At 38.7% G+C, this 121,896-nt stretch overlaps 7 protein-coding genes across 9 annotated transcripts; 5 read left to right on the top strand and 2 right to left on the bottom strand.

Annotated features, from left to right (window-relative positions):
- Positions 1–362: 362 nt before the first annotated feature.
- Positions 363–9,187, top strand: clcc1 (chloride channel CLIC-like 1). Its single transcript, XM_017702383.2, has 10 exons — positions 363–694; positions 785–904; positions 2,248–2,358; positions 2,453–2,677; positions 2,845–2,985; positions 3,462–3,561; positions 6,575–6,672; positions 6,764–6,910; positions 7,599–8,168; positions 8,938–9,187. The coding sequence occupies exons 1-10, from the start codon at positions 533–535 to the stop codon at positions 9,025–9,027; spliced, it is 1,764 nt and encodes a 587-aa protein (XP_017557872.2). The 5' UTR covers positions 363–532; the 3' UTR covers positions 9,028–9,187.
- A 924-nt stretch (positions 9,188–10,111) lies between these two features.
- mcoln2 (mucolipin 2) lies at positions 10,112–24,625 on the top strand. The gene is made up of 14 exons (XM_017702382.2): positions 10,112–10,198; positions 11,535–11,694; positions 11,955–12,128; positions 12,286–12,439; positions 12,733–12,811; positions 12,897–12,993; positions 13,089–13,188; positions 14,362–14,474; positions 14,645–14,794; positions 16,638–16,739; positions 17,214–17,336; positions 18,653–18,859; positions 19,957–20,090; positions 23,174–24,625. The coding sequence occupies exons 1-14, from the start codon at positions 10,164–10,166 to the stop codon at positions 23,208–23,210; spliced, it is 1,665 nt and encodes a 554-aa protein (XP_017557871.1). The 5' UTR covers positions 10,112–10,163; the 3' UTR covers positions 23,211–24,625.
- A 1,517-nt stretch (positions 24,626–26,142) lies between these two features.
- On the top strand, positions 26,143–36,477 carry lpar3 (lysophosphatidic acid receptor 3). 2 transcript variants are annotated; one of them, XM_017702380.2, is made up of 3 exons: positions 26,143–26,296; positions 27,022–27,781; positions 31,876–36,477. In XM_017702380.2, exons 2-3 carry the CDS (start codon positions 27,040–27,042, stop codon positions 32,202–32,204), a joined length of 1,071 nt encoding a protein of 356 aa, XP_017557869.1. In that variant the 5' UTR covers positions 26,143–26,296; positions 27,022–27,039; the 3' UTR covers positions 32,205–36,477. The 2 variants fall into 2 exon arrangements, with proteins under 2 accessions (XP_017557869.1, XP_017557870.1); XM_017702381.2 differs by having other exon boundaries at positions 26,174–26,296; positions 27,025–27,781.
- A 3,500-nt stretch (positions 36,478–39,977) lies between these two features.
- LOC108430069 (atrial natriuretic peptide receptor 2-like) lies at positions 39,978–66,884 on the top strand. The gene is made up of 23 exons (XM_037545579.1): positions 39,978–40,062; positions 40,761–40,869; positions 43,835–43,967; positions 46,912–47,035; positions 52,098–52,202; positions 52,733–52,835; positions 52,940–53,085; positions 53,585–53,657; positions 54,103–54,247; positions 54,322–54,408; positions 54,716–54,859; positions 55,815–55,936; positions 56,052–56,196; positions 58,938–58,986; positions 59,073–59,180; positions 60,386–60,505; positions 60,690–60,783; positions 61,680–61,767; positions 62,689–62,828; positions 62,960–63,112; positions 63,870–63,968; positions 64,703–64,794; positions 66,375–66,884. Exons 1-23 carry the CDS (start codon positions 40,024–40,026, stop codon positions 66,480–66,482), a joined length of 2,526 nt encoding a protein of 841 aa, XP_037401476.1. The 5' UTR covers positions 39,978–40,023; the 3' UTR covers positions 66,483–66,884.
- A 1,651-nt stretch (positions 66,885–68,535) lies between these two features.
- LOC108430086 (afadin- and alpha-actinin-binding protein) lies at positions 68,536–81,638 on the top strand. Of its 2 annotated transcripts, XM_017702260.2 has the most exons (13): positions 68,536–68,747; positions 69,582–69,677; positions 71,245–71,396; positions 72,551–72,754; positions 72,942–73,052; positions 73,305–73,440; positions 76,283–76,358; positions 76,447–76,627; positions 76,782–76,908; positions 78,126–78,262; positions 78,359–78,532; positions 79,509–79,614; positions 79,693–81,638. In XM_017702260.2, exons 2-13 carry the CDS (start codon positions 69,659–69,661, stop codon positions 79,740–79,742), a joined length of 1,473 nt encoding a protein of 490 aa, XP_017557749.1. In that variant the 5' UTR covers positions 68,536–68,747; positions 69,582–69,658; the 3' UTR covers positions 79,743–81,638. The 2 variants fall into 2 exon arrangements, with proteins under 2 accessions (XP_017557749.1, XP_017557753.1); XM_017702264.2 differs by lacking the exons at positions 68,536–68,747; positions 69,582–69,677 and adding an exon at positions 70,251–70,268.
- Positions 81,639–82,562: 924 nt separating this feature from the next.
- On the bottom strand, positions 82,563–94,611 carry LOC108430068 (vitellogenin-like). The gene is made up of 28 exons (XM_037545409.1): positions 94,563–94,611; positions 94,420–94,440; positions 94,174–94,325; positions 93,807–94,058; positions 93,554–93,715; positions 93,316–93,464; positions 93,079–93,229; positions 91,988–92,145; positions 91,746–91,911; positions 91,528–91,653; positions 91,080–91,298; positions 90,786–91,003; positions 90,607–90,704; positions 90,377–90,501; positions 90,193–90,294; positions 89,970–90,092; positions 89,643–89,826; positions 89,456–89,558; positions 89,191–89,376; positions 88,790–89,043; positions 88,434–88,699; positions 87,814–87,858; positions 87,580–87,642; positions 87,253–87,456; positions 87,005–87,156; positions 86,767–86,911; positions 86,546–86,623; positions 82,563–82,838 (listed from the first exon to the last, which is right to left on the bottom strand). The coding sequence occupies exons 1-28, from the start codon at positions 94,600–94,602 to the stop codon at positions 82,785–82,787; spliced, it is 3,996 nt and encodes a 1,331-aa protein (XP_037401306.1). The 5' UTR covers positions 94,603–94,611; the 3' UTR covers positions 82,563–82,784.
- Positions 94,612–104,962: 10,351 nt separating this feature from the next.
- LOC108417544 (vitellogenin-like) lies at positions 104,963–112,671 on the bottom strand. Its single transcript, XM_037545586.1, has 27 exons — positions 112,626–112,671; positions 112,473–112,493; positions 112,238–112,389; positions 111,854–112,105; positions 111,387–111,548; positions 111,145–111,293; positions 110,903–111,053; positions 110,621–110,778; positions 110,379–110,544; positions 110,162–110,287; positions 109,712–109,930; positions 109,414–109,631; positions 109,230–109,327; positions 108,792–108,916; positions 108,596–108,697; positions 108,380–108,511; positions 108,102–108,285; positions 107,907–108,009; positions 107,633–107,818; positions 107,212–107,465; positions 106,792–107,120; positions 106,366–106,410; positions 106,139–106,204; positions 105,799–105,999; positions 105,551–105,702; positions 105,313–105,457; positions 104,963–105,228 (listed from the first exon to the last, which is right to left on the bottom strand). Exons 1-27 carry the CDS (start codon positions 112,663–112,665, stop codon positions 105,001–105,003), a joined length of 4,164 nt encoding a protein of 1,387 aa, XP_037401483.1. The 5' UTR covers positions 112,666–112,671; the 3' UTR covers positions 104,963–105,000.
- Between the last annotated feature and the right edge of the window lie 9,225 nt (positions 112,672–121,896).

Below are 121,896 nucleotides of genomic sequence, written 5' to 3'. Positions count from 1 at the left end.
GACAAGTCAAGGAAAGCTTATAAGAAAGATAACTCGACTCTTCGGATGCGCCCATGTGTAAATCCGCTGAAATAAACTTTGAACTGGTGTGAGACGCGCGCTGCCCTGTCTGACCGCGCCGTGTGTGACTTAAAGACTTAAAAGTCCGCTTAGGCGGACGGTAAACCAGCAAATAACGGCGTGAAGAAATTGTGCTGTAATAAAAAACCAGGAGCGTATTTTTGCTGTAATCGAGAAAGTAAAGAGTTCGTTACTGAAATACATTTGCACAAAGAGCAATATGTTTTAATTCTCCACTCTGAGCCACATATGCGTAAAAGACTAGCTGGGAAATCCGTGCACGTTAAAAGTCGCCGATTTCCGGTAGTGTTTACATCGTGCTTCCTCAAATGACAACCACTGGAAGATTTTATAGAAAGTTGGATTTACTGACGTTTGTTTTTAATTAAGATATCGTTACGACAATAACAGTGCTTTAACGTTAGACAAACGTTAGCTATTATAATTATTTGTTGTTATACAAGTAATCATCATGCGGTTACCGGGCGTTTTGCTTTTGTCGGGGTCTGGGGTTCTTCTTGTAGGAAGCTTTTTTGTTATTGCTTATGGAAACTCCCACGACGATGAGTGGATTGATCCGTACGACATGCTGAACTACGATGCGTCATCGAAAAGCATGAAGAAGCCTGCTGAGGTAAAAGGTGACGTGCTGTCAGCTTGAACCTTGTACAGGTTGCTGGAACATCATGCAGCACATCAACATTTATGTTGTCGTGTTTTACAGGCCAGCAGCTATAGTAATGTGCCCACTAAAAGAAGAGAGTACACTCCGGATTCTAGCTCAGGGACCCAGTGTCCAGACATCACTGAGTGCACCAACAAGGTGAACACGTTACAGAGAGAGGTACGTCTGATAGGCAGTGCAGATAACCACACCCACTTCAAGCATTTTATTGTGCTTTCATTCACCTGATCCAGATCCATCTAGGCCACTTGTTACCAACCCTCTTCCTGGAGATCTACATTCCTGTGGTGTTTAGTTCAAACCTGCGTCTGAAGTTCTGAAAGCATGAAGTTCTGAAAGCAGAACCTGTCACCCCATAAGATCCATCTACGCCACTTGTTACCAACCCTCTTCCTGGAGATCTACATTCCTGTGGTGTTTAGTTCAAACCTGCATCTGAAGTTCTATCCTCCTTACCTAACACTAATACCAGCCAATAAAGGACTTCTAGAGCAGGTGTGGAACAATACAATATTGGTTTTACAATATTTAATGGAACGTTGCTTTGAGGATTTGATGACACGTAGCCACAAGAGCATTAGTGAGGTCAAGTACTGATGCTGGATATTGAGTTCTGGAATACAAACCACCCTCCTACTCATCCCAAAAGTACAAGATAGTGCTCCATCACTTCAGTGGACAACTCCACTGACCCACAACCCAATGCTGGGGAGCTTTAGCCAGTTCTCAACTTTGGACAAGCTTTCCAGAGCATCTCATTCTATTGGGTTTTAAATAATGATCATCTGACTCTAGTGACACTGCCTCATGACTGCATTAGACCAATCAGTGGTTTGTACCATTGTTAGCTCCACCTTTCTGGCTTCACTTTGTATTTATAACCCAACTGTACCACACTGCACTGCACACCACCAAGGTGGACCCACAAGGTAGGGCTTTCTAATGAAGTGGCTGATGAATGTATCTAATGATTTCAGCTCAGTTTTATTGTTATTGAGAAGACTCTGAATTGTAAAACTACTCAGTATTACAGAAAATTAATATGCAAAGCAAAAAATGTACAAAACTAGGATAAATCCTAATAAACTAAATAAACTATCTCTCCGGAAAGTGAAATGCCTTTATGCCTTGTGGAACTGCTGTTTTCCTCACACTGCCAGACCACTTTCAAGTGCAACTGCAGAAGGGCTCACCAGTAACAAATAAGAGAGATTTTAGAGAGAATAGAAAGTAATTTTAAGTTGGAGGCAGAAAAGGATATAAATGATGTGACCATTATCGGTGGTCAGTATAATGGACAATAAACTCTCGATCTTGCAGGACATCTTATGCTATTGTGTTGATGTGTTAATCATAATGAGAATCAAATATGTTTACTTTTGGGGAGTTTTCTTGTTAGGTCTAGATATAGAGTAGATCATATGGTATTACTGAGGATCAGTTTTGTTCGTCACAAAGATTTTTGAATATTCTCATAATTATAGCTTTTTTATGCCTCACAGATTGAAGAACACAAAAGGAGGGTTTCCTCTTCCTCACATCAGCCAACATGTAATCCAGTTTTCAAGCGCTTTCTCTCAAAGCTTCTGAAGGAAATTGAGAAACTTGGATTGGTATGCTTTTTTCATAGTAGCTATGAAAGTCATTTATACATATATATATAAAATATTTCGATGTTGTTTACCTTTGGCTTGGTTGTACTTCCAGCCCACTGCTGTTAACACTGACATGCACTATGATGCTGAGGTGAAGCTGTCCAAACAGATGGTGGCAGAGATCCAGAATCTTCTGAATGATGAAAGCAGTTGGAGAACTGGGGCTCTGGATGATGCTCTTAGTCAAATACTTGTCAACTTTAAACTCCATGATTATGAGGCCTGGAAGTGGCGCTTTGAAGACACATTCAGTGTGGAGCCTGAAACGGTCATTAAGGTGAAACAGAATGCTCAGTGCTCAGAAATGAAAAGGCCTTTTGTTCAGCAGTTAATTTGCCAGAAATAAGTGGTAGCAGAATCATAATTTAACTGTTGCTGAACATTTGGACGGTCATATTTTGATATGTGTACTCTTTGTAATATATCCCACTGTTTCTCATGCAGGTCTTCATCTTGATCCTGATCATTGTGGCCATTATTTGCACAGAGATGTGGTCCACAGTGTCCTGGTTTGTGCAGTTTAGAAGGATGTTTGCCATATGCTTCTTCATCAGTATAGTGTGGAACTGGTTCTATCTCTATAAGGTATTGTCCATCTCAGTAGTGCTCAGCATTCACATAACCGCTACCAGGCTTTTTTACCAAGTTTGTTTTTGTGTACTTGTAATGATGTCAGTGGCCTGGACACATCACCAAGACAGTTTAAGACGTTACATTTCAAAAGAGACATTGCAAGAGATTAATAAACACGTACACTTACCTTGATATATATAATGTAATATAATATAATATAATATAATATAATATAATATATAAGCCTTAAAGGTGAATCATTAAAACAGTGTATTAAGGTATATAAAAGGTTGAAAAAAAAAATTTCATTATTACTTGTTTTGGGTACATAAAATCACATTACTTATTTGTCTGAAATGTATGAATGAACAGTAGTCAGCAGTTCTTAGGATCTTTTTGTAGTTTTATTTATTTATTTCTTTATTTTTATTAAACTCTTTCACAGTAGTGTACCTCAGTGATTAAAGTGCTGATTTACCATTTGCCAGATTGCCTTTGCTGAACACCAGGCAAACATTGTAAAGATGGAAAACATAAATGAAAAATGCACTGGGGTGAAGAAAATTGACTGGAAGGATAATCTGAGGGGTGAGTTTTCTGCTACTGCATTCAAATTTGTTGTTTGAATGGAGAGTCCCTTTGCCATCAATGGCTGTGCAGCTATGCGTTGGGAAGTGTTTCAGGGGTCATTTTTGCTCACTGAGTCAGTCTCACGTTTTCTGAGAGGATGAACATGTTTTTACATGCCCTCATCCACGTTGACTCACTGTTGCTCCACAAGGGGAGTCCCTGACACTGTAATAATGGCTGTTCCATTACTTTTTTCAGAAACTGAAAAAATGGTGGACAGAGTTGTTTATAAGACATAACAAGAAAGCACTTTAAAATACTTAACACTGAGAAACCATAACATTAGATATCTCTGTTGTTGGAACAAAACCTCGTATCTCCAACATGGTAACTTTACAGGAGAAGTAAAATGCCTACTCAACTTTCAATGTACATCAATGGAACCAGACTTTTTCCAACTAATTTTGGGTCTTTTCTGTTGGTCCATTCTTCATGTAATGTACACAGACAATGTAGAACCTTAGGTACTTTCAAATTATGCCAAAAACTGAAAAACCAAAATGGAGATGCAAGGTTTTGTTCCGGCAGCAGCGATATGCTGGGATTTAGACTGCAAACTAAACTCCCTTCTCTCTGCTAGCTTGCTGGTTAGCATGATAAAGGCTACACATGGCTAACAGCAGCTAAAAGAAAGTCTGTACACCAACTTTACCACTAAACAAAGCTATTATTCACCAAGCTTTTTTTAAATAAAACAAATAAAAAAAAGAAGCAAATGGCTGCTTCAGCAGCAACAGCTAAGCTAATCAGTTCGAATGTTTTAAAACAGGTAAAGCTCTGAAATGATTCAACGCTGGCGTACGACTCTATGAGGGAACGACAATTTATACCCATGTGTAGTAATAAATTTAAATGGATGCTCTACAAAGAAAAGCCAGGGATGTTTTGTGTTACAGGAATTCCAATTATCTAAGAAGTAAGCAGTACCTCATGTTAATTTCCCTAGTAACCTTAAAACCCCACAGCTTGCTCAAGTTAATATAAATGTGCTTTGTTTGATAACATTCATTTCAATTAGATTTTAAGACCAGGACTCGGTTAATACTGGCTAATTAATGGTTTTAATTTGATGGCATTTATGTCAAACTCTAAATATGTCGTTGTTCAGGGAGTTAATCTCCACCCCTGTTAGATTACATGGACAGAGGTTACCAATTGGCCTCATTCACCAATATCTTCTGATGTGTTTTCATAAATTTGTTCTTGAGAAAGGTTCTAAGGAAAGGTCCACGTCAAATTCTAAAATGTGAGTGAATTCTGTTTTTCCCTAAGAATAAATCCCAAATAAGAAAACATTGGTGAATGTCGAAATCTAAGTGAGTTTTAAGAAAAAATTCTTAGGAATGGTTGGTGAATAAGGCTCAATTAGTTCTGTCCTCAAGCATGTAGAGCCAATTTGTGATGCTGTTTATCCCTGGTATGAGCTGTTAATTAACCTGCTTCAGAATCAGAATCAGAAGAAGTTTTATTGCCATTGTCAATGAACAGGATTCACAGACTAGGAATTTGCTTCGGCATGAAGGTGCAACATAAAAACAAGTAGTAATAGGCATGCAAAATTAAGTCCAAATAAATAAATACTCTATGCAAATATATAGATAGAATGAATAAAAATAAAAATACAAAAGGCATGTACAACAGTACTATATACAACAGTGCAGGTGGAGTAGTGCAATCCAAGTAAAGTAACCAGGGCAGGGTTATAAAGAGGTAAGTGACGTGATTATATATTGTTCTTGAGTCCAATGGCAGAGGGGAAGAAACTGTTCCTGTGGCAGGAGGTTCTGGTCCGAATGGACTGAAGCCTCCTGCCTGAGGGGAGTGGATCAAATAGTCCGTGTGCGGGGTGAGAAGGGTCTGCTATAATACGATCCGCTCTCCCCACAGTCCTGGAGATGTACAGGTCTTGGAGAGATCACCTTCTCAGCGGAGCGCACAATGCGCTGCAGCCTTTGTCTCTCCCTGGCAGTGGCCCCAGTATACCACACTGTGATGGAGGAGCTGAGGATGGACTCGATGATGGCCGTGTAGAACTGTACCATCAGCTGGGCCGGCAGTTTGGCTTTCCTCAGCTGCCGCAGAAAGTACATCCTCTGCTGAGCCTTCTTGATGAGGGAGCTCATGTTCAGCTCCCACTTGAGGTCCTGGGTGATGGTGGTGCCAAGGAACCGGTAACAGTCCACAGTGGTGATGGGGGTGTCGGTAAGGATAAGGGGGGGCAGGGGGCTTGTGGCTTTCCTGAAGTCCACAGTCATCTCCACTGTCTTCTAGGCATTGAGCACCAAGTTGCTGTTGCTGCACCAGGTCACCAGCCGGTCCACCTCCTTCCTGTAGGCAGACTCATCACCGTCTGAGATGAGTCCAATGAGGGTGGTGTCGTCCGCAAACTTAATCAGTTTGACAGAGTCATGGATGGAGGTGCAGCAGTTGGTGTACAGGGAGAAGAGCAGGGGGGAAAGTACACAGCCCTGAGGAGATCCTGTGCTTAAAGTCCGCGTGTCCGAGACAATCTACGGTCCGTGAGGAAGTCTGTGATCCACCTGCAGGTGGAGTCGGGCACATGGAGCAGAGAGAGCTTGTCCTGGAGCAGAGTGGGAAGGATAGTATTGAATGCAGAGCTGAAGTCCACAAACAGGATCCTAGCATAGGTTCTTGGGGAGTCCAGATGCTGCAGGATGAAGTGGAGGGCCAGGTTTATGGCATCAGCTACAGACCTGTTGGCTCTTTTATTGCTTAACCAATAAAATAACTAAAATCACAAATGGGAACAAATGACAAAACATTCTGGCTTTTCTAACAGTGTGAATCAAAGATATGGTGATTGACTTCATGTGAGCAGGATGAGGGTTTGAGTTTAGCTGGTATGTTATCCCAGGATTGGTAAATGGAGCAGCAGCAAATGAGAAAATGTCATTAAACAAAGCAAAACATAAATGTTTAATATGTATGTATAATATAAATGTTGTTTCAGAGTGGTTTAGGACCACATGGACTCTGCAGGATGATCCTTGTAAGCAATATTACGAGGTCCTCATTGTTAATCCCATTTTGCTAGTGCCTCCAACGAAGGTTAGTACCTTTTTTTTTTTTTCGTTTTAAACCATGATCATCAACTGAATCTCGTTTTAAACCATGATCATCATCTGTTTGTTGATCACAGGCCATCACGATCACCATCACCACATTTATTACAGACCCTCTGAAGCAGTTTGGACAAGGCATTAGTGAGTTTCTCAGAGCTTTACTCAAAGACCTGCCTGTGACCCTCCAAATACCTGTGCTTCTTACTATCGTGCTCTCTATTCTGGTAAGAGATGTCAAAAAATGCTGAATAGTTATGTGGCCACTGGCTGTTGTTTCTAGCGCTTATTTATTTATTTATTTGTTTATTTACTTATTTATTTATTTAACAATCCCCGTCTAACTGTCCAAATCCAACTGTCATGGGCTGAATAAGAATAACAAAATTTTTGACTACAGGTTTTTTTGTGTTTTTGTTTTTTTGGGAAGTAAAAACAATTCAGTTCAATTTTTGTCACATCACAAAAACAGTAAATTCAAATTCAAAATGGACTGTTTTTGCAGTTTAGTTTCCATATATTTATATCATATGGACTGGGGAGAAAACAGTACATGTTACAACATTATCAGAGTTTAAGTGCTGCATAGAATATTTTTGATTACAAAAAGAGGCACATTGGGTTTTCTGTGATTATATAAATTTTAAAGAGACATTAGTTGTACTTTTGTTTTGTTCTAACTTCAGAGGAAGGTGTGGCACAAAAAATACTGTTTCTGTTCAGGCATTTTGGTTTCCATCCCTGAACCTCTAAAAAATTAAGCACATCTGTGTACAATATTTTCAACTTTTTAACTACATTTTAAATTAGCCCATTTCCACACTTTATTCTGAAAAATATAGTTTTTTTTATTTGTTATTCCCTTAATGTTTCTAATTTCCACTAAAAACTAAATGACCTTCTTTCCCTCCTCAGGTGTTTATGTATGGTAGTGCCCAAGCAGCCATCCAGCACGTTGCCCTTAGGCCTCTGCGTGGGGGGCGCAGAGACCCTCCACCTGCTGTGCAGCAGTCGAACGCTCCTCCACTGAGGGAGCCAGACAGAGAGGAGCAAAGGGACCAGTGGGCAGGAGGTGACGCTGGTCATGACCCGCCCCTTAGACTTAGACATCGTGCAGGTCAGGAGGGCAACCGAGTCAACCAGATGGGCAACAGAGCTAATGAGGACTGTGACAGGCCAGAAATTAGCCAGAGGAGACGCAATGGGCCCAGAGAAGAGCGGCGAAAGGTGTACGTGGAAACCTTACGGAATGCTGACCTTTACAGCGGCGATGACACAGACAATCTTCAGGGAGCCGCAGCTGACGACTCAGGAGTTCAGCAGGGAACAGAGGCTGAACCTCCAGCAGATGTGAACAAAGAGGAAAAAAAGACACCTGCACACAGCAACACGGAGCAGAAACCCGCTCAACCTGTGCCCAAGGGGCAAAGTGCTGAATGTAACAACTCAGATAACACAACATCAAGAGATAATCAAAGGAATGATGTAAGTATTGTGCTTGTCTCTATGCTGCTTGAATGATGAGTTGGACCAGGAACAAAAAATTTTCTGTACACTGGCTCTCAAAAAAATAATGCATATGATTAATCAGCTGATTGTAGTAGAAGGTTGACAGTGGTACTGGTTCATTATATCTCCAAGTACAGTCTGCTGATTTACTAAAGCCATGTTCAGTGTGGGATGCTGGATCATAAACTGCTCTTCAACAGATCAGGGAGAACATCTGACCAGTCAGGGATAACCTTCTGTTTCTTTTAGAACGAATTAGTTCAGAACTAATCTTTTTGATTTTAAACCTTTTTATTGCTCGGTTTTGTTCATTGCTGAGTCACGAGTAAAGAGCATCACAAAAAAGACAGAAATGGAGAGAGATTTTGTTTTGACAGTGACTGTTTTGAAGCATTGAGAAAAACAGAAGAGACTTTGGTCCAGGCAGACTAACAAGAACTAGCACACCAGGAATGTTCCCATACTTTTTGGGGCTCATGGGTTTGTCGGTGTATCATGGGTGGGTGGGTGTGTTTTATAAATGTTACTGTTGATTCAAAATGTTGATAGACACAGTATTAGGGCCAGCATTAATGTTTCAGTGGTGTTTTTTTTTCTCTTATGTTGGTGCTTTTTTGTTTAGTGTTGCTTTCTTTATTTTGCTGTTTCTCAAACATGATCTCTTGCATCATTATTTTGCCAATTTATCCAGTTGCCATTCTACTTTAAATGTTTACATGCTTAGCTTTTTTTGTCTTGTTTGTAGTTGGAGCTGTCAGCAGGCGTTTTGGACCCGTCCAGCAAAGAGGAACACGTCGAAACTATTGGGACTCCAGTTCAAGAATCATTGCAATAATGCTCATGACTTAGAAATTCCTGTCTTTATTTCTTTGTTGCTTTGTAATTGTGTATATAATTTGACTTTTTTTCTTTTTATGAGTAAGTGTGAAGCTATATAATAATGATATTTCAATAGCGGAAGCACTTGAATAAAGATTTTTGCATTATTTTCAAAACTCCATGTGTGTGAAAATCATTACTTTCTGAGAAAAAGTTGCATTTTTTAAATAGACAATAATAATAATAATAGTACTTATTATTCTTATTCTTCTTATTATTAGCAGTAGTAGTAGTAGTAGTAGTAGTAGATGATGTAATATTAGTGTAGTAGTCCTAGTAATGTTGTTGTTATTATTATTATTATTATTATTATTATCAGTAGTAGTAGATGTAATATTAGTTGTAGTATTCCTAGTAATATTATTATTATTGTTATCAGTAGTAGTAATAGATGTAATATTAGTTGTAGTAGTGCTAGTAATAATAATATTATTATTATTATTATTAGTAGTAGTAGTAGTAGTAGTAGTAATAGATGTGATATTAGTTGTAGTAGTCCTAGTAATATTATTATTATTATTAGTAGTAGTAGTAGTAGTAATAGATGTGATATTAGTTGTAGTAGTCCTAGTAATATTATTATTATTATTATTAGTAGTAGTAGTAGTAGTAGTAATAGATGTGATATTAGTTGTAGTAGTCCTAGTAATATTATTATTATTATTATTAGTAGTAGTAGTAGTAGTAGTAATAGATGTGATATTAGTTGTAGTAGTCCTAGTAATATTATTATTATTATTAGTAGTAGTAGTAGTAGTAGTAGTAATAGATGTGATATTAGTTGTAGTAGTCCTAGTAATATTATTATTATTATTATTATTAGTCGTAGTATTAATAGTATTAGTGTTAGTAATGTAAGTATTATTTTTAGTAGTAGTAGTTTGTCAGTTAGGTTTCCAGGAATCCCTCAGGGCCTGTAAGAACGCTCGATTCGATTTAGTGCGTACACGCCTAGTGGTGAATTTCTGAGCCTGTGATTGGTCTAAGAGCTACGAAGGGGCGGGGCTTCGTTCTCCATCGGAATGAAACACTGACTGACAGTCACTGAACATGTGAAAGTTGAACCGCTGCACAGCCGCCAGCGCAGTCGTTATGGAGTTGTTGGACAGAAAATCAGATTCGACGAGGTAAGTAACTAAACGTTATCATAGACTAGCGTTTCCCTCCGACAGTCCAGCAGCCCACCTGCTCAACTTCGACTTTTCTTTCATTCCTTACTCCGCTTAGCGAAGGTTGGAGCGTTCGCTGCTTCTTCTGTGTGTTGATAAAGTGATGGTGCGGGAAACAGGAGAGTGCGCAGTGCACGAGCTCTACAGGACCTGCTGCAGATAGAAAAGTGTCACTCACCCCATGAACATCTAAAAAAAACGTTTTAGGGCTTGACTGGGTTTCAAGTAGTTTAGGTTCAGCACTTTAACTGCTGCTCACACCTCTCACTGCGGACCTTAGCGTTTTATTTTAGCAAAAAAAGAGAAAAATAGCACATAAACTTCACTTCCTCTGCTGACAGATAGTAAGAGGTTCTTTACAGTTCTTTAGGGAACATTTAGGGTACATTTAAATCTTTGTAGCCTTGATTTTTCTTATTTCATATTATATTATTAATTCATTAGATTAAAAGAAATTGGAAATAAAATGGAAAATCTTATGCATGAGTTCAAAATTGAGTTGTGTCAGGATTTTAAAAATGCTGCCAGTATTTTGATTGCTCATGCTTAACCTTGGACTTTCCCCGTATGAACCCTGTCAATGTTCTCTGGGCAGTTTTGGAAATGTTTGATAGGACAAACAGAAACCTCACACTTGGCTAGAACACTTCCTTCACTGTATGATGAACGATGTATCACCTTCCTCATTTCGAGAATAGATGTCACATGGAAATAACTTATATATATCTTATATCGCTTGTTTTGATATTTAATAAACTGAATTTACAGCTCTGATGCGAATTTTGCATATTAGCCAGAACAGTCTGGCTTTTGATCAAAAACATGCTCCTCTAGCAAGCTCAGTGTTCCTTTAAAGGGTCCTCACTGTCCGTAAGGCGTTCTTTAACATTTTTTTTCAATTATGTACCTAAATAATTCATTTTTATATGATATAAGCATTTTCTAAGCTCTCCCCGGTTATGTTTGGGCCTCATTCTACTAGCAATCCTGGTGGAAACATGCCTAATAACTTCAACATGAATGGGTGGAGTGAAACTGCTGTAGGGTGAACGTATATAAATGTGTTGGTTTTTGTGACATCACAAAAAGTGTCATTTTAAAACAGGCTGTTTTTGCAACTTAGTTCATATATGTGGACTGTATTGACTGGATAGTGAATAGCATACTTTGACACTTCAACAATGTCTACATCAAAGTCTTTTAGATCAAAAAGTTCAGTTGACCCTCAAATGGGGCCTTTAAACCTCTCAGTGTTTACATTGCTGACAACTACTGGTCGTCTGTTTTGGTGTAGCATTGACATGCCTGTGACCCTTGAGCCTATGATGGAGGAAACCCTGAGAGAAGACCTGAGATACTACTTCATGAGTCCCTGTGAGAAATACAGAGCGAGACGACAACTACCGTGGAAGCTGGCCGTGCAGATTTTAAAAATAGTTATGATTACGACTCAGGTATCAAATTAACTTTCAAAATTAACTGCAGTGCCACCATAGGATGCAGTATATTGCTTTATGGCTTATGTGATGTTTTTCATTGAATATGCACCTTGGGGCTAATATTTATTCTTTAATTTCCATTCAAAGCTAATTGAATATGACCATTGTCACAATATTGCCAAGATAATATAGCTATAATCCTTTTCAAATGATCTTGTAGCTATAATGCTCTTGCTGTCAAACTCACATACCTATTCTTTACTCTGCTTTCAAAGCTTGTTCTCTTTGGCCTTAGCAACCAGCTTGTAGTGGCCTACAAGGAAGAGAACTTGATGGCTTTCAAGAATTTGTTCCTGAAGAGCTACAGCGGTGTAGATGAAGATGACTACAGTGTGGCTGTTTACACCAAACAGAGTGTCATTGATAATATATTCTATGTCTTAGATCAGGTTTGTATTTTTTCAGTCTCAGCTTCTTTGGGTGCAACCGCTGCTTGTTTCATTTTTTTTTATCTAAGCTGTGTCTTAACTTGGTTATTATGATGAAGATCCTAATTTGTGAAGAAACTGTAGTGTTCAGTGTAATTTCTCTTAATCTATATTGCAGTATTCTCAGTTAGACCAGCTGTCTGTCGGCCCTGTTAGCTATGCAGAGGAGAACAGGAGGCTACTGCCCTTGGTAATCTGTAAAGAGTCCTACAGACCGGGCAGGGTGGAGTCGTCAGATGAGTCCTATGATATTGATGCCCAAACTGAGAAAGGTATTGGCTTCACCCCACCCTGCATATTCCACTAGAGGTGGTGCCATTCCACTTTTGAGCCAGTATCAGCAGAACATCCTGGGAGTAATAAAAAAGGAATCTGATTTGATTCTTTAATAAATTTAACATGGGCTATCACACAGTCACTTGAAGTGCAAGGCAAAATAAGTCACAATTACAACAGTAGATTGATAGTTTGATAGTCTGTATCATCTTTCTCGCTGTGACATTTAACATAAGCAACGATTTGTGTTTATCGTGATTTGACCAAAAGTGTTCTTTCCCATTCTCAGTTTGCTTGACTTGGGATCCTAAGTCCATTGCAACATGGAGAACAAACAGTTCCACTTTCTTTGAGCTGGACTTTTACAGGTATGGATGCTTAAATGCTCGAATTTCTGTCTTCACTGTTTTCTATTAGGCTACTAAGACTGCTTGTATTTCTCGTTAATTACAGGCTTGTCAACGTTGAGATCTCTTTCACACTTAAAGGAATTAACCTACAAACCATAAGCTCACATGAGCCGCCTGACTGTTACATGTTTGCTGTGACGGTAAGATGTTTTAAAACAAGGCCTGGTACAATAATGAGAGTTTGATTATGTTGTCAGAGAGCGAATTATAAATGCCTCATCTGACTTTTCTCCAGATTACATTTGACAATCAATGCCATAGTGGAAAAGTGAAAATTACCCTGGATCTTGATGCTGTTAGTAGTGCATGCAAGAACTGGAAGATATCTGGAACTGGTATGAGACACTATACGCACATACACAGACTACACTGACACACTGAGTGCTGATTAATGAAACCACGCTTTCATTCACATGAACAAGCCATAGGAACATGGGAAATGTTATGTGGCAGTCATTAATAATTAATAAGAATTTCCTCAGACAAAGCCGAAATTGGTTACTGGCATATAATTACCATGTGTATTCACATGATGATGTAGTCAACATTAGCAGACCGTGCTATGAGCCGATATGCCATAAACATTCTTGCTTACTTGTTGGCTCTGTCACTAAGAACATTTCAGTGGTTTTTCGACCACAACTCTATCTGCCACATTTGTACCATGTGGTTGATTACAAAAGACAATCGTTTTGACACATTTTTCTTTGCTCAGGACAGAACAGTAATCTTCTTACTTGAAACACAGTAAGAGCAGCAGCCAGTGAGCAGTTAAATGTTGTTAGTTAATATTTATGTGAAATATATTTTTGCCAATTGCCTTCATGAAGTCTTTAATCAGATGTGTTTGTAAATGAAGCTTTTACATTTATGGCATTTGGCAGATGCTCTTATCCAGAGTGACTTCTTGATCATTTTACACAGGTAGGCAAAGACAATTTTAGGAGTCTTGCCCAAGGACTCTCATTTGTATAGTGCAGGGGATTAAACCCCAATCTACAGCATGGAAGATAGAGGTGTTACCCACTACACTATACCAACCATCAATAAGCACTGTATAATTCTTTCTTTTTTACTACTATTATATATTACTTTTATTCAGCAGATGCCCATTGACCTCATTGTGATTTTTAAGTACACAGGTTTTCAGGTCATTTCTAAATACATGGAACTGTGTTGTAATTGTCCATGGCTATCAACAGTATAATACAGATGTGGAATATCAGGATTAGGCTGACAATTCCAGAGATATTCCCTCAAAATATTGAGGTCGTTAGATTACTGTGAAGGTCTGGCAGTTGAGCATAATAAATGTTAGCAAAAATGTTGTGGTGTCAAATAATATGTATATCACACTTGCATTTATAGATGGTCATTACTTGTTCTTGTTAACTTTATACTGTCAGCACTATTGAGTGAACAGCTGAATTACAGCATCATTTTCTTTGGAAAACTCAACCATTAACATGAATAGCAATAATGTACAACACTATGGTTGTCTTTTTCAGCTCAGAAGAATACTCACTACCTCCTGATCTTTGATGGCTTCATTATTTTAGTGTGCCTCACTTCTGCTGTGCTGTGCATTCGCTCCATTGTTCTTGCAATTAAATTACTTCAGGTAGATCCCCATTCATGAGAAATAACTGCCCATATACAGTATTTTTCCAGATGTACAGTGTTTTGATAGCGCTCACTTTGTTTGGACCTTTTCCTATATAAACGGTTTTATGATTTACTATGTTTACTTATTATACAGTTATGATATATGATGTTTCCTCTTTTTTGCAGAGATTTTCCAAATTTTGTCTGAAAAAATACAACCGCAAAGTATGTGAGGATGACCAAAGAGAATTTTTAAATGGGTGGTATGTCTTGGTAATTATCAGTGATGTTATGGCAATCATAGGATCTGTATTGAAGATGGAAATACAGGCAAAGGTAATTGTGACTCACCACAAAAGGAACTCAAAACTAAATTGTTTTAAAATGAATTGTTTTCAGACAACATTCTAGTGAGTCCCATGCAGGAATAATGTACTTTTTTGCTTATAAACTAGGCAACATTTACACTGCACGTGCTAATTAATCCTATTTGTAATGCCTTTTATAACTAGCGTTCATTCCTTATATTTATACCCATTGTCCATTTTATCTGGTCCACTTACCATATAGGAGTATTTCGAAGTTGTTCAACTGTGCATGTAGTCCGTCTGTTCCTCTACATAATTTATTACTTCCTTAACCCTGTTTATCAATAGTCAGGACCCCCACAGGACCAGCTATTATTTGGGTAGTGTATCATTCTCAGCACAGACATAGTGGTGACATTAGTGTGTGTTGTGCTGGTACGAATGGATCAAAAACAGCAGTGCTGCTGGAGTTTTTAAACACAGTGTCCACTTCCTGTTTCCTCTATTAGACACACTTATCTTGTAGATCCATGTAGATGTAATGTTAGTGATACAGTATGTGTTAGTCATCCATATTCTCCCTTAGTGCTCGGTGTCCGTCCACGTCACACTGTTGGCTGGATATTTTTGTATAGTGGAGTGTTCTCAGTCTAGCAGTGACACTGAGGTGTTTAAAAACTCCAGTAACCCTACTGTGTCAGTACAACTGCAGCTCTAAGAATGATGCACCACTCAAATAATACCTGCTCTAGGGTGGTCCTGTGGGGGTCAATTCTATATATTCTATATATTGTCTTAAATTATTAGTAAAGTGTTTATTTTTTACATAAATGGCTGCAACTGTAACAACTGCAATATCCCCCTGGGATCAATAAAGGAATCTGAATCTGAATCTGAATCTGAATCTGAATCTGAATGACTATTGATGAACAAGGTAAAGAGAGGCATTTGAGAACTGGTTGGCCGGAGGATTCCTGATTCAACAGATAGGTACCAACGTGGCAGAAGCAAAATCCAGAACATGGGAGGAGTCTGGAGAGGCCATGGAAAAAAGAATTCGGTTGGCTTCAGCGAGGTTCTGGACAACTGTCCTGTGACTCAGGAACAGTCAGAAAGCCTTCACTCAAGTTGTACTCAACAGGGGTGGGGAAACCCTGACTTTGAACGAGGATGTTGTCGGTTGGTGGAAGGAGCACGTTGAGGATCTCCTAATCCCAAGAGTCATGTCTCTCTTATGGGAGTCACAGCTAGAGGCTTCTGGGATGTCAGACTAATTTCCCTGGTGGAAGTCAGTGAGGTAGTGCTACCATAATCCTAGCTGTATCAAGCAGTTTAGGAAGAAGAAGAAAGTAAAGGGAGGCTAACAAATTATGTGAGAAACAAACTAGTCTGTGACTGTAGAGCTATAAAATGCACATATATGGTACATGGATCTGATAAAATGGACAAAGAGTAAAGGTATGAAAGGTGTACCTTATAAAGTGGCCAGTGAATGTATACTATATTACACTATGGCCCAATTACATACAGATAAATGTAACCAGTAATTCAACAGGAGTATATATATATATATATATATATATATATATATATATATATATGTGTGTGTGTGTGTGTGTGTGTGTGTGTGTGTGTGTGTGTGCGTGTGTATATATATATATATATATATATATATATATATATATAAAGTAAATACTGTAGTACACCATTTGTTTTAGAAGGTCAAGGATAAGAACAAAATAGTCCAAGGTTATTCATACCAAGACTAAATATTTTTGAACTTAAGACATGATGATTTAAGAGAGAGCTATTACATGTATTTGACTGCCATAGTTCAGTGTTAACGTCTTTCCTTCTCTTTGTCTTCACAGAGCATGACTAGCTATGATGTGTGTAGCATCTTTCTGGGAACATCCACACTCATGGTGTGGGTTGGTGTCATCAGATATTTGGGATATTTTCAGAAATACAATGTGAGTCAACACTCATCACTCATGTGCTTGGGTACACGTGGATTTAACACACTTAACTGAGACCGGCATGTATCCCAATGCAGCTGATCAACAATAGATAATATTTTTATAGATTATTTTTTGTATTAGTTTGTTAAGTGTTAGAAACCACATAAAGTCTATTTGTGTAACAGTTTGAAGCAACTTCATAATTTACATTAATGGTATTTGGCAGATGCTTTTATCCAGAGCAACTTACAATTTGATTTGAATTTTTTTATACACAGGTACGGGAAGGTAGTGTTAACAGTCTTGGCCAATGTATAGTTGGTATAGTGTAGGGTGTTTGCCCAGGCAGGGGACTGAATCCCAGGCTGTTACCTGTTACACTATATTAAATTTGGAAACAGCAGGGAGATATTGTATCCATTTCATTTTTCACTGGACTGGTGTTGCAAGGACTACAGTAAGCTCAAACCATCTATTCTGGTGTAGGTTCTTATCCTCACTATGCAAGCAGCCCTGCCAAAGGTGCTACGCTTCTGCTGCTGTGCAGGAATGATCTATCTGGGCTACACATTTTGTGGGTGGATCGTCCTGGGGCCCTATCATGAAAAGGTAACAGTACTAGTGTAGGCCACAAAAAGTAAAGGCCACAGTTTTATTCACATGACCTGACCTTGAAGCATTGTTGATCAGGAAGAAATTAGGAAGCTAAAAATGTAAAATGCATTGATCAGAGGGTGGCAAATCAGCTGCTTTGATTTTAGTTTGATTTCATTTACATTTATGGCATTTGGCAGATGCTGTTATCCAGAGCATCTTTGATCATTATACAGCGGTAGGCAAAGGTAGTAGGAGTTAGGAGTTAGGTGTTAGGAGTCTTGCCCAAGGACTCATACTGGTATAATGTAGAGTGTTGCTCAGGCGAGGGATTGAACCCCAGTCTAAGGCATAAAAGACAAACATGTTACCCATCACATTACACTAATACTCTCATGCAGTCATCCATCCATCCATCCATCCATCCATTTTCTAAGCCACTTCTCCCTCAGGGTCTCATGCAGTCATCCATCTATCCATCCATTTTCTAAGCCGCTTCTCCCTCAGTGTCTCATGCAGTCATTCAGTCATCCATCCATTGTCTAAGCCACTTCTCCCTCAGGGTCTCATGCAGTCATCCATCCATGCATTTTCTAAGCCGCTTCTCCCTCAGGGTCTCATGCAGTCATCCATCCATCCATCCATTTTCTAAGCCACTTCTCCCTCAGGGTCTCATGCAGTCATCCATCCATGCATTTTCTAAGCCGCTTCTCCCTCAGTGTCTCATGCAGTCATCCATCCATCCATCCATTTTCTAAGCCGCTTCTCCCTCAGTGTCTCATGCAGTCATCCATCCATCCATCCATTTTCTAAGCCACTTCTCCCTCAGGGTCTCATGCAGTCATCCATCTATACATCCATTTTCTAAGCCACTTCTCCCTCAGGGTCTCATGCAGTCATCCATCCAATCCTTCCATTTTCTAAGCCGCTTCTCCCTCAGGGTCTCATATAGTCATATTATTTTTAAAAAAGCAGAATCATACCAAAATAATCAGTGAAATCTGAGATTTCTTGTGCATTTGGAAGAATCGACTAGAATAGCAACAAAAATCTATTTTTGTGAAATACTTGTGTACTGTGTACCATCCTATTATGACCACAAGATGGGAGCACAGTTATGTGTACAGTTATGTGTACAGTGTTTGTAAAGAGCTCAGTCATGGTGTGTGCCTTTATGTTTTGCTTAATCTTTTAATCATATTTAGTCTCCCATTTATTTTATACAGTGCACACAAAAATCCATATAAAGATAAACTCATGCATGCTAGTACCCAGTATGCTAATTTTACACTTTTGTCTCTCCTTGCTCTGGTTTGTTGTTTGGGGGTCAGTTTGAAGGTCTCAGCCGTGTGGCTGAGTGCCTCTTCTCTCTCGTGAATGGAGATGACATGTTCCCTACATTTGCGGAGTTCCAGCAGAAGAACACTCTGGTGTGGTTGTTCAGCAGAGTCTACCTCTACACCTTCATATCTCTCTTCGTCTACATGGTGCTTAGTCTCTTCATAGCCCTCATCACAGATGCTTACGAGACCATCAAGGTACCTACACAACATGCCTAACCACTGCAGCTCATAACATAAGCAAAGTGGCAGCAGACGTATCTTCCCAGGGTCAGCCTTCCATTAGCTCTTAGTTCTAAACCTCAACATTACAAAGGAAACCTCTGAGCAGGCTTCTAAGTGCTGTGGTAACCAAAGGTCATGCAAGGGACAAAGAATACGTTTTAATATGGATGCTTATGCCCTCAGCTAGGCTCGCCTCAGTGAGCTAAGCAAACTTTTTAAAAAACACATCTTTTTTTTTTTTTTTTTTTTTGGAGAAGTTGCAAAGTACCATACATACACAGCTTGGGGATAATGGTGCTGTTTCCCAGAAATTTCAGTCAGCACATAAAGAGCCATAGAAGCATAAGGATGGCCCCAGCAAAGTTACAATACAAGATATGGGCTTATTTCAGGATTGGGGTGGCATTTGGTCCATGCTCTCAATTAAAGAGTTTGGCAAAAGGAAAAATTATAACATTGACTTTTCAGTTTAATTTTATTGTTAACCTAAATGTAGCCCATCTGCAAAGGCGTTTTTAGTGTCTGAAGCTTCTTTCTTTACTTTTGGGCTGGAGCTTTGAGGCTAATGTAGCTAAAAAGAAGGCCTTATGGAAGCTTATACCTCACCAATTGGCCTTGTGCAAACTAGATGCATAAAACTGCATTAGTCTGCATCAGTTTATTAAGGAGTCTCAAACAGACTTACTTACACCTTTTCTGACATACTTTTGTCTAAATAAAAGTATTTTACATAGCTAAAGATAGTGGGAGCCTTATAAGTAAGTGTTTAGAATGTATGCAACATAACTTCTGTTTTTGTGGATACCACTGTATTATACAGTGCTAGAAACCACAGCTCTATTTGAGATAGCAGATACAGTTTTGAGGCCAATATGATAATTTAAGAATTCAGAAATATGCACAATGCTAATTGCGGGAGTAAAAGATTCCCTGACTCATTAGCAACATTAGCCGCATAGCTCCAGTGCCAAGCTATTGAAGCAAACTTCAGATACCAAGCATGTACTGGCTGACCAATCAAGTCAGCTACTGTTTTAACATCCCCTTTCCATGTGGACTTACGCTACCAGGAGACCAGATTCCCCTTGACCAAGCTGCAGCTGTTCCTGAGGACAGGGAAGGATTTCCCCCTGCTGGAGGGGGAGGATGATGGTGGGAGCAGAGAAAATGGTGGCCCCTCGGTCATGCTATGTTGCTGCACAAGGTACACAATCTCAGGCATAAGCCAGCAGGCTCCAGATTTCTCCCCAGCACTGAGGTTAGGCCGCTGTGGCATACAAAATGAAATTAGCGGTGGGAGAAAGAAGTGGACACACCCAGCTATGTGCTGATTACAGAGAAATGTAGGGCTAGACTGGAAAAAGAGCGAGAGAGAGAGAAAAGCACAAGAAAGCTTCCCCTTGGCTATGAGTAACTCTTGTGATAAGCAAGCAAATGTTGACACAAACAAAGCTTTCTCCTTGACCAATGCAAGTAGATATGTTGTGTCTCATATATCCACAGTCATTTTAAAACCTCTTAGCATTTGAGCTAACCACCTGCCACATTTACATTAGATATGAGGGTTTTATTTTCCTTTCACTTAAAAATTCCCAGCGATACCAAGTTTTGTTACAACAGCAACAGTATGCTTTAAAACTTCATTTATACAGTGGAAGGTACATTATACAGATGATTTCACCTCTAAAGACTGAAACAGTTGAGTCAGTCAAATATTTCACTGATGATGAGTTGTGGTTTTAAGGCAGTTGAGCAAAAGGGCAAAACGTTTTTGGAGCCCTGCAACACTATACTGAGGAACATACTCATCTGAACTGTACTATGGCCTGTCAGGCCTACATCTGTAGTATTTCTTAGCTGTTCAATCTTGCTGCAAAAGTAGCATTACCAAAATGTTACCTCCTATTGGCTTGCTGAATGAATGCTCCAGTGTTGTTCAGCCTGATCTCTGTCTGACTGTAGCACACCGGACAATAATTTCATGTTACCCTGTTCTTAGATAAGAACAGAAAATCTAAACCCTAAACTCACCTAAAACAGAACCCTTTGGAAAGTTGCTAATTTCCATAAATAAATGTGACAGTATAACACAATGTGGAAAAACTACAACAGTGCAAGTGATAGAATATGACAGACATGAGCTGCTTTTTGAAGTGTAATTCAATTTTATTTACTTGCACTTGCCCCATGTTAGTCTGATACCCATTTATAATCAAGAGGAGTCTGTGAAAACTCCACCACTACACTGGTAACAAATTACCACCAACTCCTCTTTCTGGGAAAACAAGTTCCATTTAACTGTACAGTTGACTTAAATACCTCAGACTAAAGAATTCATGAATGTTCTACAATAATTTTGGTCTTGCATAAACAATGACAGAATTCATCAACTGCCCAAAGCATTCTGTTATTACTGTGGTTTACCTTTTTTGGTAAGTACAGTGAAAACTATCTGAATTATAGTCTGTGGTAATCAGCTGTATAATACAGGTGGAGATTGTGGCTGAAACACACTGGAATACTTCTCTAAAACAGGAGACCATGCAGTTTTTGCCTTTTCTCCAAGCAGATGTGAGGGCCGGGCAGATACCGCTCTTTACATGTTTTGTTATTGTCCAGTTGGCAGCCTTTATCTGAAAGGAGTGTCCGAAAAATCCCAACCGTAATTTGATGTTGTATATAAATCCCAGATAAAAGCCACTTATCCACCCAGAGACAAGCTAACAAGACACTGAGTAGATTGGAGCAGAGCCAGCAAAGTGGTCTTTACCCCTAATTCAGGCATTCAGCAGATCTTTATCATCTTTCATTAGATCATTTATAGTACTTCTGTTACAGTTAGGCTTGAATCCCATCAATACTTTCAGCATTAGATTGATCCCATGAAATATATAGCTTGAGTAGCTAGAAGATAAAGGTCAATTTTCTCTGTTTTCAATGCCTGGTTCTTTTACTGGTCATCTGCCAGTTACTGTTGATGGAATTTTTGCTTTTAGTTATGGTACCATAGGCTGAGATGAAAAGGTTTGACTTAACTCACTGGTGGAGTTTGAAACTTTTATTTTACTATTCAATATTCAAAAACCACAGTAGGAAAAAGCTAGTTATTTCACAGTAAACTGAAATGACATCTACAACTGTGTAGAGTTATATTAGCAAATTTGATGCATTCAAAAATGAAATAGCGAACAAAGATTGTTTTGTTTACATTTAATACCAAACAAGGATTTCTAAAGTGTGTCAGAAGCACCCCGTTATTTATTGCATGTTATGCTGAGGATGTACAGTAATAAATTTGTTTTAGGGCATTAATATGTGCAGTATTGTTATTATACCCCAGAGATAAGGCGATGTCATGTATGAGGCTTTAAAATACATGTGACAGTAAAAAAATCTTTTCATGTGATCACAAAGGCCAATGGAAAACGAAACAAGTCAAAAGCTTTGTCAAATAGTGAAAAGTGTTGCTTTTCCTTGGAAAATGTTGCTTATTCTTAAAACTGTGTATCCTATTGTTAACAATAAGCCATTGAATATAATTCCTAAATATAGATGGGTTTGATTCTAAAGGCTGAGCATCCAGGGAAGCACAAACTGTTTCATTCCCCAAAAAATGTAGCAACATTTGTTGATAAAAAACATTGTACATTTCAGCTGAGCTGAGTTGTTGTATGCAAGCTCTGGTTTAGACATACAGTACTGGGCTAAAGTCTTACGTGTGTTTTTGCTTGTAAAATCCCCACATATCATTAGAATGAATGAACAGTACAGTAAAAAGTAAGAACTTTTATTTTCAAAAAAGTATTTGACATTGTCTTGAGCTAGTTTTAAGAACACAGGTTCAATTCCAGATTTCTCTGATGCCCCCAGCCTTCGCATGATTTGTTAAATTCCATTAGCAGCACTTAATATAATTAATAATATAATATAATATAATATAATATTATATATATATATATATATATATATATATGTATGTATGTATACATGCATACATATATAATATATAATATAATAAAGCACTGATCAGTCAAACCAGTTATTGAGAGAGAAATAACATTACTTCTTATTATATTAATGTTGTGTATTTCTACTCATATTGTTTTCTAAGCAAATAAACAATTACTGCCTAGATAAATAGCTTCTTGTATTGTAGGTATTATAGAGCTTGAGTCTGAGACATTGTAAAGTCTTGGTGTCACTACAAGTTATATTTTCTATATTTATTCAAGAGTTTATGAGAATCCAGTTTATATTCTTACATTTCCATATTGTCTGTTCTTCCAGAGTTCCCAAAGAGGATACCACTATGCTTATCAGCTAACAGCACGTGTAGAGACCACCTCAGGATGCAGAAATTAGCCAAGACAAGGCCATGTGCAGTGGCAAAAACTGTGAATGTGAACTGTTTTACAGAATACTTCCATCATGGTGTGCATACTATACACCATCCATCTAGTCCAGTGGAGGAAAGGAATACTGCCTAATTCACTTGAGTATGAGCGATGGGGAAAATAATGACTCACATTAGCCAAAGGAAAGAAGACTAAACATCACTAACAACCACTACAATATAATTAAGATGCAAGACAAAAAAAAATGTACCGTGTCAGATGACATGCAGAGGAAATATCTAATGCATCTTAATATGAAGTGCAATATTATCCCTTGCATGTGGATAATGGGAAATGCTGTATAATTGGGGGAAATGCAATGTGTTCAATGCAATTATTTATTAACACAGGTTATCTCCTTGTCTCGGAAAATGCATTAAGGCTGTAGTGCATCATTAATATTTAATGATGGTCTGTACAGTGGTGATGATTTGTCTGTGTTCTTAGCTTCCATTACATGCATTTGTTGAACAACAGGTGACAAATAGGTATCTTCATCTGTCATGTTTGCACTTTTCTAGAACATTTTCTCCATATTTGTGATCTTTCATCTCCTTGTCTATATTTTGACTCTGTATCTAATTGCTATTGGGTTGTTTTTTCAAAAAGTTTTATCTAATATCTCAAAACAATGTTTTTTTTTCCAGAATGTTGACATCTTAAAATAACTTTTTTTAAATAACTTTTTTTTTAATTTTGATATGGCAAAATAAATTTTGAGATGTCAAAATAATGTGTTATTACATATCAAAGAAATATGTAATACATTAAAGATATGTAGTCATTCTGAGAGTCAGAAATGAGAGAAAATAAGTTATTTTGACAAAATAGTTTTTTTTACATTACCAGTCAGAATGTTACATATTGCATACACCAGAAACTGTGTGTGAAAAGAGTTTCTTTTCATTTTCTTTGAACCTAGTATACTTCATAACATTTAAAATCCAATCAGATTAAAAATTTATGGGAAAGTGGACATGTCATAACATGACTGTTGCATGTTGTTGAGAGACATCTGGAAAGATATGGAGTGATAAGCTACCCAGCAACTAACCTTGGTCTACTGAAAACAGAATTCCAGAGAATAATGAAAGTGTAGGGACAGGTTTTATTTCAACATTTAAGTAGTCTAACAGCTCTCAGGATTTATTTGAACGTCCAGATAGTCTGATGGGATGTACAAACCCGTAACCAATCATGTCCAACAACTAATTCACACTAATATGACAAGGGAAAATGCTGCAGAAGTTCTTGGTGGTTGAATTTTGTGTGGTTATATGTTGAATGATCTATCAGTCAAAAATAAAATGTTATTAAAATAAAAGGTTCTGGTTCTAAAATCTGATTGGCTGAGCCGCCTTCGAAGCCCTTGTAAAATCCAGGATATAAGCACACTTATGACCACCTCACAACAACCGAATTGTATATTACTGCACCGCAGCACAAAAAACTTGTGCTGTTAGTGGATTAATCTTTGACTCTCATGCTGCTCGCATGGATCAACAGTGTACTGATGAAGTAAGAACCTGGTTTTTGTTTAAAGGGGCTGGTAATAAAAATGTGCTAGCTTTTAAAGTTTAAACATTCTAGTCTCTACAGCCAAGTAGTGCATCATTTATGAAGTATGGATGTGTCTGAATCCCAAATGACTATTTCTTAGCTATATTTGCACTATGCAGGGAGGAGGGAGCCGTTTGGGATTCAGCGTGAGAAGAGCAGTGTGGCTGGATTGGTGCTAAATAAGACTCATAATGGTAATTTGTTGACCAAAAAGTTCTTATACAGTAAAGGTTTTTGCTAATAGTGCTGTGTTATCATAAGAAAAAGAATGAGCACAATTTACAATGAGGGGTGACCAAACGTTCTTCTCATGCAGTGGTCCTTGGTTGCTTGGCAACCGTACCCTACTCTAAATTAACTTGTATGTCGATTATTATTAATCATAAATTACATTATTCTCTGAAAAATATTGTGTTTTATCACATTTTATGTTGGTCCTGTTTTATAAAAGCAATAAGCCACTTACTAAGATTTTATCACAGGGAGGGAATTTTAAGAACACCCTTCCTGAGATAAAACGGCAGTAACGCAGTATGTAAAGTATGTGCACTTTTCATAGTTGTATTCACAATCACGTGTGGATTTTCTGTTGTTTTTGTTTAAATATGCCTTACACCATGAGACCAGAAGACTGATTTAATATAAGTGATAAAGCCTCACTTTTTAGCCATACTGAAAAATGAGGCAAGCACAAATAACATAAGGACTGATAGAAATTTAAGATTGACATTGATGGGTTAAGTTTTCCCAGCTTACCTGGTGTGGCACCAGTTATGGTTGCATATCTACATATTTCAACAAAATCTATTTTCTTAAAAATCACTGCAGCCTGTGGTGCACCAAAAGGCCAGGTGCTTTCTGGGGCAAGTTTCACTTCATCAGAAAACTTGCGTTTAGAAGTGAAACTCGTCCTGTAAACGTTGCTGTAGCCTCCCTGTACAGTGGATCACTCCTCGTATGTTCGCAGCACTCTGCTTTAATGACTAAGGTCAGGTGTTACGCAAGAGTGTGATTCATAAACAGCATTTAATTTCCTTGAACCTTGTCAGGGAAGAAGAAGGCTGCGTGTGACGTCATCGACGCACTGCCAAACGAGGTGAACCCAAAATGGATGATTGAGCTGAATAGCTGCGCAGGGGAAAAGTCACCTGAGCTGAGCCGAACATTGTACTTGAGCTCAGAGACAGTACAGAGTGCACTCTGCAAAGCCCTGCTGACAATCCACACCCATCCCCCCCCACCCCTAACACCAGACTCATTCGTCCGCCCCAAACCTCCAAAGGCCCCACCTCAAACTCTAACCCAGCCCCTAAGCTACACTAGCTCACGTCCTTCAGCTCGGTGAGGAAAGCCGGCGAAGCCTGGCGATGGAAACTGTGTGGAGCGCCCTGTGTCGACGTTTGTGAATAAATGCAGCAAATCACTTGAATTCGCTTGAGTGTTTCCTTTCTTCTTGGTAAGTGAGCTCAGTTAAGCGAAAGTCTTTTCCACTTACTACTTATCGTTTATCCTGCTTTTGTGATTGTGTCCTGCGTTTGTTTATGTCTGTCAGGTTTGTGAGTTAAGGTGCAGCCTACCTGTAGACTGCTATGGAGTTTGCTCAGAACTTGTTCCCCCTTAAAGTGCCATTCTGCCCTAAAACTAGAATTTAATGTTATTTGTCGTGTTATGTAGTGTTCTATAGCACAGCTTTGTGTCCCTCAGCCTCAGCTGTTTGACAGAATCCCATTTTGGACATATTTCCTTTGCTTAAGGATGCTCGCTGATGGGAAAGCTTATAAATAGAGGTGTGATATTCAACTTCCTCATGGTTACACTTAGCTGGCTTCCTTTAGTAAGAAAAAAACCTCTTTAAGAAAATAAACCACAAGCTTCTTCCCACAGTGCTTGCAGTTTTTCAAACATTAGTCTTAGTCCTAGTGTTTAAACCCGGAAATCTCACTTTCAGGACTATTGTGGCACTGCTGTAGGTGGAGAGCAGATATTTTTAAATATAGATTAAAAATATGTTAAAAATCAGGTCTTATATCATAATATGCTTATTAGACTACAATTAATGTAGGTAAGCTATTGTGGTTACGCAATTCATACTGTCACATTATATGGTTTTTTCAAGGAATTCCCTCATGTCTGTTGAATAGTCACTGTAACAAAGATATTAAACACTTTTTCTTTTCATAGCAGTGTGATCTGTGCAAGATGGATAATCTGAGCGAATGCCACAGTAGCAAGTCTATGGGCTTCTTCTACAACAACAGCAACCAGACAAATGATGGCTGGGAGTCCAAACAGCTTATCGCGGTTCAGAGTGTTGGGTCTATCTTCTGCTGTTTCATCCTGGTGTCCAACGCCATGGTCATCGCCGCCGTCATCACAAACAAGAGGTTTCACTACCCGTTCTATTACCTCCTGGCCAACCTCGCAGCCTCAGACTTTCTTGCTGGAATCGCATATGTGTATCTCATGTTCAACACTGGTGAAGTGTCCCGGACTTTGACTGTGCATAGTTACTTCATTCGCCAGGGCTTGCTGGACACAAGCCTCTCAGCCTCCCTCACAAATCTCCTGGTGATTGCCCTGGAGCGCTACATTTCAGTCATGAACTGGAAAGTTCACAGTAACCTCACTAAGCAGCGGGTTACCCTCCTGATCGTGCTGGTGTGGACCATCTCCATATTTATGGGGACTGTGCCAAGTCTGGGGTGGAACTGTATCTGTAATCTAAAGCAGTGCTCCACACTAGCACCCATTTTCAGCAGAAGCTACCTGATCTTCTGGTCGGTGTCCAACCTGGTTATTTTCCTGATAATGGTGTCCATATATTTGAGGATATATCTCTATGTAAGGAAGAAAACGTCTGTTTTAAAAGCCCACACAAGTGGATCTATGAATCGCAAGAGGACACCAATCAAGCTCATTAAAACAGTGATGACTGTGCTGGGTAGGCTCCATTTATGTTCTCTTTGACTTCTCATTGACCTATATGAAGTACACGAAGCTATACTGTGCAAACCTATATCACAAGGAAAACATCCACTCCGTTTCTCCAAATATCCACCCCAGTTACTCAAACAGACACTCTAGTAACCTAAAGTTCAATGGCAATCACAAAATATATGATTGCCTACACTTTCTTGCAATAATATATAAAAAACATCTCACTGATGGTTGCTTATCAGCAAGTTTCAAGGTCCACACCTTCCTCAAGCGAGAGACTTCATATATGCCGAGTACAGCATTTTTATCTTTGTTTATTACCGAAACTTATCAGATGGTCTAATTAAAAGCAGAATGGATGGTGTTGGCTAGATTTAGGTGCAGCGAACCTTATTAATGTATACTTATCAAAAATGAACAAATAATGAGGTTGAAAGATTATCCCTTCGATTCTGTTGATGGTTAGAAGCATGTTATCAGTCAATGCTTATTGTCTTTCGTTTTTGCAGAGAAGTTTAAATAGCTAATATTGAACAATGTTAGCACTCTACTGTTGTGCTTATTGGGCAAATTAATAAGATGTGGCACAAGTCATGATTACTGTTAATTCGCAAGGGACTGCATTTGCTCACGCTGTACTCGCCAGACAAGATAAGCAACTTGTGCTCAACAGGATATTTACCTTGAGGTTTAGCACAGTGTCAGGTTCACTGGGACTTAGCCTGCATTACAACCCCTTGATTCTTATCTGCAGAGGTTTAAGGTTGATTTTTTTTTGTCTCTTTTGTTTGGCTTTGTCTGTCAGTGGGTGGAACCTGATTTTTTCCCTGTTTGTATAATTTGTAAAAGCCATCCAACTGCCAGGCTTTTTAAAGCATATGTGTTGGAAGTTAACGTTGATGAAAGAGATGAAAGCTTCAGGTCAAAAGATATCTGTCCAAAACAGAAACTGGTGGAGTCCTTCTGCACATGTCTACTCCGAGGCTGTATAATTATCTTTCACAGGGAGAGTCTTTGCGCTGCCTGGCATCTGAACAGAACCGCGAGTTTGAATGACTTGTGGCTTCCAAAGAGAAAGGCTTTAAAAGAACCTCATATTTGATGTCCTTTGAGGCAGTGTCCTCCTTTTGGGCCAATTACTCAAATATGAGAATGGCCTACTTTGGCCAATTATTGTCTTTTTTTTGTTGTTATTGTGAAGAGATTGTTCCAGCAAGGCACTGCATGATGATGATAGATTGTCGTGTGGTTAACCTACACTGGAGTAAGAAGATCCTCAGTTATGTGAGGTACGTCAGCTAGAGATAGAAGATGCCTGATTATGAGCACCATACTACATTCCGTCTTTGTTTTCTTGTGGTACACACAAGGACAAATATTACATTAATCTGTCGTGCGTCTCATCTTTTGAAAAGGGTCGAATTCTACTCGAATGTGTTGCGACAAAATAGCATGCCTGCCAAGCCAGCAGCAAGAAGCAGCTGGAAAGAAACTCTTTTGTGTTTTTTTGGTCCCTGAGCATGCCTGACATGCTCTAATGATAAACTTTTACAGTCCATGATAAAGCAAGGGCAAGGGAGGCTCCCATTCAGATAACCACTGAAAGTTATTTGAAAGGTCTACTCACTCCTGTACAGTTCTGTGTTTTTCAAGGGGAACCTTCACAAATGAAAGATGCTCGTTTTCTTTTGCTTATTTAGATATGTTTGTAATTGAACAAATTGTAACTGTACTGAGACAGATAATAAATAGGGTGCATGCAGTTTTGGCAGCGGGGGTTTCGTCATTCAGCATTATCATATTCTTGGAGCCATGAGAAAAAAAGCCTTATTTTTGGAGCATTCTGCAGTTTTCCATTTTCAGCACTGAGATGTTTTCAACACATGCCTAAATTTATATGTAGCTTATCTTTAAGCCTGTTGAGTTATGTGAGTTTTCAAGATGTGTATGATAATGTTTTAAATGTTTGTGGTCAGTTTGAACCTCTACTGTGCCACAGAAAACACTGAGTAGAATGAATGGATATGTGAAAAGCCTGTGCACTAAATGGCCACATGTGAAACAAACAAGCCCTGCTTCTTTCTCCAGATGTTTTCTAATATGATTAGAGGGGACGGCTGCACGCTTTATATGGGGTCACGCCTACCACAGAGGAATCCCCATTTGATGGGGTTTTGTTGTAAAATCTTTCTGGTTGTTTCTAGTGAATGGCACTGTGGCTAAGTAGGCACATATATCGCTCTTTCAGCTCTGTGTTCTTCTACACTTAGCTGCTGAAAACAGGATCACCATTGTCCTGCTCTAATACAGCCCCATGCATTAAAGAACACTGTTTTAAGCAACAAGCCCGTGCATGTTTTCTGCCTCAGTTCTCTTCTGTTTGTCTGAGCTTGTTCGGTGGCTGACTACAGACAGGATTTCAGGTCATTCTTAAAGCATTCAGGAAGGCTGCTCTTATGCTAGTGAAGTGTGCTTTGTGCCACTATTTTTTCATACTACCCGCACCTTTCCCAATGAGCACAGGCCCACTGAACATGTAGGAGCAGATTTTTTAGGAATTCTTCAGAAAAGTCAGAAACATGACCCACTGCTAGTATACAACAGAGGTACGGGTCTATAGCTCCAGGAGTTGTTTTGGGTTAAGCTAACATCTGTAGGCCTAAAATCTGTAGATCTTTCTAATCTGACTTTGGATAGAACACTAGATTATAGCTGCTCCCACTATGAGATTCTATGAGAAATTGCCAAATGTTGTGATTATTTTACTGATTAATCACGTAATCTGTCATCAAACAATAAAAATGGGCATAATTAAAATAACTAGCAGTAGTTGTTCATTTTCCACCCAAGGTTTAGTTCTACTTAGGCCAGCTCTGCTAAACAGACATTTGAAGCTGGTAAAGGACATTAAGGTGGCATATTTTTTACTTTATATGTAGCAGTTTTACAGAGAATCCTTTGATATAGCTTAACTGAAAGTTACTGGTGTACCTTGTTGGCCTGAGTGGCCTTTCTTCTGAGCTTTTTGGCCTAGACGTAGTTCAAGAAAACGTTTCCCTGCTCATTTTTGCAGTTCATAACAGCAAACATTTACTTTCACTTTTTTATGGTGAACTGCTAAACATGGCTTTATTATGACCAGTGTATGCCCTGTTTGTCACTCAGAATGTTAATAGTCTTGTTCTTTAAAATCAAGTTCAGTTTCAGTCAAGTAATTGTAAGAGCCCCAGTTTGGATGCAGTTTTGTTCAACACATATCTGACTTTCAGATGCCCTTGATAATTAGAACAGTTAGACTCTGGAGGCATCTTCTTCTTTACAAATGCCAAGCCTTGTATAGCATACCTGCATATCTGATTAATCCAGATGTGTAGATGCCAAGGTAAATGTTAACAAGGCTAGCAAAAGGAACATCATTCAGAGATGTGTTTACCAGTAAATCTCTGAAGTAAAATTAATCCATTTAAAGATTGCACCTAGTCAGTCAGCTAATTGCATTGAGATTACTGACAGAAAATTTGTTAATAAAATAATAAAAAATAAAAAACCTGAATATAATGTTCACTATCCTAAAGTGAACTTGCCAAATTGGAGGCTTTAATGGATTTTGGAATATACGTCTAAAGTGCCCTTTGTCCCTTAATGCACAGGTCTCAGCAGGAAGAACAGTAGGAAAGACTTGAAACTCCTGATTTGCATTTAGCCTATTGATGAACAAGGACCATGTTGAAAAACTATTATAAAATGTTCATGCACAAACCTACTTTACACCAACATTCCAAGTACTTTTGATGCCATCAGACATCTTGAATACTTCAAATGCTTCCCATGAATTTGCTTATGACAAGAATGTCCCAGTTTTATTTTGCTTAAAATCATAATGTATGAGAAAAATATATACACACATACAAAACTAGAATTCTCTCTTGGTAGTTTTGGCTGAATTTCTGTAAGCCATTTAATGTGATTGAGAAAAAACATCCGATTGTTTAGTTTGTAATGATTTTTGTCCCTGCCTAGTTCTGGAAACTGATCATTTGGCAATTTATAGAAAAAAAGTGAATGGATCTAAAATAGCTATGCTTATGCTTTTTGCAGGAGCATTTGTGATCTGCTGGACACCTGGCCTGGTGGTGCTGCTCCTGGATGGATTAGAATGTAAGAAATGCAACGTACTGAAGTTCAAGCGCTGGTTGCTTCTTCTGGCCGTCCTCAACTCGGTCATGAACCCCATCATCTACTCCTACAAGGATGAAGAGATGTGGACCACCTTTAAGAACCTGATGCGGTGCGTCTGCAATGGCACCCGCCGTCAGAGGTCATCCAGGGCTAACACCCGTACTAACAACTCAAGCCCAGAGACAAGTAATAGTCTGCGACTGTCAGAAGAGAAAAAGACGTCTACTCAGGATATGCTGAAGACTTAAGGACTTTGATTTGTTGCGTGGTTGCATATAAGAGCATGACTGATTCTTTATATATAACTTTCCTGAACATTGTAGCATGGTCAATGTAGTACAGTAATCCTACTGGATCTTCAGACTGATGTTTCATATTAACATGAAACTTATCATTCAGCCTTGTGGGATTTGTCTGAAAGTAGAGATCAGTGCATTTGTAGGGCTGTCCCGAATACAGTTTTGGGCTCTGGAGCTTCGGGGGTAATAAACAGCGAATATTCGATGGGGTGAGCGGGTTTGGGTGCAGAAAAGTCATTCAGAAAAACCGCATCCGAAGCTTGCTTTGAAAACACATCTGCAACTTCAACCACTATAAAATCTGAATCTCCACGCTACTTTCCCCACAGCACAGCTTGACATAGTTTACCAGGCCCGCCAACCTCTTTCAGCAGTGGGCATGCACAGGTTAACCAGAGCTTTACGGAGGTGGTCTAACTCGAGGGGGAATACATTGCAGCCCTAGTAAATGTACAGTACGGTGTGGCACTGTTTGTAGCCACCCTGGAATACATGCTGTTTAGCACCACGTTAGCATGATGTTCACTGCTGTGAGTGAGCAGGATGCCAGGTGCGTCAGCTGAGATGGTATATATTTCCACATATTAACAGTGCAATTAAAAAGTATAAACATTGTATAAGTGCTGACAGAATGTATTGTGGTGTTGCCATACGGTGTTGCAAGTAGTTCAGTTTTTTAAAAGAGAGTTAATGTTTCTGTTGGACTATTTTAGGCTAATTCAAACAAGGACTTTTATGTCAGTTATATCCACTGAATATGAGTAGAGTGGTGGGTTTTCTGGTTCCCAGAATAGAGCAGAGGGATGTTTTTTTGCTAGAAAGGCTGTGTTTCTTCTTGGTTGGTGCTGTTTTCAGCAAATTAAAAATAAAGCTGCGTTATGGACCATGATCTTGAGTCAACCAAGTTTCTCCACAGAACCGCGAACACTGTAGAACTTTACAGGTTGCCTTTATTGATAGCATATATTTAAAAAAAAAGAATATCTGAATATCAAAAATCCCAATAGACCAATATTTGAATAGTTGAAGATTTGGGTCCAGCCCTATGCATTTCTTTCTGTTTTACCTCAAATGTTTGTTGTTTTTGTTACTGTAACTATCAGATTTATTTTCACATTTTATTGAATATTTCTGCAATATAATGCAAGCATTTTGTGCGTGCCTGTTGATTGCTTTTATATCTGTACAGTACTGAATTTTGACAGAGTTTTAAATATTTTATATAGCAAGGCACTTTAAATCAGTCAATCCTGGTTTCCCAGAGGATTAAGTCTAGTCTTGTACTAAATTGTTGTTAGTCATCATTGGAAATGCTTTTAGTTTTGAGGCCTAATCTGAGCCTGGGAACCTGGCTCTCTGTAACATAATCTGATCTATATGTATTGTTCTTATTTTAGCAAAATAAGTCTAGCACTGTACATATATATGTGTGTGTGTGTGTGTGTGTGTAAGTATGTATGTATGTACATTGCTGAGCAAATCAACTCAGTGTTTAGAACCCAGAACTGTGGTTTTACAATTGTATTTTATTTTAATAATTTTCTATAATATAGATACAAAGTTACAATCATTTTCGCAGATGTTGCCTGAGTTCAGTGAGGGGCCTCCAGGAAAAAGCGATGCTGTACAAGTTACAGCACATTGTTGACTTAGTTAGGCCTGATTTTAAATGGATGTAAAGACAGTTCAGATGAAACTACAGAGCAAACACCAGACAGCCCCTACAGTGCTCTGCTCAGTGGATCAGATAAGGAGGAGCCGGACATGGCAGTTCAGAGGTGAAAATATGTTCCAGGAGAAAAGTATGTTAACTTATCCTTGTACAAAAAAAAGTATTCCCACATTACTATTGCAAATACTTAATATATTCAATCTTTCCAGAAATGGTTAAAATATTAAGGTATCATATAGGATCGATTTCCCCAACAGGGATTAAGTTTAAAACATCATTCTGAATGGAGATTCTCTATTGAAAGAAAAATGCAGTCCAGGATTAGGCATAATTCCCATAGAGTTATCTTTTTTGTTTAGTAGAAACTGATTTAGCTTATTTCTGCTAGTCTCATCAAGCCGCAGCCATTATGTCATGCTCTGGCATCTAGATTTGTGGTTTCACCACTGCCTAGAGAGAGTGTGAATTGTTGTGCAAACCGCATAAAAATGAAGAAGACAATTATTCCTGTTGTGACATTTCTTTACTAATAGTGTATTAGTTAAAAAACACTGGATTTTGCTGTAATCTGTCCAGTCTATGTAGATGTCCTGCAAATCATGTGGACATTACTGCTAACAAAGGAGACAACAACCCAGAGCAAAATGAAGCAGGCCTGTTGACTCATTTGCACACACCACTGTAAACCTGTTTCATCTCTCTCATTGTTGGACTGATCTCAAGCACATTACTTATTACCCCACTCTGAAGCAATACTGAGTGACGCATCAACACACCTGATAATTACAACAGGTACTGTAACCGGCTCATTCTAAGCATGCCTTTAAAACCTGCAATGACACAGTTAAATATCTGGTACCTGATGTAGAGATAGTTGTGGGAAACCACCTTTAGCTGGCTCTGCTTAGAAAGAGCCGATATGACACTTCCACAAGATCTTAAGCAACTGCTCATGTAAGGCGTGCTGGGCTGTTACTTACACCCCCATAAACAGGATGATTTACACTTCCGGTGAGGAGTAATTCCAGACAGATTACTCCTCACTGTAGCATGAAAGCCAAAGACTGGAAAGATCTGGCCTTGTCACGTCACCGCTATAAACAGGAAATGTATACAAACCGTGGTACACATGGACGAGTGCCTTGTTAGAGTAGCTGCGGTTCATCTGTTGGCTTGAATACATCTTGAGATTTCAAGGTGAACTGGTTCTTTTTGGCATCAAGTGGACTCAGGATTTCCTGCACTCAAGAGATTGTTAATTGACCACATTGAGGGCATAATTGAGGCAAAATTGCATCTGATTACTGCTGGGTATATAGATAGAATGACGACTGGAGAAGACGAGTGGATGGTGGAAATCTTCGAAAACAAAAACAAAAACAAAACAGCATTAACAAAAAAAGCCACAGACAGGGACCAACCAAAACAGTAGTTCCAATGCTTAATCTTCTGCACGATTAAAGTCCTGGAATCATGGTCTACTTTGAGAAAACATAGGCAGAGTCTAATATGAAAATTTGTGATTGTTATTGTTTATAAATACCAGAGTCTGCAACACTTTACTGGAACCTTACCACATAACGCTGCCATAACTATAAAAATGACATGGCAGAGTCATGACAGCTTTTGTTTAGTAATATAACAGTGCCACGTATAATTATTGGTAATGGTAACATGACACTATTATATTACTGGACATAATCTGTCATGACAACTCATAGCAACATATGACACATTTATGGCATGTTTATGTCAGTGTTGTTAGCAGGTTCAAGTAAAGCGTTACCAGATAGTTTTCCCCTGTTTTGCCTTATCATCAACCATCTGATGAATATGAATATGTTATTTACAAGGAGCCCTAGGTATTTTCTGTAGATCAGCTGTATAGTAGAGTTGGAAGTCCTTGATTTTGGCTTTAATGGTCCTTAACATTTAGACGGTCAAAGAAGTCAAATGTACATAGTAGCCTGAGTTTAACCTGCTGAACACCACTGTACTATCTCTATAATAATGGCTGAATATCTGGTAGGGATGGTTTCTAGGATATAGATTAAACCTAGTCTTAGATTAAACTGTAATGCCAGAGGTGTTCTACTATTAAAAATCCCATTTGGTCTAAGTTTAGGCTTAACCTAGGTCTTGGAAACAAACCCTGTAGTGTTTAAGTAGCATTACTGGTTTAATTCTTTCTACAGTTGTTTAAATTTGTTATTTTCATGCGTCACTTTAAGACCCATAACACTTTTTTCAGTGGGATTTGAAAGTTTGTGATTAGCACTGAATATTTAGCTTTTTTATTAAATATAACATTCTAATCTTTTGAATGAAAGAATCTATCAGCTGCTCAGTGTTTGTCTGTTGGCTTTCTTGTAGGCTTAATTCCGACTGTATCCCTGATGTATGGTTCCTTGATTATTGCTATTGCTATGTATAATTCTAGGCCTATGTGAGTAAAGAAAAAATAATAAAAGCATGCAAAACCTATAGGTTTGCAATATTGCCATACTCTGACCAAACTGTTTGAATTCTAATAAAAATTGTTCACACACATTTTGGATGAACACATTCTTTGCATTTTTACACAGAATGAGAAGTACAAGGAACAGGTAAAAAAAAACCAAAAAAAAAACCAATCAAAACACTCCTCCTGTCTCCAGGAACATATCTATAACATCTGTGTCAAAACCAAACGTGATTTTCTGTTTTAATTAGCTTCAAAGTGGAGTTCTACTGGGAAAGGTTTGCCAACCTGGTTTACAGTTATAGTTTAATCCCAGCTACAATTTGACTTTCTCCCTCCCTGCCTCCCTCCTTGCCGACATGCAATATTATCTCAGGGGCCACCCAACGTCAAACCTCTCATGTTCTCATGTGTGTCATATAAACATTGTGGGTGTGTTGCTTTGTGCAATCCGTACTGTAATTACAGTGTATTTCAAATTCCAATAAAACAACACAGCTGGGAGAAAGCATAGTGCTCATGGTTTATAGGAAGTTGGTTTTGTGTAATTGTGTGAAGCTTTTGTTACTGAGTTTTATGCAGAAGGAAATCTAGAACTTTAGCCTTGCACATAAATGCTGATTTTGAAATCCAAAGTGAGGCCTTGTATGAGGTGTTGTGTACAAGTAGGTAGTTTTTTAATGACAACTAGATTAGTGGACTTAATCCTGTAAATAACAAGCTTTTATCCAGTTACTAACATTAGGACTTGTTCTGTAACTGCAGTTGCTTGCTTGGTAATGTTAATTAATATTATTTAGCATTTTGCATACAAATAAGGGAGCCAGATTTTTGGGAGAGAGGGGCAAAGTCGAAGTTATCTTAACTAAATTAAGATATATTATTGCGAACTATTGGCCACATTGACCTCACTGCTTCCAGTGGTATCAGAGCTGGTTTATGAGGAGCCAGGCCTTTTCCTATTTCCCCTGTTATATTAAAACATGACTGCAAAATGCCAGAGAGCACCCGTCAGCGAGTCCTCAGTGAATGAGAATAAATGAAGCTAAACGGTTAAAAACTAAAAATTAAAATTGTTTCTAATCACTTGCTCAGAACTTTCCTCTAATTTTAAACAATACAAGGATGCATTTCACTAAAAAAAGAAAAGATAACTTATTTGTATTTTTCCTTTTTTCTACAGCACACAGATTTTGTGGAGTGGGAAGCTAGCATTACTGCTACAAAGTGCTGATTGGTTGGCGAGCGAAGCAGCTAATTGGTTATTTGTGTTCACTGACGACATATGGACGTACAGAATGTGCCATTTTACATTCCCATAACTCGAGTTCAAAAGCTCTAAGAAATGTAATCGTGTTGTTAAAATGTTTTATGCAGTTCTGTGTTCAGGAAATGAATGTAATTTCTTATATTAAAATTCTTATATTAAAATTTATGATTTTGCTCAGATGCTCCACCATAACCCATTCATTTTGGACTCTCTTGGGAGTGCACTCTAGCATCTGAGAAAACCCAGAAGACATTATGGAGTGGTAATTCTCCTCTCCACAAGTTCTCTTAGTGGTTCTGCTCCGTTTCATCTGTATCCATATGCCATGGAGTATGGACAGAAGGCTCCATCTGTATCCGTATTTAATGATGAGCATAAATGAGCCTTAACTCTACATTTTATTCATGATTAGGGTCACAATGAGCCATGATTAGAAGATGTACCAAGGAACGAAAACCAAAATCATTTTCATAGAATATTGTGGAAAACAGGACAAGGCTGAAGTTATTCTCACGATTTTTACCTTAAATGGTGTTGCAGTTGCTGTGCAAGACCTGACCACCAACTCTGTCTCCATCAGATAAACAGTACTTTCCTCTTTGAGAGAGAGGAGAAAATCAAGAAAATCATTTTGTCCCTTCAAAAAAAAAAAAAATCAGTCCGCCTTGGGAGCCATAACATTTTATGTCCATTAATTTAAGTAACGTTTTACCATCTTAGCCGTAGTGTCTTGTGTGCTAATGTACAAGGATAGGCTAAAAAACCATGAATGAAAACGAAGACTTACTTTGCTGTGCTTTAAGCTTTAGCTCAGCTATAGCTGCTTTTCTTGCATCTCCAGCAGGAAAAGTAGAACAATTTCTTGTAAAATGTCTCTAAGCATCTAAAAGTCTTCTGGTTGCAGATAAAATGTATCAGGAAACTAGCTGGAGTGATTATAAATGCAGATGAATCCATTCCTCTTCAAATTATCGATGTTCATCTTAAATCTTTCTGTTTGCCTTTTTGTTAACTACTAGCTAGGTGAGATTATTATCTGCATTACTGTGTGACTGCGTGAAACCTTCAGGGTTAAAGGATGAATTAGCACTTGTAGGCTACATTAACTCCAGTGTTTAAGACCATATATTGTTAAAAATGTGTTAGAACAATTAGCAGAACTTTATTGAAAAAAGAGCCACATGCGGCTCTGGTGGTTGGTTAGTGTAGTGGATAACACCTCTGCCTTCTATGCTGTAGACTGAGGTTCAATCCCCACCTGGGTAAACACCCTACTCTATACCAATAAGAGTCCTTGGGCAAGACTCCTAACACCACCTTCGCCTACCTGTATAAACTGATCAAATTGTAAGTCTCTCTGGATAAGAGCGTCAGCCAAATTCCATAAATGTAAATGGAGCCACATGTTGCTGCTCCTGCACTGTAAGAAGACAACACTCACTCTGAAAGAATGTGTAGCTGTCAGGAAGCTTTTACTGAGAAAGGGAGACAGACACAAAAAAGCATTGGCCAATTAAAACACAGAAGCTGCTGGTGTTCTCACCCCAGAGTCCAGACCTCAACATCACTGAATCTGTTTGGGATTACTTGGATTGTGAGAAGCAGATTTTTTTGAAAAAATGAAATTGAGCTTCCTGAAAAGAATGGAAGCTGTAAAAAAATGCAAAGGGTGGACACAGTAAATGCTGAAAAAAATGTTATACTATAGTTTGAGACCTCTCAAATTTCTATTATATATATTCTATTTAATTTTCTATTAAATATATGTTTTCTCCTTTTTCTGATGCTGAAAAAAAACAAAGAAAGAATAACTTAGCAGTTGCTTTGACCACAGATTCATGCATAAAACATATTTCTCATGGTATATCACAATTATATTGATAAACATCACATTAATCATTAATCCAAAAGGATGAAAATGGGGAATGGCAGTTTGTAAGGAGTAAGCGTTTTTATGTCCCCCTGGGCAGGTGCTCCAGCCTATGAAGCAAACTGTAGGACCACACTAAAAACATGATTTTATTAAAACAAAAAAGTAAACTACGCATAACTCTTCAGTGCATATGGGTCCCTTATGGTTTAAGGAGTTAAACAAACGCTTTCAGGTTGCTCTGAAAGATACCTTTTGCTTTTTTCAAGCATGGCCTGACACTAGATGAGCATCAGTGCTAGTGGAGGCTGAAGGTGAGTGGCCTCTCCTTGGGAAAGTGGCAGGAGTAGAGGTGATTGTGGATGTGATTGAAGAAGGCTCTTTGGCTGATTGAATAATTAGGGTGCTATCAAGGCACAAGGAAAGTGGACAGCAGTCAGCCCCTGTTTACCAAGTCAGTCTGCGCCAAACACCCACACCGACCAGCCGATTCTCATGGCTCTATGGTACAGCCTTGCTCTCTCATTCCTTCTGGTAAGTCTTGTTCCTCATATTTTACTGTTTTTATGTGACTAACACTGGTTACAATGCTTGAGAGGGAGTTATTCCTGACACTGGTCACCTCCTCTAGTTTCAATATGTCTTTAAAGGGAGGCTCCAGCATGTTTCATTAGCTGCATGTGTTGCGTGATTCAACTTTGGGATGTTTTCCTGTACTTGGAAAACTAATTTGTTGAAAACTCATTTATAATAGAAGCCAGTGGGCAGTTGTGATGATACACATGTGGCATATAAAGATGAGGTTGAAAAATCCTGGACTGTTCCATTAACACCAATAACATTCAGTGTTTAGGTGTGACCGAGCATTTCTGTCAGCAAGGGCCAGCATTTACTTTTAAATTGGTCAGATTCCTGCTTTGCTTTTGTTCCTGTGTCACGAACACTTGTGTGCCTTATTGGGTGAACGCGGCTTTTGTCTCCAGTATTCCGTCAGCGACAGATCCCTTCAGTTTTGTAGACAAGGATGTTTGAGATAGATCTTTAACAGCCAGTCTTGCCTTCTTTCCTGGTTTTTTGATCCTGTATGGACTTCACATTGTAAAAAAATGTATCATATGTATGGAAATGCTATGCATGTGATACTGTTGATTATTAAAGTGATGAACCAGGGTTCAGGGGCTGGCGTTCTTTTACATAACAAAGAAAGTGTCATGGGTTCATGATTTCATCAGGTTTCCATCCAGGTCCTGGAGGTTGAAGGTTGGCATGACTTGGATAATACTGAATATGACTGCTGGCCAATAACGGACCCAAACGATTACAACATGATCAGCTGTGGTGGTAAGTAGCCTTTAATGAATCATAATATGAGAAGCAATGAATCATATAATGGGAAACCAATAATAAGAAATGAGTCATACAGCTACAAAAAAATAATTAGTAATTTAAGGTAAAAGAATCAACTGAAATACTAATTATACACAAAACGTGGTGGTGCTGTTTTAGTGTGTGTTGTGCTGGTATGAGTGGATCAGACACAGCAGTGCTGCTGGGAGTTTTTAAACACCTCAGTGTCACTGCTGGACTGAGAATCGTCTACCAACCAAAAATATCAAGCAGCTGTAGGCAGCGTCCTACAAACTGATCAACACAAACTGTTAGAGCAAAAATATTTTCCAATATGTTCAAAAATGTGAAATATTCAGTTTTTTTCACAAATAAATATACAGCGTTTTGAAGTGAAACTCTTCAGTTGTAGAAGGAAGATGATCTAGATACTGCCAAGCCATGGTTGACTGGATGTGCCCCTTGGCAGACTGACAACTCTTTGTTTCGCTATAGACACATTTGCCTATTCAACGTTTCATCTACACATGGGAAAAATCAAGGAAGCTGAAAAGAATGAATCAGGATGCACATGCAGGCATGGATACTTATGTCTAGACACTTGTGCTTTGTATACAAAACCTAATATGAAACCTGGGTGTAATGTAATGCTCTTTTTACATGGCTTTCTAAGGAAACAACACGTCCTCTACAACTCATGCAGAAATGCAGCAGCACAGATTTTACTAACAAAAAAAAAGGGAACTTACATCATCCCTGTTTTAAAAAAACTGCTGTCTGTACTTGTTGGGTTAACTGTATAGTTAATGGCCTTAAAGCACCTGCATACCTCACAGAATATCTCTCTGTTTATGACCAGTATATGATCTTAGATCCGCCTTCTACAAACACCTGCGAAATACAGAGAATGTGGAGAGAATCTTTCTGTTATTCTGCTTCTAAACTGTGTAACTCAGTAGCTCAAGTTAGGCAGTCAAACTCAGTATACACTTTTAACAAACATTTTGGAATGTATATCTTTAATTCAGATTGTAATATTTTACTGGGATGGTGCAGTGGCGCAGTGGGTAGCCTCACAGCTAGAAGGGTCTGGGTTCGATTCCCAGGCAGGCGACCAGGGTCCTTTCTGTGTGGAGTTTGCATGTTCTCCCCATCTCCGGGTTCTCCGGTTTCCTCCCACAGTCTAAAGACATGCAGCCAGGCCAACTGGATATGCTAAATTGCCCCTAGGTGTGCGTGTGTGTGAATCTATATGTCTGTCTGTCTGCCCTGCGTGCGATAGACTGGCAACCTGTCGACTGTGTTTTTTGCCTTCTCCAGTTCCTGCAGGGATTGGCTCCAGCTCTCCTTGCGACCCAGAAGGATAAGTGTGTGTGTGTGTGTGTGTGTGTGTGTGTGTGTGTGTATTTTACCTCACTCCTTGTAGTTATTTCTTTAATTTGATCTGTGCTTTGCTTAATATTATTACTCTTTATTATTTACTTCTATTGTTGTTACTGAACTGTAACTGTAACAGAAGAAAATAAAACTCAAGTGTAATTTCTTATATTCTTCCACTTTATTACCTGCCTGTAAAGCACTTTGAGCTGCTCTATAAATGAAGCTACAGTTATTGTTTTTAGGGTGGCACAGTGGGTAGTGCTGTTGCCTCAGAGCAAGAAGGGCCTGGGTTTGATTGCCTGGCTGCACGTGAATGTGTATGTCTGTGTGTGTGCCCTATGACAGATTGGTGACCTGTCCAGGGTGTTTCCTGCCTTCACTCCAAAGATTGCTATGATAGGCTGCTGCAACCCAGGAGGATAAGCACCTTTTAAGATGAATGAATTATTGTTGTGATTAGTAGCACTTCTATTACTCAAGAAAAACTAAAGATGGCAATTTGTGTTCCATTTTGAATCTCAGGTCTAAAATCTCTTCACGTTCCTAGTGGTCCCTACAGGACCGCAGTGGGATTTGTGAATACATCCAATATCTGTCATGCCATATGCTTAATTATTCTATTTATTCTAATATTATTTATATTAAAAATGTGCATATAGTTAATCATTTAGTTTTATTAATTTTGCTGTGATGTTTTTTATATGAAGTATTTTAGGGTCTGTAGTTTTCTAAAAAGTAAATGCTTCATTCTTGAAAATGGCCCACTGAGCTGGCATTATGCTTCTGAACGTGAAATAACCAATTAAGTTAATGTTTTACTCATGTGCTGAAAGTCAGCAATAAGCTGTTTAGAGGCCTTAGTAGCTTTACTAAAAAGCCTAGTTAATAAAAAATGAAGCCTAATTAAATGAGCCTTTGACTTTTATTAAGAAAACATGAGAGCAAAAGGTGAGCTGAAACGGTAGTAAAACTGTCCAACTATTTCAAAATATAGTTTTTTTCAGGTTATAAGCTGGTATTCAGCTAGCGATTGCTAATGTTGACTAAAGTGAGCCAGCTTAATAGCAAGCTAGCTAAATTATTATCTCTACAAACAGAGACCCAACTAAAAGCTAAATTCAAGGGTCAAACATTCGTCAGCTAATGTGGACACCTTTCAAGGTTACTAGTTGCCTGTACATACTAAAGTTGGCTACCCGTCCTTATTTAGCTGGTGTTATAGTCACCTAGCTAATATCCAGCTTAAATAGCAAAAAAGCTAATATGTCTGATTACTCTGCTAGGAAGCTTCCTGCTTTTCAGATGAGGGAACAGCAGATCAGAGCAGGTGCTGAACCAACAGAATAGACTGAAATAAAACCCATAGTGTAAAAAGAGTAAAAAAGAAGTTAAGTAGATTACTTTCCTCACAAATATACTTAAGTAAACGTTTTATCATTTAAACATACTCAAAAGTATGCAAATCTGTCAAAATGAGGTACTTGTATCTTATTTAAATACATGTAACAGTAAATAAAACTAGTTGTTACCCAATTCTGCACACACATGCTAAAATGAGTATGTTTGGCTGTTGTCACAGGGTTGGAGATGGCCTGGGTGCAGCGTCCCCCAGAGAAAATCGCAGACGGGGAAGAGTTTAATGTTACCTATTCAGTCACAGCCTCAGACACCTTTTATGAATATGCAGTCAAGAACAGGATCCTCCAGTTCAGGTGAGTAATCTTTGTCCAGCTATGACAAAACATGTCAAAGTTATTGTTGAAGGCACTTTGATTATAGCAAGCTTAGACGATAACAAACACTCCAAGAACCTGAACTCAGTGAGAACTCACTTGCACTACAAGCCTGCATAACGATTGGATTAAATATTAAACAATTTTGAATTTACATCCTAATCTTATGGCAGATGTTTAATTTGGGGGAAGGATGTTGAACTAAAGCAGGAATTATGGATCAATACATGTAAAGTACTAATTATTTAATTCATTTTTATTATCATATAATTTCATATCAGTGATACAGCAGATACAGTGGGGGTTCTAGGAAATTTTTACCGGGGGGGGGGGGGGGGGGGGGGGTGAGGAGTTAAAGAGCTTGGTGGGGGGTGGGAGGAAGGATTGTGGAGAGAGTTGTTCTGCCTTTCCTCTTAAAGGCACAAGCTCCCCCACAGCGACATGGAAGACAATGATGTGGCAGAAATTATGAGGTGGCATCTGGGGTGGCCAATCAAATTTCAGGGAAGGCCACCTTGGCCACCCCTTTAAAACTCTGCATGAGTAGATTATGTGATCGCTTTGCACTGCTGTTGTTTCTCAGTATTATGAGCAGATTACACAGTGGGAAAATGGAATAATGGAATGTGATCTGCCCATAATATTTAAGCAATAGAACATGAGATGGAGTGTGTTATTGCAAAATAGCATCATTTGGATTTGGTCGCAGGCACGAGCCGGATGCGAGTGCCATAGATCATCACAGCCGTGACATTATACACGATAACACCTTGAGTATTCTATTGCTTTTACACAACAGTTAAATATATAAAGTGATAAATAAATAAATTGGTCCGTGAAAGTGTCATTTAATATGCTTTAATTCTGCCAAATTATAGTTCCTTAAGAAGCAGCTTGTTACTACGTCAGAGTAACGAGCTCTCCTCACTCACTGCACAGCCAGCAGGTGGTTCTCCAGCTCCATACACTAAATTCCGAAACTGTCGTAACCACTGAGCAAGCTTTTCAGTCAACACCTGTAACAGAAGAACAACTAAACAACCTGGAATTAGCCAGAAATTAACTGAATACCATTTACCACACATGTAGTCTCATCTTCTGCATAAAACTGCTGCAATATCAGGTTTAGCTCAGTTTTGTCCATTTTTGCTAGATCAGTATTAATGTTGTTTTGTTCTATCCAGTCTGTAAAGCATTTTACAGCCCATTTTGTTTGGCAAATTGTATTTGGTTCATTTCTGGCTAATTCCAGATTATTTAGGTGTTCTTCTGCCGACTGAAAAGCTTGCTCAATAGTAATGACAGTTTGGGAATTTAGTGTAGTCTCATCTTCAGAGTCTGACCAAATAGCTGTTGGCCAAATGTGATATTAAAAGTATTAAAACATTCAAATGGTTCGAGCGTCTCCTACAGCTGTCACAGTCTTTGCTTAGCAACAGTGTCTCAGCGGAGTGGTACAGTGATTGTGAAAAAATGTAACAGCACAGTTAGAACACTTCTCAACCAATCAGCTTGTGTGGCCGGAACACACTATTATATAATAAGTTATATCATTATTAAATGAAAATGTTTGTAAGTTAAAGCACTACCTCTTGTTCATGTCGGCACGTGCAAAGCTGCAATGAGGTTCATGGCATCTAAAGAATAGACAAGCAAAATACAGTGAAATAAGCCATACTTAAAACACACCAGAAGCTGATACTGACTAAAAAGGTGTCCAAACGTAAATGCCTAACAGTGTTTTTTTTAAAAAAAGCAAAATATTTATATGAATAATCATTTCATCAAGAAACCTTATGTCAACTCATGAAAGTTGTCCTTATAAAAACACTAATATAAGCGTCACCACTGAATGAGCCGCACTCTTTTTGTCTTTGGGTTGCCAGCTGTTCAACACCAGGACAGTTAGTTTCCATTTTCAAACTGGCCGCAGTTTACTTAGAAAGTTGTCCAAACAGAATTGTGTGGCTGTATAATTTCAACCCGCACTGCACTTTCAGACTAGCTGGATTTGTCAGGAAAAACGCAAATTTGGCAACCAGTTAGTAAAACACATGCAAGTGGAAAACAAGCAGGTTCCTCTGGTAACTGTAGCGACCCTGCATGGCTCCTACTGTTAACTGCAGATTCACTGTAGCAGCTGTTTTCAGACTGTTTCACTGCCATGGTTTTTATCCAGCTTTACGCTAGGATTGAGAGGGCATTGCCCCCCTCCTCCTTCTTTTGGGGGAACAATAAAAAAGTAATTGATAACTTGGTTAGGAAGATACAGGTAGAAGTATGCAGTTTTTGTTCTCACAGTGCTTCAGTCCTTGCACTGATTTGTTAAATCCCAATACCAGCACATCTGATTTAATCTAATGAAGGTCTAATTAGATAAAGGAGGTACTGGATAGTAACTGTAACTATTGGGCTTCCTGGAGGAGAGCTTTGCAAATGGTTAACATACACAGACACATCAAATAGCAATGCATCATTTATTTGTTCATTCGTATTCATTTCAATGTTAATTTTTAGTTTTGAACAGATTAATACTTACTGCTCAGGTAAATAGCTATATATATCATTTTGGACAGTAGTGTGCCTGACATGAGTCTGACATAAGTACTCATTAGATTTTTCTGTCACTTTGTGATTAGTCAGAGCTTTCAGTATGGCTCATGGCATGAAGTACTGCTGTTTCAATGACCAATAGAGGAAGAATCACTTTTGGTTCCCTATATACATCTTTTACCTGCTTAAATGCCCTACAGCTCATGTTAAACTTGCAGAGAAGCTGGGGGATTTGCCATGGTTGACTAAAGAAATTGCACCCCTCCTGTGACTGCTTTGATTGTGCACTCAAAAGCATTTTGCAGCAATCGTCTAAAGACGTTTGTCCTTTTTAATGCTAGCTGAAATATTCCTCATATTTCTTCTATAGTAATGCTTCAGAGGCTAAGAGATTCTGCTATGAACACGAGTGTCCCACCAACTGGAACAATGCCAACGAGCACAACTGCTGTGTATACCACGCCAACATCCACTCCTGTCCACTTGCGCTCATGGTCAGTGTAATACTGTAACAAACTTAACCTGAAATATCCACACTCGTGTTGTTCAATGTCATGTTGTATAGTTCTTGTGGGATAGCAGAGTGCTTTTGTGGTTTGAAGGGACATTCTGACCTAAAACCAGAGTTTAGTTTGTTGTATTTTGTGGTATTCTGTAGTGCAGCAGTTATTCCTCTGTCTCAGTTTGACAGAGATCATGATTTTATTTTGTTCTCATGTTTTCTTTCGTCCGTGTTTTCTCAGTACAATATCCAGCACGTGTTATGAAATACATCATACAACCATTGGGACTCTCTGTGGTGTTAACCAATCCTGACTGCTAGCCTAGCCACAGAGCTATAGGCTAATAAATGAAGCCAAGCTAGTCTTAGTGTAACTCTTATCCCTGTCAAGTTATACAAAATAGCAAAAAAAAAAAAGATTCTATATTTATTTAGTATGAAATGGAGTCAAAGAACAGAGAAGAGAGGTAAGGTATCTAGATAGCCAGCTACATAGCTGACTCAGCTTTTAGCTTGTTGTTCTCCTCATCCACATGAGCTTAAAAACAGTTATATGGCTACCATAGAATTATGGCTTTCTTCTGCAATCAACAAAAATCCACACCGAAGCAATTGTAATAAATTGTAATCTAATCTACCTTCAAAATACATAATCAGAAGGTTACTTTTCGATAGTCTCTACTTCTAGATGATCATCTTAAACAAGGAGCATCAATTAAAAATAGCTCATTTTAAAGTGTCATAGTTTTAGAATGGGTATCCACTGATACTCAAGGTTTCAATATCAGTATCATAGAGGAAAAGAGAAAGTGGTATCGTGCAATCTCTTCTCTTCAGTACTGCATGCAACTTTACACACAGATAACACATCTGCTCAGGAGGAAAACCATATTAACAGTGGTTAATATGGACTGAAATAGCCACTATAGTTACAGGTCATTTATATTGTGCTTGTACAGGACACTGGGGTGCATTTTTCAGTAACACATTTTTCTCAAATGCTCAAAAATTATAGTCACATTTTAAAAATTATACCATCACCATAGTGAGCAAATGGTGTCCCTCAGGGCTATGTGCTTAGTCCGCTGCTGTTTACTTTGCTGACTCAAGACTGTACTGCAAAGCACAGTTCAAACCACATCATCAAGTTTGCTGATGACATTGGTGGGTCTGATCACCAAGAATGATGAGTCAGCGTACAGAGAGGAGGTGCAGCGGCTAACCGACTGGTGTGGAACCAGCAACCTGTCTCTGAATGTGGACAAAACTAAGGAGATCACAGCATGTTTAATATCTTTGCACCTTATTCTCACTACCTCATGTCCAGAAATGTGTGCTGTGTCGGTGCTGTACTATCTTGTGTGTTTACTGTGTCTAATGTCTGTTTAATTTATCGTATTTATTATATTGTTTCTAGCTTAATTTTTTGTTTGCACACTATGTCTGCACGTTTGCACTTTGTAAATGTTGTTCCTTGGTGCATCGTGTTGTTCCTGGAGGAACGTAATTTCACTCCACTGTGTACTTGTACATAGATGGAATGACAATAACAGCCTCTTGACTTGACTTGACTTGACTTGACATTTGTCTGTTAGCTGTTTTCACCACTGAAATACCTTTTTACATTTTCCCATCTAAATATATTTGAGACCAAAATGTCACAATTAAACCCATCCATTATAACCCCACTTGTAACAAGGTATGGGGCCAGTTGTAACATCTCAAATGACTAAGCCTGAGAGAAATATAATGCATAAAAATGTATGAAGTATAACATGTATATATATTCAGTCAGGGATGGGAATGCCAGGGTTGACTGGCTTCACATGACTCAGGGGAAAGCTTGTGTTTGCCTTCACCCTCCTGGTGCTGGTGGTATCATGTGACTGGGGGAGTCCTATCTAATGGGTGGAATCAGATATGACTAAACTGGGGACAAAATTGGAAAAATTCCTATGGCCAAGGGTTTATTGGAAGAAGAAAGGATTTTGTGGGTGTGCTTCTGATGCATTTTCACATTGAGGTACACCTTAAAATGGCCTTTTCATTTATGAATTGAAGCACATATGAATGTATTTATGAATATGAAGCACATTCTCTGCAGTCAAAAGAATAGGGCATTTGAACAGCTGAAGGTTTGGCTGTTTCTTAGATTACCTCACATCAGGGATCTGTGGACTTGAAGGAACAAAATCACTCACATTCTACATGGTACCAACAACAGGATGTTTGACTGATCTACATGTCTCTCCACACTTACAAACTCTCTCTCTCGCTCTCTCTCTCTCTCTCTCTCTCTCTCTCTCTCTCTCTCTCACACACACACACACACACACACACACACACACACACACACACACACACACACACACACACACACACACACACATTTTCTAAACCTCTAACTCTCCTGGGTCATGGAAGGTGCTCAAACCTATCCCAGTGCTCATTGGGCGAAAAGCAGTTAATGCCCTGGACAGGTCGCCAGTCCATCACAGGGTGGTCTGTGTGCAGCCTTTTTCATTACAGACCTTGTAGTCATTAATGCTTTGATTAAACACAGGGGATTGTCCCATAAAACCAATTTATTTGCAACAAAAACCTGCTTCATCAAGAACAGTCTATAAAATGCAATATTTTTTTTCTAGAAATGTAACTAACAATGCAATAAAAAAACGCCTCCTAAAAGTTAAGGGCACTTTCATTGAAACTACTGTTAAGTAGCAATATCATACTCAGTCTCAAAAAGTGCACCATTGCATCAGAAAAACTAAACTCGCTCTTTCATTGTGTGATCTAGTCTGTCAAATATATTTAGTGTCGAGTTTCTTTTACATTAGATATATTTATGTTTAAATATGTAGCTCATAGTGAATGGTTATCGTTAGCTAGCTGGGGATCAATCATAACTCACAAGGACTGATCTGAATACCTCTTCACACACATACCCTACCCTCACACTCACACACCCACATACCTCTTCAGATGCTCTACTTGCACTACCTGGAACATTTCTGCTAACACAGTGTTTACTGTTCACTCAAGTACTACCTCCGTAACTGCTGTGGTTATGTATGTTATCTGACTGCGTAACTCACAGATCACAGCATGTTAAATATCTCTGCACCTTATTCCACTACCTCATGTCCAGAAAAGAGAGCTGTGTCAGCGCTGCTCCGTCGTGTGTTTACTGTGTCTAATGTCTGTTTAATTTATCGTATTTATTGTATTGTTTCTAGTTGAATTTTTTTGTTTGCACACTTATGTCTGTACATTTGCACTTTGTACTCTTTCGTTCCATGTTGCACCATGTTTCTCCTGGAGGAAGGTAATTTCACTCCACTGTGGACTTGTACATAGATGGAATGACAATAAAAGCCACTTGACTTGATAACACTATCTTATATTTAGATAAATAGATACTTTATTGATCCAGAAGGAAATTTAGCAAAATGTTTTTTAAAAATCTGCAAAATTTTTGCTAAATTTCCCTCAGGATCAATAAAGTATTAAAGTATCTATCTATCTATCTATCTATCTATCTATCTATCTATCTATCTATCTATCTATCTATCTATCTATCTATCTATCTTTGAGTCTTATTGGCTAGCATGCTACCTACAGTGGACATTTTGAACCCACTTAATACATGACAGACTACATTCCCAAACAACAGTCACCAGTTGAAGAAAATTAGAACATGAAACACAAAAGTACACACAGGTTAAGGTGCAAAGAGGGAAAGGGTATGTACAGCTGTAGGCCATTTCTGTAGGCCCAAAATCTGCATAATATTGATTAGATGTCACTCAACTCATCTACATGACTTTTTCCAGAAGGAAAGTAGAGAAAACAGTGTGTGCTTCAGCAGTGTGTGTGACAAGACATGACACACCTTGACATGCTCTGTAATGTAAATGATTTGAAAAAATTCAAATAAAAAAAGGCAAATTGCTTTTCATGACGCCACTGTTCACGTCACACATACACTGCTTAAAAACACTCCCAACTGCCATTACCGTAGAGATACTGCTGCAGGACTATGACTTTCCACTGGCTCAGTGGACTGTTGGTTGAACTTGAAGTCAGTTAACAGACACTTCATTTTATGCACACACTTTAGAACAAAATAAAACAACTATATGTGGTTCCCTTTAAAATAGTTACCTAGGTTTTTCGAGATCAGAGCCAGAACATCGTTCCTTATTGAGCTTTACTCCTGAAACCCATTTCCACCCCTTACTCTGGTGTAACAAATAATACAGTGACCATACTTGATATTATACTGAATTAGTGTTGCTGGCTAGTCTATAAACTCAAAAATGCTAAATATGTCTCTGGAAGTGCTCAAAAGGTTGATGGAGAACGACGGCTGCTACTTTTTATACTACTAGCAAATACATGGACAGTTGCAAACGGAATACTCAACTTTCTGAAACATTTTGAACTTTCTACCTTTTGTGCAGCTCATAGTAAAACTTCTGGGTTTGTTGTCGTGTCTATGGAGATTTATGGCCTAGATTCACGAATGAGATTTGACTTTTGAGATTGGTCAAGGGAAACGAAACAATTGTTTGGCTTTGTAATTTTATATGCCAATGTAATGTACTATAAATGTACAAAGAGACTGACATTAACTAACAGCATAGATATCTTAAAAGACACCTGTAGCTTGGTAGACATTTGCTATGTTTGACTGTTAACCACAAAGTTTGCTCATCACAGTGCACACAAGCTCACATCACAACATTACCAAGCTTAGTCACTGATGTTTGCTGGTATTAAACTGCTGCAGTACCACACTGTTAACTTCAAAACACAAAAAGCTCTAATCTGGGATTGTGTAAACAGACGTTTGGCCACACCTGGATTGGTTCTGTTGTTTGAGAAGCTTTATGCTTGCAGCACCACAGATTGGCCTGACTCTTTAATGAGCACTTTCAGCCCCACTTCACCTCCACAGCATCTCTTTCAAGGCTGCTTTGTGAATGGATTAACTTTAATTGCTTGAAAGATGTTAAAGTCATCTGAAAAATTACTGTTTACTGGTGCAGAGAGGCGGAGGGATTTGCGGTCCTTGGATCCCAGATGATGGTGAGATTGTGACCCATACTGTGTCTAAAGCAGGCAAGATGAGCCAGCTTCTCTGGACCTCAAAGGTGAGAAATACAGCTCCACTTTCCCTCACATGCACACTACTCTAGCAAGAAAAGATCATGGTTGATGTGTATGGTTATCAAAGAAGGTGAATTTTTTAAAGAATCAATGTGTGAGTTTACTCCAAATGACTATATCATTTCCACATGAATAAAATAGGTAGTGCTAGGCAATCTTGATCAAATCCAATATTGTAGTCCAACAAAGTATTGGATTATATTTAAACTTTACACAATAATGTGAACATTAAAGCTGCACTATTTAAGAGCTGGGGATGAGGAGATCTCTCTGGTGGAAATGTGTAATTGCACACATTATGCAGAAAAACCTTTTGTCACATTGGTTGTGCTTCGGATCCCTTCCTAGAGTGGAGTAATCTAATGATTGTAAAAATAAAAGTAAAAATATTAAGATTATTACTAAATAGTAAATTCCATCAATTTCAGACACAATATAACTAGAACATTATGGTAGTTGAATTAGGATAATTAAGGAGAAACAACTCTACAATATTTATGATTCTCTTACACAGGTGGTGCTTGTCCATTTAGGACTGACCTCTGTCATTGCACATATCAAAGTGGGGCAGATGCACGCTGCGCTGGAGTCCAAAGTGCTTGTTGTTAGTGCTCAAGGTTGGTGAGGTCCTTTTGTTCTTACATTAGGCCCTTTGTCAGCACTGGGAATAACACATTACAAAATTCTAAAAAATTCTACTTCTCTCTCCATTTGTACTCAGTGTGTGGAGATGATATCTGTGAGCTGGAGGAGAGCTGTCTGACATGTCCTGCCGACTGTGGTGTGTGCCCTATGGCCATGACCATCAGGATGGCCATTGGCCTTCCAGTAGCTCTGTTTTGTAGCGGCTTCATCTTAACTGTGGTGGTGAGGAAACTCATATTGCACTGGAAAGATTTTTCTGGAAAGTTGTTCTTTGACTAATGGAATAGAAAAACTGTGTGAAATACCCTGCAAATGATTTAAGAATCTTCACATAGTATGAAAGTTCTATACTAACTTAAAAGTCCTTCTTAGAGCCTTTATATGTGGTTCTTGTAACATTACAAAAGTTCACTCACAATTAAAAGTGATTCTTCTATGGCATTGTCAATATAAACCTCTTTGGCACCATTATTATGAAAAGCGAAGAGGAAAAGAACAAAAAGCACAAATGCAACTCTTTTAGTTTTGCTCCTATTTTGCAGAAGTTTCTAGGATTTGTTTCTGGAAATGTGCCACACTTCTATGGTTACTAGGGTTACTTCTTCTTCTTTTTCTTCTTCTTCTTCATCTTCCTATTATTATTATTATTATTATTATAGAATTTTTAAATCATTATCATCATACACTTTGATGTGTTTCAACCATTACGTCTACTCCCTAGTGGCTGCAATACCAAAAGCAGAAGTTGTTTTGGGATGAGAGTTGGATCATCAATTACAATAACATCTTGTTTGGTAAGATATTAACCCCTTAAATGGCCATGGCCCACCACCTGGCCAATGTTTTATTACACACTTCTGTAATTCATATAATCTAAAGAATAACTCAGCCAGTTTGCATTGCAGTCCCTGTAGTTACTAAAGAACAAGCCTTAGTATATAATAAGCCTGAGATTTTAAGGGGTTAAGAAACCACAATCAACCTTGCTATAACTTCACTTGGGTGGCACTAAATTTCTTCCAACAGTGTATCTAACAGTTTAAAAGATGTCTTCTCAGTGCATTTTATTTTATTAACAGTGTTTCAGCTCAGATTGGTTCTGCTGTTGGAGGTTCTGCTGGTTTGCATTTTTAAAATAACTCATCTACAAATGCAATACACAAACTTTAAAAAACTAAAAAAAAGTGCTGGAAACAATTTCAAAGGCTGTGGTGGTAACTGCTTTTTGTGCCATCTTAGGCAAAGCCTGCTATATGGGCTTCTGTAGCGCCACAAGTCTACAACCAGTGAAGAGCAGCTCCAGCATCAGCCGGGCCACAGATGTGACAGTGTGTACGGTGGTAAACACCAGCTTCAAGTCCGGCTTCATTCAGCCAGGCATCTAGTGAGTCCTAGCAATTTATTTTGCCCTCAGACACTTCATTCTAGCTGGAATCTCATCTGCTTTTTTATTGTTAGTGATGGAAGGACAGTAGCTGTGAAACACATCCAAAAGAAGCACTTCACTCTCTCCAAAACAATCCGGAAAGAGGTGAAAGAGGTTAGGTGAGTATTTCCTAGTAACCCTAGTTGTCCTGATTAGAGTCAATAGTTGAAGAAATACAAAAACAATTTTTCTGGCTCACATTCCATAATGTTATTTCCTGTATTTGCACTTGAAACACCCCATTGTAATTTAAGCCATGTAAGTGCCACAAGAAAAAGAATTTGATATAGGCCTTGGGTTATCTATTATCTATTATTCTATGGTTTAGAAACTTTTATTCACATTCAGCACCTTTGGCAAAAGAGACTCATTATGCATTTTGCACCTAGCTTTCACATAGTTCACAAGAAGCTTCTTCTCTACTAGGGAGCTTGATCATCCAAACTTGGCTAAGTTCATTGGAGGCTGCATCGAGGTCCCCTTCATTAGCATCATCACAGAGTACTGTCCTAAAGGAAGCCTTGCTGATGTTCTCTTGAATGAAGACATTCCTATCAACTGGGGCTTTCGGTAAACATTCTTCAGTTTTTCTTTAGTATGGCCATATTTTGCATTCTTCTTGAATCTTTATTAATGTCTATTGCTAATGTTTTTGTTCTTATTATGTACCAAAAACAGTTGTATGTAACAATTTACCAGCCTTTCTTTGTCTATTAGAATTAAACTGTTCTTGCCACTATGCCTTTAATAAATGTAAAAGATCTCTCATCTGATTTGCTGATTAGTATTGTGATTCCTTCAAAAAGCAGTCTGGGCTGATACAGAAAAAAAAAAGCTTGGATTGTTTGGACTCAAGACTTTTGGAAAAATTCAAAACTTCAACCACTCTATTTAGATATCTGAACCCTTTGGAAGGCTCTGCAATAAAACATTTTCTTCCTGGCAGTCAGAAACATTTTTTTTTTCCACTTTAAATCTGCTACAGATTGTCTGCAGTGAATAGAAACACTAAACTGCTGTAGGTTGCATGTAAATAGCTTTGTGGTTATGACATCACAACCATGATGACTTCAAAACAGACTCTTTTTCAGCTTATTTTCCATATATTGCAGAGTAAATGATATGTTTTGTATTGTAAGCAATAGAAAAAATTGTCTAAAAAATTTGAATGCGCTGTTAAAAAATTATCAGGTCGGTCGGGGTCCTTCCTGTGTAATGCATGTTCTCCCCGCGTCTGCGCAGGTTTCCTCCCAAAGACACGCAGTCAATTGGAGATGTTAAATTACCCCTAGATGTGAATGTGTGTGATTGTATATGTCAGTGTGTCTGCCCTGAAGTGGACTGGTGACCTGTCTAGGGTGTATACCTGCTGGGATAGGCTCCAGCTCCCCCTGTGACCCAGAAGAATAAGCAGTTTAGAAAAAGTGTGTGTGTATGTGTGTGTGTGTGTGTGTGTGTGTGTGTGTGTGTGTGTGTGTGTAAATAATGCGCTCTCTATCTTATTCCATTGTTCTGTTTCTCTTAGTTTATCCTTTGCCACTGATATTGCTCGTGGGATGGCTTACCTGCACCAGCACAAAATGTTTCATGGGCGACTTCACTCCCGCAATTGTGTTGTTGATGATCGATGGGTCTGCAAAATTTCAGGTATTTAAAACAAAAAGGTTCTCTGAGATATTGTTCATTTCAGTGGTGTTTTCCTTCACATCTTCTGGTGCTCCAGTAACATTTCTTGATCAATCCTATTACTCCACATTTGCAGACTATGGTCTGATGGCCTTTAGAAAAGAGGATTCTGAAACACTAAGCGGTACTTTCCACTGTGAAAACCTTTACCGCACTTACTGCGCCCCAGAGATTTTGCTGGGCAGCTCTAGCGCCACCACAGCTGCAGCTGATGTGTACAGGTAAGAGCCACATTCAGTAAACTGCACTCAAAGAGTAATGTCATTTCCGTGAATCATTACAGTTGCCATAACATAATTTATAAATCTATCTTTTTTGCATTTATTAATGTGAGCTATAAGCTGTATGTCCAGAAATGTATAGACATTTGCTCATTTAATGTTTCTTCTAAAATCAAGAGTATTAATAGGGTGTTTGTTCCAGATTTAACAGCATTAACAGCCTCTTCTCTTTTGGAAAAGCTTTACACTATTTGATGCAACATTGCTGTGAGGATTTGAGTGCTGATGTTGGATGACCAGTTCTGGATCACATATGACACAATACATCCCAAAGGTTTTGGATGGTGCTCCACAGCCCAATGTAGTAGGGCTTTATACTATTCTAACCCATGCTTGGCATTGGGCATGGTAAATTTAGGCTCATGAGTGGCTGCTCCAGAGTGTCCCATTCTACTGGCAGAGCTTAGACTAATGTAATAGAGTATATATAGTATATAACAGAGTATAGAGTAACGCAAGCCGTGTGTGCTCACTTGTATCAGTAATAGGTTCATCTGAAAGTAACACAACTCACTCTTTAGATGGGCTGTCTGGATACTTTTGGACATTTAGTGAGCATCATACTACTAAAATGCTGAGCGCTTAAAACTCCCTCATGACCCCATCAACTAATCTCAGTTACTAATTATCTATTTACATAAGTAAGTCGACAATAACTCAGTTTTTTGAGGCTCTATACCAAGCAATACTGGATTTGAAATAAAACAGTGAGTTTAAAGTTTAAATCAAGGGTTTATCAGTAGTGGGTGTATCATATAGGAATCACAACTCTTTTTAATACCTTTTCCAAATGTCAAAACTCAGTCAAAACATGAAGGAATAACACCTCTAAGATAACACTAACTTCTGGTAGCATACAAATTGGATTATAGTAGCTTTATGTGCCATTAGCAATAAGCTAAATGGTTTTTGACAGTTCTGGATAAACACAGACATGAGTTTGAAGCTTCTAAAATACATTCCATGTTTTACTTAAAGCTTGTGACACACATATGAGCATGTGTTTAATCTTGTAGCAGTTTGACAGTGACTCTCTTAGTAAAGAGGCTCCTATAGAGCAGATGCTGTTTTCCATTTCTAATGACCCATTGATTAGGCTGCCACTCTTAATCACAGTCAGTGAAGTATCCAGGGCTTCCAGAAGGCCTAGAGTGACCTTCTTCATAAAACTGGTCCCACTTACTGAAAATCAAAATGTGATTGGTTGATTCTACTGTGTCAGGGCTTCTCTTCAGATGCACTCTCCAGTAAGACACACATTTAATTATAGCTACAGTACTGTGCGAAAGGCACCCAACACACATTTTCAAAATCTATTAATTTGTATAGTATGTGTTTATATATATATATATATATATATATATATATATATATATATATATATATATATATATATATATATGTATATATGTATATATATATGTATATATATATGTATATATAAATAAATAGTGATTTTCTGTATGTTAGTGTGTTTGTTTACCCATTTTCAAGCCTCTCCTCAAGGAAGCCCAGTATTATATGTAGTTAAAAAGCAACTCCTGGTTTGACCAATCAGTGTTTCATTAAATTGTGCTCATGATGTAACTGCTGATATTAACAAGTCTCTATGGCGGCTGTGAAGGTGTCTAGGAAAAATATGGACCCAAGAAATTCTTGTTACTTTTTATTGTTTTTATGTTTATTTGAATTCTGAACATGACTTTATTCTAATGTATATTGTGATAAACTCGCTGCTGAGGTAAATTGTTTAAAAGTTTGCTTAGATGCCTAAAACCTTCGCACAGAACTATAGATACCACAGAGAAATACAATTTCTGATTGGCCAATTTTCCACTGAGCGTTCAAAGAATCTAACCATTTTGTTTTCATCCAGAACTTAACAGTGAAACAACATCAGCAGAATTTAAATACAAGCATGCACATGTTGAATGTAAACTAAAAATTAGAGCTATATATTTTTTAGTTCCTAGAATCATTAGGCCTTCTCTGATGGCCTAGAAGGCCCTAAGGTGTTCCCTCTGATATTGTTTGTCATTTTCGCTGACTAAAGAATGTAGCAAAAATTTGTGTGTAACAACTGTCATGACATTAAACATTATGGCACCTGTCATGACAACTAATGGTAATACATTAACATGACACTATTATATTACTGAACAGAATCTGTCATAACATATACGACATCTGGAATAGTCGTGTCATTGTTATGTAGCAGGATTCAAGGAAAGTGTTACCAGGTCACTTAATATAGATAATAAATATAGCAAATACTTTTAATGTATAGCTGCCATTCTGCACCTTAATCTCATTGTTTAATGTCAAATCCACTACACTGACTTCACTACAAATGAACTGCTGTCTAAGTACAACCAGGATAGGTCAGTGGGGTGGTGTCCTTTAAAATATTTGTGCAAAGTCAGTCAGGCATTCTGTTAACACATTTATAAATAAGGTGAGGTACTTTAGGAAAGTTTGGGAATGTTTGTTACATTTTCACACCTTAAATCAATTTGGTAAACTCAACCTTGAGTGTTACCTCCAAAACAAATATTGCCTGAAGATCTGGACAGGGATCTTTTGTCATTTTTTTATGTACATCCTGAAGTCTCCACAAACAAAGGAGGAGACTGCAGGATGGTCAACAGCACAAAATATAATGTTTTCTCTCTTCTCTTTAGCTATTCCATTATCTTAGTGGAGATAGCCACCCGCAGTGACCTTATTTCGGTAAGCATGGACAAATACAGAGATTAGTGTGTGGACCATTTCTGAAAGTGAATCTGATGGTAAATCTGCATCACTGATAAAAACAGGAGCAGATTGAGTCCATGAAACTGGACATCACATGGCGTCCTCCGCTTCCTGAACTGAAAGCTGGGAAATCGGACAGCGACTGCCCCAACCAAGGAGAGTACTGTGAGGTTTGTAGCTAAGTGTTCAAGAAAATAAATTTAGAGGAATACTTTACCTTTTCATCTGCTGCACCTGTTGCACAGGGTCGATTACCACAGGCAATATGCAGGCACGTTTCCCTTCTTAGAATAAGAACGCAAAACCCATTCACTTGAAATACGCTTCTAATAAAACACCAAAGGCCAGGTGCTTTTGCTCCAGCTGTAGCTGATGTTTGATTACCACAGACAATTTTGACACATTTCCTTGCACTCTCAGAAAAGAAGGTACTAAAGTGTCGCTACACTCTCAGAAAAAAAACGGTGTAAGACTGTCACTGTGGCAGTGCCCCTCTACTCACTGGGATGGTACCCTCAAGGGTACATCTCAGTACCTTTAGTCAAGGAGCATAATTTACCATAATCCGTTGAAATGACATTTTCTAAGTTGTATTGAATCCACACACCCTGCCTCACCTCCAGGTTTTTTATTGTATTGTTCTGTTTTAAAATGTTAGGTTATGAAAAAATACAGATATGATGGCACACACATCCCATTTTCCCCTAGGAAAGTGAATGTACACATAAAACATATTTAAACTGGACCTGAGGGTCAATTTACATTGTTCATACCTTGATGAAGAAAAGTGTACCTGCGCAGTATCCTTTTTTCAGACAGGGTTGATTCAAAACATTGCTGAAAGTCAATGAGCTTCTGCTACTGAGGGCAAGGATAGGGAAAGAGCTGAACTGTGAATGAAAAATTGAATTGATTCACTACATGACATGCACTTTTATCCAGAGAGACAGTCTAATGATGTTTCAGATGAAAGGAAATGTAGTCTTAGAGTTTTGGATAGTGACTCTTATAGGCAGCCTATGTGTTATGAATGTATATCAGGGCATCAAACTGACATACTCCAAGTGTCTTTAGAAAAAAGAGGCTGTAACTCTATTTAAGCAGTAGGTCTAGCCAGTAGCTAGTATCATTACTGCAAACACTGTAGCAAAAGCATTGTATTGAATTATGTGGTAAGAAAGTTTCTCTCTGAGCATTTGGAACATCTAAATGGCCTATCTCAACAAATAAGTGAATTCCACATGCATTTAGGCCTGGTTTTAATCTCATTCCCCTTGGGGCAAGTTAGCCTTTTAATGTTCTGATTGTCTCTGATATGATCTAAGATATTCAAATGATTTGGCTCTCTTATCTCTTCTAATGTATTTCTGTGTAGCTTATCAGAAAGTGCTGGTCCCACAATGTCACCACCAGGCCGACATTTGAGCAGGTGAAAAAAATACTGGACAAAATGAATCCACACAAAGTCAGCCCTGTCGACATGATGATGAACCTGGTAAGAGTCCTTGATAATGCACATTTACCAACATGTAAACTCCATATTTACTTACATTACCACATTACAAAGTAGGTAAAATGCTCACACTAACTGCAAGCTAAGCCCTTTCTTTGCTTTGGTTGTAATATAAATAATATCACTGTTAGTCAGAGTAACACCACGGTTTCTCTTGTGCTTCTAGATGGAAAAGTACAGTAAGCATCTGGAGGCTATAGTGGCTGAGAGGACACAGGATCTTCTTCAGGAGAAGCAGAAGACAGACCGCTTGCTTTATAGTACATCCAGAGCGTTTTTCTTTCTCTTCTTATCAAACACCAAAATAACACTGACCTTTGTTTGTTCAAATTGAATCCAATAAGATTAAATGTAGTTTTAGAGGCGCCATCTGGTGGAAAGTCTGATATTGCTGTGTAAATAGGAAGTGCAGGCTTTTTTTATTGTGCAAGGCTGGTTTGTTGTTGTAGATGCAGTCAAGCAAATGTTTAAACACCGCTGGCCGAATTGCATTCTGTTGGTTTTTAAAGTGAAAATAAGTTGCACATTCTTTTAGCAGCATTTTTCTGCTAATTATAGTAAACAATGTCTATTTGTTTGCTGAATTTAAGATATTGGAAAAAATAAAACATACAGTATAAAATATAAAAACCGGCCATAACTTTTACACAAATTACATTCACACAATATGTCAAATTCTGCAAACAAAACAAAAAAAAAGTTTTAAAAAGCATTAAAATGAGCAGGCATGTGTTCCCTGTAGAGGGTGTGTGAACTTATCTTCACTTAGAAATTAACATGACATTTTACCAGAGGTGTCCAAACATTTGCATATGGCTTATGCATACTTTAAGTACAGATTTAGTGTTCATGGTTGTTCACGATGTATACTGGAATTAAATTTGAGATTTAGGAGTAGTATATATATATATATATATATATATATATATATATATATATATATATATATATATATATATAAGCTGCAGTAAAAATCACTATGCATGGTGTGTCACTAAATCACTAAAGCATGCTGTAGTTGGCACAGATGAAGGAATAAAATATTCTACAGGCTTTCTGCTGTTTCTCAGCAAGGTCACAGCTTATAATCCATGCAGGAGTGCATAAAGAGAATCATGTCGATCTGAATTGTGTATGTTTAAAACTGTGTGTGCAGGTATGCTGCCTAAACCAGTGGCTGACGATCTCAGACAGGGGCGTACAGCGGAGGCACAGAGCTACTCCAATGCCACTGTGTATTTCAGGTGTCAAAATAATCAGCAGTCTATGGAAAATCTTGAAATTTGAAATTTTAACTTAACATTCTGAATAGCCATATTTTTATGTATTTTCTCCATTTAGAATGTCAAATGTCACCATCACTTCCCACAGTTGATGACTCCTCCTATTACACATACGTGTGTGTGTGTGTGTGGGTGGGTGTGGGTGGGTGGGCTTCCTTCCACACTGCATATAAAAGGTTTAAACATTACCAGGATTTGATCTCTCGATCTCTCTTGTTATACAATTATGCCACTCTCAAGCTGCTCTGGGTGGTGCAACTGTCTAACTGCTTCAACATGAAGAGATCATGAGTTCAAATGAGTTCCCAGGTCCCCAGCCTGGGGAAGAAGAGTCGTCGCCTGTAGGTGGGAAATGGGGAAGAACTGAGTAAAAAATTTAGCATATAAGGGAGCACCTACAAGCACTGCTCAACTTAACAACCTGTGTTAAACTAATTAAGAGGCAGTAATAAAGAAAATATATATTTTAAAGTTGAACTTTTGATTAAACTAAATTGAGGAAAGTAAAAAAAAAGATTTGACTTTAAATTTCAAGTTCACCTGACGTTTTATTTTTTACCGTGTACCATTAAATGAGTGGTTCTGTTTACGCCCACACATATTACTGACAGCTGATCAATTTAGTTCAGGTAATTTCAGTTCAGTTAATTTCAACTCAGTTTAGTTAATTTATGTTCAGTTAAATTCAATTCAATTCAATTCAGTTTAATTTTAACACAGTTTAATTTTAACACCAATTTAAAACATCATAGACAAAAAATATAAAGGATACATCCACACATTTGAATAAAACTAACTAGTTTAATAAAAAGAACTAGTCCCATAAACACATGACACATTAACAGCTAACATTAAATTGTCTTTGTCTTTCTTATTTGGCAGCGACATAGTAGGTTTTACCCAGCTCTCGGGCTCCAGCACTCCTCACCAGGTCGTAGATTTCCTCAATAAACTCTACACCACCTTTGATGACATCATTGACAACTATGACGTCTACAAAGTGGAGACTATTGGAGATGCTTGTGAGTGTGACTGCAGGAATGCTAGTGTGGTTTATATAATGTCCTGTCGGCACTAAGACCATCACAAAGGTCACCATGCTTGTGGGAATACAAAGGTTATATTAGCTGAATGTTTTTTTACCTTCTTGCAGATATGGTCGTGTCTGGTGTACCAAACGAGAATGGCATCAATCATGCAGGTGAAATTGCCAGCATGGCTCTGGATTTAATCAGCGTTTGCCATGCATTTAAGATCCCACACAAGCCTACCACGCAGCTGAAAATACGGGCCGGCATCCATTCAGGTCAGAAAATATAACTTTCTAAACTTTCTCTATGCAATCGGTATGCACTTACCAGCAACTTTATTCAGTTGTAGGTATGCAGTTTGTGTTCCTCATCCTCTTGCCACATTTCTGATCCTACAAACACTCACTGAACAAAATGGGGCTTTGAACTGTAAAATCATGATCCTTTTTTCAGTGCTGTGGGATGGACCCACATAATATCTGGACAGCGGTGGCCCAATGGTGGTCTCTTGATCCACTGATGGACAGACTAGAGGGGTCTGATAAATGATGTACCACAATTGTAAAGCTATAAAGTGCACCTTTGTGTTGTTTCTGATAAAATGGCCAGTATGTGTCACTACAAGTTATCTAATAAAATGGCACCACTGTGGTACTTGGTTCAAATCCATAGCTGATGTTTATGTCACATAAGTGAAATAAGTACAGTCAGTGCTTTTGTGACATAACCATACATATCCATAGCTATTACATCGAGCAAATGTATTATGTTTGAACCACACCCAGTGTGTTTTAGTATAGCGCATCGTTGTTCAAATACATTATTTACTTTAGTTTCTGAGAACTGTCACTGATCCTCCATCAGTACGTCATTATCTTGTGATATGATAATAGTTTCTGGTCTACATTTCCTTCAAAGAAGTCAGACTTGTCTGGGGAAGTGATCTTTCCCTGGCAAAGAAATGTATTTACCTTGACTCGAGGAATATTTCCTGATGGTATGTAAAGCAATGTTGGTATCTGGCTGTAACAGGTCCTGTGGTGGCTGGAGTGGTGGGCACTAAAATGCCACGTTACTGTTTATTTGGAGACACTGTGAACACAGCATCCCGCATGGAGTCCACTAGTGAAGGTACCTGAGCAAAAGAAGCCATATAGACAAACAGTTCATTATCAGCACATGGCAGCTGCTGTGCACATTGCACATTTTTGCCTTTGATAAGTCCAGTTTTGCAGATAGGGATAATGGCATGAAATAAGGTTTATTTATTTGCTCACATCAATTGTCCTCAATGACCTCTTGATTAGGGGTGCAATTAAATTTAGAATTAGAACACTGAGGTACATAAAATATAATAGTTATAATAATATGATATAATATTTAAAAAAAAAAATATTTAAATTGTGATGCTTATGTTTTGCAAATAATGTTAGTTATATTACATTTATAACAAATTGTATACATTAAATATGCAATTCTGAGCTAAAGCTGATATGTTTTTCACATATCTGTTGGCATGCTGACACAAACATTTCTAAAATGTAGAAATTGGGGCTACATCCACCTTATTATTATTATATGCCACCTTATCCGCATTATAGTGAAAAAATATTACCGTAGGGTTACAAATACAATAACATCACTAAAACACAGATTTTTTAGCTCAGTAGCCAATTTCTATAAACACCTTTTAAATCCTATTTATATTTACATATAAATACATATATATTTACATATATATGATATTTACACATATATGGTATTGTTTTTACATACACAACTGATTTGTTTGTGTAAAAGTGAGGAAATTAATACATTTCATTTTGGTTAACTGCACTATAATTTCCAATGTCATCATCTGGCAGCTTTAAAGATTCAGTGTAGTGAATCTACAGCTGATCTGCTTCACACTCTTGGAGGATATGTCCTGGTCTGCCGTGGCACTCTAAATGTAAAGGTAAGATAGCTTGCTGTAATCTTTTACCCAACAGGGCATACGTTTTCTTTTCTTTCTATCTTTTTTTCATTTCTTTCTTTACTTCTTTAATCTAAACAGCTGATCCACAAACTGGACCAAAAACAGTCCAAGGTTCAGGAAAGCGGGGCAATACAAGCACACAAACTAAACAGCAGAAAAGTCCAGAGAAGAAGCTGAAAATGCTCACGATAACAAAAGACTTTGCAATCTAAAGTCACGTTTGACCTGGTATAAAATGTTCAATTCTGATTACTCCCAGCTGGGTAACAGGAGTGGAATTAGGTGCTGGGCTAAGGACAGAGCCTGCGATCAGTATGCTGGTAAAGCTGATCGCTGGAGCATGGGAGAGTGGAAGTAGGTACACTTGCATTATTGTACAAGCAAGGTGCAACTTCATTTGTGTATGTAAATGAGTTTAAAACCAGCAAATGAAAGTAGTTGAATAAATGTAAAGCTACACTATGTAAGATTCAGGATTTGGAGGCCTCTCTTGGGGGAAATGTGTAATTGCAGGCAAAATGCGAAAGAATCGTTTGTAACATTGGTTGTGTTTCAGTCCCCTTCCCCTAGCAGATGAATCTGATGATTGAGTGTTTTATAGGAGTATTCAAAGAGAACTCAGTCAAAACTTTGTGAAGGGCTTGGTTTCTGACAATATGAATAAATTATCTATTATTGTCATCATATCTTCATATATGTTTATTTTGAGACCTACTTGAGACCTTAAGATCAACCATCTGTTTAAACCTGTATGTGTAATGTTAGTAAGATGTAATATAGTCTGAAAAACTCCCACAGCATCATATTTTAGTGTGTTTTTTTCTCTCCTGACTCGGTAATGCTACTTCTTGCAATTTTAACAAAAAAATCTTACACAGTGCAGCTGTGATTAGCTTTTATCAGACATTCTAATGCTGTGGATGAATTAGTTCAGAGTGGATTCAATGTGTTTTTTCAAGATTGCTCTTCCATTGGTAGCTTTTCATGGATTACGTGCAAGAATTAGACAAAACATGCACATTTTAGTATTGTGACATTATCAGGGCAGGAATTTTCAGCTTACTCACAATGGTTGCTATAGATATCTGACCTTTTCTCATGAATGAGCCCTATCCTCGATTGACTAGATGATTTATGTGATAACCCTTTATGTAGTCACATTTGCTAGAGGAATAGTTTTTTTTTAATTCACATATATCACACATCTATTCATCTCATGGCTGGTTATTTAAATGATACAGTTCTTCATAATTGATCTTACATCTAGCTAATGTGGTTGCATGTCTCAAATGTGAACACAGCATCCTATTGAGTATTTAAGAAAAGTAGTAAGGGCCCCAAGAGACAGTGATGAAGGCCTAAGCTCAGCTGTGCCATGTCTCAATTAGGGCTTGGCCTCAGCTGGCTCTTGGGCTTCTGCTACTTCATTCTCATTCATTATTCACAAGCAAAGAAAACCCCCTCCTAGCTTTTAGGAGAGACTTTCTTCTATAGGCCATGGTCTACAGAGCGACAACTACAGGAGATTTACTGCTTGTCTGTAACCCTTTATTTTACAGGGCAAAGGTGAGATGACAACTTGGTGGCTGGAGACAAAAAGAGGCCCCATGGATCCTCTTCCTTCAAATGAAGAGCCACAGCATGGGCCTGTCCCAGTTAGCAACTGACCTCTCTCCAGAGAAACAACTGTCTACTGTCCTCATTGTTCTGTATTAGTACAGTGAGTGTGTACTCTGCCATCATGAGTAGGCTAAAAGTTGCTTTACTGCGCTATTAAACTGTGAACGAAACTGTGATGTGACATTAATGACTGTGTATTTGTATTCAGTATAAATGCATTCATTGTTGTCTTGTAGAATGCATAGTTCTGCATTTAGACATATTTTTCCAGTTCTTAACTCTTTGTATTGACTTCTTTTGTAATGTCTCTGGTTGGTTATGAACAGACTGAGAGGTCCATGTTGATAAGTAATACATTGCGAATTAACAGTTTATTAAGAAGAATTATAGAAGAATATGAACAGTTTGCAAATGTAGTATTTTTTTTATCAATGTAAGATGTCTCAATAAATGAAAACTGTATAACATGTTAGTCTCTGTATTAATTCAGATACAGATCAGAAATAAATTTTGTGTCATACTTAAAAATGTATAAGTATATTGTGTTAGGAAACACAGTGCCAGACTAAGTGGCATTTGTTTGAAACAGACAATTCCAAGACTGTAACTTGCTTTCAAAACACAGCTAGTGTGTTTCCGATTGTTATATATTTGAGCAGCTTCCTTGCGGATTTTTGCAAATTTGCATCCAGAATGTCTTTACACACTTCTGAGTCCATGATTCCATCAGTGAACACAAGCTCACTGACACCACTGCAAACAGCTCTGACCTCTTCCAGATGCTTCAGAGCATTCTTACACTGTAAAAAATGGCTCATTAGATCAACCTAAAAAAATAACTTAATGTGGTACCAAGTAAATTAAGTTTTATTCAACCTAAATAAATACTTTGAGTGAATGATTCTTCCAGTCCATATGATTCGTCGAGTTGAATCAAACTAGTAATGTCTTTATTTTGATCTGACGAGAATTTCTCCACAGCAAGAGTCTATCATGAGTCTGACATGGTGCTAAAAGTTTTTCTCTGCAACAAATATATTTTTGTTAAACATTTTATGAGATAACCTAAAGAACGTCATAAAAGTTTACCAGCTGTGAAGGCAAGTTAAGACACTGTTGGTCATTTTTCAGATTGGTGGATAAATAGTAGGCCTACCTTTAATGTGTCTTAGCAATTAGCTATTTTAATGTAGGCTTAACTCTGGTGCATGTTTTCTAAGATATTGGAGCATTCAAGACAAGTCCTTTCTAACCATATTCTGAAGGATATCATTGAAGGATACCCTAATATACTGCTTATAGCTGAATTTATGATAGGTCCTGTACTACAAAATGGCCTGAAAAACCTTTCATAATCGAAGTCCGTACCGTTTTCTTGATTAACTCATTAAAATTATAGGCTTATTACAAACTGAGGCATATTAATCAGTAACTACAGGGACTTCAATGCAAACTGGCTGAGCTATTATTAGGTTATAGAAGTGTGTTATAAAACTTTGGGCCTGCCTGTGGGCCTCTGCCTTTTAAGGGGTTTTAAACAATAAGTCAAGGAGATTCTCAGGGGCGTACAAACATGCGTGCTTTGCATATCCCTGTTGTCAGAATAAAACCTTGTATCTCCTAAATGGTAACTTTACAGGAGAAGGAAAAAACCTGCTTTACTTTTAATGAAAGTCAGTGGAACCAGAATTTTTTCCAAGCCATTTTGGGCCGTTTCGTTTGGTCTGTTCTTCATAAAATATACACACAATGTAAAGAGCAACAGGCATTTTCAAATGATGTCAAAAACTGAAAATGACACAAATGGAGATACAAGCTTTTCTTTCGACAGCAGCCATATTTAAGTCGACGAGGTCGTCTATCATAACGGATTTTTGACAGCTAATTTGAGGCTTTGCAAAAAGTCGTTTTGATAACCTGCGCCGTCTCGCCTTAAACAGTTAAAGCGTCCAGGACCACAGTGTTTCTGTCCCTGTATAGAGCCTGGGTTGCTCTGCGTAGGCTGCGCTCAATCTCATTGGTTGACGCCTGGGTTTTACGAGGAGAACAACCAATCAGGCGCTTGCTGTTCGTTGCCTGACAACGCAAATGCTTGTCGCTGCGTGCCCCCGTTTCACTGCTCCAACTGCCACTCGAGAGAGCAGCCAAAAACTACAACATCCAAAAAGCTGCAGTCACATTTCTGTGCTCACAGTCGCGTGCACCAACATCAACACGTAGCGCGCGTTCGTCCTCCTGTTTTCTGAGTCGTGTGTTTAAATCTCTGTAGACGTGGGACGCTCCTGGTGATGCTCTTCAGCCCCGGCAACACAGTGAGTGAAGGTTTCCTTTGCAGTAGCTACATAGTTTTTTCCTAAAGCGCGACTAACTAATTTGTTAGCCCGTCGTGTGTGCAGTAGAACCCTAGTTATTAACATGTTCTCTGCTCTCGTGCGTAGTGCAGTGTCTCCAGCCGCTGTGTGTTGGCTGCCTGTGGTAGAAATGCCCTGCAGCCTAAAACTGCATTTTAAACATGCCTGATGCTGCTACGTACTCAACTAGCTACAAAGGTGGTTCTTCAACGACAACAGTTGTTCTATTTAAAACAACGAATTCTTTATAGAACCATTTGCGTTCTTAAATGGCTCCTTGCGTAGTGAAATGGTTCTTCAGACTGGTGGAGACTGTGTTGTCTGTTTCTGTATGGAAGCGTTTTGAAAAAGGGTATTATATTGCACTAAAAGGGGTTCTGCTATGGTTAAGATATCAAGCTTTAAACAATAGAAGAACCATTTTCGGTGCTACATAGAACCATATAAAACACAGTCTTCATCAGTCTGAAGGACCATACTAAGAATGCTTTAAGCATGAAATGGCAAAGAAGCACTTTAGCACTAAATAGTTCTATGCAGAACTCATGGTTCTAAATAGAACTATCGCCTTTATTAAAGAACTCTTGAAGAAACATATTTTTAAGTGTGTAGGTCTGCTTTTGATTATAGCTCATTAATGCATAGCTGGGTGATCTCTTATTGTAGCCTATTAATCAGGAAAACCAATAGTTAGTTACCATTTTTGAGTAAGATTCTCTCATTACAGATTTTTTTCCCTCAATTTTTCATTTTTTTCTTTGAACAGAGCATTGCTAACCTGCTCTTCCTTTTCAGGATACTTGTGTGTTGTTTCTGCATAACTGATAGATCTACAAAGTGCATTCTCCTTGGATATATGGAAGACTGAGAGAATGCCAGAGTCATCATATGGTAATACGATGTGCACAATTCTGTGCCGTGTATCTTTCTGTGATGTGTATCTAATGTAGCTTATAATGTAATAACTGTCTTAATCCCTTGAGCCACAGGTTTATTATTCAGTTATTTTTCTTATAGGGAAACTTGTGTTGTGTGATGGGTGGTTGGTTAGTGTAGTGGTTAACACCTTTGCCTTCTACGCTGTAGACTGGGGTTCAAACCCTGACCAGGGCAAGCACCCTACACCTTACCAATAAGGGTCCTTGGGCAAGACTCCTAACACCACCTTGGCCTACCTGTGTAAAAATGATCAAATTGTAAGTCGCTCTCGATAAGAGCGTCAGCCAAATGCCATAAACGTAATGCAGTATTCTGTAATAGCGACAGTATGCCTCACAAGTTCTATAGTTTTTCATCGTTTTGCTTATCAGTGTACATCATACAACCTAACTGCTAGATTAGCCACTGATCTATAGGTTAATAATACTGTGATACTTGAAAGAAGTCATAAAGAAAACAGTGATTCTGTTTTTGTTCAGCACAAAATGAAGGCCAGTTGTTTTCTTTTTACCTATTCATACAGAGAAAATAAACCAAATTGAGGTAAGGAATCTAGGTACACATACCTTGCTAGCTATACTTGTACTACTACTACTACTACTACTACTACCACTACTGCTACTACTAACAATAATAATGATAATAATGATGATAATATCTTTATTTATAGAGTACTTGTGCAGACAGGCTACAGCTTTAAGCTTGTTTCATGTCATTTCTAACATTTGAGTGATCTCTCTACTGTAATGATGATTTGAAAACAGTTACTTAGTTATACGGCTGTACTAAGATATTCAGGCAGAAAAACACAACAAAAAAAAACCCTTAAATGGCCAGGGCTCACCAGCAGGCCCAAAGTTAACATACTTCTATAACCTAAGAATAATACGGCCAGTTTGCATTGAAGTCTCTGTAGTTACTGAATAATAAACTTTAATATGTAATCAGCTTGGGATTTTATAAAATAATTACAAAAAATAAAACCAGCTAGCCCAAAAATCCACTCCAAAGCAGTAGTAGTTTTTCAAAAGTTTTTTTTCCATTTGTTTGGCATGTTTAAGGCCTTTAAGACTTACTATTCAATGTGTACTGTAAAACTAAATTGTAGGTTTTATGGTTATGTGAGGATTTTAAGTGTTGGTCCACATACAACCCCTTTTTGTACTTTTATTAATGTGTCATTTCATACAGTTTCTATAATAACTTGACTCTTTTGCTCTACATAGTCAGTCTCATGAGTAAAGGGCGAAAAAAAATGAAGGGACTCGAAATAACAGTGGAGTGCTATTTTGAGTGTGGCTGTCTCTCCTAACCTCAATAAAACCTGTTATGATTCATGTCTTTTCTGCACATGATCATTACTAAGAGCATTTCTGGCTTTGTCAGTTATTGTATCTCAAAATGGTCAGTATATGTTTGTGTATTTGTAAGTGCAATGTTTGCAAAAGTGTCACACAGTTACTCATTTTGCAGCCTACTGAGAATGAATTATGTCTTTTCTTTATTATTCCTTCTACAGAAGACATAAACATTTATGCTTACTCTACAATGCCTCCTTCAAGGCAATACAGCCAGTCCGCAATGCCTCTCCTGCCTGTTAGCCCTTACAGTGGTCCTAGTGACTTCTGCACAGAGGAGAATATATCAGAGTGCATGCTATACATCAGTCAGGTAGGTGTGCTTTATAATATAGTTAGTTATTGTATAGTTTTTGGTGTCATTTCAGTGTTAAATATGCATGATAAATCAAATCATTAGGGTTCAGGAGATGTCAAAGGAGCATGTATTCAATACAATAGGATTGTATACACGAATGTTCAATAAATCATTTGATTTATTCACAGTAAAAAATCACATTAAACAACAGTTATTCCACCCAGCACTGTAAATTGTTAAAAGTAGGTTATAGTTGTCAAGCAACATGATATTATTCCATGAATAGCACTAGGGCACAATACAGGCATAAAATGAAGTGCCATATATAAGAATAAAATAAAGTGCAATAATATGCTATAAAGTTGTTTGATATCCCATTGACAGTGACGAGAAGTGATAAAATATTAAAATAGTGGTGGGTGTGCAAGAGCAGTCTCCCTTTTCTGTGTAATTAAAGAGAAACACAGAAACAGAAACACCTCTCTTTCAAGCAAATATCAAAAAAATCCAAATCACAAAAGCACCATTCAATAGAGCAAAATAAAGAAAGAAACATTAATAGCTGAAAAAGGTTATTAGAAAAACAGCACACTCTCCTGAACAGGATAATAAAAACAGATATTTTCCTTTTTAATAGCCCTACAAAATGATAACATTTATATTTAATTCCTTTAAAAGCTCTTGTGGGTAACACATGTTACCCATAAAACTGGGAGTGAGAATAGTCATCACATTAAAGTATTTTACCAATGTTATATTGGCTAGTAGTTAAGTAAATAATCATTTTTGAACTGTGTGATTTACAACTAGCTGTATAGTAAAATGGTTAAGTCACTTGCTGTCCTGAGAGACTGTGGATTTGGGCCTGCCTTAGAGAAGTGCAAATTATGAACACTACCCTCCTGCCACTCCATGTAGCACTCAGGGCATACAAAGCAATTTGATCTGTAATCACATCCCTTAATGATGTGTTTATTGCAGAAACTCATATTGTGATAAAAATATGATTGATTGTGCAGCTGTAAATAGTACAATAGTTTTTTTTAACAAGAAGCAGTTCAATTTATGTGTGTATTGTGCATGGTATGATGGCAATTGTAGAACTAGTTATCCATTTATAAAAACGACTTACCCAGAATTGTTTTTACCCCTTTGTTTTGCACTTACAGGAGCTGTCATCTCTGGGTTTACCATCGATTTTCTATGACTTGAATGGGATTAGACAACTTGATGTCATGTCAACGCTAAACAGGATGTATGATCTGCTTCAGCTGCATCGGCGTGCTATGGGAGTGGTGGAGGAGCTTGAAGTGGAGCAGCTCAAGGTCAGCAGTGACCTACACTGCCAACAGCTCACCAGCTCCAAACTCAAGGTTCAGCTTTTATTCGCTGCTAAAAATAAAAATAAATTTACAATTCTTCAAAGTTACATCCAAGCAAAACAGCATACTGTAACGATGCTTTTGAAGCTAGAAGCACTCATTTTAAAATGGACTAGTTTCGAGGTTTGAATAACCTTCAGTTTAAAAAAGTCTTGTCTGTTTTTCTCTCCTTGTAAAGGACCAGCTTGAACTGTCCAAAAAGGAAAATGTCAGATTGCGTGAACGAGAGCGACAGTTGGAAACAAGCATGAAGATGTTACAAACTTGTTTAAAAAATGAAAAAGAGGAGGTAGAGTTCAACTCTTCTCGTCTTACTACAGAATAATCATTGGAGAATATTATGGTGTGTTAACTGTAGATTATGCTACGTCATTGGTATCTATCTGCATGTACGTATGTATGTACGTATGTATGTACAGCAATATGTATTTTCATGTATTACATTTAAGTTGTGTTCAAGGACTCTTGAACACTCTTTCCTAACCATCTATTTGTCATTTTGAATCTACATTGTATAGCTGTGACATTTTTTGCTCAATAGGTTCAGAAGCTTCAGAACATCATTGCAAGCCGTGCCACGCAGTATAACCATGAAATGAAGAGGAAAGAGAAGGAGTTCAGTAAGCTCAAAGAGAGCCTCAATCGCTTGCTGACAGACAAGAAGGACAAGAAACAAGGTATATAGACACTGTCTCATGCAAACAATTCTATAAAAACACAAATATGAGATTTGTCGTGCATCAGTATTTGATAAATGATCAGCCCAGATGTAAAAAGCACTGTCTATGTGTGCATAAGGCTTAAGCAGGTGCACACAAGAGCTCAAACTAGGTAAGTGGGTCACTCTGGCTTTATAGCCTTGAAATGATAGAGTATCTGTTTCTTATTTAGTGGTTGAATGGGACTGCTGCATTAGAGAATTAACATATAAAAATAAGTTGCGATGCTTGAGTCAAAGTCATGGCATGATGTTTTATCAAATAGTATTCATAGCATTTATTTATTTCCTCATTTATTTGTTTATTGAGGAACTACAATAGATTTTATTACACACATTCACCACAACAGGGGGAAGCATTGTCCCGTAAGCTTTAAACTGTACTTAAACTCTGTACTAAGAGGGCTTTTTTACTTGCAATTTGATGCAATTGCAATAACGCACATTCGGCACAAGGGGAAAGCCTTAGACCCTAAACATTAATTGCACTGTAAAGGCTTTATATGCATTCATATAGTACTTTGAAGTAGGGCTGAACACACACATGCACACACATCTTCTAAGATCTTCTCCTTATGAGTTGCTGGGGGTGTAGGGCTGAACGGTTTGGAAAAAAAAGTCATTGTAATTTTTCTGACTAATATTGTAATTACAATTTAAATTGTGATTATTTTATAAGGTTTAGTCTTTTTTTTAGCCAAAAACACCAGAATATCCACTTTTTCTTGCTTTATGCTTGAACCGTGAATGTATTGTGCCAGAGTGCCAGTGAGTTGTGGTGGTGATGTCTCAAAACATGGAAGTTTGGTTGCCTCTGGTTGGTCTAACTCATCTACAGGCAGTTTACAAGCTCTGTGTTATAAGGTTAATTTCCTTCATTTCAAATGTAAGATAATGTTGTCAAAAGTATAGACATTCATTTTTAAAATTCCAGTGCTTGCGATTTGATTTTAGAATTAATTTATAATTAGCATTTTAATTAAATTTTAATATCAGTGATTTTTCTCTTTTAAAGTCTATTGTTTTAATCAGGTTTTAATCAGGTTTTTAATTTCTATTCTCCGTTACTTTGTAACTTATTATAACTTGAATTATTTTTGTAATTTATCATTTGTAAAGCACTTTGAGTGACCAGAGTGTATGAAAGGTACTGTAAACATAAGCTTGCATTACTTTCGAAAATTGCACTCTCTTAAATTGTGATTTCGATATAAAAACTATTCATCTTTCAGCCCTTCTTTAAAGCCGTGTCATTTTTCTGCAGTCTGCGTCATCCCCATATTAGGATTCTTGAGGTCAAGGTTGTGTTTCTTGGAGGAAAATGAATGGAGTTTCCAAAAATCATCTCAGTCATGCCCAGCATTGCCAAATCTGGTAGTCCCACCAAATTGGTTGCATTTTCCTTTAAATTGGCAGGGGGAAAGGTTCTTTGGCAAGTGGACAGAAATTGGGCTGGTTGGTCATTATTGTGGCAGTTTTTCAAAAAGAATATGAATCTAATAGTCTGCATTACTTAATAATTTAGCAGAAATTTGAATAGGCCTAACTTCTTTCCACATCCAGTCACTTATCAAAACCTTGATTGATCCCGCTACCCCACTCTTCTTATCATTTGCGATTGACATCAGCGGTTTAGGTTTATTATGTGTGTGCATTCAGGCCCAAAACCGAATTGATCCTCCAGTTAAAATGGCATTACTGACTGTACGTAGTTCTGCAGCAGTAATAAACTGGAATGGCCTGTGATCTGTGCAAGTGTTAAAACTGTGTATGAGGAATGATTATGCTTATAATATCATTGCTGTTCATTGGCCTGCATGCTTGGGATCATGAGTCCTATCAACACATGAAAAAAATGTTAATACTTGTTGTTGAGTTTGTTTGAGCTCTGCAATTTATGGAAATAATATAAACAAATATAACAAAAATAATTTAAGTAATAAATAATGAAAAGCCTCTTTGTCCAGGTGTTTCTAAGATGTTTTACAGGGATACAAAAAATATATAAAAAGCTTTTGGTTCTTTATAGATACTGTTTAAAAGACGAACAGTGCCATCTAGCGACAATACTTGTCTGCAAAGGCAAGACATCAGCACAAAACATAAGAAGCTTTTTTTATATTAGCTATTTTGTACTATGGTTAAAATGTACCTAGGACACAAGGCATGGTTGAACACCATTCATTTTTTTCTCATAGAGAAAACCTAATTAACCCTGGAGTTCCTTGTATGGGCATAATGCCAACTACAGAATGATGCACACCCTCAAATGTCTATTACAATTTGATTTGATTGCAGTAACACACTCTCACCACACAGGAAAGCCTCAGGTCCTAAACCAGGGGTGCTCGCTCCTGGTCCTGAAAATCTGCCACCCTGTAGATTCAACACACCTGGCTCTAATGTTCAGATGCCTCTGAAAGCCTTTATTCCTGATCAGGTGTGTTAGGTTAGGGTTGAAGCCAAACTCTGCAGGGTAATAGATCTCTAGGACCAGGACTGACCACCTCTGCTGTAAGCTTTGAATTGTACATGAAGAGGAATTTCTGCATGAACGTTTCAATTTTATTTGATTGCAGTAGTAAAAATTCACCACAAGGGGAATGCCTTGGCCCCTAATATTTGACTGTAAAGAAGAGGCATAGTGCCATTTTATTTGATTGCAGTAATAAACTTTCACCACAAGGGGAAGTCTTGGCTCCTAAAATTTGACTGGGCAAGATAAGGCATAGTGGCATTTTATTTGATTGCCTTAAACATTTAAGAAGCTTTTTTGTATGCATGTGTGTGCCCTCTGTCAGGGATGGAGGTTCTGAATTACCTTGGGAGGTCTGATGGGAGGAGAAGTCAATGGAAAACTGGAAAAACAGATGGAAGGTAAGCCAAAATCCTACTGCAGCACTGATTGTGGTGTTTGCTGGCATCGTATATAATAATGTAATATCTGATTTGCTCTCTCCAACAGACATGAACGTGAAATGTACAAGACTCTTCTGAATGAGTTTGATAAACACCAGAAGGAGCTGATGTTGGAGAACGCGGAGCTGAAGAAAGTGCTCCAGCAAATGAAGCAGGAAATGGTGGGCATTTTAAGTCCAAAAAGACACAGCCAAAAAGAGGAGAAATCCACTGACTTCACAGATCAGGTCAGTGTTTCATGATAAAACCAGCTGTGATGAAGAACACAAAATTCAATTCAAATTCAGTTTAATGAGTAAATTCCTCACATTTGCTCTTGGCACGCACAGTATTGCATGACAAAGAGTTCCATCATTTGTTTCATCATAATGTTTTAAATAGCAAATACCTTCAGATGATGAGGAGACTTCAGAGATGTCATGTGAACATGCTCGGGAAAAGCTCACTAACAGCATTCGCCAGCAGTGGAGGAAGCTCAAAAACCATGTAGAGAACCTAGACAATAAAGGTACACTGAGAGTTTAAAGTTTTGTTTAGTGAGATATACTGCACTTCGATGATATCGATGTTTTCACTTCCTGGTTTACTTTATCACTTCACAAGCTGATGCAGTGGGCTGTGCAGGACAACCATAGAACTTAATGGGGCAGTTGAGAATTGGAATGGAGGAGGGAGGATTCCTCTACACTACTTAAAAAACATGGTTTTTCAAGGGTGCTATTAACGTCAGTGGCCCATGAACACTCAAAAGAACCATTCGCATGGTGAAAATGTGTTGCACATGATTATATATAGAACGTTTTTGAAACGTGTGCTACATTATGATGATGTCAAGCTTGCAACAATAGAAGAACCCTTTCTGGGAGCTTCATAGAACTCTTTTTAAAAAGATTTTGTATAGAACCATATATAACACTTTTTCCATCAATTTGAAGAACATTTTCACCGTGCAGAGAACCTTTTAAGCATGCACATGGTTATAGATTTAAGTGTCCATGGTTCTGTATAAAACCATTATCTTTATTAAAGAACCTGTGAAAATCCATCTTTTTTTAAGAGTGTAGGATGGGAAGTTGAATTATCCCTGTTTGAATACTGGGAAAGCATTGTTTGGTAAATATAACACATATTATATGTACAGTACTTATAAAACTATTTCTATTCTTAAATTTGATGGGCCTAACTGTGTTTGAAGCAGCTGTAAAATGCTTTTACAAAAAATACAATTGAATTTTGTGTCGCTGCTAAATCTAAACAGCACTGTGCTGTGAGTGGACTGATATCCTGCTTGCATGGACCACTGAGTATATTCATTAATAATGTATGAACCCATTTACAATTGAGGGCCTGACAACTGAAAAAAGTGGAAACTGAGCTTTCAGTTGATACTGTGTTTGTGTGTAAGTAAAGTAGAAATATTTATTGACATTGGTGAAGAGTAATTACTGTGCATGCACTGTGTGGAAAGAAAAAAAAATCCTTTCAAATTGTGTCATTTTTTGTCAGTTCTTGACATTGAAATAAAGCTTTTGATACAGAATGTAAAAAGGTCAATCAAAATTAAATGTAAATGTACTTCATGCCTAACGTACTATGTAATCAAATATGTAATTATGTAGTGTGTATTATGTAGTCTACTATGTAGTATTATGTAGTCTAAATTAGAAACCCTCTACTTTTAAGTGTGAAAGTACACAAGCTGAAGGAAAGCTGTTTGTATTCCAGCGTCTATGGTGCAGCTGGGAAAGGAGGTCAGTGAGGAGATGATTTCTAAACAGCTCCATCAGGAAGAAATGGAGAGACTCAAGATGGAGATCCAGCAGTGCAGGGACTTCATTCGGACGCAGCAACAGCTTTTGCAGGTAAATAGCTGCATAATCACATGGTCATGATTCTTTCTTTCTTTTCAATATCTCCATTGCTTATACATGTGTGTCTTGCATCTCTGTAATCAACAGCAACAACTCAACACTCCATGCGATGAGGAAACTGCAGCCGTCCTGAATGATTGCTACATGTTGGAAGAGAAGGAGCGCCTGAAAGAGGAGTGGAGAACTTTTGATGAGCAGAGGAAGAACTTTGAAATGGAGAGGAGGAGTTTCACAGAGGCAGCCATTAGACTGGGTCATGAGGTTATTAGTCATGTCATATTATTACTTGAGTTTAATTGTCATGTATTGCTGATCAGTTTTGGGTGGAGGGATGGTTCATTGGCTCTACTCTGGGCAGACTGCGGTCCAGCACAGTCCCATGTGATAGAGTGATACCGTGCAGTACTTTACTGACAGCAGTTTCTCCAGTAATCTACTGTTTTAGACTATATAATGTATAATATATTGTTTGCTAAATTATTTTAAGTGTTTAAGAAAGATTATTATTTTCATACCAGCAGCCTACACATTTCTGCTTCAAATGAAAGCTTGAATTTTGTTTCTGCCACCTACCAGTTATTAACAATATAGCCAAAAGTTCATAGGCAGGGTTAATTGTTCCAGATGGAGGAGCTGTAGCTGAAATGTCTGGTAAATTGATGCAAATGCACTTAATTCAATACAATTCTTTGTTGCATGCAAACATACATGCTGTTACAGAAGTTAAGAGAATGGTCATGCTAAATTCCTCCACAGCATAGTACTGTATTTTAATTCTAATGTGCAGTATTATATCATTCAGAGATGGCAGTTGGACTACATAAGACTGCACAAATTATGACCCACTTGTAATATATGCTTTGCAAATTACAGTAAAACAGCTAATTACAGTAAAATCCAATACATTTACTTCTTTGATAAAACGCTTGATCTATACCTCCCAAAATTCACAATTTTACAGCAGTTTGCTGCATTTAAGGAATGCAGTAGATTACTGAAGTGTTGAGCTGTAACTTCAGTTCTTCAGTGTGATTAGCTGAATCAGGAGTCTAAAAGCAGGAAAATCACTAAACTGCCCTGGACTTTAGATCACCACAACCAGAAATGTTGACCCCTGTGTAAACACTTTTTCTAATTCATTTGACAGTCTACTGGAATCAAATGATCTTCTGACTTAATCAACACTGATCTTCTGACTTAAATCTACATAAAATAAACAAAGCTTTTTCTTTTGCAGAGGAAGATGTTTGAGGAAGACCGTGCAACCTGGCTAAAACATCAGTTTTTGAACATAACATTTACTGACCAGATGAAAATGAAGACACAGAACAGCCTATCAGAATGTAAGTGGTGGTTTTTTTCAGTTTTTGATGAACAGTATAATAAAATAATAAGGTAATTCTATACTTTTTTTCTTACAGATTCTGTTCAAGAACAGAAACACTCATCAGGTCCCAAAACTCCACTTTAGCAGCCTCCCCAACTGGCCAGGGAAAGAGTTTGGTGCGATAGGACCCCACTGCAGAGCACACTTTGCACTAAAGGGGAGAGCTAATTTAAGTGGTATACATCTTCCTTGCCAGTAAAGCTTATTTTACAATCATGATTATCACATACAGTGGTGTGGTTTACAGTGTGGGTATTGCTTCATCTTTATGGCTCGTGTTGTAATCATTAGAAACTATAAGGATTACATTTCATAAAGAAAGTTGCAAAAAGAATCACCTGCTGCCAATAACTTTTTTTATCATTATTATTCTGTTTTTATCTTTATGATTCTGTCAAATACATTTTGTTGTAGTCATAGGACAGAAGCAGAATGTTTAAATGGCTCTAGATTAGATCACATTCTAAGTCTAATGCTAAATCTCTGCATGCATTGCGTGATGTAGCCTTAACCCTTTTTTGTAGTTTTACTGATTATGCTTAGTATATTGTGCATATGTTAATGCAAAATTTAAAATAACTGTGTAATTATACTTCCGAAAGAGTGTGAGAGAGATGTTTGAAGTAGTTCAATGCCTAGTGGTTCAGTACGCAGTACTAGCCAATATGCTCTCTTAATTTCTTAATAATTTCTTCTATATTTCCTGTCTTAATACTATAGTTTGTAACATATTTACAGTTTATAGTTGTAGTAATAGGTAGAAGGATTTGTAGTAGTTTTTGAGCTACCCCACATTTAATACTTGTGAAGCTCTACTGACCTCAAATTGTCTGCAATTATGCATTTTGTCCATTTGTTTTGCTTGTCTTGCTTCTGTAGACATGAAGAGCCAAGCTAGTGCAGATTTGCAGATTTCAAAATTCAAGTAATTAATTATATTCAGATAAATGTTGAATGCATTAGTTTTTTTTCATCGTTTGTGCATTCTTATTTATTATTCAGATACAGAGAGGAGAGTAATTGCCAGAGTAGTTTAATAGTATCTTTATTCAGATGTCACAGTATGAATCTTGTAGTTTCTTCAAAAATCTGAAAACTTTCCACAAACAACGCAAACTTCTCATTTCGACACCTAGCCACTACTTTTGTATTCTCTCTGTTAGTTCAGAATCTACCTGTTGAAATGCCTGTGTATATCCTGAACACAGCATTACATCACTGTTTCTACAGAGTGTCATGGTGGTGTAGTTTTATTTGGAAAAACGTCTTAGAGAATATATATTATGCCATTTGGATCAATGAAGTCAATCAAATGTCCTGGACAGGACAGTGAGCAGGTAACATACTATACTTTAGGCAGGTAAGCTTTGTGAAGCTATGTTAGGCTGGCTTTACATAGTGAAATGTACATGCTTGAAACTTAGCCGCAATAGTTGCAAGCGTCTCAACTTCATAAAACAGCCAATCAATATGCCAATAACAATGACATGACAAATGACATCATTTGGTCAATGGACAAGAAATTAAAATGGAAGATAGTTTTTAGACAGTTGAAAAGGAGATCTGATTTCAGACGACTCTCAAGAGGATTGAATTTACTCATTAGAGGTAAATGTGTTGCACAAAAATTGTATTGCATGCATAGTGCAACATGCAACTAGTTTCATTAAAGTTTCACCTTATAACGCCAGCCTCAGCATTTTTTAAGCAGTGTAGGAAGACATTGTATCCTTATGTTTAAAAGGTGTTTATGTTAATTTAATGACAACAAGGTTGTTATTTTTGTGCCGTCAGTCAAGGAGGGAGCAATTTAAGTAAGTCTATTATGGTGTAACTGCATATCTCAAGGTTTTCTTCTGTTTGCTATCTGGCTGTACTGAGTTGAAGAGTCTCTCCTCTGTCTTACTACCAAGGAAGAAAGTAATGGCATTATTAATTTTATCGAACAATAAAATAGATTGCTTGCAGAGAAAACTGTAAGATTGCTTGACATTGTGCATTTCAGAAACATAACCTAAAACAAAGTAAAATTTCTTATGTAAACTGCAAAATTCTCAAATTTAAATGTCTGATTGACTACTCGGTGTGCAAAATGCCACCTGGAATATTGGGAGTCCCATGTTCAGACTCCAGCATTGGCTGGCTGCTAACTCACTCACCATAGGCGCTGTTGCTAGCTTCAATGGCAACAAAAGGTTTGGTTTAACATTTCTAATTTTGGAAATGCTATTTTCTAGTTTGGCAATTTGCTCATATGCTACAGAATATTTTTCCAGAGGTATCCTGGGCATAGAAGGAATCATTCATTCAAACTTTTTATTTAGGTTGATTAAAATGAGTTAATTGTTACCACATGAGGAAATATTTTTAAGTAGATCTGATGAGACACTTTTTACAGTGTGAATAGGGATGTACAGCATGAGAAAAGGGATGTTTTTGAATCATTAACGCATGTAAATCTATTCTAGTAGATCCCAACAATAAAATTATGAACACTGAAAAAGGCATAATAGGTCTTTTTAAGAATACCAAAGGCAGACGCTTGCTGATTATGGGTGAAGTAGGCTAAATAATAGCATAGCATTATCATAATTTATTTGCAGGAACCAGGGACCCCAGCATTTTGAGACATTCAGGAGGTCTGAGAAGTTAATTAGGGGTCCCTGATCTTTATGCACTCCTTCTGGATTATCTTTATGTAAATGAGATGAGTGATGTCCAATCAAATTGTTGATGTGTGCGTTACCAATTGTGTCACATCTATAGACACATACTGGTATGCACTCCTAGCAGGAAATAAAAAGTTGCTACAAAGAATGTATTCAACGCACAGGGCATCAGTTTCTGAATGGTGTCTTGCATGTCCCAAGCCACTTTTTTCTAACTGGTGGGGAAAAAACTCCCAGTTTATTTGAAACTGAAGTAATAAACTTTTGATCTGAAGCCCACTGAAAAAAGATTCCTCAAAATGAAAGCTCTGTAATTCACAGAGGGAATTTTTTGAGAGTATATCTTGGACCAAATAATTGCTAACTAAATAAATAAGCACACAAAAGAGAGAGTTTTTTAGGTCCTCTTCATTTTGTTTATTATTGATTTACTTATTTATGATCAAATGAAACAACTTTAGGCCTGAATGCCATTCAGCCATTTCTCAATAATGACACGAATATCTGAATTGTGTGAATATGTCCTTTCAGGAGATAATCATTCTGATAATTTTTGCACTCTGTCCATGGCCTCGCCAATGCCCACATTCTTAACAACAGCATGGATGTCCAGATTCTCAATTTTGCCACAAGTGTTCAGTTTCTGAATGTGATAATTATTTCATGAACACAGAAAAAGCAGCAGAATGGGAAATTATTATTAATTAGATTTATAATTTAAAATCCTTTTGGAACATTAGTAACTCTTTTCTCAGATGGCTGAACCTACCCTTTCAGAACACTTTTTGAGACTCCATGTTCTGTTGTTGATTTAGGCACACTCTTAGGTTTCAAATAATGTTAGACATCCTAAACATGTGCTGTATGCATTATTTTATGTCCTGTCTCATATTTCCTTGGCTATAGGTTGTGTAACGTTGGGGAGCGATAAGGCAGACGCACGTGCTGAGAAAAGCAAGATTTATTCGGGGCAAATCCAGGGTCATAGTCCAAGCAGTGCAGGGTCATTGAGCCAACACGGATTGATCGACAGGCAGACATGATAAACAAGAATCAGACAACCCGAGAATACCTACAGCCATCAAGCAAACATCAAACAAAGACCAACAAAATAGAGGGCAAAGCACAGGGCTTAAATACAACACAGGGATGACGAGGGACAGGTGAAAACAATCAGGGGCGGAGTCACTAAACAAGGGGGCTGGACTAAAAAAACAAAACAAAGAAACCAAAACACAACACAAACACATGGACAGGACTGGGAGGGGCCAATCGTGACAGGTTGATTTGAAGTAAAAAAATGTTCATCTTGCCCTGCTCTCCCCTATTAGCTGATACCTAATGAGATACAATACTTTTACTTTAGAAGGCAGTGCACCTGGACAGTGCACAGTTTAAATACATTTGAGTTATTAAACCTAACATAGTTTGGGCAGGCCATTCTTTTAGATGTTATTTATTAAACAAAAACTAGTCTAAAAAAATTTCTGGGTGGTGTTTCCATAGAAAGCTGGATATCCTCCTGATGAGTGTAAGGTTGTGGTGAATGCTTGATATACACTATCCTTCTGGAATTAGCGAGTGAGAAAGCAGCCGCTCGTGTACAACCACCTGAAACAAGTGCACTATGCAACCCAAGCTTGAATTCCAAATGTTAATTTTAACTTAATGCTCAACCTCAAACTCCACCTACAAGCATAGACTTTGAAACATGAGCTGCTGAATGCTGCCATTTTGTTGGCACCCTACTGAAACATCTACATGAATGAGGGGCATGCTTCACATTAATGATGAGTAAATTTGTTACTGGTAGGTTGATGTCATGCACTGATGTTAATAACGTGTCCTCAAATCTCCATGCTTTTCACATCATACAAAAGTTTCATGATCCATGTGCAGAAAAGTTTGTATGTAAAGGTGGTCCAGAGTACCCAGCTTTGATGCATAATTTGAATTTGAAGCATTATTTGTATTTGCCACATTTTTTTGGACATTTTGACACCTTTTTCTGATGGATTTTATAATTGTTAGAAACTTTTTAAAAATTAACTCCATGTGTAGATGTTGTAATGGCATAATTTTACCCAGATGTATCTGTCAGTGCGCTTCACAATTCATTACTCATTTATTATTCAGAAATAAGAAGAATCTTATCGCATTGTTGGACTTTCTAATGGTGGGCACAAGCTGAAGATGATGAGTAACAAATAAAAATCAAATGACTGGCAAAATCAGCAAGCAAGTAAGCAAAGTTTATTTATATAGTGCTTTTTACAACAGGTGCTATCACAAAGCAGCTTTATAGAACAGTCAGTATTACAAAAGAAAAGAAAAGAAAAGAAAAAAAATCTGTGTCCGAGCCCCCATGAGCAAGCCAGTGCCAACAGTGGCACGGAAAAACTCCCTAGAAGAGGAAGAAACCTTAAGCGGAACCAAGACTCAGAAGGGGAACCCATCCTCCTCTGGTTGACACCAGATAGCAAACATTGTTACTATGAAGCATTATAGAACAAAGTCGGGGAAAAGAAAGCAGTGGTTAGTTTGAGTAGTTTATGATTATGCAGCACCAGCAACAGCGGTGGTCAAGCCAATGGCTGGTGAGCAGTGGCACCCAATCAGGGCAGAAGGGCCAACAGCATCAGAGGCACAGGGTGGGCAGCTGTTCAACTCGGCAAAGAAAGGAAGAAAACACAGAGTCAGTTCTGTAAAGAGTAGCTGACCACAGATTAGACCTGACCAAAGTCTCTACAGAGCAGTAGAGACTCCAGCAGGTCTAGATCTGACAGGGAAGACTAATCACCAAAGGCTTGACTATACAAGTAAGTTTTTAGCCTAGACTTAAAAACTGAGGCTGTGTCTGAGTCCTCAACATTAACAGGAAGATTATTCCAAAGCTGGGGGGCTTTGTATGAGAAAGCTCTCCCCCTGATGTAACTTTATTAATTCTAGGTACCAGTAGTAAGCCAGCACCTTGTGATCTAAGTAGGCGTGATGGTTCATTGTAGGAGAGAAGTTCACGCAGGTCCATTTAGAGCTTTATAAGTCAATAATAGAATTTTATAATCAATACCAAATTTAACTGGTAACCAGTGTAGGGTTGATAAAACTGGGCTAATATGGTCAGATTTTCTGGTTCTTGTGAGGACTCTGGCTGCAGTGTTCTGAACTAGCTGAAGCTTGTTGAGGCAGGGCATTACAGTAATCTAGCCTTGAAGTAATAAAATCATAGACTAGTTTTTCTGCATCCTGTAGAGATAATGCATTTCTTAATTTAGCAATATTGCGGAGATGCTTGAAGGTTGGTCTAGTGATATTAGTTATATGTGCGTTGAAGGACAGATCAGGGTCTATCATGACACCAAGATTTTTAACAGAGGAGCTTGATGAAACTGAGAAATTTTAACAAAAGAAGAAAAAGTTTAAGAAAAAGTTTAACAAGAGGAAGTAAGAGAAGGTTACTCAACATCCAGTCTTTTATGTCTTTTACACAGTCCTCAATCTTGCCAAGTTTGATTTTGTCATCCGGTTCACTTGATATGTATAACTGAGTGTCATCGGCATAGCAGTGGAAATTTATGCTGTGTTTACTGATAACGGTGCCCAATGGCAACATATATATTGTGAATAATATAGGTCCTAAAACAGAGCCTTGTGGAATACCATACTGTACTTTTGCAAGGACAGATTATTCACCCTTTACATTAATGAACGGATAGCGATCAGTGAGTAGGGACCTGAACCAGGAAAGAGCAATTCCTCTTATCCCTGCAAGGTTTTCCAGTCTGTCTAGTAAGATAGCATGGTCTATTGTGTCAAATGCTACACTAAGATCAAGAAGAACTAGCAGAGACACATTTCCTTTGTCAGAGAATAATTTATTTTTATTGAAGACAAAATGAAGACTATGCTGCACTCATCAAACGCTACAATAAATACACAAAATTCTGTTTTTGAATGCTTGTAATTTATTTATTAATTTCACTTATTTATTTGCAATTATTTGTTCCAGTTCTGGGCCTTGAAATCATTCAGCCATTTTTCAACAATGGAATGAATTTCAAATTGATTCCGCAGATTCTCATATTCATTCAGCACTTCCTTCAAAGCATTCACTGCTCTCTCCACGGCAGCGTCAGAGTTGAAGTCCTGAAAAGCAGCACGAATGTCCAGATTTGCGATTCTGTCCAGTTTCTGAATGGTGTCTTGCATGTCCCAATTCTGAAGAGCTGGAATGCTTCCGTCTTTCTCAACAGGCAGGGTAAAAGGAAGAGGCATAGCCATCTTTGCAGCGGTCATCTAGTTGTAAGAGAAAACAATATTAAAACAAATTTTGGTTAAAAAGAAAAAACAATATTATAATTAGAAAATATTAAAAGTTGTTACTTAAATATGTAAAAGTATTACATTATATAAAGTTTCAAGAAAAAACTATTCTTCACCCTTGGAGCTTTGACAATGACGTCCGCGGACCTCTTAGTTGGTAGAGCTATAATTATGCCAATACTGTTTGCTTTATTTTCAGCTCTGTTGACAGCAATTCCAGCCAGATGAGCTGCTGTTTGCGTTGGGAGGTATTCACAAATCCTGTTGGTAGAAATACATATAAGGACTTATAAGAAACTTCACGTATAATTTAGCCTGACATGATATTTATGGTTTTGAACTTTCTGAAAGTACCTTATAGCATTCATTGCTGCAAGGGTTACAAGTCTTGGAGCTTTGTCCCAGTCCAGTTCAAAACGAACAGCAGGGTTTGATTCATGCAGACCAGTCTCAGCCTTGATAGTTGCAGAAGAGTCTTGGCACTCTGAACCCCAACCAACCCTAGCCTAATAGGAGAGTCAGTGCTTAGTGCATACTATACTAAGTTTGAATACTGAGAAAGTACCTGGTCTTAGAAAGCTGCAGTAGAAGGCCAGACTTACGCTGGCTTTATGCCTGCTTGGCAGGACACCATCAGCACACAGATTCCATTTCTCATCATTTGCAGTGGAGGAAAGCACAAACTGTGCTCTCGAATTGGGCTTATCCAAGTATGCTGCCAACTGGTATCCCTGTTTGCGATCACCTCTGACAGCACGAGCAATGATGGCAAAAGCAGGTGCAATAGAATCTCCAAGGAGCTTAGCCTGAAAATGAGAAACACTTGATCCTTATTATGGAGTATCCCATTTCTTATATGCTGCTGGTGGATGGTAGACATTCCTTCTTGCTGTCCATTTTTAAAAACACAACAGCGGATTTGATTTTACCTGTCTCTGAAGGGCCTCAATGCTAGATGCACTGCTGGCCGATGTTCCTTGTGAGGCCAAGTACTGCAACAAAAAAGAAACCTTGATATTTAATGTAGTATGAAAACATCTAAACAACAAAAAATTCAATTAAAATATACTGCAATCATCTTATATTTTATGCAAATAAAAGAAGCCAGCAATATGTATACAATCACAATAAGAAGTAAACTGAGGGGATTTTTGAGGAGTTACCTGATCCATGTGAAATTTCCTGAAGGGGCCAGATGCTAGAAGAGTCTAAGGAGAAGCATGACATGAGTCATGAGATCATTGGTTGGTAAGACCAAAATTATATTATTATTATTTATTATAATAAATAAAATAAAGCTATAACTGATTAATGTCTATTGCTGCGTAATGATATAAAATATAACATCCTAGTTTAATGGCGTTTAGAGATCACTGCATATACTCATCTGAAAGATTATTTTCATCTCTATACTGTGTTTGATGGGTGATATGTTGCTGAAGCTTTCTTCAGATCTTAAGTACACTCCTGAAAAAAGTCTGAAATTTTTATTTTTTTGAATGTGCTTGATAGGAGGGGGTTGGGTTAGATTGTTTGATATGTAAATTTTTTTGTTTGTTTGAACTGATTTTTCAACCAAAATAAGATAAAATAAACTATTCAAAAAAAAAAATTTAATTATTGTAAAAATCTAAATACATTTTTTCCATTCAGAACTATTAAAATCCGTGATCCTTCCCAAGTTCTTTGCTGGTATGAGTAAACAGAAGAAGGTAAACTCAAACAAACTGTAACACTTCTCTCAGGTAATATAGTAGTATGCTCATATGCTCATAAGACTTACCTGAGATGAGCGAGTGCTGGAGGAGCTTTGAGAGCTGCTGGCACTCATGCTGCTGCTGGCACTGGAGTTTGAGGACCTACTTGAGCTGCTTGCACTGGAGTTCGAGTTCTTTAGCCCAGCCTCCAAGTATTTCCTCAGTTTTAGTAGAATGATGCTTTCTTCTTGAGTTCCAGTTTCAGCACTGTTGATTTGTTTAACAAGTTTCTGAGCCGCCTGAGGACCAATATGAGCTTCAATCTCCAGTCTTTCAAACGCAGCAGTATCACCTAAAGCACAAGTTGGAGAATATTTCTTCAATGTCTTCTTATTACATCCCTTACTTATTGCATCCTAGCTGGTGCTAAACCAGAACTTACCTCTTCCCACTGAAATACGAGCTGAGTGCTGTCCAACAATGTAGTAAAGAGGATTGTATCCTTTAAAACCGGCATTGCGTGAGGAGACATCGATGCATCCCTTGATGTGAAAGTAAGGGTCAGCACCACACAGGGACTTCTGAATTGAGGCAGGTATCCAGGTCTGAGCATCAGAGGGTGCTGCAGGTGCCAGAGATGCTACTCTCTCAGCAGGTTGGTCCTCAATATTTCTGGCCACAGCGACAGTCTCAAAGCTGTGACAGGAAGTGGTGAGAGGTCAGAGAACTTGCTGAAGATACACCTCTTGTTTTGTTTACTGTGATCACTGTTCTCAAAAGGCTTTTTGCTTCACTAGAAATTAATTTAATGCAGGGATAGTTTGTCACCCTTCTTTCCATTACCTGGCAGCAGCAACATGATCAGGATTTGCAGCTGGCAAGATTTCCACCTTGAAGCTGCGCCTTGCAAAGTCAGCTCTTGCAGCCACTTTTACTGGTGCAACAGCATGGAACTTTCCTCTGGCCATAACAGCAGCCTGAATCAAGGCAGTGTTCACTCCAATCACAGCAAAGTTCTGCATGGTGACACTGAAAGCAAAAGGGATATGTTATGAAATTTCCCCAGCTTACATGCTCATATAGTCATTTCAAGTCTCTGAAGTAGTACCTTGTTCTGGCCTCAGCTTGCACCTGGAAATCAGTCTTCCTCAGCTGATCAAGAATGGAAGTCTCTGGGTTCTCAGGGAAAGGGGGTGTAATGGCAGCCTTAGCTAAAAGGATGAATGAATTCATGTATTCAATATATGTCAATGATTAGCATATTTAATGCTAGTATGTTATACTGAATTTCCTACCATTTACAGCTGCAGCAGCAACAGCAGCAGAGTAAACACCAAGCTCAATTGGCACACCAACAGTAGTGGGAAGGATGCGACGCACCTCGGCTACCAGCACAGGCTTAGCATACTGGAAGGCAATGCCGGTCTGCAACGCCTTAACAGCCTCCTTCAACAGTTCACGTGCACGTGGTTTAGCAGCCTTTAGAGTGAGCATAATATGTTTAGGTTATATTATATATTTTTGTAATATAATATGTTAATATATATTATTATATTTTTCAAGCAAATATTAAAACAAATCCAGGTTTCTTCTACTGAACATCAATGAAATACCTGCGTTGCCTGCTCAATGGCATTGTCAATGTAGGTTTTGTCAATGTTGGCAAAAGCAATTTCCTGTCCGAAGGCTTTGATATAGACAGAACCCAGTGGCTCACTGGCTGGTATAGCCTTCCAGTTCATCAGCTTGGAAGAAAGAAACAGAAGAAATGTAAATGTGTTAAAATTGATATAGATTAAACTGTACTCTACTAAAATATAATTGATGCAGTATTAAACAGCTTACTGCCTTCAGGGTGTGCTTTATCTTGGCAAAGCGATCAGCATTCTCATCTGCAGCTGGAGTTCCCCGTAGAGCTTCCTGGAGTCCTTCAGTCCTCACACCAATCTGATTGAGATGAAGTAATAAATAGTGATTTCAGTGCAGAAATACAGTCATATGACATATATCAACAGCCTCAAATATATACCTCAACAACATCAGCAGCAGCTCCAGCCAGGTAAGCACGAGCTTTTGCCACAACTGCTCTGGGCACAATGGTGGCCGCATCGTTGATGATGAAAGCAGTACCAGCAGCTCCGGTCATGATAGGTGCTTTGGGGGGGTGGGGGTATATTATTTTTTCAGAATTTTATATGCAGTGTTTTTTTTTTTACTATTGAAATGTATTTGTTTAAATCCAATCTTGTTGAAACTTACAAACATAAAGGTCCAAGTGGTAAGCAGTGCTGGAAAAGTAGCTCTGTCTGTCCAGTCTGGGGCTCAAGATTCTGACAGCAACATTAGCTGCAGCAGCTCTGTAACCAACAACATGGTTACATTTATTACATTATATTATGGTTATATTATACTACATTAATATAGAATAGTTTTCTTACACATTCATTAAATCAGGGGCCGTGCTTCTGGTCAGAGACTTGATGTAAGAGTAAGCAAAACTGGCCACTTCCTTACTGGGCTCTTTCTCTATTGCACCAGCAATGGTGGACATAAGAGCCGCTGAGGGTTTGGTCTCAAATAATACAATGCAGGCAACCATACGTGCTTCTGGGTGAAGATTCTTATCCATGAAAAGCTGCAGTGCCACTGGCTGGACCTAAAGCAATAACATGTTTTAGCTTCTGAAACAAAATGACCCAAAACAGATATTTCACAGATCATCTCATACTTACCAACTTTGGCTCCTTCTTGGCAATGTTCCTGAGGGCCAAGATGGCATCAACATGGACTCTCGTGGGCATGGCTGCAGCAGCAGATCCAAATCCAGGCAGAAGCTTCATGATGGGTTTAAGGCTAGCAGGGTGGCCAGCATTGCCCAGAACCTTCAGAGCCAGGCTGATTTCAGAAATTTCACCCTTTGCAATGGCCTCTGCAGCATTGTCATGGACAGGCTGATGACCGATGGTGAAATGTAAAATTAGTGGAGGATTGATTTTCCTTTGACTGTCATTATTTGTGCAGTCATTCATATTTAAATATGTTGGTCACAGTAAATATGAAAAGAGTTCTCTTATATTTGAAGTTATATCCATTTTTTAAAAAATACAGATAATAATAAATTCCCCTTTATTTATTACCTGTAGATCAGAGCATTAACACGTCTATGAATAGAAATGTTACCTTCAAGTGATCAGCAGAACAGGTAGGAACTTCAGCACAGTATTTGGCAACCATGGAACCATAGCCAAGCATCATCACCTCACGCAACGCTGGCATGGCCCTGGTTTTGGGACTGAACGCCAAACTCTGTTCAACAGAGTAAAAAATTGAGATATTTACAAAGATTTTAAAAACGCATTTATGCTACAATGATCAAAATAGTCAAATTATAAACTCACAGCAGCCTGTTGAATAGCTTCTGGATCAGCGGTGGCCAAGTGCAAACCAAGCAGAAGGGCCCGAGTGAATTCAGAGGTACTGAACTCATCAGCTTGGAACTTTTCCTTGATGAACCTCAAAGCTGCTGGTGTACCCACAAGAGGGGCTGCATCCAGAATCCATCGTCTGCCAGAATAAAGATTTTAGAAAAGTACAAACATCTTTTATTTTAATTTCATGAAAATATTCAAGGGAATTTTACCTGTGAAGAGGTTTGGTCTTGTGCTGATTCCAAATGGCCTCAATATTCTCAAAAGTAGCAGCACGCAGGAGCTGGACTAGCTGAAGATACTTCAGTGGAGCATCCTCATGGACCATGTCCACATTGTTTGCAGCCAGATGCTGCAAGACCTCTGCAGTCTGAAATAGAGCATGGGTAATGCTTCAGTTCAAATCTGAAGATCATGACATCTCAAACAATTTAAGATGTTTTCACAAATGAATATTTAACCATATTAAATATTGAACCACATTAAATTATTATATTATTGTGCTTCAGCTCAACTCTTGCTAATGAAAACAATGGCCTGTTTAACAGGTGAAAGTATTCCCAAATTAATACAGTAAGGGCCAAGCGACCAAAGAAACCCACAAAAATATTTTCTCTGTTAAAATTTATGATAATCATTGTATTGTCTTAGTTCAATGTCGTTTCAATGTATACTGATATATTTCTTCATAACAAGCACAAAAAAACTCTAATAGTATACTGATGTCTCGGTAGCTAGCAAAATCTCCCATTCCACCTTAAATAGTCCAGCAGTAGTGGCACCTGAAATGCCAGAATGTAATTACTGCACCATTTAAGGTGGAACATGAAAACTGGAACAAGCAGCTGGCGAATACTTCACTTCAGCTTCATATCACTGAATAATAAGCGGTGGGCAATAATAAATAATTGCTGCACCCCCTCCCCTTTTTTTGTAAAGGATATAATCCTTTAAATGTAACATAAGACCTGCAGCGAGGTTGCTGAACTTTACCGCCCCTCCACATTCACTGTTTCAGTTGTTATTGTGGAAATACCTGAAATCATATAGGACGCAATGATTGGTTGGACTCTGCAAAATCCGCCTGGCAACCACAAATGCATTTTAGAGAGCACTGCTAGTAGCCTGTTAATGAAGTAATGTTCTTTTTATTGGAGGCTTGCCCCATTTCATAGACGATGATTTTAACCACTACCCATTGTTACACTACCTACTTGTTCAAAGGGGCAATTTGACAGTTGAAAACAATGGGTAGGGTTAAAAATAAGAGATGGGTTATGTTGAAGGAGCTTAACAACAATACCTGAGCCTGTGCATTGGTGATCTTCAGAAGCTGAATGGGGGTTTGGAGAGTCTCAGCGCCAAACTCATACTTGAGGGATCCACGAGCTGCATAGTCACCGCTGGCAGGGGCAATGGGCGTACCCTGCACCTCCACTAGGGTCAAAGTTTGACTGAAATGAGACATATTTTATTACATTTATTTCTGTTGTTATTTGATTTTGTTACAGGATTGAAAACATTAGACCATATATCATACTTGGCTCTCATCTGGGCTGCTCCAGTCATTGTATTGAACAGTGAGAACTGATGGAGCTCTTCAGCTGTAGCCTCTGAGACCTGAGCACCAGCATCACCTGGCTTTAGGCGGTAGCTGTAGGTTGCAGTTCCAGTCAGACTCTGAAGCCTCTGTGGTAAGGAAAAAGCAGTAAGAGAAGGTTTGCTTCTTTCATTTACTTAAAAGCCAGCTCCTCAACCTGTTGATGATTTGATTGTACCTGCTGGCATTCTGCACACTTCTCAGCGTAAGCCAAACCGACATCCTTGACGACCCTTTTGTAGCAGTTGGTCAAGTCTTTGGACTTTGTCACAGCAATCTGACGGGTTTTTGCATCCTCGCTTATGATGTAGTGAGTCTTGCAGACCCCATGAGCTCCAGTCTAAAGGGACAAAATAATTTTAGCTCAGGTGAAAGAGCAAAATATGATTTAAATAATAACAGATATGAAATTATTCTGTCTATTTACTTACTTCTTGCATCTCATAGACATTCTGGGTGTTCTTGAGGTTGAGCTGAAGGATGTTGAGGATGCCTCTGTGCAGGTTCAGGACAGTTGCAGACACTCTGGCAGGGGCGAATACTTTACCAACTGCACCATTAGCATACTCAAATCTGATGGGAGTTGCAAGCTGAGCGTTCAGTGCTGCGGTGAGCTTAGAAGCAGGAGTGAATTGATCTTTGGGACAGATTCCAGCATACTCATAGATCTTAGGATCTGCAAGCTAAGAGCAAAAATCATCACACATTTACTACCTTTAGGTAAAACCACATATTACCTATGTATCAGTTTACTTTTCACAGAAAGACTTTTTGGCATCTTCGATCCAACTGCTTTACCTTCAGGAGATAGGTATTCTGCGCCTCAGCCCTGATGAGAGCCTTGCAGCTGACCTTTATGCCAGCCATGCCCAGACCTTCCTGAGGCAGACCGCCCAAGATCCGTCCTTCATACTTGTAGACATAGGTCTTACCAGCAGCAAACTCTGGAACTGATATGATGTTTCACAGTAAGTTTTCCTAAAAACATATCTGAATGATATCAGTCTATTCTGAGGAATTCTTAAATATTCCAAGGTTACTTACCAAGGTTAATCTGTTGACTTGCTAAAAGAAAAAAGGGGAAATATACAGATCACACTATCAATATTCCTTTCCCAAAATTGGTTTACGTTATTAGAACAATTGGTATTAAAACTTCTAATCATGTTTTTCAGATCATGACTTACCCGCAAGGGCCACAGTCAGAGCAAACACAAGAACTCTCATGGCTGGTGTTCTGTGATGGATCAACTGGGAGTCTGCCTTTTTATTAAAGTATTTTTGCTGACTCAATAGCCTCTTCAGTATGAATTATTAACTATTTTGATGTACGTGTGATGAAGTCTGACTGGCCAACCGAATGGACAACTAACTGACAAGCCAATTTTAGGTCAGGTTAACCTGGCCTCCTATCATGTTAAGACAAAGCCACATGATCCACACAATGTCCACAAAATCTATTGTTTTTTCTTATTAAATGCCTTATTTTATTTTGTTAGAAAAGTTTATTTGATCTTAATTAACTAAATTAACTAAATTAAATAAACATTCATAAATGTTATTATGAATTTACAAATGTCAAATGTACAAATTTCTTTGGATGCTGTTATGAAGTAATTTGGACATAATTCTATGCTATATGAGTGTATCAATGACAATACAATTCATGTGCACCCCATCTTCAGCATTTGTTATACATTCCAGTAGAATTGTCCTCTTCTCAACAGCATCTGAAATTAATCTAATACTATATTTAAATTTAATTTATTTCAATTTATTGTCATTAACACACTGCTGGTACATATGTAAATCAAGAGGGCTGTAGGTTCACCATGGACTGTGCAAGGGCATAAGTGCATACATGACATAAGTATAGATAAGGACATACATACATTCATGATTTAAAAATGCTACAAAATGCTAAAAACATATATGTATAGTCTATAAAAAATACAGTTGCACAGCTGTTACCTACAGCAACCATTCCTGTTCATATAAGAAGAATATCTATCTATCTATCTATCTATCTATCTATCTATCTATCTATCTATCTATCTATCTATCTATCTCTACATATATATATATATATATATATATATATATATATATATATATATATATATATATATATAAAATAGAAAACATAGAGTTTATGCACTTATGGTGAGATGAAATGTAATAGAACAGATGCCCTGGCTTATGTCATGACCTAGGATAGTGTGACCTGAACTCTACCACTGTTCTCTGGAAAACAGTTTTATTTGCTTAATGTAATATTCTGCCAAATGGCATTTTCATGTCCACTGTACATCTCTGAATGAATAAACAGGTAGTTCAAAATTAAATGTACTCAGAGTTGTAATGGTAGATTATTTTAAATGAAGCACATGCAGGAAAGAGAGAACAAACTCCTTATTAACACCCTTTATTTCATAAGAAATGGTGGCTGAAAAAGTGTCTGAAAACTTAGGGGCATGAAATGCATGTCTTGCCATAATGTACAATTTGTGTGAAGGGGGGAGGGGTACACGGAGCTGCTAATTCACTGGTGCTGTGACTCAGATTGACTACAGAGTGACTTGACAATTGTGAACCCTCATTAGCCCTCTTGTACAACCCCAATTCCAATGAAGTTGGGACGTTGTGTTAAGCATAAATAAAAACAGAATACGATGATTTGCAAATTCTTTTCAACCTACATTCAGTTGAATACACTACAAAGACAAGATATTTAATGTTCAAACAGATAAACTTTATTGTTTCTTGCAAATATTCACTCATTTTGAATTTGATGCCTGCAACACGTTCCAAAGAAGTTGGGACAGGGGCATGTTTACCACTGTGTTACATCACCTCTCCTTTTAACAACACTCAATAAGCGTTTGGGAACTGAGGACACTAATTGTTGAAGCTTTGTAGGAGGAATTCTTTCCCATTCTTGCTTGATGTACAACTTCAGTACATCAGTAATTTATGAGTATTTATTCTAAGAAACCATAGTTACTAAGTAATTGTCTGTGAAACTCAGCAGATGTTGTTTACTTAATAGCGAACTACCCTAATCATTAGTTCACCATTACCTATTGAATAATCTACTACGACTCCTTGGTAGTTAATAGTAGTTGCTTAAGTGACTACTCATTAGTCCCTGCTTAGTTCCTGATAAATTACTTACTAACTACAAAACTGTGTGCTGGTGGGGCCTCATGTTGAGCAGCAGATGTGCTTTTTATTTTTTCACCCCTGCCCCCAAACAGCCTGAGTCTGCAGCTGGTGGCATCTAACAACACGTCCAAGTCACTGAGCTCTTCAATACAACCTATTGTACTGCCAATGTTTTTCTATGGAAAGTGTAATATATGCTTGATTTTATCCACCTGCAGCAATGAGTGTGGCTGAAACACATGAGGGATGAATAAAAACGATGGAAACGGTCACAAATGGTGATCAGTGGCCAAAACATGTCAGTGTAAAATAGGTAGAAACTGACAAGGTAACCTAAGAAATCAAAAACAATAAACCCAAGACCCGACACAGGCAAATCCAAGACACAGCAGGATGAACCATACACAGATGGACAAGATGATGACAGACTGGACCTACAGAAAAACCACAGGTGATTTCGCTAGACACAATATTCCACAATACTGTGCTTGTTAATACTTGTGACGACAAAAAGCTTATATAACACATTGTTTCCCGATAAATTCAGACACTGAAGACTTTATTACGTACATCTTTATTCATTAGTACATAAGTTAGTTGCTGAGTGCCTTAATCGTGGTAGCTAATATGTGACTTATTTGTTTCTTCTTGATTAATTCATTATTTTCTGATTAATTGTTCATATGCATATGCCTTAATTAATATCAGATCATGTACCCTCACTATGAAGTGTTCACAAGTAAATTTTTAGTAAATTGAATGATGGTGAAGAGATGACTGGGCTTATGTCATGACCTAGGATAGGGTGACCTCACTACTGTTCTCTGGACTTTGTGTTTTCTTTGCCAGAACAGAAAAACTGCTCCCCTGAAAAAATAAAAAACACATTGTCGAGCTTCTGTGATGACGACAATGATGATAATGAAGACTTCATAATGTGCTGTTTCACTGCTGTGATATTTTGGTCTGGAAAAAAAAATGAACAAACGTGGCACCTGGTATGTATATCAAGAGAACCTGCAGAGGAGAATTACCACTCTGCATTGTCTTCCTGTTTTCTCAATCGTTAGCGGGCGCTCCTGAGTGTGTCCAAAATGAATTTTGTTGATACAGAGAATTGAGCAAAATCATAGTTTCTAAATGCTTTAACATTTTAAATGTAAAATTATGCAATCATTTCCTGAACACCGCTGTTATATTTTAAGAGCTTTTAAACTCGAGCTATAGGAGTTTAAAAAGGCATCTTATGTATATCTGTGACGTCGGTGAGCGCGAACAGCCAATGAGCTGCTACGCTCGCCAATCAATCATCACGCTCTAGCAGTAAAGACCGCCTGCCCAAAACCTGTGTGCTGTAGAAAAAAAGGAAACATATAGGTAGGATTTTTGTGTGTGTGGTTTTTTTTTTTCTTCTTTCTAAAATTGAAGACACGTTCTGGGCGAGTGATTAGAAACTATTTTAACTTTTCGTTTTTAGCCGTTGAGCTCCATTTACTCCCATTCACTGAGGACTGTTTTTGTTATAATGGGAGGAATATGGAGCGGCCAGGCTCCTCATAAACCAGCTCTGCATCAGAACCACTGGCTGCAGTTGCTTTTTCCATTGCTTCCCACCAGCTGCACAAGCTGAGAGCTGGATTAATCCTCATTGGCTAGAAGCTCCGCTGCCACCTGTGACGTGTGTTTCGTTTTATTCTAAACTTGACATTTACGGGCTTTAAGGGCTCTTAAAGATCCTAACATTTGCTAACATTTATCTTTTTATCTCTATATTTTTCTAGAACCTTTAATGGTCTCTGTTTTCTTGTTCTATTTATGAAGCACTCTGTAATAGTTTTATGTTTTATAACTTGACTGATTTTTTTTTAAAAGCACTACATTACTATACTACTTTGGGAATGTTTTAAAATATAATAAACAAATAAATCTGTGTGAGTGATCATGGTGTTATGTTTCTTTAAAAGAACCAAGCTTTTTGTTCAAAAGATTATTGTGTTAAGAAATTAATCTTCAATTAACAACAGCCAATATTCGTCTTCAATGCCTGAATAATTGCTTTGACTGTGCTCGAAGAAGCAAAGACGTCTACACAATCATACAATATACAAATTAACTCTAGTATTCATTAGTGACTCATACTGGGCACAGCATTCACTGGTGTGCCTACTGAAGTACTATTACACAATACATCCATAAAAGCACATCCAGCATTGAATGTTATGTGATTAGTTATAATAGGTTTGTTGTATACCCCAACAATTTATATCATAAATTATGAATATACACACAAACTGCAGTTTCATCCACACCACTTAGGAGTAGGACCTAAATGGCACACACAGTGGCATCCTTGCTAACTGAAATGTGTTGAATTTATGCAGACAAGTGTAAATCTTAAAGCCATTCACTGCACAGGGCAAACGTGCTTTGAGTGCCAATTTGGCACATTATAAAACATTAAGAATAACAATATACACATTTGGAACAGGTGTGCACTGCTTCTCCATTAGACGTTTAGGTATATAAGGCCACAGTTTTATGTTATATGTGCCATAGCATCACAACATGGACAACATGCTTATCATTTTGAAGGACAGCTGAGGAAATATCACCTTATGTACCAAAAACTGTTGCAGAAAGGCTGAAGAATGGTGAATCGACAATAAAAGCATTATTTGACTGCGATGGTTTTGGCATTACTTTATTCATTCTGGTGTACTTTTCCAGATAAAGAGTATACAGCTGACAAAAATACAAAAAGCTCTGGGCCTGCAGGCACACTGTGTATTTATTACACTCTTCTATACCCCTATATGACCACTGGTCTGACAGTCCATTTATCATATACACAACCTTAATGATTAAGATCTGAGTACACTTGATCATTTAGATGTAATTATTTCTAGCATTTGTTATATACACCGTTTATCAATATTCAATAACTCTACCTTGAACAAAATGAATATATTAGGAATTATTTATTCAAATGTTTTAATGTGAAATGATTCAATAGACAGCCTTAAAGACAGGCTTCTTAGTTTAGGTCTATTCATTTAAAGTCTTATTGGCAAATTTTACGGCTATTCATAAACATGGATAACAGTTTGTTAAAACATTTTCACCAAGCTACATGTTAAATGAGTGATGAATAAAACCATTTGTGTTTACAGATGTTAAGAAACGTTATAGTTTAACGTATGCTTTGTGGTCACCTATAGTCACAGAAAACAACCACTGGGCTTAACCTGCACATATGATCAAGAATATTTTGTTTGGCCTACAAACGATTAAATAAACGTTGTTTCACCTTCGTTGTTCATGACACTCAATTTCATGCAATAACAGAGGGATTTCTACTGCATCCTCTGCATCAGCTACAAATAACGCAAACACAGTGAGATCCGTCACAGCTCACGTGGGTTTTATGAGGTGACTGTACGAATTGGCGGGTCTTTTCTACCCTCCTCCAACTGCAAGGCGAGGCGCACTTCATCTCGAACAAGCCTAATGACGACATGGGCGGCGCAAACCCGTAGACACTCTGCAAACTCGGAGAACACTTTCATCAAAATGATGACACCAAGACTACATTTCATAAACGTACTGTAGATACAGAAACACATAGAACTGCAGACACACTGACAGTCCAGTTACAACACAAAGGAAGTGTCTCTGGAACATTCGGAAGTTCTCAAAGGGGAAGAATATCCATGACGGAAAATCACCGACAGAATTAAGTTGTTACTGCGGACACTCAGGCCCCCAGGTCGTGGTTAACCTGCCGGGCTAGGTTGCTCTGTGACATGTCTCAGCTGTACTGTGGGAGTTATCTGGCATTACTAGTTAAAATGTTTACACTCAACTAATTTCCATTATGATACAGTGATAGCTGTAATCTAGTCAAAAAAAGTAAACTTTCCCTCTGAGGGTCGAAATATCTCTGTTGTGTTGCGACTGGATTGTCAGTGTTTATGAAATGTGTCTTCAGTGTCTTCATTTTGATGAAAGTGCTTTCTGAGTTTGCAGCTAGTTTTTTATTTGCAGTTTATTGGGTCTTCTTGGTCAACTTACAGATGCATCCTAGAAACAGAACAGAATCTAGGCGTTGGGCCTATTTTTCATGTGCTACATAGTAAAGTATGCTGTGAAAACAACAAAATGATGAAAAGTAATGAAAATTGCAAACAAAAATTCTACTGAAAACATGCAAAGTCTACAAAAATGTGCTCTTATCAAAATGCATTGTTTTACCTAATTTCATTCGGTGTATCAATGGAAGTCTGTACAAGTGTTGAGAATTTCCCATATGAGTTTGTGAGTTCAGACTGTGCCTTCAACATGTGGTAGTATGAGGGAGAATTGATTGAGTTAGGAGGGAAAACCAAGAACTTGGGCTGGAGTTCAGGGCAGCTTCTGCCTGTAGCTAGGCTCCAAGATTAACTCAAATGCTATTGAGGTCTAGGACTGAGTGATATTATGCCAGCATAATATGGAGAACCTGGATTCAGAATGAGATTGGTCAAATGGTCTAGCATTTGGGTATCTGAGGCATAGTATAGTTAGGTAGAGAAGTTTAGTCCAGGCAGAAATGAGGTCTAGTAACAAGGGCCCCTATGTATGGTGTTGGAGTAAATAGTTGCTATCAAGGATGTAAGATGAAATGGTGCAGATTTTGGTTTGCAGAGTTTGATTTTGAATTTGATTCTGTGAGACAGTGGTATGCTGCTTAATACACATCTGGGTCTGAACCCCTGATGAGCAAGCCAAGGGTGACAGTGGCAGGCAGATAGTTGGAATGATAAAGCAGATTGCATCCTGAATGAAATTAACATGAAGCAGGAATGGCTGTTGGAGGTAGCTGTTCCATAGGAGAGTTGATGGGTTTGATGACTGAGGCAACTGGATGATTCTCTGGTCACTGCAGGAGATAGTTTGGCATGGAAAATCCTGTTGGCAAGAGCACAGTTGTTCAGTTATAACGTTTGATGAGAATCACTTAATCACTTGCTTGCAGTTTAAGTCCCCAAACCTGATGATGGCGAAAGGACATAGCTCCCAGGACTGAGAGCTCAACGGGATGAAAGAGTAAAGGTGACAGCATGAAAGGAGTCAAATCAGCAGTGGCCAAAGAACGGCCAAAGAGACTAGGAGAGCAGTATGATACAGGCAGCATTTTCAAACAAACTAATAAGTCCAGTCAGAGAGAAATGGGACCAAGTCAATATAAAGCTCATCCAAGCCTGAGCTCATCTGAGGTGAAACTGAGGTAAGAAAGCAATGAGTTGAGGAGCTGACTGCATTGGAACTGAACCTAGATGGAGCTGATCTCAGATAGAGCAGATCCAATATGGGACTGATCTGACATGGAGCCAAACTGAACCAGAAAGGAGTTGCAGAGCTGGGGCGCAGGGGATCTGATTCGAATTGAAGCCAAGAAGAACAAGAAATGAGTTGCAAAGCTGATTGTAAGGGAGCTGATCCAAAATGGAGCAAAGTCAAGACAGAAATAACCTTCAGATTCAGATTCCTTTATTGATCCCAGGGGGAAATTGCAGAGACCAAAACTCTCTCTACTCGCATGTTTCAAGAGGGCACAGCTTCCCTAAATAGCCTCATCAAATAAATAAACTATTACAAAGGTAAAGAAAAGTTACGAGCAAAAACGAAAGAACATGAACGGGAGCTACTGTAACAAGCAGCATGCACGTTCGATGGAGCCAAGTGCAGAGATGACTCTCAAAGCTGAAACACATTAAAGCTGAACCAGGAAGGAGTTGAAATTGAAATGCGAAGGGAGTTGCAGAGCTGGGTTGCAGGAGCTGATCTGAGATGGAGTGGGCTGAGATGGAGCTGGGTTACAGGAGCTAATCTAAGATAGAGTGGGCTGAGATGCTGTAATGTCAAAAGGGAATTTCAGAGCTGGGTTGCAGGAGCCAATACGAGATGATGCCAATCCAATATGGAGCCAAGTGGAGAGATGAGTCGCAAAGCTGAGACACATCAGAGCTGATGCAGGAAGGAGTTGACCTTGAGATGAGAAGGGAGTTACAGAGCTGGGTTGCAGGAGCTGATCTGAGATGGAGTGGGCTGAGATGGAGCTGGGTCGCAGGAGCCAGTCTGAGATGGAGCAATATAGAGTGAGAAAGGTGCTGATCCAAGATGGAGCTGGGTGGAGATGGAGGCAAGTAGACTCAGAAGGCAGTTGTGGAGCTAGGTTGCAGGAGCTGATCAGTAATGGACTGGGCTGAGATGGAGTCGAGCATGTCCACTTAAACGTATGCTAACAATTCACACACACATGCACACACTTTCTGAGCCGCTTATCCTTAGTGGTCGTGGGGGGAGCTGGAGCCTATCCAGGCAGTCAAGTCAAGTCAAGAGGCTTTTATTATCATTCTATCTATGTACAAGTACACAGTGGAGTGAAATTACATTCCTCCAAGGAACACGATTTAACATGAAACAAAATAAGCAGTACAAAGTGCACTGTGCAGGTGTAAGTCTGCAAAAAATTAGACTAGAAACAATACAATAACTACAATAAATAAAAGTCAAGTCAAATCAAGTCAAATTTATTTGTATAGCGCTTTTTGCAACTGATGTTGTCACAGGATCAGAAAGGAGCTTCACAGAATTCCAGTAAAGACAAAAATTTAACATGAATGTAAAAAACCCAGGTGAGCAAGCCAGGAGCGACAGTGGCAAGGAAAAACTCCCTCAGAGCTGAGGAAGAAAACTTGTGAGGAACCAAGGCTCTCTAGGGCGGACCCATTCTCCTCTGATCAGACTACCTACAAAGTTATTGTACTACTAATATTAATAACAGTAGTATTAGTAATATTTATAGCTAGCAGTCCATGAAAACTTCAATGTAGTGTGGGCAGCTAGTCCAGGGCAGGTGGTGGTAGCTGGGGCATGGGCAGCTGGTCTGAAGTGGATAGCAGGACAGCTCGATAGTCAGTCGTCCTTCAGTGTCCGGCCAGAGAAACAGACATTAGACACTGTAAAAAGACAGGACAGTGCAGCACCAACACAGCACTCATTTCTGAGCATGAGGTAGGGTTGGAAAATAAGGTGCAAAGATTATATTATCTGTGAAGTGTGTTTTATTGGGCAGAAGGCAGGAAACACCCTGGACCCTGGACATGTCTTTGCATTTATACAGTGAATTAACTTTACATATTTAAGCAAATTACTTTCATTAACCATACAGGACCCTAAGCCTGTGTTAGATTAACAGTGAGGGTGTATGGATCCAGTTTTTTTGCCCCCAATCCGAGCCATTTAGTATAAAATGCTGGCAGATACTGAGTACGATCCAGTCCTTTCATTATCAAAGATAATATAGCTTATAGTAATAATAGGATTGCATAACTTAAAATTTTTAAGGGTTGATGGTTACGTGAAGAAAGTCATGATGACATCGACTGATCAGTGACATAAAACACTTACAGCAGAATAGTCAATTTTGCAATAAGCAACTTTAAAATTTTGACTCTAAAAGTCCATGATGAAGCAAAGCTCTACAGATCAGTAGAGCAGGAAGCGCCCTTTCCAGAAAGCCTTGGATTGCATTGCTGGCCCTCAGGGAAAATGGCATACAGACCCCAGTTCTTCAGGGGTTCTTTAGTGAAGAGAATGGTTATTGGGACCCTATTGAAACACCTACATGAATTAGGGCATGCTTCATATGAATGATCTTTGACTTTGTTACTGCTGATTTCATGCACTGAAGTCATTTGTCCTCAAACCAACACTCATTTCCTCATCATACAAAAGTTTCAAGATGCATAGACAGAGTAATTTGTCTGAAATTAAAGGTGATCCAAAGCACCCAGTTTCAATGCATAAGGGCTATTATTTGTATTTGTCCATTTTTTGGACACTTTGATACGTTTTTCTTATGGATTTTATTCTTGTGTTTGAAACGTTTAAAAAGTAACAGCATGTGTGGAGCATAAAAACAGTGTGTGATAGTCATTATGTGTATTATTGCTGTTGTAATGGCATAATTTCTCCCAGACATGTATCTGTCAGAGCATTTCTCTATTCATTATTCATGTATTGTTCAGAAAAAACAAGAATCTTATCACAATGCTGTACTATCTAACTTTCAGAACAAGCTAAGATTGATTGTTTAAATAATGTTTTGATTAAAATGACATAACGAATAAAGAAAAATGAAATGACTGAAAAAATGAAGGCTGTGCTAAGAAAGATCTTTAAAAAGCCACAGTAAAAACACAATATTCTGTTTTTGAATGCTTGTAATATATTTATTTATTTCAATTATGTATTTGCAATCATATGTCCCAGTTCTGGGCCTTGGATTCATTCAGCCATTTTTCAATGATGGCACAAATTTCCGAATACGGAATGTTCTCAATCAGGGCACGAATATCCAAATTCTGGATTTGCTCAACAATGGTGCGAACGTCCAATTTTTGGAGATATTCATCCTTATATTGCTTGTTCATTCTGTGCCTTCTCAAATTCATTCAGCACTTTCGTCAAAGCATCCATTGCTCTCTCCACGGCAGCGGCAGCGTCGAAGTTCTGAAGAGCAGCACGGATGTCCAGTTTCTGAATTGCGTCTTGAATGTCCAAATTCTGAAGAGCTGGAATGCTTCCGTCTTTTTCAACAGGCAGGGCAAAAGGAAGAGGCATAGCCATCTTTGCAGCGGTCATCTAGTTGTAAGAGAAAACAATATTAAAACAAGAAATTTTGGTTAAAATGTCAAATCATGCAAAGCCTCAAGAAAAACTACGCACCCTTGGAGTTTTCACAATGACGTCCGCGGACCTCTTAGTTGGTAGAGCTATAATTATGCCAACACTGTTTGCTTTGTTTTCAGCTCTGTTGACAGCAATTCCAGCCAGGTGAGCTGCTATTTGCGTTGGGAGGTATTCACAAATCCTGTTGGTAGAAATACATATAAGGACTTATAAGAAACTTCACGTATGATTTAGCCTGACATGATATTTGTGGTTTTGAATTTTCTGAAAGTACCTTATAGCATTCATTGCTGCAGTGGTTACAAGTCTTGGAGCTTTGTCCCAGTCCAGTTGAAAACGAGCAGCAGGGCTTGATTCATGCAGACCAGTCTCAGCCTTGACAGTTGCAGAAGAGTCCTGGCACTCTGAACCCCAACCAACCCTAGCCTAATAGGAGAGTCAGTGCTTAGTGCATACTATACTAAGTGTGAATACTGAGAAAATACATGGTCTTAGAAAGCTGCAGTAGAAGGCCAGACTTACGCTGGCTTTATGCTTGCTCGACAGGACACCATCAGCACACAGCTTCCATTGATCATTAGAAATGGATGAAAGCACGAGCTGTGCTCTCGAATTGGGCTTATCCAAGTATGCTGCCAACTGGTATCCCAGTTTGCGGTCACTTCTGACAGCACGAACAATGATGACAAAAGCAGGTACAATAGAATCTTCAAGCAGCTTAGCCTGAAAGTGTCAACATGCACTTGTTTATTTTCATGAAGTACATTCATTTTGTTATGTGTGGCTAGTGGGCAGGTAGATTGTACACTTTTTCTTTTTTTGCCAACCATGTGTAAAAACACCACAGCACATTTAATTTTACCTGTCTCTGAAGGGCCTCAATGCTAGATGAGCTGCTGGCCTTTGATGTTATCTGTGTGGCCAAGTACTGCAACAAAAACAGAAACCTTATTACTTCTCTCAAAGGAAAAAAGGAAATAAATGAATAAAGAAGTCAGTGTACTTTCGTCATTTCATGTTTTATGTATTTAAAAGGAAAAACTGTATCATTTTAAAAGAAATCCCTTTAAGGGATTCTTTCAAACTCACCTGATTCTTATGGAATTTCTCAAATGGGCCATATGTAAAATTACCCTAGGTGTAAACAAAAAATTAGAAAAATGAGAAAATGAAAAAGATCTTAGACGAGAAATGTGGTAACTTGTAGGTGTTCAATTAGTAGGAGTCCAATAGTAAACTAGTGAACGAAGTGATCCCTTCCCATAGCAGAATCACTACCGATATCAATACCATTTCAGAAGCCTTGTAATTACGGCGAGAAAATGTACATTTTTACAGTGTGGAACAATAAAATGTGATTTTTTCGATATTCCTTATTGCTATCATCTAGTAGAAGAAGATTAACTTAATCACGCTTTGCCATTTTACATAACCTTCTCCAGTAATGCAATCAGTAATTAAATCATATGTAAATCATAATTCTTGACCATAAATAGCCACATGCTAAAGACATACCCTGGACTTGCGAGCACTGGAAGAGCTTTGAGAGCTGCTGCTGCTCCTGCTGCTCCTGCTGCTGCTCCTGCTGCTCCTGCTGCTCCTGCTGCTGCTTCTGCTGCTGCTTCTGCTGCTGCTTCTGCTGCTGCTTGTGCTGTTGGACGATGAAGAGCTGCTTGAGGATTTTTTCAGCCCAGCCTCCAGGTATTCCCTCAGTTTCAACAGGATAATGTTTTCTTCTTGAGTTTCACCCAAAGCAGGGTTGGTTTCCCTAACAGACTTCTCGGGTGCCTTCTCAGGAGCAATGTAAACTTCAAACTCCACCCGTTCAAGAGCAGGACCATCACCTAAAACATAAGTTGATTCATTATTTTTGTACTCTTACTACAAGTAATAAGCAGCCCGGCTGGTGTCAAACTTAGTGAGCCTCCCACTTACCTCTTTCCACTGAAATACGAGCCGAGTGCTGTCCAACAACATAGTAAATAGGATTGTATCCCATAAAACCGGCATTACGTGAGGTAACCTCGATGCATCCCTTGACTTGAAAGTAAGGGACTTTACCACACAGGGACTTCTGAATGGAAGCAGGTATCAAGGACTGAGCACCAGAGGGTGCTGCAGGTGCCAGAGATATTTCTCTATCAGCAGGGTGGTCCTCCAAATTTCGGACTACAGCGACAGTGTCGAAGCTATTAAAGGAAAACACGGTCATAGATCACGGTACAGTCTGAGGGTTAAAACTGGCTTTGCCTATTGTATAGTCTGTACTTTTTGTCAGTTTCTTTCACAAATTTGACATCAATTCTAGTACTTAATTTTAGGCAGACATAAAATTTGTCACTCTTCCTTGCATTACCTGATAGCAGCAACATGATCAGGAGCCGCAGCTGGCAGAATCTGCACCTTGATGTTGCCCCTTGGGATGTCAGCTCTTGCAGCCACTTTAAATGGCGCAACAGTGTGAATCTTTCCTCTGGCCATGACAACAGCCTGAATCAAGGGCCAGTTCACTCCAATCACAGCGAGGGTCTGTGTGGCGACACTGAAAAGAAAAAGCACACATTTACATAATGACTTTGGAAGGTCATTTACTCATTGTTTACTCATTGTGCGTATATGAGGAAGAGTACCCTGGTCTGGCCTCAGCTTGCAACTCAATATCAGTCTTCCTCAGCTGATCAAGAATGCCAGTCTCTAAGTTCTCAGGTAGAGGGGGTGTAACAGTGGCTTTAACTAAATAAATAAATAAATAACACAATCAATGTTCTATTGTCAATGATTAGCATATTTAATGCTAGCATGTCAGACAGCTGTGAAAACCCTACCGTTTACAGCTGCAGCAACAACAGCAGCAGAGTAAATACCAAGCTCCATTGGCACACCAACAGCAGTGGGAATGATGCGACGCACCTCAGTTCCCAGCATAGGCTTAGCAAATTGGTAGGAAATGCCAGCCTGCAAGGCCTTAACAGTCTCCTTCAGCAGTTGATGTGCACGTGGTTTGGCAGCCTTTAGAGTGAGCATAAAATGTCATTATATTTGACATGCAATTATTAAAACAGATACGGGACTTGTCAAACACTGGAATGAATCAATGAAATACCTGTGTTGCCTGCTCAATGGCATTGTCAATGAAGGTTTTGTCAATGTTGGTAAAAGCAATTTCCTGTCCAAAGGCTTTGAAATAAATGGAACCCAGTGGCTCACTGGCTGGCATAGCCTTCCAGTTCATCAGCTGGAAAATGAAGATATGTTAAATTTCAAATATATATTAAATGGTGCATTAGTAGAATATAATAACGCAGTGTTAACCACTTACTGCTTGCAGGGTGTGCTTTATCTTGGTAATGCGATCAGCATTCTTATCTGCAGCTGGAGTTCTCTGTAGGGCTTCCTGAAGACCTTCAGTTCTGACACCAACCTGGTTGAGATTTAACAAAAAAATGGAAATTCCATAAACAAAAAGACATGATGTAAGCCAATTTGCTGACAGTCTCGAAAAGAAATATTTATACCTCTACAACATCAGAAGCAGCTCCAGCCAAGTAAGCACGTGCTTTTGCCACAACTGCTCTGGGCACAATGGTGGCAGCATCATTGATGATGAAGGCAGTACCAGCAGCTCCAGCCATGAGAGGAGCTTTACAGAAAAAAAGATATTTATTTTTAAAGCATTTGGTAGATACTCTTATCTAGAGCAACATACAGTTTAATCAAGTCATAAAGTAGGCAAATGTAGTCTTAAAAGTCGTGTCCAAAGACTCTTATATACATGGTGTGGAATGCTTGCCCCAGTGCAATAGCAAACTCCAGTTTGCCGCATGTAGTCTGGATATCTTAGCCATTCCATAACGCTACAATTACTTATACATACCCCTATGACAGCATATACACTGACTTTTGTTAGTAATTTTATAAACGTCATGAGAAAATCAGATCTTATTGAAACTTACACACATAAAGGTCCGAGTGGTAAGCAGTGCTGGAAAAGTAGCTCTGTCTGTCCAGTTTGGGGCTCAAGATTCTGACAGCAACATTAGCTGCAGAAGCTCTGTAATAAATAAAATGGTCACTTCTCACTTTGGGTTAACAGCAGCAAGAATTAATCTGCTAAATAAACAGGTAAAGTATTCTTACACTTTCACCATATCAGGGGCCGTGCTTCTGGTCAGAGACTTGATGTAAGAGTAAGCGAAACTGGCCACTTCATTCATGGACTCTTTCTCTATTTCACCAGCAACAGTGGACATAAGAGCCGCTGAGGGTTTGGTCTCAAACAGTACAATGCAGGCAACCATACGTGCTTCTGGGTGAAGATTCTTATCCATGAAAAGCTGCAGTGCCACTGGCTGGACCTACACAGGCCAATAAGATGATTTAGCTTCTGAAATAAAATGACCCAAAACAGATGTTTCACAGATCATCTCATACTTACCAACTTTGGCTCCTTCTTGGCAATGTTCCTGAGGGCCAAGATGGCATCAACATGGACTCTCGTGGGCATGGCTGCAGCAGCAGATCCAAACCCAGGCAGAAGCTTCATGATGGGTTTAAGGCTAGCAGGGTGGCCAGCATTGCCCAGAACCTTCAGAGCCAGGCTGATTTCAGAAATTTCACCCTTTGCAATGGCCTCTGCAGCATTGTCATGGACAGGCTGATGACCAATGTTGAAAGGAAAATTTTATGGAATATTAGTTATTAATCAACATTCTTTACTACGATTCATTACACCATTCATCATTTATATTTAAACATGCACTGTCACACTGAATATAAGAGGAATTCTTTTGGATCTCAACATATATCTGCTGTCTGACTTTCTGCTTGAACCCTGAACTATAATTAAAGCCTATGAGAAATGTGAATGAATAAACAAAAATGTTACCTTCAAGTGATCAGCAGAACAGGTGTGAACTTCAGCACAATATTTGGCAACCATGGAACCATAGCCAAGCATGATCACCTCGCGCAGCGCTGGCATGGCACTAATTTTGGGACTCTGTGCCAAACTCTGTTCAACAGAGTAAATAGTTGATATATTTAGAATGAGGTCTACAAGCATCTGTGTTAAAGTACTTGAAATGGTAAAATGATAAACTCACAGCAGCCTGTTGAATAGCTTCTGGATCAGCGGTGGCCATGTGCAAACCAAGCAGAAGGGCCCGAGTGAATTCAGGGGCGCTGAACTCATCAGCTTGGAACTTTTCATTGATGAACCTCAAAGCTGCTGGTGTACCCGCAAGAGGGGCTGCATCCAGAATCCATTGTCTGCCAGAATAAAGATTTTAGAACAGTACAAACATCTTTTATTTTAATTTCATGAAAATATTCAAGGGAATTTTACCTGTGAAGAGGTTTGGTCTTGTGCTGATTCCAAATGGCCTCAATATTCTCAAAAGTAGCAGCACGCAGGAGCTGGATTAGCTCAAGAAATTTCAGTGGAGCATCTTCATGGACCATGTCCACATTGTTTGCAGCCAGATGCTGCAAGACCTCTGCAGTCTGAAATGGAATAGGTGGTAATGTTTGAACTCTTAATGGTTAAAACAATGACACGTCTACCATGTTAAGATGTTGCAATGACTGGAAAGATTTTACTAATGTTACTGGAGATTAGTCAAGTTACCTGGGCCACTGCATCCTTGATCTCCAGAAGCTGAATAGGAGTTTGGAGAAGCTCAGCACCAAATTCATACTTCAGAGACCCACGAGCTGAATACTGAGCAGTGTCAGGGGCAATGGGGGTATTCTGCACTTCCATTAGTTGCAGAGTTTGCCTGAAATTAAAAATACCTCATCAAATCTCTTCTCATTGTTTGAATGCTGCAAGAGGATTTTAAATATCAGAGCAAGTGGAGCATCTCCTACTTGACCCTCATTTGGACTGCTCCAGTTCTTGTGTTGAATAGAGAGTACTGATGGATCTCATCAACTGTAGCCTCAGAGAGCTGAACACCGGCATCAGTTGGCTTCATGGTGTAGTTGTAAGTTGCAGTTCCAGTCAGACTCTGAAGCCTCTGTGTTGAAGATAGAATCAGTTACAGATGGAATGCATCTTTCATTTACTTGTAAAAAACAAAACTCAACTTGTTCACAGCATTTGATTTTACCTGCTGGCATTCAACACACTTCTCAGCATGAGCAAAACCGGTATCCTTTATCACCCTCTCATGGCAGTTGGTCAAGTCTTTGGACTTTAACACAGTAATCTCATGGGTCTTTTCATCTTCAGTGATCATATAGTGGGTCTTACAGACTCCATGAGGTCCAGCCTTAGAGGAAGACATTCATTATTTTCTCTTAATGAAAGAGGATCATGACCTTGTAATCTCGTGAATGTGCATTTTGCTAGCTATCATTCGGACTTGATATGATAATAGAGTTACCTTATTTAGGTGGTTAGCATGCATTTCATTTTTTATAGCCAAATTAATGAACTGACAAAATCTAAAAAAATTCTTATTTAGTATAAATACAACTTCTGAGATTTTTCTACAGCCTCCTTAGCTCCCCAGTTTTAAGACTACTGATTTGAATAGTAACTGATATTTAATGTCCTTTATGTATATTCTTTTACCTCATGCATCTCATAGACATTCTGGGTGTTCTTGAGGTTGAGCTGAAGGATGGTGAGGACGCCTCTGTGCACGTTCAGGGCAGCAGCAGACACTCTGGCAGGGGCGAATACTTTACCAACTGCACCATTAGCATACTCAAATTTGATGGGAGTCGCAAGGTCAGCTGTCAGTGCTTCGGTGAGCTTAGCAGCAGGAGCAAAACGATCCTGAGGCCAGATCCCAGCATACTCATAGATCTGAGGGTCTGCAAGCTAGGGGCAAAATCATCCCAAAATGCAGCACATTTGATTAAATTATTCTACAGTTAACTTCATTATCTACCATCTTATTATTTTTGTATAAATGATTATTTGCATCTTTCATGTGAAGGAGAATTTCTTTACCTTCAAGACAAAGGTATTCTGTGCTTCAGCCCTGAGGAGAACCTTGCTGCTGACTTTTATACCAGCCTTGCCCAGACCCTCCTGGGGCAGACCGCCCAAAAGCTGACCTTCATACTTGTAGACATAGGTCTTACCAGCACCAAAGTCTGGAACTAATGAAATATTTCACAGTAAGTTTCTTTGACAGGAAATATGAAACTATCCCAGTTTTTTCTTTAAAAAAAACATCACTTACCAAGGTTGGTCTGATGACTTGCTAAATGAAATAAAACATAATAAAAACTACATTTACTCTCTGTATACATTTTCTAAGAATCTTGCACCTTAATACTTAATTGAAAATGCTTAGAAATTAAATCATTGCTATCAAGTTCAAATCATCACTTACCCACAAAGGCCACAGTCAGAGCAAGCACAATAGCTCTCATGGCTGCTGGTTGTGATAAATCCACTGAGTGGCTGCTTCTTTTATTGAAATACTTTTGCTGACTAAGCAGTCCTTCAAAATGAATTATTAACTCTTGCATGCTTATTCTGATGTACAAAGACATATCCCTGATAGGCCACTTGACAGTTTTAGGTCAGAGTAACACAACCTTTTGTCATATTGACAAAAATCCAATGTCCAGCATAGTGTTTTGCTACATATAAATCCAACAAATATGCAATAATCTCTTACTGAATCTACAGGCTGAATAAATAAATTAATGTCTTCAATTAATAGTTTTGCATTTACAATACAACATTACATCAGCAATTCCTTTACATGCATGTTTGTACCACTACAAGCACTTTGGCTGTCTATATTTGCTAATAAAATTTTTAAATCTGGACAGAATTTGTTTTCACAATACTGAATTGTTGTGTTTAGGACATGTTTTCCTAAAGACACTTTCACTGATTTTGAGTATAAATGAAAAATTGAATTTTGTTACATTATATTTGGCAGAGAATGTTTAATATAATCGCTGTTTTCGTGACAAAACCTCTTATCATCATTTTTGATGTTTTTCAGTTTTTGCCATAATTTGAAATGATCTGTCACCCTTTACATTGTGTGTAAATTTCATGATTAAAATAAAATGTAGAAAATCCATCACAAGTTATCACAAATGTGCAGTTTTTACTGACAAGAGTTCCACAAGCATTTATAAAACAGTACAGGAGTTTAAAAAAAAATAACATTTATGGCTGACGCTCTTATCCAGAGTGACTTACAATTTGATCAATTTACACAGGTAGGTGAAGGCGGTGTTAGGAGTCTTGCCTAAGGACTCTATCTTATTGGTACAGTGTAGGGTCTTGTCCAGACAGGGGTCTTGAACCCCAGTCTACAATGTAGAAGGCAAAGGTGCTACCCACTACACCAACCAATATAAAAAAATAAATGGCAACTGTTACAGTATTATACAGAAACAATATCTCAGAATATAATTACTATGGCACCTGAGAATTTATTAACTTGTGTTAACAACATGAGCATACAGTATTACAATGCATTTTTAATGTTAAATAGATACAATATAATTTAGCCTTTCAGTAACTTTGTGGTTAGATGAAAAAGGCCAATGGATGATGACATACAAAATATTAATCACTCATGACTTCTGTCAAACCAAAGCTGCATTACAGCTCATATCTGGTTGTACATATTTCAACAGCTTATTATGTCCACCTATAAAAGTCTTAAGTAAAGTGCATTGCTGTAAAATCTATGAAAAAATATCCACCTATTGGAGCCTTTTTGGCCCTCTGAGGTGATTACTAAAAATCTCGGAGGAGCCACATATCATACATGAATTTTAATATATTTAATCACTGTTAGAAAAGTTAAAAGGCATAACAAGTTATGCATTAATGGAGTGTATAACGTACAATATGAGAAGAGCTGACCAGGTGTATGTCATGACCTAGGATAGGGTGACCTGAACCTTACCGCTGTTCTCTGGACTTTGCTTGTGTTTGCCCAAGTTGTCACTATTTCACAAATGGCACTTTTTAAGGTTCTCTGTCACGCACACCTTTAGATGAAAAGAAGAGGAGATGCCTTTCCTGCCCTTTAATAATGTGCTGATGAACCACATTTTTTATCAGAAACCAATATAGTCTAATAAGCAAAACTTTAAGCACCCCTGGTGAAATGACGTTTTGAGTTTCTAAATGAAAATAAGTGAACACATCCAGTACAGAGAGCTCTTTTCAGCACTTTCACAGCACAATTTCCATTTATGTACTGAATATCCACAATAGAAAAAAAAATTTTTTCACTCTAAATAAATGTATTCATCATAAACAGCAATTGTATGTTGAAAAGTATATTCTCTGTAGATGATCTGTACTTAGAAAATCAACAAAAAAACATGTAATGTGGCCAGGACTGAAACTATTGCATACCTGTGTACAAACAAACATTCTGTTACATTCTGTTTACTTTTTATTCCAGAGGATCATCTGCAGGCTGGTGTTCAATACCATGAATGTGAAACTGAACTGAAATGTATGAAATGTACTGGCGGTAAGGACATTGTGCTTTAGTTACAGAAACAGCACAGAAACCTTTTTAATATTTTAAGAAACAGAGTTCAAAAATGTAATGTTTAAAAATGCCTAAAATCTATTTACAAAATCAAGAAATCCTCATTTATCTTTGCTTGGCTCATGCACTCTTTGTTCCTGATGCGCTGCAAAGGGAGAGATCGGAGGCATTCAAAATGCATACAAGAAAAGCAGCCTGCCGCCCGACGTGTGAGAGACCGAAGTAGCCGGCTATTTATATATAGTGCTGTAGTTGTGTATTAAGGCGTGATTAGTGGAACTGACTGGTACTAAACTCTGTTCTTTACGACACATTTAACAAGCGAGAAAGTGAAAGTTAGTTACGGTGCGAATCACCGCATGTGCTGCCCATGTGCTCACTTGCTGTAGCAACTACGGGGCTAACAACGCAGACCTGCAGGGCAGCTGTTACTCATCAGCAGAATAGTTCCATTGGATACTGCGCCAGCGCAGCGAATCCCCTCAGCGCTACATAAAAAAAATATATTTCTGTATAAACAGAAATTCACCTCAAACCTGAAGCTTCAATACTGAACTGCTAACACCATTAATAAGGCAGTTTAATTGCAAAAAAATAATAATAATTTCCCCCTGGGATCAATAAAGGAATCTGAATCTAAATCTGAAATAAATAAATAAAGACATGAGGAACACAGATTTGCAATTGGGGGCCACAGCACCTCCTGAGTCAGACTTACCCCCAAAATGGCTCCAAGCTATAGTTGATCAACAAGGTAAACAGCAACTCCTAAGCCCATAAGTACAGAGGCTAGAAGCAGCAGAGGCAGGTTTTCTTACCCTGGGACAGCAATTTCCAATCACCCCTGTAAGGGAAGATCGTACAGCATACCACATACCAGCTAGCTCAAACACTTACTGCCATGATAGCAGTGCACGTGCAGTTTCACACGCTTTTTCTGTTACTCAGAATGACCCTACTCCTCGTGTCAGAGCACCTGAAGGACCAAAGGCTAAACTCAATACTTACGATGGTAAAGTGGACTGGGATTCTTTCATCATTCCCTTTGAGCGCCAGGCTACTATATATAGATGGAGTAGTGCGATCGAGTTGATAAATTGCATGAATGTCTACATGGAGTAGCTGTGCGGTACTTGTGTTTCCTTCCTGAGCATGTTCGTGAGGATTACTTCCTACTCAAAGAACAACTGGCTCTCCGTTTTGGGCAGAAGGAACCTCCAACTACAGCTCGAAGACAACTCGGAAAACTACGGCAATCTAAAGAAACAGTCATGGAGTTTGCAGAGGAGGTCCGTAAGCTTATTATGCTGGCTTATCCAGGCGTTGGCATGGACCTCAAAGAACAGATAGCTGCTGATGCTTTTCTTAAAGGCCTCCGAAATCAAAGGATTGCATACGAAGTGATGAACCGTGACCCAACAACGTTAGATGAAGCTCAGAGATTGGTAGCTACCTATGAACATAACTTCAGGGCAACCTTGGGCCGTGATCTGGATCCGTGTGGGAGAACACGACGGGTCTCTTGGGCTGACCAAGACACAGAATTAGTGAATAAGGACTTACCTATGCAGTCACGAAGAGTTCAATCTCTTATGTTACACAGAACCAGCTACAAACACTCATCGACAAGGTCAATAAACTACAGCTCGTGTTAGGTCGCCTGCCTTCACCCTCTTCAAATGCTATCCTGCCCCCTCCAACTGTATCTCCTCATCAAGAGGGAGCTCATGGAGCTGCTGGGCATGAAGGTGGAAACACCAAGCAGCCCTACTGGGGTATGAATAAAACCAGACTACAGTCCCCTAGTCCAACAAGAAGAAACAAGGGTCCATGTTTCTGAGTGGGGAGGAAGGACACTTTAGGAGGAACTGCTCACGCTCGCCTAGCCCCTCTTCGACTTCACAGCCAGTGAAAGCAGTACAACCAAAAGTGGTTGACTCTGTACAGCATCAGTTGTCCTGCCTAAAGCCAGGAGACAATGTCTCTGGAGAAAATGTTATCCACGTTGGACGGGCTGAGAGCAGGGCCTCAGCCTGCCCATTGTAGTAAGTGTGGACGGCATACAGGTGAATGCAGGTATTGATACGGGGGCAGAGGCTACAATTATGTCAGAGGAAACCTTCAACACACTTCCCGTTAAGAATCACACAAGCCTAAAGAAAGTGTCGCTTCGCAATGCAGAGACAGGCAAGGAGATGATAGCCACAGGTGGTGTTACGGTGGAGTTTAAGATTGGAACAAAAACACTACAGTGGGACATATGTGTTTGCACCCATTCATGATGCACTCCTGCTGGGCCTGGACTTACTCAAGGCTGCTGACTTTACTATACATGCCTCCGGTAAGGTGTTCATTGTGGCAGAGCCTATACCTGCCTATCTAACAGAAGGACCTGAATATGCAATTTCAAGATTAGCGCTAGAGAGAGATACCACAGTTCCTGCAGAGTGTGAATACTGATGTGGGGTAGTGGATAACCCGAAACCAGAAGTCCCCGCGGTTTTGGAGCCTGTTTGCCTGGCCGATGGACTATCCTCTGGAAGTGTTATGATTAAGATAGAACACCGGATTCCAGTACGGCTGTGTAATGTGTCTGCTTCTAGCAAACCCTTGGCAAGAGGAACCTTTTTGGGGCTGCTGGTGGCCGCCTACCCTGATGCAAGTCAGAGTAAAGAGGAAAGTTGCATGGTGTCCATTGAGAGCCAGCCCTACATAGGAATTAACGAATTGCTGATCAGCCAGCCCAGTCTGATACATGAGGACATTTGGAGATACCCAGTACCCAAGTCATGAGGTCATGGATGAGCACAGCATTAGACGAGCAATGACTAAAGTTCTCTTGATCTTCCTGAGCACCTCAAGGAGCTGTATACTGCCTCCAGTGAAGCTTTAACAGAAACACAGCAACAGAAGTTAATTAATTTACTAATAGAGCATCAGTCTGTTTTTGCAGCCACAAATGATGATCTGGGAACGTTCTCAGCAGTTAAACACCGCATTGACACTGGACATGCTAAGCCTGTTCGGCAGCCAGTACGGCGCACTCCTTTGGGGTTTCAAAATGAGGAAGAAGATCATCTCCAAAAAATGCTAGATGCAGGCATTGTTGTTCCCTCAAGCTCAGAGTGGGCCCTCCCAGTTGTCCTAGTTAGCAAAAAAGATGGAGGAGTGCGATGGTGTGTGGATTATTGGCAACTCAACAACCTTACCATTAAGGATGCCTATCCACTACCCAGAATAGATGAATGCCTTGATGTGCTGGGTGGAGCAAAAATCTTTTCTACATTGGATCTCCAGTCAGGATACTGGCAGATAGAGATGAGTCAAGAGGACCGTTCCAAAACAACCTTTGTCAAAGATATGGGTTATATGAGTACACCAGGATGCCCTTTGGTCTATGTAATGCCCCCAGCACCTTCCAAAGAGCCATGGAATTAGTGCTGAGGGCTGATGTCACGAGTGACAGGCGAATTGTCAAAAAAAAAAAGAAAAAAAAAGGGCGATGTCTGCTTAAAGGGGACTTTTGGTTTGCCGAAACTGCCCAGAGAGTGATTAGTGGGACCAAAACAAGCGACAGCTGTGATCGCTCTATTTCGACGACTGCACAGCCTCATTTAAGGAGATGGAGACTCAACTAGAGAGCAGGAGGGCGAGCGACGAGAAGAACGTGGGACAAGGCATGCTAGATCTGGACACTGAAAGAGCAGAGCGATGTTACTCACTGGACAAATTTACTGTGCTGCTCGGGCCGGAAGTGGAGCGAAGCGAGGGACTGCCGATTTGATCTGTTGGCCGGGAAGGTGGACTTGGTTCTTTTTGAATCTGCGTGGCGCAGCAGGCAGGTGTGGAGGGAACCTGAGAGACCCGACGTTCGTGGCATTATCTGAAGGCGTGTGGGAGAGAAGGAAGGGTGAGAACGCTCACCCTTCCCAGAGTTAAGTGTGCTGTCCCCAAACTACGAACTAATTTTACCCTTCTGCTCATCACCAGTTTTTGTTTTATTTGTAGGAAGCTTTTTAAGTATAGTTGGTTTTTAAACCACAAGTGCAGAAATGAGTCCTAGAGAATTTGGTTTTATTTATCTGGTTGCTGGTTAAATTTAATCCTGATATTTATTTTTCTGATTAGTGTGGGGGTTTTTTTTGGGGTTTTTTTTTCCTTAATGTGTGAAATTTGAATGTGGGGTGGTACCGGTGTGTTGGGTGGTGTAATGGATTTTATTTGCCAGTGCTAGTGGAAGAGTGTGTGTGTGTGCATATATATAAAACCGTCCCCTAAGACCTTTCTGGCAAGATTAGAAACCTTTAGGTTTAGGTTTTTTAGCTGTTTTTAGATTGCTGTAATTCGATCTCCATCTGGTGGTTTGTTTTTTTTTGTTATTGTGTTCCTAATGTTGACGCCGACTGGATCCAGAGGGACTGTGGAATGCTTCCTCCTCATTCTTTTTTTAATCAATATTCAGGGTCTGAACGGGAGTTGTTGTTTTTTAAATTTGTGGTTTATGGTGTTTTTAAATAAAGACTGTACACTCTATCCTCTACCGAGTGATTACTGTCGACTCCACTGATCCCCAAGGTGTATACAAATTTATTTTAATTGGAAAAAGGGTTTTGTTGTCCATTCTTTTAAATTAGGCCGTGACACTTACACTGGGATAGATTACTCATATACTTGGATGACGTAATCATTTTGAGGGAAGGTGTAGAGCAGAGCATCCAACATCTGTCAGAGGTCTTTAGTCAGGTACAGAATTTTGGCTTAAAGCTAAAGCCGACAAAATGCCAGCTACTGAAAGATGAGTTCTTGTTTTTTAGGCCACATTGTGAGTGGTGAAGGCATTCGGACAAACCCTGCTTTGGTCAGAGATCTTCAAAATTGGAGGCTTCCTACCAACCTCTGGGAGCTTCAGGCATTCCTTGGCCTCTGTAATTACTACAGGAAGTTTGTGGCAAAATGTTGGATACGTTGGAAATGTCAAAAAAAGACATCGCATCACCACTCACACTTCTCCTAAAAAAGGGAGCGGTTTTCACTTAGGGCAAAGAACAGCAAGGTGCTTTTGAATCCTCAAGGAGAGTCTCGTCAGAGCACCTGTTCTTGCATTCCCCACCTCTGAGGGTTCAGTTCATATTGGACACTGACGCTTCCAACTACAGCATTGGGGCGGTTCTCTCTCAGCTTCAGTTGGGAGAAGAGAAGGTCATTGCCTTTGCAAGCTGTCGCCTCACACCCACTTATCAGAGATAGTACTGTTTAACACGCCGAGAGCTGTTAGCTGTTGTCAAATTCACAAGACAATTCCGACACTATCTCTTGGGGCGCCCCTTCTTACTCTGCACCGATCACAGTAGCTTGGCCTGGCTCTTCAGATTCAAACAGCCAGAGGGCCAGCTTGCTCGGTGGCTCGAAGAACTCAGCCAATACAACTTTGTGATCCAGCATCGAGCAGGCACTAGCCATTCCAATGCAGATGCTTTGTCACGGAAGGGACAAGACCAGGGCTTCTGTGATTGCTATCAGGCGGGGAAAGAGCTGGATAGTTTGCCTTGCAGAGGGTGTTCTTTCTGCCAGAAATTACAGCATCAGTGGGCCAGATTTGAAGAGGATGTAGATGGCGTAGTTCCACTAGCAGTAAGACGTACAAGTCTATAAGAAGAGAAGAGTAAAGATGCACAAGATGCTGAACAGCTTAGTATGACAGTTGATACTCGTATTAGTGGAGAAGTGACACTCGGTTCTTCTAGCAACTGGCTACAGCCAATGGACAGAGACAGTCTCAGAAGGGGACAGAAGGTGAGCGAGTATTGCACCATGATCATCTACAGCCATATCTCAGTGATGACATACCATTGTGGGTGCAACGTCTCAGACATAAGTACACCCATCTTGACCATAAATCTTCAGACTATACTCAAAAAGAACAGCTTGATGCAGTGGAACAGATTCCAGCTCAGCATGATAAGCAAGAAGAAAAGGCAGCTGACGGCACGGCGCCGACGTCAAAAAAGTTGCAATACTGCTGTCAGAGAAGGTTCCGGCAGTGACATGGATCTAGCTGAAAATGAGGAAGTTCACACACGAAGTGGGAGAGCTGCTCTCATCCCCGCTCGCTATACAGATTAAGGACGGTTCAGTTATCTTTAGTTCGGTAGTGGCTTAGTTAATGCAGAAGGGACTCTGCAGGGCTAGAAGGGGGGCAGTGTAATGATAGTGATTTTGTTAACTATCTAGTTGTGTTGTGTTAGTGTGTTTTTAATGATGTGTTCTACGTATGAATCCTTCATTAGCCAATAGCATGGTTACACGTTTCTTTGAGGGGAAGAGTTTTTTTTAGTTAGTTGAGTGCTCATATTCCTCGGTGCGGTTGGGTTAGCCTATCCTGCTGCACCGAGAAAGAGCATTTACCTATTTTTGTATACTGCTTGTTGCAAGCTGTCAAGAACAAGTAAATCTGCCATCTGACTGAAAGTTTGACGTTGTGTGAGTCTTTCCATGCCTCCTCTGACACTGAGATAGACGAACACGACAATACCTTCTGAGGGTGTCAAGTCTAATACTTCAAACCACCACCTGCTCTTCTGTACAACTTCTGGTTTGCCAAGGGTAAGATTTTACATCAAGAATATTCTCTCAGGTGGTACACGAACTTAACATTAAGCACAAAGTGTCTAGTGCGCATCACCCAGAGTCGCAAGGTGCGCTTGAACGTTCCACCAGACGTTTAAAACCATGTTGAAAGCATACTGTTCCGAGGTCGATAAGGACTGGGATGAAGGTGTTCCCTTACTCTTATTTGCCATTCGTGACACAGGAATCCATTGGTTTCAGTCCGAACGCCCTCCCTTTTGGTCACTCAGTTCGTGCTCCGCTCAAAATTTTACATGAGCAGCGGATGTCTCCTCCTTCCGCACCTAAACAAGAGAATGTGACAGTAAACAACCTTTGTGAACTCCTGCGCTCTGCTCGCAATCTTGCTAAACAAAATGTGTTCGGCTCAAACGTCATGAAAACTCGAATATGTTAGTAAACTTGACCTTTTAAAGGGATATTGGCAAGTTCCTCTCATTCCTCGCGCTTCTGAAATCTCCGCTTTCGCCACACCGGACACACGGAAACGCACCTG

The sequence above is a fragment of the Pygocentrus nattereri genome, chromosome 15 (assembly GCF_015220715.1).
Source record: "Pygocentrus nattereri isolate fPygNat1 chromosome 15, fPygNat1.pri, whole genome shotgun sequence".
NCBI classification, from domain to species: Eukaryota; Metazoa; Chordata; class Actinopteri; order Characiformes; family Serrasalmidae; genus Pygocentrus; species Pygocentrus nattereri.
This window is presented reverse-complemented; position numbering and strand designations above follow the sequence as displayed.

Coding starts and splice junctions, on each gene's coding strand:
- clcc1 (XM_017702383.2), top strand. CDS start 533: ATGCGGTTACCGGGCGTTTTGCTTTTGTCGGGGTCTGGGGTTCTTCTT. Junction 3,562..6,574: donor CTGGAAGGATAATCTGAGGG/GTGAGTTTTCTG, acceptor ATGTTGTTTCAG/AGTGGTTTAGGACCACATGG. Junction 8,169..8,937: donor GAGATAATCAAAGGAATGAT/GTAAGTATTGTG, acceptor TCTTGTTTGTAG/TTGGAGCTGTCAGCAGGCGT.
- mcoln2 (XM_017702382.2), top strand. CDS start 10,164: ATGGAGTTGTTGGACAGAAAATCAGATTCGACGAG. Junction 14,475..14,644: donor TTGCAATTAAATTACTTCAG/GTAGATCCCCAT, acceptor TCTTTTTTGCAG/AGATTTTCCAAATTTTGTCT. Junction 20,091..23,173: donor ATGCTATGTTGCTGCACAAG/GTACACAATCTC, acceptor CTGTTCTTCCAG/AGTTCCCAAAGAGGATACCA.
- lpar3 (XM_017702380.2), top strand. CDS start 27,040: ATGGATAATCTGAGCGAATGCCACAGTAGCAAGTCTATGGGCTTCTTC. Junction 27,782..31,875: donor AACAGTGATGACTGTGCTGG/GTAGGCTCCATT, acceptor TGCTTTTTGCAG/GAGCATTTGTGATCTGCTGG.
- LOC108430069 (XM_037545579.1), top strand. CDS start 40,024: ATGGCTCTATGGTACAGCCTTGCTCTCTCATTCCTTCTG. Junction 54,248..54,321: donor TTCATTCAGCCAGGCATCTA/GTGAGTCCTAGC, acceptor TTTTATTGTTAG/TGATGGAAGGACAGTAGCTG. Junction 60,784..61,679: donor GACAGACCGCTTGCTTTATA/GTACATCCAGAG, acceptor CTGTGTGTGCAG/GTATGCTGCCTAAACCAGTG.
- LOC108430086 (XM_017702260.2), top strand. Junction 73,441..76,282: donor CAAGAAGGACAAGAAACAAG/GTATATAGACAC, acceptor GCCCTCTGTCAG/GGATGGAGGTTCTGAATTAC. Junction 78,263..78,358: donor CGCAGCAACAGCTTTTGCAG/GTAAATAGCTGC, acceptor TGTAATCAACAG/CAACAACTCAACACTCCATG.
- LOC108430068 (XM_037545409.1), bottom strand. CDS start 94,602: ATGAGAGTTCTTGTGTTTGCTCTGACTGTGGCCCTTGCGG. Junction 94,441..94,562: donor TCTGACTGTGGCCCTTGCGG/GTAAGTCATGAT, acceptor TTTTTCTTTTAG/CAAGTCAACAGATTAACCTT. Junction 90,295..90,376: donor CTGCTGCTGATGTTGTTGAG/GTATATATTTGA, acceptor CATCTCAATCAG/ATTGGTGTGAGGACTGAAGG.
- LOC108417544 (XM_037545586.1), bottom strand. CDS start 112,665: ATGAGAGCTATTGTGCTTGCTCTGACTGTGGCCTTTGTGG. Junction 108,010..108,101: donor TGTTGCTGCAGCTGTAAACG/GTAGGGTTTTCA, acceptor TTATTTATTTAG/TTAAAGCCACTGTTACACCC. Junction 107,121..107,211: donor TCGTATTTCAGTGGAAAGAG/GTAAGTGGGAGG, acceptor CTTATGTTTTAG/GTGATGGTCCTGCTCTTGAA.